Source organism: Hyperolius riggenbachi, chromosome 6 (assembly GCF_040937935.1).
Source record: "Hyperolius riggenbachi isolate aHypRig1 chromosome 6, aHypRig1.pri, whole genome shotgun sequence".
NCBI classification, from domain to species: domain Eukaryota; kingdom Metazoa; phylum Chordata; class Amphibia; order Anura; family Hyperoliidae; genus Hyperolius; species Hyperolius riggenbachi.
The window spans coordinates 338,849,383-338,993,561 of record NC_090651.1 but is presented as its reverse complement, the minus strand read 5'-3'; positions in this window follow the sequence as shown (position 1 = coordinate 338,993,561).

Below are 144,179 nucleotides of genomic sequence, written 5' to 3'. Positions count from 1 at the left end.
CCTATGGGGGATTTTACCAATTTTGGACCCCTGTAACTCTGGTTTGCAGAGATGTATGGAACCCATCTTTGGAGCCCAAGTCTAACAATATGTCTTCTACCTGCATGAGACATTTCGTAAGATTCAGACGTTGCTAACGGCCATGGCTGCGATTTATGTACCTCAGAATTGCCACCATTGAAATTGCCCAAATAAACAGGTTTTTGTGACCCTAGGCTATGACCTCTTCGGCCTAGGGGCCCAAAACTCACCAGTTATGATCCCCCTAACAGTTCCTACAATGCTAGAAAATTTGCCACTGCTGAGCAATTGCCCTTTGAAAAGATGTGAGATTTTGGAACTGTAAATAGGAGGCCCAATGAAAGCCTATGGGGGATTTTACCAATTTTGGACCCCTGTAACTCTGGTTTTCAGAGATGTATGGAACCCATCTTTGGAGTCCAAGTCTAACAATATGTCTTCTACCTGCATGAGACATTTCGTGAGATTCAGACGTTGCTAACGGCCATGGCTGCGATTTATGTACCACAGACTCGCCACCATTAAAATTGCCCAAATAAACAGGTTTTTGTGACCCTAGGCTATGACCTCTTCGGCCTAGGGGCCCGAAACTCACCAGTTATGATCCCCCTAACAGTTCCTACAATGCTAGAAAATTTTCCACTGCTGAGCAATTGCCCTTTGAAAAGGTGTGAGATTTTGGAAAGAGACATAGGGAGCCAATGAAAGCCTATGGGGGTTTTAATAATTTTGCACCCCTGTAACTCTGGTTTGCAGACATGTAGGGACCCCATCTTTGGAATCCAAGTGTAACAATATGTCTTCTACCTGCATAAGACATTTCGTGAGATTCAGACGTTGCTAACGGCCATGGCAGGAATTTATGTACGTCAGACTCGCCACCATTGAAATTGCCCAAATAAACAGGTTTTTGTGACCCTAGGCTATGACCTCTTCGGCCTAGGGGCCAGAAACTCACCAGTTATGATCCCCCTAACAGTTCCTACAATGCTAGAAAATTTGCCACTGCTGAGCAATTGCTCTTTGAAAAGATGTGAGATTTTGGAAAGTGAAATAGGGAGCAAATAAAAGCCTAGCGGGATTTTACTAATTTTGCACCCCTGTAAAGAGGTCATAGCCTAGGGTCACAAAAACCTGTTTATTTGGGCAATTTCAATGGTAGTGATGGTGACGTACATAAATCTCAGCTATGGCCGTTAGCAACGTCTGAATTTCACGAAATGTCTCATGCAGGTAGAAGACATATTGTTAGACTTGGATTCCAAAGATGGGGTCCCTACATCTCTGCAAACCAGAGTTACAGGGGTCCAAAATTGGTAAAATCCCCCCTAGACTTTCATTGCCTCCCTATTTCACTTTCCAAAATCTCACATCTTTTCAAAGGGCAATGGCTCAGCAGTACCAAGTTTTCTAGCATTGTAGGGACCCTTATGGGGAACATGACTGGTGAGTTTCGGGTAGTGTTGGGCGAACAGTGTTCGCCACTGTTCGGGTTCTGCAGAACATCACCCTGTTCGGGTGATGTTCGCGTTCGGCCGAACACCTAATGGTGTTCGGCCTTTTAAGTTCGGGTTCGCCCCGAACTTCTAATGGCCGCCGAACAGGGCCGAACAGGGCCCCTGTTCGGCCGAACAGGGCCCTGTTCGGCCGAATACTGCCCCCCTATGGGGTCGCAGGCATAAGGGGGGAGCATGCCCCGATCGCGGGGGGGGTCGGAAATTCCCCCCACCCCCTCTGCTAGCGCTCCCCCCTCTGCCCGCTTCCCCATAACAAAGTTTCATAAAGTACCTGGTGTGTCCGGTGGTAGTGTGGGCGGCTGGCAGTGGGCGGCACTATGCAGTGACTTAATGAGGAGGAGGAGTCCGGAGAGTGACGCATTGAGGGAGGCCGGGCAGCGGGCGGTTCAGCAGTTCAGTACTGCTGAACCGCCCGCTGCCCGGCCTCCCTCAACGCGTCACTCTCCGGACTCCTCCTCCTCATTAAGTCACTGCATAGTGCCGCCCACTGCCAGCCGCCCACACTACCACCGGACACACCAGGTACTTTTTGAAACTTTGTAATGGGGAAGCGGGCAGAGGGGGGAGCGCTAGCGGTGGGGGTGGGGGGAATTTCCGACCCCCCCGCGATCGGGGCATGCTCCCCCCTTATGCCTGCGACCCCATAGGGCCCCCAAAAACTGGATGTTCGGAAAGTTCGGGGTTCGGCCCGAACATGCCGAACATCTCGGCCATGTTCGGCGAACTTTCCCGAAGCCGAACATCCAGGTGTTCGCCCATCACTAGTTTCGGGCCCCTAGGCCAAAGAGGTCATAGCGTAGGGTCACAAAAACCTGTTTATTTGGGCTATTTCAATGGTAGTGATGGTGACGTACATAAATCTCAGCCATGGCCGTTAGCAACGTCTGAATTTCACGAAATGTCTCATGCAGGTAGAAGACATATTGTTAGACTTGGATTCCAAAGATGGGGTCCCTACATCTCTGCAAACCAGAGTTACAGGGGTCCAAAATTGGTAAAATCCCCCATAGACTTTCATTGCCTCCCTATTTCACTTTCCAAAATCTCACATCTTTTCAAAGGGCAATTGCTCAGCAGTGGCAAATTTTCTAGCATTGTAGGAACTGTTAGGGGGATCATAACTGGTGAGTTTCAGGCCCCTAGGCCGAGGTCATAGCCTAGGGTCACAAAAACCTGTTTATTTGGGCAATTTCAATGGTGGAATTCTGAGGTACATAAATCGCAGCCATGGCCGTTAGCAACGTCTGAATCTCACGAAATGTCTCATGCAGGTAGAAGACATATTGTTAGACTTGGGCTCCAAAGATGGGTTCCATACATCTCTGTAAACCAGAGTTACAGGGGTCCAAAATTGGTAAAATCCCCTATAGGCTTTCATTGGCTCCCTATTTCACTTTCCAAAATCTCACATCTTTTCAAAGGGCAATTGCTCAGCAGTGGCAAATTTTCTAGCATTGTAGGAACCCTTAGGGGGAACATGACTGGTGAGTTTCGGGCCCCTAGGCCGAAGAGGTCATAGCCTAGGGTCACAAAAGCCTGTTTATTTGGGCAATTTCAATGGTAGTGATGCTGACGTACATAAATCGCAGCTATGGCCGTTAGCAACGTCTGAATTTCACGAAATGTCTCATGCAGGTAGAAGACATATTGTTAGACTTGGATTCCAAAGATGGGGTCCCTACATCTCTGCAAACCAGAGTTACAGGGGTGCAAAATAAGTAAAATCCTGCTAGGCTTTCATTGGCTCCCTATTTCACTTTCCAAAATCTAACACCTTTTCAAAGGGCAATTGCTCAGCAGTGGCAAATTTTCTAGCATTGTAGGAACTGTTAGGGGGATCATAACTGGTGAGTTTCGGGCGCCGAAGAGGTCATAGCCTAGGGTCACAAAAACCTGTTTATTTGGGCAATTTCAATGGTGGCAATTCTGAGGTACATAAATCGCAGCCATGGCCGTTAGCAACGTTTGAATCTCACGAAATGTCTTATGCAGGTAGAAGACATATTGTTAGACTTGGGCTCCAAAGATGGGTTCCATACATCTCTGCAAATCAGAGTTACAGGGGTACAAAATTGGTAAAATCCCCCATAGGCTTACATTAGCTCCCTATTTCACTTTCCAAAATCTCACATCTTTTCAAAGGGCAATTGCTCAGCAGTGGCGAATTTTCTAGCATTGTAGGAACTGTTAGGGGGATCATAACTGGTGAGTTTCGGGCCCCTAGGCCGAAGAGGGCATAGCCTAGGGTCACAAAAAACTGTTTATTTGGGCAATTTCAATGGTAGTGATGCTGACGTACATAAATCGCAGCCATGGCCGTTAGCAACGTCTGAATTTCACGAAATGTCTCATGAAATTCAGACGTTGCTAACAGCCATGGCTGCGATTTATGTACGTCAGACTCGCCACCATTGAAATTGCCCAAATAAACAGGTTTTTGTGACCCTAGGCTATGACCTCTTCGGCCTAGGGGCCTGAAACTCACCAGTTATGATCCCCCTAACAGTTCCTACAATGCTAGAAAATTTGCCACTGCTGAGCAATTGCCCTTTGAAAAGATGTGAGATTTTGGAACTGTAAATAGGAGGCTTAATGAAAGCCTATGGGGGATTTTACCAATTTTGGACCCCTGTAACTCTGGTTTGCAGATATGTATGGAACCCATCTTTGGAGCCCAAGTCTAACAATATGTCTTCTACCTGCATGAGACATTTCGTGAGATTCAGACGTTGCTAACGGCCATGGCTGCGATTTATGTACCTCAGAATTGCCACCATTGAAATTGCCCAAATAAACAGGTTTTTGTGACCCTAGGCTATGACCTCTTCAGCCTAGGGGCCCGAAACTCACCAGTCATGTTCACCCTAAGGGTCCCTCCAATGCTAGAAAATTTGCCACTGCTGAGCAATTGCCCTTTGAAAAGATGTGAGATTTTGGAAAGTGAAATAGGGGTCCCAATGAAAGACTAAGGGGGATTTTATCAATTTTGGACCCCTGTATCTCTAGTTTGCAGAGATGTATGGAACTCATCTTTGGAGCCCAAGTCTAACAATATGTCTTCTACCTGCATGAGACATTTCGTGAGATTCAGACGTTGCTAACGGCCATGGCTGCGATTTATGTACGTCAGACTCGCCACCATTGAAATTGCCCAAATAAACAGGTTTTTGTGACCCTAGGCTATGACCTCTTCGGCCTAGGAGACCAAAACTCACCAGTCATGTTCCACCTAAGGGTCCCTACAATGCTAGCAAATTTGCCACTGCTGAGCAATTGTCCTTTGTTTTTGGCCCCTAGGCCGAAGAGGTCATAGCCTAGGGTCACAAAAACCTGTTTAATTGGGCAATTTCAATGGTAGTGATGCTGACGTACATAAATCGCAGCCATGGTCATTAGCAACGTCTGAATTTCACGAAATGTCTCATGCAGGTAGAAGACATATTGTTAGACTTGGATTCCAAAGATGGGGTCCCTACATCTCTGTTAACCTAGAGTTACAGGGGTCCAAAATTAGTAAAATCCCGCTAGGCTTTCATTGGCTCCCTATTTCACTTTCCAAAATCTCACACCTGTGAGATTTTGGAAAGTGAAATAGGGAGCCAATGAAAGTTAGCGGGATTTTACTATTTTTGGACCCCTGTAACTCTGGTTTGCAGAGATGTAGGGACCCCATCTTTGGAATCCAAGTCTAACAATATGTCTTCTACCTGCATGAGACATTTCGTGAAATTCAGACGTTGCTAACGACCATGGCTGCGATTTATGTACGTCAGCATCACTACCATTGAAATTGCCCAAATAAACAGGTTTTTGTGAACCTAGGCTATGACCTCTTCGGCCTAGGGGCCAAAAACTCACAAGTTATGATCCCCCTAACAGTTCTTACAATGCTAGAAAATTTGCCACTGCTGAGCAATTGTCCTTTGAAAAGATGTGAGATTTTGGAACTGTAAATAGGAGGCCCAATGAAAGCCTATGCGGGATTTTACCAATTTTACACCCCTGTAACTCTCGTTTGCAGAGATGTATGGAACTTATCTTTGGAGCCCAAGTCTAACAATATGTCTTCTACCTGCATGAGACATTTCGTGAGATTCAGACGTTGCTAACGGCCAAGGCTGCGATTTATGTACCTCAGAATTGCCACCATTGAAATTGCCCAAATAAACAGGTTTTTGTGACCCTAGGCTATGACCTCTTCGGCCTAGGGGCCCGAAACTCACCAGTCATGTTCCCCCTAAGGGTCCCTACAATGCTAGAAAATTTGCCACTGCTGAGCAATTGCCCTTTGAAAAGATGTGAGATTTTGGAACTGTAAATAGAAGGCCCAATGAAAGCGTATTCGGGATTTTACCAATTTTGGAGCCCTGTAACTCTGGTTTGCAGAGATGTAGGGAACCTATCTTTGGAGCCCAAGTCTAACAATATGTCTTCTACCTGCATGAGACATTTCGTGAGATTCAGACGTTGCTAACGGCCATGGCTGCGATTTATGTACGTCAGACTCGCCACCATTGAAATTGCCCAAATAAACAGGTTTTTGTGACCCTAGGCTATGACCTCTTCGGTCTAGGGGCCTGAAACTCACCAGTTATGATCCCCCTAACAGTTCCTACAATGCTAGTAAATTTGCCACTGCTGAGCAATTGCCCTTTGAAAAGATGTGAGATTTTGGAAAGTGAAATAGGGAGCCAATGAAAGCCTATGGGGGATTTTACTAATTTTGGACCCCTGTAACTCTGGTTTGCAGAGATGTAGGGACCCCATCTTTGGAATCCAAGTCTAACAATATGTCTTCTACCTGCATGAGACATTTCGTGAAATTCAGATGTTGCTAACGGCCATGGCTGTGATTTATGTACGTCAGACTCGCCACCATTGAAATTGCCCAAATAAACAGGTTTTTGTGACCCTAGGCTATGACCTCTTCGGCCTAGGGGCCCGAAACTCACCAGTTATGATCCCCCTAACAGTTTCTACAATGCTAGAAAAGTTGCCACTGCTGAGCAATTGCCCTTTGAAAAGATGTGAGATTTTGGAAAGTGAAATATGGAGCAAATGAAAGCCTATGGGGGGTTTTACCAATTTTGGACCCCTGTAACTCTGGTTTGCTGAGATGTAGGGAACCCATCTTTGGAGCCCAAGTCTAACAATATGTCTTCTACCTACATGAGACATTTAGTGAGATTCAGACTTTGCTAACGGCCATGGCTGCGATTTATGTACGTCAGACCGCCAGCATTGAAATTGCCCAAATAAACAGGTTTTTGTGACCCTAGGCTATGACCTCTTCGGCCTAGGGGCCCAAAACTCACCAGTTATGATCCCCTAACAGTTCCTACAATGCTAGAAAATTTGCCACTGCTGAGCAATTGCCCTTTAAAAAGATGTGAGATTTTGGAAAGTGAAATAGGGAGCCAATGAAAGCCTATGGGGGATTTTACCAAATTTGGACCCCTGTAACTCTGGTTTGCAGAGATGTATGGAACCCATCTTTGGAGCCCAAGTCTAACAATATGTCTTCTACCTGCATGAGACATGTTGTGAGATTCAGACGTTGCTAACAGCCATGGCTGCGATTTATGTACCTCAGAATTGCCACCATTGAAATTGCCCAAATAAACAGGTTTTTGTGACCCTAGGCTATGACCTCTTCAGCCTAGGGGCCCGAAACTCACCAGTCATGTTCCCCCTAAGGGTCCCTACAATGCTAGAAAATTTGCCACTGCTGAGCAATTGCCCTTTGAAAAGATGTGAGATTTTGGAAAGTGAAATAGGGGGCCCAATGAAAGCCTAAGGGGGATTTTACCAATTTTGGACCCCTATAACTCTGGTTTGCAGAGATGTAGGGACCCCATCTTTGGAATCCAAGTCTAACAATATGTCTTCTACCTGCATGAGACATTTCGTGAAATTCAGACGTTGCTAACGACCATGGCTGCGATTTATGTACGTCAGCATCACTACCATTGAAATTGCCCAAATAAACAGGTTTTTGTGACCCTAGGCTATGACCTCTTCAGCCTAGGGGCCCGAAACTCACCAGTTATGATCCCCCTAACAGTTCCTACAATGCTAGAAAATTTGCCACTGCTGAGCAATTGCCCTTTGAAAAGATGTGAGATTTTGGAAAGTGAAATAGGGAGCCAATGAAAGCCTATGGGGGATTTTACCAATTTTGGACCCCTGTAACTCTGGTTTGCAGAGATGTATGGAACCCATCTTTGGAGCCCAAGTCTAACAATATGTCTTCTACCTGCATGAGACATTTCGTAAGATTCAGACGTTGCTAACGGCCATGGCTGCGATTTATGTACCTCAGAATTGCCACCATTGAAATTGCCCAAATAAACAGGTTTTTGTGACCCTAGGCTATGACCTCTTCGGCCTAGGGGCCCAAAACTCACCAGTTATGATCCCCCTAACAGTTCCTACAATGCTAGAAAATTTGCCACTGCTGAGCAATTGCCCTTTGAAAAGATGTGAGATTTTGGAACTGTAAATAGGAGGCCCAATTAAAGCCTATGGGGGATTTTACCAATTTTGGACCCCTGTAACTCTGGTTTTCAGAGATGTATGGAACCCATCTTTGGAGTCCAAGTCTAACAATATGTCTTCTACCTGCATGAGACATTTCGTGAGATTCAGACGTTGCTAACGGCCATGGCTGCGATTTATGTACCACAGACTCGCCACCATTAAAATTGCCCAAATAAACAGGTTTTTGTGACCCTAGGCTATGACCTCTTCGGCCTAGGGGCCCGAAACTCACCAGTTATGATCCCCCTAACAGTTCCTACAATGCTAGAAAATTTTCCACTGCTGAGCAATTGCCCTTTGAAAAGGTGTGAGATTTTGGAAAGAGACATAGGGAGCCAATGAAAGCCTATGGGGGTTTTAATAATTTTGCACCCCTGTAACTCTGGTTTGCAGACATGTAGGGACCCCATCTTTGGAATCCAAGTGTAACAATATGTCTTCTACCTGCATAAGACATTTCGTGAGATTCAGACGTTGCTAACGGCCATGGCAGGAATTTATGTACGTCAGACTCGCCACCATTGAAATTGCCCAAATAAACAGGTTTTTGTGACCCTAGGCTATGACCTCTTCGGCCTAGGGGCCAGAAACTCACCAGTTATGATCCCCCTAACAGTTCCTACAATGCTAGAAAATTTGCCACTGCTGAGCAATTGCTCTTTGAAAAGATGTGAGATTTTGGAAAGTGAAATAGGGAGCAAATAAAAGCCTAGCGGGATTTTACTAATTTTGCACCCCTGTAAAGAGGTCATAGCCTAGGGTCACAAAAACCTGTTTATTTGGGCAATTTCAATGGTAGTGATGGTGACGTACATAAATCTCAGCTATGGCCGTTAGCAACGTCTGAATTTCACGAAATGTCTCATGCAGGTAGAAGACATATTGTTAGACTTGGATTCCAAAGATGGGGTCCCTACATCTCTGCAAACCAGAGTTACAGGGGTCCAAAATTGGTAAAATCCCCCCTAGACTTTCATTGCCTCCCTATTTCACTTTCCAAAATCTCACATCTTTTCAAAGGGCAATGGCTCAGCAGTACCAAGTTTTCTAGCATTGTAGGGACCCTTATGGGGAACATGACTGGTGAGTTTCGGGTAGTGTTGGGCGAACAGTGTTCGCCACTGTTCGGGTTCTGCAGAACATCACCCTGTTCGGGTGATGTTCGCGTTCGGCCGAACACCTAATGGTGTTCGGCCTTTTAAGTTCGGGCGAACCCGAACTTCTAATGGCCGCCGAACAGGGCCGAACAGGGCCCCTGTTCGGCCGAACAGGGCCCTGTTCGGCCGAATACTGCCCCCCTATGGGGTCGCAGGCATAAGGGGGGAGCATGCCCCGATCGCGGGGGGGGTCGGAAATTCCCCCCACCCCCTCTGCTAGCGCTCCCCCCTCTGCCCGCTTCCCCATAACAAAGTTTCATAAAGTACCTGGTGTGTCCGGTGGTAGTGTGGGCGGCTGGCAGTGGGCGGCACTATGCAGTGACTTAATGAGGAGGAGGAGTCCGGAGAGTGACGCATTGAGGGAGGCCGGGCAGCGGGCGGTTCAGCAGTTCAGTACTGCTGAACCGCCCGCTGCCCGGCCTCCCTCAACGCGTCACTCTCCGGACTCCTCCTCCTCATTAAGTCACTGCATAGTGCCGCCCACTGCCAGCCGCCCACACTACCACCGGACACACCAGGTACTTTTTGAAACTTTGTAATGGGGAAGCGGGCAGAGGGGGGAGCGCTAGCGGTGGGGGTGGGGGGAATTTCCGACCCCCCCGCGATCGGGGCATGCTCCCCCCTTATGCCTGCGACCCCATAGGGCCCCCAAAAACTGGATGTTCGGAAAGTTCGGGGTTCGGCCCGAACATGCCGAACATCTCGGCCATGTTCGGCGAACTTTCCCGAAGCCGAACATCCAGGTGTTCGCCCATCACTAGTTTCGGGCCCCTAGGCCAAAGAGGTCATAGCGTAGGGTCACAAAAACCTGTTTATTTGGGCTATTTCAATGGTAGTGATGGTGACGTACATAAATCTCAGCCATGGCCGTTAGCAACGTCTGAATTTCACGAAATGTCTCATGCAGGTAGAAGACATATTGTTAGACTTGGATTCCAAAGATGGGGTCCCTACATCTCTGCAAACCAGAGTTACAGGGGTCCAAAATTGGTAAAATCCCCCATAGACTTTCATTGCCTCCCTATTTCACTTTCCAAAATCTCACATCTTTTCAAAGGGCAATTGCTCAGCAGTGGCAAATTTTCTAGCATTGTAGGAACTGTTAGGGGGATCATAACTGGTGAGTTTCAGGCCCCTAGGCCGAAGAGGTCATAGCCTAGGGTCACAAAAACCTGTTTATTTGGGCAATTTCAATGGTGGAATTCTGAGGTACATAAATCGCAGCCATGGCCGTTAGCAACGTCTGAATCTCACGAAATGTCTCATGCAGGTAGAAGACATATTGTTAGACTTGGGCTCCAAAGATGGGTTCCATACATCTCTGTAAACCAGAGTTACAGGGGTCCAAAATTGGTAAAATCCCCTATAGGCTTTCATTGGCTCCCTATTTCACTTTCCAAAATCTCACATCTTTTCAAAGGGCAATTGCTCAGCAGTGGAAAATTTTCTAGCATTGTAGGAACCCTTAGGGGGAACATGACTGGTGAGTTTCGGGCCCCTAGGCCGAAGAGGTCATAGCCTAGGGTCACAAAAGCCTGTTTATTTGGGCAATTTCAATGGTAGTGATGCTGACGTACATAAATCGCAGCTATGGCCGTTAGCAACGTCTGAATTTCACGAAATGTCTCATGCAGGTAGAAGACATATTGTTAGACTTGGATTCCAAAGATGGGGTCCCTACATCTCTGCAAACCAGAGTTACAGGGGTGCAAAATAAGTAAAATCCTGCTAGGCTTTCATTGGCTCCCTATTTCACTTTCCAAAATCTAACACCTTTTCAAAGGGCAATTGCTCAGCAGTGGCAAATTTTCTAGCATTGTAGGAACTGTTAGGGGGATCATAACTGGTGAGTTTCGGGCGCCGAAGAGGTCATAGCCTAGGGTCACAAAAACCTGTTTATTTGGGCAATTTCAATGGTGGCAATTCTGAGGTACATAAATCGCAGCCATGGCCGTTAGCAACGTTTGAATCTCACGAAATGTCTTATGCAGGTAGAAGACATATTGTTAGACTTGGGCTCCAAAGATGGGTTCCATACATCTCTGCAAATCAGAGTTACAGGGGTACAAAATTGGTAAAATCCCCCATAGGCTTACATTAGCTCCCTATTTCACTTTCCAAAATCTCACATCTTTTCAAAGGGCAATTGCTCAGCAGTGGCGAATTTTCTAGCATTGTAGGAACTGTTAGGGGGATCATAACTGGTGAGTTTCGGGCCCCTAGGCCGAAGAGGGCATAGCCTAGGGTCACAAAAAACTGTTTATTTGGGCAATTTCAATGGTAGTGATGCTGACGTACATAAATCGCAGCCATGGCCGTTAGCAACGTCTGAATTTCACGAAATGTCTCATGAAATTCAGACGTTGCTAACAGCCATGGCTGCGATTTATGTACGTCAGACTCGCCACCATTGAAATTGCCCAAATAAACAGGTTTTTGTGACCCTAGGCTATGACCTCTTCGGCCTAGGGGCCTGAAACTCACCAGTTATGATCCCCCTAACAGTTCCTACAATGCTAGAAAATTTGCCACTGCTGAGCAATTGCCCTTTGAAAAGATGTGAGATTTTGGAACTGTAAATAGGAGGCTTAATGAAAGCCTATGGGGGATTTTACCAATTTTGGACCCCTGTAACTCTGGTTTGCAGATATGTATGGAACCCATCTTTGGAGCCCAAGTCTAACAATATGTCTTCTACCTGCATGAGACATTTCGTGAGATTCAGACGTTGCTAACGGCCATGGCTGCGATTTATGTACCTCAGAATTGCCACCATTGAAATTGCCCAAATAAACAGGTTTTTGTGACCCTAGGCTATGACCTCTTCAGCCTAGGGGCCCGAAACTCACCAGTCATGTTCACCCTAAGGGTCCCTCCAATGCTAGAAAATTTGCCACTGCTGAGCAATTGCCCTTTGAAAAGATGTGAGATTTTGGAAAGTGAAATAGGGGTCCCAATGAAAGACTAAGGGGGATTTTATCAATTTTGGACCCCTGTATCTCTAGTTTGCAGAGATGTATGGAACTCATCTTTGGAGCCCAAGTCTAACAATATGTCTTCTACCTGCATGAGACATTTCGTGAGATTCAGACGTTGCTAACGGCCATGGCTGCGATTTATGTACGTCAGACTCGCCACCATTGAAATTGCCCAAATAAACAGGTTTTTGTGACCCTAGGCTATGACCTCTTCGGCCTAGGAGACCAAAACTCACCAGTCATGTTCCACCTAAGGGTCCCTACAATGCTAGCAAATTTGCCACTGCTGAGCAATTGTCCTTTGTTTTTGGCCCCTAGGCCGAAGAGGTCATAGCCTAGGGTCACAAAAACCTGTTTAATTGGGCAATTTCAATGGTAGTGATGCTGACGTACATAAATCGCAGCCATGGTCATTAGCAACGTCTGAATTTCACGAAATGTCTCATGCAGGTAGAAGACATATTGTTAGACTTGGATTCCAAAGATGGGGTCCCTACATCTCTGTTAACCTAGAGTTACAGGGGTCCAAAATTAGTAAAATCCCGCTAGGCTTTCATTGGCTCCCTATTTCACTTTCCAAAATCTCACACCTGTGAGATTTTGGAAAGTGAAATAGGGAGCCAATGAAAGTTAGCGGGATTTTACTATTTTTGGACCCCTGTAACTTTGGTTTGCAGAGATGTAGGGACCCCATCTTTGGAATCCAAGTCTAACAATATGTCTTCTACCTGCATGAGACATTTCGTGAAATTCAGACGTTGCTAACGACCATGGCTGCGATTTATGTACGTCAGCATCACTACCATTGAAATTGCCCAAATAAACAGGTTTTTGTGAACCTAGGCTATGACCTCTTCGGCCTAGGGGCCAAAAACTCACAAGTTATGATCCCCCTAACAGTTCTTACAATGCTAGAAAATTTGCCACTGCTGAGCAATTGTCCTTTGAAAAGATGTGAGATTTTGGAACTGTAAATAGGAGGCCCAATGAAAGCCTATGCGGGATTTTACCAATTTTACACCCCTGTAACTCTGGTTTGCAGAGATGTATGGAACTTATCTTTGGAGCCCAAGTCTAACAATATGTCTTCTACCTGCATGAGACATTTCGTGAGATTCAGACGTTGCTAACGGCCAAGGCTGCGATTTATGTACCTCAGAATTGCCACCATTGAAATTGCCCAAATAAACAGGTTTTTGTGACCCTAGGCTATGACCTCTTCGGCCTAGGGGCCCGAAACTCACCAGTCATGTTCCCCCTAAGGGTCCCTACAATGCTAGAAAATTTGCCACTGCTGAGCAATTGCCCTTTGAAAAGATGTGAGATTTTGGAACTGTAAATAGAAGGCCCAATGAAAGCGTATGGGGGATTTTACCAATTTTGGAGCCCTGTAACTCTGGTTTGCAGAGATGTAGGGAACCTATCTTTGGAGCCCAAGTCTAACAATATGTCTTCTACCTGCATGAGACATTTCGTGAGATTCAGACGTTGCTAACGGCCATGGCTGCGATTTATGTACGTCAGACTCGCCACCATTGAAATTGCCCAAATAAACAGGTTTTTGTGACCCTAGGCTATGACCTCTTCGGTCTAGGGGCCTGAAACTCACCAGTTATGATCCCCCTAACAGTTCCTACAATGCTAGTAAATTTGCCACTGCTGAGCAATTGCCCTTTGAAAAGATGTGAGATTTTGGAAAGTGAAATAGGGAGCCAATGAAAGCCTATGGGGGATTTTACTAATTTTGGACCCCTGTAACTCTGGTTTGCAGAGATGTAGGGACCCCATCTTTGGAATCCAAGTCTAACAATATGTCTTCTACCTGCATGAGACATTTCGTGAAATTCAGATGTTGCTAACGGCCATGGCTGTGATTTATGTACGTCAGACTCGCCACCATTGAAATTGCCCAAATAAACAGGTTTTTGTGACCCTAGGCTATGACCTCTTCGGCCTAGGGGCCCGAAACTCACCAGTTATGATCCCCCTAACAGTTTCTACAATGCTAGAAAAGTTGCCACTGCTGAGCAATTGCCCTTTGAAAAGATGTGAGATTTTGGAAAGTGAAATATGGAGCAAATGAAAGCCTATGGGGGGTTTTACCAATTTTGGACCCCTGTAACTCTGGTTTGCTGAGATGTAGGGAACCCATCTTTGGAGCCCAAGTCTAACAATATGTCTTCTACCTACATGAGACATTTAGTGAGATTCAGACTTTGCTAACGGCCATGGCTGCGATTTATGTACGTCAGACCGCCAGCATTGAAATTGCCCAAATAAACAGGTTTTTGTGACCCTAGGCTATGACCTCTTCGGCCTAGGGGCCCAAAACTCACCAGTTATGATCCCCTAACAGTTCCTACAATGCTAGAAAATTTGCCACTGCTGAGCAATTGCCCTTTGAAAAGATGTGAGATTTTGGAAAGTGAAATAGGGAGCCAATGAAAGCCTATGGGGGATTTTACCAAATTTGGACCCCTGTAACTCTGGTTTGCAGAGATGTATGGAACCCATCTTTGGAGCCCAAGTCTAACAATATGTCTTCTACCTGCATGAGACATGTTGTGAGATTCAGACGTTGCTAACAGCCATGGCTGCGATTTATGTACCTCAGAATTGCCACCATTGAAATTGCCCAAATAAACAGGTTTTTGTGACCCTAGGCTATGACCTCTTCAGCCTAGGGGCCCGAAACTCACCAGTCATGTTCCCCCTAAGGGTCCCTACAATGCTAGAAAATTTGCCACTGCTGAGCAATTGCCCTTTGAAAAGATGTGAGATTTTGGAAAGTGAAATAGGGGGCCCAATGAAAGCCTAAGGGGGATTTTACCAATTTTGGACCCCTATAACTCTGGTTTGCAGAGATGTAGGGACCCCATCTTTGGAATCCAAGTCTAACAATATGTCTTCTACCTGCATGAGACATTTCGTGAAATTCAGACGTTGCTAACGACCATGGCTGCGATTTATGTACGTCAGCATCACTACCATTGAAATTGCCCAAATAAACAGGTTTTTGTGACCCTAGGCTATGACCTCTTCAGCCTAGGGGCCCGAAACTCACCAGTTATGATCCCCCTAACAGTTCCTACAATGCTAGAAAATTTGCCACTGCTGAGCAATTGCCCTTTGAAAAGATGTGAGATTTTGGAAAGTGAAATAGGGAGCCAATGAAAGCCTATGGGGGATTTTACCAATTTTGGACCCCTGTAACTCTGGTTTGCAGAGATGTATGGAACCCATCTTTGGAGCCCAAGTCTAACAATATGTCTTCTACCTGCATGAGACATTTCGTAAGATTCAGACGTTGCTAACGGCCATGGCTGCGATTTATGTACCTCAGAATTGCCACCATTGAAATTGCCCAAATAAACAGGTTTTTGTGACCCTAGGCTATGACCTCTTCGGCCTAGGGGCCCAAAACTCACCAGTTATGATCCCCCTAACAGTTCCTACAATGCTAGAAAATTTGCCACTGCTGAGCAATTGCCCTTTGAAAAGATGTGAGATTTTGGAACTGTAAATAGGAGGCCCAATGAAAGCCTATGGGGGATTTTACCAATTTTGGACCCCTGTAACTCTGGTTTTCAGAGATGTATGGAACCCATCTTTGGAGTCCAAGTCTAACAATATGTCTTCTACCTGCATGAGACATTTCGTGAGATTCAGACGTTGCTAACGGCCATGGCTGCGATTTATGTACCACAGACTCGCCACCATTAAAATTGCCCAAATAAACAGGTTTTTGTGACCCTAGGCTATGACCTCTTCGGCCTAGGGGCCCGAAACTCACCAGTTATGATCCCCCTAACAGTTCCTACAATGCTAGAAAATTTTCCACTGCTGAGCAATTGCCCTTTGAAAAGGTGTGAGATTTTAGAAAGAGACATAGGGAGCCAATGAAAGCCTATGGGGGTTTTAATAATTTTGCACCCCTGTAACTCTGGTTTGCAGACATGTAGGGACCCCATCTTTGGAATCCAAGTGTAACAATATGTCTTCTACCTGCATAAGACATTTCGTGAGATTCAGACGTTGCTAACGGCCATGGCAGGAATTTATGTACGTCAGACTCGCCACCATTGAAATTGCCCAAATAAACAGGTTTTTGTGACCCTAGGCTATGACCTCTTCGGCCTAGGGGCCAGAAACTCACCAGTTATGATCCCCCTAACAGTTCCTACAATGCTAGAAAATTTGCCACTGCTGAGCAATTGCTCTTTGAAAAGATGTGAGATTTTGGAAAGTGAAATAGGGAGCAAATAAAAGCCTAGCGGGATTTTACTAATTTTGCACCCCTGTAACTCTGGTTTGCAGAGATGTATGGAACCCATCTTTGGAGCCCAAGTCTAACAATATGTCTTCTACCTGCATGAGACATTTCGTGAGATTCAAACATTGCTAACGGCCATGGCTGCGATTTATGTACCTCAGAATTGCCACCATTGAAATTGCCCAAATAAACAGGTTTTTGTGACCCTAGGCTATGACCTCTTCAGCCTAGGGGCCTGAAACTCACCAGTTATGATCCCCTAACAGTTCCTACAATGCTAGAAAATTTGCCACTGCTGAGCAATTGCCCTTTGAAAAAGTGTGAGATTTTGGAAAGTGAAATAGGGAGCCAATGAAAGCCTAGCGGGATTTTACTAATTTTGCACCCCTGTAACTCTGGTTTGCAGAGATGTAGGGACCCCATCTCTGGAATCCAAGTCTAACAATATGTCTTCTACCTGCATGAGACATTTCGTGAAATTCAGACGTTGCTAACGACCATGGCTGCGATTTATGTACGTCAGCATCACTACCATTGAAATTGCCCAAATAAACAGGTTTTTGTGACCCTAGGCTATGACCTCTTCAGCCTAGGGGCCCGAAACTCACCAGTTATGATCCCCCTAACAGTTCCTACAATGCTAGAAAATTTGCCACTGCTGAGCAATTGCCCTTTGAAAAGATGTGAGATTTTGGAAAGTGAAATAGGGAGCCAATGAAAGCCTATGGGGGATTTTACCAATTTTGGACCCCTGTAACTCTGGTTTGCAGAGATGTATGGAACCCATCTTTGGAGCCCAAGTCTAACAATATGTCTTCTACCTGCATGAGACATTTCGTAAGATTCAGACGTTGCTAACGGCCATGGCTGCGATTTATGTACCTCAGAATTGCCACCATTGAAATTGCCCAAATAAACAGGTTTTTGTGACCCTAGGCTATGACCTCTTCGGCCTAGGGGCCCAAAACTCACCAGTTATGATCCCCCTAACAGTTCCTACAATGCTAGAAAATTTGCCACTGCTGAGCAATTGCCCTTTGAAAAGATGTGAGATTTTGGAACTGTAAATAGGAGGCCCAATGAAAGCCTATGGGGGATTTTACCAATTTTGGACCCCTGTAACTCTGGTTTTCAGAGATGTATGGAACCCATCTTTGGAGTCCAAGTCTAACAATATGTCTTCTACCTGCATGAGACATTTCGTGAGATTCAGACGTTGCTAACGGCCATGGCTGCGATTTATGTACCACAGACTCGCCACCATTAAAATTGCCCAAATAAACAGGTTTTTGTGACCCTAGGCTATGACCTCTTCGGCCTAGGGGCCCAAAACTCACCAGTTATGATCCCCCTAACAGTTCCTACAATGCTAGAAAATTTTCCACTGCTGAGCAATTGCCCTTTGAAAAGGTGTGAGATTTTGGAAAGAGACATAGGGAGCCAATGAAAGCCTATGGGGGTTTTAATAATTTTGCACCCCTGTAACTCTGGTTTGCAGACATGTAGGGACCCCATCTTTGGAATCCAAGTGTAACAATATGTCTTCTACCTGCATAAGACATTTCGTGAGATTCAGACGTTGCTAACGGCCATGGCAGGAATTTATGTACGTCAGACTCGCCACCATTGAAATTGCCCAAATAAACAGGTTTTTGTGACCCTAGGCTATGACCTCTTCGGCCTAGGGGCCAGAAACTCACCAGTTATGATCCCCCTAACAGTTCCTACAATGCTAGAAAATTTGCCACTGCTGAGCAATTGCTCTTTGAAAAGATGTGAGATTTTGGAAAGTGAAATAGGGAGCAAATAAAAGCCTAGCGGGATTTTACTAATTTTGCACCCCTGTAACTCTGGTTTGCAGAGATGTATGGAACCCATCTTTGGAGCCCAAGTCTAACAATATGTCTTCTACCTGCATGAGACATTTCGTGAGATTCAAACATTGCTAACGGCCATGGCTGCGATTTATGTACCTCAGAATTGCCACCATTGAAATTGCCCAAATAAACAGGTTTTTGTGACCCTAGGCTATGACCTCTTCAGCCTAGGGGCCTGAAACTCACCAGTTATGATCCCCTAACAGTTCCTACAATGCTAGAAAATTTGCCACTGCTGAGCAATTGCCCTTTGAAAAAGTGTGAGATTTTGGAAAGTGAAATAGGGAGCCAATGAAAGCCTAGCGGGATTTTACTAATTTTGCACCCCTGTAACTCTGGTTTGCAGAGATGTAGGGACCCCATCTCTGGAATCCAAGTCTAACAATATGTCTTCTACCTGCATGAGACATTTCGTGAAATTCAGACGTTGCTAACGACCATGGCTGCGATTTATGTACGTCAGCATCACCACCATTGAAATTGCCCAAATAAACAGGTTTTTGTGACCCTAGGCTATGACCTCTTCAGCCTAGGGGCCCGAAACTCACCAGTTATGATCCCCCTAACAGTTCCTACAATGCTAGAAAATTTGCCACTGCTGAGCAATTGCCCTTTGAAAAGGTGTTAGATTTTGGAAAGTGAAATAGGGAGCCAATGAATGCCTAGCTGGATTTTACTAATTTTGCACCCCTGTAACTCTGGTTTGCAGAGATGTAGGGACCCCATCTTTGGAATCCAAGTCTAACAATATGTCTTCTACCTGCATGAGGCATTTCGTGAAATTCAGACGTTGCTAACGGCCATGGCTGTGATTTATGTACGTCAGCATAACTACCATTGAAATTGCCCAAATAAACAGGCTTTTGTGACCCTAGGCTATGACCTCTTTGGCCTAGGGACCCGAAACTCACCAGTCATGTTCCCCCTAAGGGTCCCTACAATGCTAGAAAATTTGCCACTGCTGAGCAATTGTCCTTTGAAAAGATGTGAGATTTTGGAAAGTGAAATAGGGAGCCAATGAAAGCCTATGGGGGATTTTACCAATTTTGAACCCCTGTAACTCTGGTTTGCAGAGATGTATGGAACCCATCTTTGGAGCCCAAGTCTAACAATATGTCTTCTACCTGCATGAGACATTTTGTGAGATTCAGACGTTGCTAACGGCCATGGCTGCGATTTATGTACGTCAGACTTGCCACCATTGAAATTGCCCAAATAAACAGGTTTTTGTGACCCTAGGCTATGACCTCTTCGGCCTAGGGGCCCAAAACTCACCAGTCATGTTCCACCTAAGGGTCCCTACAATGCTAGAAAATTTGCCACAGCTGAGCAATTGCCCTTTGAAAAGATGTGAGATTTTGGAAAGTGAAATAGGGAGCCAATGCAACCCTAGCGGGATTTTACTAATTTTGCACCCCTGTAACTCTGGTTTGCAGAGATGTAGGGACCCCATCTTTGGAATCCAAGTCCAACAATATGTCTTCTACCTGCATGAGACATTTCGTGAAATTCAGACGTTGCTAACGACCATGGCTGCAATTTATGTACGTCAGCATCACTACCATTGAAATTGCCCAAATAAACAGGTTTTTGTGAACCTAGGCTATGACCTCTTCGGCCTAGGGGCCCGAAACTCACCAGTTATGATCCCCCTAACTGTTCCTACAATGCTAGACAATTTGCCACTGCTGAGCAATTGCCCTTTGAAAAGATGTGAGATTTTGGAAAGTGAAATAGGGAGCCAATGAAAGCCTATGGGGGATTTTACCAATTTTGGACCCCTGTAACTCTGGTTTGCAGAGATGTAGGAACCCATCTTTGGAGCCCAAGTCTAACAATATGTCTTTTACCTGCATGAGACATTTCGTGAGATTCAGACGTTGCTAACGGCCATGGCTGCGATTTATGTACCTCAGAATTGCCACCATTGAAATTGCCGAAATAAACAGGTTTTTGTGACCCTAGGCTATGACCTCTTCGGCCTAGGGGCCCAAAACTCACCAGTTATGATCCCCCTAACAGTTCCTACAATGCTAGAAGATTTGCCACTGCTGAGCAATTGCCCTTTGAAAAGGTGTGAGATTTTGGAAAGTGAAATAGGGAGCCAATGAAAGCCTATGCGGGAGTTTACTAATTTTGCACCCCTGTAACTCTGGTTTGCAGAGATGTAGGGACCCCATCTTTGGAATCCAAGTCTAACAATATGTCTTCTACCTGCATGAGACATTTCGTGAAATTCAGACGTTGCTAACGACCATGGCTGCGATTTATGTACGTCAGCATCACTACCATTGAAATTGCCAAAATAAACAGGTTTTTGTGACCCTAGGCTATGACCTCTTTGGCCTAGGGGCCCGAAACTCACCAGTTATGATCCCCCTAACAGTTCCTACAATGCTAGAAAATTTGCCACTGCTGAGAAATTGCCCTTTGAAAAGGTGTGAGATTTTGGAAAGAGAAATAGGGAGCCAATAAAAGCCTAGCGGGATTTTAATAATTTTGCACCCCTGTAACTCTGGTTTGCAGAGATGTAGGGACCCCATCTTTGGAATCCAAGTCTAACAATATGCTTTCTACCTGCATGAGACATTTCGTGAAATTCAGACGTTGCTAACGACCATGGCTGCGATTTATGTACGTCAGCATCACTACCATTGAAATTGCCCAAATAAACGGGTTTTTGTGACCCTAGGCTATGACCTCTTCGGGCTAGGGGCCCGAAACTCACCAGTTATGATCCCCCTAACAGTTCCTACAATGCTAGAAAATTTGTCACTGCTGAGCAATTGCCCTTTGAAAAGATGTGAGATTTTGGAACTGTAAATAGGAGGCCAAATGAAAGCCTATGGGGGATTTTACCAATTTTAGACCCCTGTAACTCTGGTTTGCAGAGATGTATTGAACTCATCTTTGGAGCCCAAGTCTAACAATATGTCTTCTACCTGCATAAGACATTTCGTGAGATTCAGACGTTGCTAACGGCCATGGCTGCGATTTATGTACCTCAGAATTGCCACCATTGAAATTGCCCAAATAAACAGGTTTTTGTGACCCTAGGCTATGACCTCTTTGGCCTAGGGGCCCGAAACTCACCAGTTATGATCCCCCTAACAGTTCCTACAATGCTAGAAAATTTGCCACTGCTGGGCAATTGCCTTTTGAAAAGATGTGAGATTTTGGAACTGTAAATAGGAGGCCCAATGGAAGCCTATGGGGGATTTAATCAAATTTGCACCCCTGTAACTCTGGTTTGCAGAGATGTAGGGACCCCATCTTTGGAATCCAAGTCTAACAATATGCTTTCTACCTGCATGAGACATTTCGTGAAATTCAGACGTTGCTAACGACCATGGCTGCGATTTATGTACGTCAGCATCACTACCATTGAAATTGCCCAAATAAACGGGTTTTTGTGAACCTAGGCTATGACCTATTCGGGCTAGGGGCCCGAAACTCACCAGTTATGATCCCCCTAACAGTTCCTACAATGCTAGAAAATTTGTCACTGCTGAGCAATTGCCCTTTGAAAAGATGTGAGATTTTGGAACTGTAAATAGGAGGCCAAATGAAAGCCTATGGGGGATTTTACCAATTTTAGACCCCTGTAACTCTGGTTTGCAGAGATGTATGGAACTCATCTTTGGAGCCCAAGTCTAACAATATGTCTTCTACCTGCATAAGACATTTCGTGAGATTCAGACGTTGCTAACGGCCATGGCTGCGATTTATGTACCTCAGAATTGCCACCATTGAAATTGCCCAAATAAACAGGTTTTTGTGACCCTAGGCTATGACCTCTTTGGCCTAGGGGCCCGAAACTCACCAGTTATGATCCCCCTAACAGTTCCTACAATGCTAGAAAATTTGCCACTGCTGGGCAATTGCCCTTTGAAAAGATGTGAGATTTTGGAACTGTAAATAGGAGGCCCAATGGAAGCCTATGGGGGATTTAATTAAATTTGGAGCCCTGTAACTCTGGTTTGCAGAGATGTAGGGACCCCATCTTTGGAATCCAAGTGTAACAAAATGTATTCTACCTGCATGAAACATTTCATGAGATTCAGACGTTGCTAACGGCCATGGCTGCGATTTATGTACATCAGGATCACTACCATTAAAATTGCCCAAATAAACAGGTTTTTGTGACCCTAGGCTATGACCTCTTCGGCCTAGGGGCCCGAAACTCACCAGTTATGATCCCCCTAACAGTTCCTACAATGCTAGAAAATTTGCCACTGCTGGGCAATTGCCCTTTGAAAAGATGTGAGATTTTGGAACTGTAAATAGGAGGCCCAATGAAAGCCTATGGGGGATTTAACCAAATTTGGAGCCCTGTAACTCTGGTTTGCAGAGATGTAGGGACCCCATCTTTGGAATCCAAGTATAACAATATGTCTTCTACCTGCATGAGACATTTCGTGAGATTCAGACGTTGCTAACGGCCATTGCTGCGATTTATGTACGTCAGACTCGCCACCATTAAAATTGCCCAAATAAACAGGTTTTTGTGACCCTAGGCTATGACCTCTTCGACCTAGGGGCCCGAAACTCGCCAGTTATGATCCCCCTAACAGTTACTACAATGCTAGAAAATTTGCCACTGCTGAGCAATTGCCCTTTGAAAAGGTGTGAGATTTTGGAAAGTGAAATAGGGAGCCAATGAAAGCCTATGGAGGATTTTATGAATTTTGCACCCCTGTAACTCTGGTTTGCAGAGATGTAGGGACCCCATCTTTGGAATCCAAGTGTAACAATATGTCTTCTACCTGCATGAGACAGTTCGTGAAATTAAGACGTTGCTAACGGCCATGGCTGCGATTTATGTACGTCAGCATCACTACCATTGAAATTGCCCAAATAAACAGGTTTTGTGACCCTAGGCTATGACCTCTTCGGCCTAGGGGCCCGAAACTCACCAGTTATGATCCCCCTTAACAGTTCCTACAATGCTAGAAAATTTGCCACTGCTGGGCAATTGCCCTTTGAAAAGATGTGAGATTTTGGAACTGTAAATAGGAGGCCCAATGAAAGCCTATGTAGATTTAACCAAATTTGGAGCCCTGTAAATCTGGTTTGCAGAGATGTAGGGAACCCATCTTTGGAGCCCAAGTCTAACAATATGTCTTCTACCTGCATGAGACATTTCGTGAGATTCAGACGTTGCTAACGGCCATTGCTGCGATTTATATACGTCAGACTCGCCACCATTAAAATTGCCCAAATAAACAGGTTTTTGTGACCCTAGGCTATGACCTCTTCGACCTAGGGGCCCGAAACTCACCAGTTATGATCCCCCTAACAGTTCCTAGAATGCTAGAAAATTTGCCACTGCTGAGCAATTGCCCTTTGAAAAGGTGTGAGATTTTGGAAAGTGAAATAGGGAGCCAATGAAAGCCTATGGGGGATTTTACTAATTTTGCACCCCTGTAACTCTTGTTTGCAGAGATGTAGGGACCCCATCTTTGGAATCCAAGTGTAACAATATGTCTTCTACCTGCATGAGACATTTTGTGAAATTCAGACGTTGCTAACGGCCATGGCTGCGATTTATGTACGTCAGCATCACTACCATTGAAATTGCCCAAATAAACAGGTTTTTGTGACCCTAGGCTATGACCTCTTTGGCCTAGGGGCCCGAAACTCACCAGTTATGATCCCCCTAACAGTTCCTTAAATGCTAGAAAATTTGCCACTGCTGAGCAATTGCCCTTTGAAAAGATGTGAGATTTTGGAACTGTAAGTAGGAGGCCCAATGAAAGCCTATGGGGGATTTTACCAATTTTGCAGCCCTGTAACTCTGGTTTGCAGAGATGTAGGGAACCCATATTTGGAGCCCAAGTCTAACAATATGTATTCTACCTGCATGAGACATTTCGTGAGATTCAGACATTGCTAACGGCCATGGCTGCGATTTATGTACGTCAGACTCGCCACCATTGAATTTTCCCAAATAAACAGGTTTTTGTGACCCTAGGCTATGACCTCTTCGGCCTAGGGGCCTGAAACTCACCAGTTATGATCCCCCCTAACAGTTCCTACAATGCTAGAAAATTTGCCACTGCTGAGCAATTGCCCTTTGAAAAGATGTGAGATTTTGGAACTGTAAATAGGAGGCCCAATGAAAGCCTATGGGGGATCTAACTAAATTTGGAGCCCTGTAACTCTGGTTTGCAGAGATGTAGGGACCCCATCTTTGGAGCCCAAGTCTAACAATATGTCTTCTACCTGGATGAGACATTTCGTGAGATTCAGACGTTGCTAACGGCCATTGCTGCGATTTATGTACGTCAGACTCGCCACCATTAAAATTGCCCAAATAAACAGGTTTTTGTGACCCTAGGCTATGACCTCTTCGACCTAGGGGCCCGAAACTTACCAGTTATAATCCCCTAACAGTTCCTACAATGCTAGAAAATTTGCCACTGCCTGAGCAATTGCCCTTTGAAAAGGTGTGAGATTTTGGAAAGTGAAATAGGGAGCCAATGAAAGCCTAGGGGGATTTTACTAATTTTGCACCCCTGTAACTCTGGTTTGCAGAGATGTAGGGACCCCATCTTTGGAATCCAAGTCTAACAATATATCTTCTACCTGCATGAGACATTTCATGAAATTCAGACGTTGCTAACGGCCATTGCTGCGATTTATGTACGTCAGACTCGCCACCATTAAAATTGCCCAAATAAACAGGTTTTTGTGACCCTAGGCTATGACCTCTTCGACCTAGGGGCCCGAAACTTACCAGTTATAATCCCCTAACAGTTCCTACAATGCTAGAAAATTTGCCACTGCCTGAGCAATTGCCCTTTGAAAAGGTGTGAGATTTTGGAAAGTGAAATAGGGAGCCAATGAAAGCCTAGGGGGATTTTACTAATTTTGCACCCCTGTAACTCTGGTTTGCAGAGATGTAGGGACCCCATCTTTGGAATCCAAGTCTAACAATATGTCTTCTATCTGCATGAGACATTTCATGAAATTCAGACGTTTCTAACAGCCATGGCTGCGATTTATGTACGTCAGCATCACTACCATTGAAATTGCCCAAATAAACAGGTTTTTGTGACCCTAGGCTATGACCTCTTCAGCCTAGGGGCCCGAAACTCACCAGTTATGATCCCCCTAACAGTTCCTACAATGCTAGAAAATTTGCCACTGCTGAGCAATTGCCCTTTGAAAAGATTTGAGATTTTGGAAAGTGAAATAGGGAGCCTAATGGAAGCCTATGGCAGAATTCAGCACGTTTGCACCCCTATAATTCTGGTTGGTTATCATCACCCGCCGACTTTAGCAGTTAATAGCAAAGGCCCCTTACATCCTAGCAACACCAAATTTGCAGGATATGTTAAAAAGATAGCAGGAAACAATATTTAAAGGACTTCCGAGGCCACAAATGTGAAAAAAGTTAAATACCTTTTCATAATCCAGATCCATGGAGGACGCCATCCGCGCCCTCCCGTTCATTCCCCCATGGCTCCCGCAGTAATACCGGCCCTGGTCGGGTCCCGACTCCCGACCCCTCCGAACAGGTCGGGTTCTCATTCCCCACTCAATATGGCCGCCACAGATTGCCACGGCTGCGCAGTCCGCACAGATGCGATTGCACCTGCGCAGCTCTAGGTCCTCCTTCTGCCGCGTCATCAATATGCGTGCATACATCGGACGCATCGGGAGGAGGACCTAGAGCTGCGCAGCCGCAATCGCATGTTTGCGGACTGCGCAGCCGTGGCAATCTGTGGCAGCCATATTGAGGGGGGAATGAGAACCCGACCCGTTTGGGGGGGTCGGGACCCGACCGGGGCCCGTTATTACTGCGGGTGCCATGGCGGAATGAACGGGGGGCGCAGATGGCGTCCTCCACGGATCTGGATTATGAAATGGTATTTAACTTTTTTTCATACTTGTGGCCTCGCAAGTCCTTTAAAAAATATATATATATATGTGTATATATATATATATATATATATATATATATATATATATATATATATATATATATATATATATATATATATATATGTATATATATATATAATATATATAATATATATATTTATATATATATATATTTATATATTTATTATTTTTATGTGCTGAGTGTGGGAAATAAATGAAAAAAAAATGACGTGGGGTCCCCCCTCCCGAGCATCTGTAACCCCTTGTCCCCCATGCAGGCTGGGATAGCCAGAATGCGGATCCCCGGCCGACTGGGGCTTCGCACCCTGAGCTATACCAGCTTGCATAATCCATGGTATGGGGGTCTCCGGGGGGGAGGGGCAGCCAAGCCTTCCCCTCCCCCCCCGGAGCCCTTGTCCAATCCATGGACAAGGGGCTCTTCCCCACCTCCGGTGCCCCAGGAGGAGGTGGGGGCGACGACTTCCTGGGGAGGGGGGGTTCATGGTGGCATCTGGGAGTCCCCTTTAAGAAGGGGACCCCAGTTGTCCACCCCCCTCCCAGGAAAAATGAGTATAGGTGTACAAAGTACCCTTTACCCATTTCCACACAGGGTTAAATGAAATAAAAACACAACCACGAGAAAAGTATTTTATTATTCTAAATTAACCATGAATACTTACCTGTACCTTTAAAAAAGTTTTACCACGCCAATATCCACGGTAAACGATCCAACGAACTGTATCCTCTTATGTTGCGATCTTCAATTAAGTTGATTGAAGATCTCCGACCCCTCCGACATAGCAGAGAATGCCTCCTTTTAGACGCATAGCTGCCGCCTCCTGCTGTCTCTCCCCACCTCCTCACCTGTCACTCTCACCTAGCCTGGCACCCATGGGTGCGCTGGGTGCCAGGCTAGGTGAGGGTGACAGGTGCAGGCAGGTGGGGAGAGACAGCAGCGAGCCGGCAGCTTCACGTCCTGCTCAGGACGCATTCTCTGCTATTCTAACAGTTCTTGAATCATCCGGTTCTTTTTAATGAATCGGTTCTTTTTTTATGAATCGGCTCATTTTACTTTGAAACTTTAAAATTGATTTTCTCAAAAACTATAAGGTCTTGTTCCCACTATTCCACTTAACATTCCCAACAATTTTGGTGTTTCTACTATGTAAGGGGACTTTGCTATTAACCGTTAAAGTCTGCGGCCATTAAAGTCTATGGGGCGAATCGAACTTCCGCAAAAGTTCTCCTGGTGCAGGCGAATGCGAACCCCCAAAGTTCGCCTGGAACCATTCGCCGGCGAACCGTTCGCTACATCTCTAATTATGAGCACAGGACCAATAGAGGGCTAATACTGTACATGAGGGAGGGTCCCTTCGGGGCCCTTCTGGCCCAAGGGCCCCGATGTGGTGGCTACCTATGCAACCCCTATTGCTATGCCTGTGCTCTCTGCATACATACAGGTAGAGTTGGGCCGAACGGTTCGCCTGCGAACGGTTCCATGCGAACTTCCGTGGTTCGCGTTCGCGTCCCGCAGGCGAACCTTTGCGGAAGTTCGGTTCGCCCCATAATGCACATGGAGGGTCAACTTTGACCCTCTACATCACAGTCAGCAGGCCCAGTGTAGCCAATTAGGCTACACTAGCCCCTGGAGCCCCACCCCCCCCTTATATAAGGCAGGCAGCGGCGGCCATTACGGTCACTCGTGTGCTGCCTGCGTTAGTGAGAGTAGGGCGAGCTGCTGCAGACTGTCTCTCAGGGAAAGATTAGTTAGGCTTAACTTGTTCCTGTCTGGCTGCATACCTGTGCTGTGAACCCACCACTGCATACCTGTGCTGTGAACCCACCACTGCATACCTGTGCTGTGAACCCACCACTGCATACCTGTGCTGTGAACCCACCACTGCATACCTGTTCTGTGAACCCACCACTGCATACCTGTGCTGTGAACCCACCACTGCATACCTGTTCAGTGAACCCACCACTGCATACCTGTGCTGTGAACCCACCACTGCATACCTGTTCAGTGAACCTGCCACTGCATACCTGTTCTGTGAACCCACCACTGCATACCTGTTCAGTGAACCCACCACTGCATACCTGTTCTGTGAACCCACCACTGCATACCTGTTCAGTGAACCCACCACTGCATACCTGTTCTGTGAACCCACCACTGCATACCTGTTCAGTGAACCCACCACTGCATACCTGTGCTGTGAACCCACCACTGCATACCTGTGCTGTGAACCCACCACTGCATACCTGTTCAGTGAACCCACCACTGCATACCTGTGCTGTGAACCCACCACTGCATACCTGTTCTGTGAACCCACCACTGCATACCTGTTCAGTGAACCCACCACTGCATACCTGTTGTGTTCAGTGAACCCGCCACTGCATACCTGTTCTGTTCAGTGGACCCGCCACTGTATACCTGTTTAGTGACCCCGCCACTGCATACCTGTTGTGTTCAGTGAACCTGCCACTGCATACCTGTTCTGTGAACCTGCCACTGTATACCTGTTCTGTTCAGTGTACCCGCCACTGCATACCTGTTCTGTTCAGTGGACCCGCCACTGTATACCTGTTCAGTGAACCCACCACTGCATACCTGTGCTGTGAACCCACCACTGCATACCTGTTCTGTGAACCCAACCCACCACTGCATATCTGTTCAGTGAACCCACCACTGCATACCTGTTGTGTTCAGTGAACCCGCCACTGCATACCTGTTCTGTTCAGTGGACCCGCCACTGTATACCTGTTTAGTGACCCTGCCACTGCATACCTGTTGTGTTCAGTGAACCTGCCACTGCATACCTGTGCTGTGAACCCACCACTGCATACCTGTTCTGTAAACCCAACCCACCACTGCATACCTGTTCAGTGAACCCACCACTGCATACCTGTTGTGTTCAGTGAACCCGCCACTGCATACCTGTTCTGTTCTGTGAACCCGCCACTGTATACCTGTTTAGTGACCCCGCCACTGCATACCTGTTCTGTGAACCCGCCACTGTATACCTGTTCTGTTCAGTGAGCCTGCCACTGCATACCTGTTCTGTGAACCCGCCACTGTATACCTGTACTGTTCAGTGAACCCGCCACTGCATACCTGTTCTGTTCAGTGAACCTGCCACTGCATACCTGTTCTGTGAACCCGCCACTGTATACCTGTTCTGTTCAGTGAACCCACCGCATCAGTGCGCATACCTGTGCAGTTAAGTGAACCCACCTACCTACGTGAGTGCACGCAGTGTGATATACCACTCCGTGCATACCCGATATGTGAGGGAGCAGGCTGGTGTTGTACTTTATACTGGTTGAACTCGATGGACGTATGTCTTTTTTCAACCAAAATAACTATGTAACTATGTAACTATGTAACTATGATATGGACAAAACAGGTAGAGGAAGAGGTAGTGCCAGAGCCAGAGGAAGGCCACCCGGCAGGTCTGCGCGAGGTCGTGTAAATGTAATTTCGTGTGGACCTGGCCCACAGTACAGTGCTCGGAAGAAGGCACGTCCCATCACCTCCCAAGATTGTCAGGACGTGGTTGAGTATTTAGCGACACAGAACACCTCATCTTGCTCAGCCACCAGCGCTACTACTAGCATCACTTCCGCTGCATTTGACACTTCGCAATAATTATTTAGTGGTGAAATCACTGATGCACAGCCATTGTTGTTACAGCCAGATGAATTTTCACCAGCTCATATGTCTGCGTTACGCGGCAACACTATGGATGTAACGTGTAAGGAGGATGAAGGACCTACTGATGGTGCATGTTTGGATTTTTCTGAGTCAAGCGAAGCTGGGCAGGATGATTACGATGATGACGATGATAGGGATCCTCTGTATGTTCCCAATAGAGGAGATGAAGAGGGGGACAGTTCAGAGGGGGAGTCAGAGAGTAGTAGGAGGAGAGAAGTTGCTGAAAGAAGCTGGGGCAGCTCTTCGTCAGAAACAGCTGGTGGCAGAGTCCGGCACCATGTATCGCCACCTATGTACAGCCAGCCAACTTGCCCTTCAGCATCAGCTGCTGAGGTCCCCATAGTGCCCACATCCCAGGGTGGCTCAGCAGTGTGGAAATTTTTTAATGTGTGTGCCTCAGATCGGACCAAAGCCATCTGTTCGCTCTGCCAACAAAAATTGAGCCGTGGAAAGGCCAACACTCACGTAGGGACAAGTGCCTTACGAAGGCACCTGGAGAAAAGGCACAAACAGCAATGGGATGGCCACCTGAGCAAAAGCAGCAGCAGCACACAAAAGCAAAGCCACCCTCCTTCTCCTCTTCCTCCTCCATCAGGTGCATTATCTGCTTCTGCCGCTTTCTCCCTTCCACCTTCACAGGCACCCTCCTCCACTCCGCCTCTGCCCTTGAGCGGTTCCTGCTCCTCTGCCCACAGCAGCAGTCAGGTGTCCGTGAAGGAAATGTTTGAGCGGAAGAAGCCAATTTCGGCCAGTCACCCCCTTGCCCGGCGTCTGACAGCTGGCGTGGCGGAATTGTTAGCTCGCCAGCTGTTATCATACCGGCTGGTGGACTCTGAGGCCTTCCGTAAATTTGTGGCCATCGGAACACCGCAGTGGAAGATGCCAGGCCGCACTTATTTTTCGAGAAAGGCCATACCCCAACTGCACCGTGAAGTTGAGAGGCAAGTGGTGTCATCTCTTGCGAAGAGCGTTGGGTCAAGGGTACACCTGACCACGGATGCCTGGTCTGCCAAGCACGGGCAGGGCCGCTACATTACGTACACAGCCCATTGGGTCAACCTGGTGGTGAACGATGGCAAGCAGGGCGCAGCGGACCAAATTGTGACACCTCCACGGCTTGCAGGCAGGCCTCCTGCCACCTCCTCTCCTCCTGCTACATGCTCTTCACTGTCCTCCTCCTCCTTGGCTGAGTGGCAGTTCTCCTCTCCAGCTACACAGCCCCAGCTCCGCAGGGCCTATGCTGCATGCCAGGTAAGACGGTGTCACGCCATCTTAGACATGTCTTGTCTCAAAGCGGAGAGTCACACTGGAGCAGCTCTCCTGGCTGCTCTTAAGAAACAGGTGGATGAGTGGCTGACCCCGCACCACCTGGAGATAGGCAACGTGGTGTGCAACAACGGCAGCAATCTGCTTGCCGCTTTGCATATGGGGAAGCTGACACACATACCCTGCATGGCACATGTCATGAATCTAGTGGTTCAAAGATTTGTGGCAAAGTACCCTGGCTTAGCGAATGTCCTGAAGCAGGCCAGGAAGTTCTGTGGGCATTTGAGGCGGTCTTACACAGCCATGGCACGCTTTGCGGAAATTCAGCGCAAAAACAACATGCCGGTGAGACGCCTCATTTGCGATAGCCCGACTCGCTGGAACTCGACCCTGCTCATGTTCTCCCGCCTGCTAGAACAGAAGAAAGCCGTGACCCACTACCTCTACAACTACAGTAGAACGAAACAGTCTGGGAAGATGGGGATGTTCTGGCCCGACAACTGGACACTGATGAAAAGCGGCAGGAGAACAACCGCAGCAGGCGTCGCAGGGGGCTTGTGCTGCTCAACCTTCCCGTGGTATTGTTCGCGGCTGGGGGGAGGAGGTTGACTTACCTGACGTCACTGAGGAAGAGCAAGAGGAGATGGAGGGTACTGGATCTGACTTTGTGCAGATGTCGTCTTTTATGCTGTCCTGCCTGTTGAGGGACCCCCGTATAAAAAACCTCAAGGGGAATGAGCTGTACTGGGTGGCCACACTACTAGACCCTCGGTACAGGCACAAAGTGGCGGACCTGTTACCAACTCACCGGAAGGCGGAAAGGATGCAGCACATGCAGAACCAGCTGTCAACTATGCTTTACAATGCCTTTAAGGGTGATGTGACAGCACAACGCCAGCAAGGTACCACTGCCACTAATCCTCCTCCCGTGTCCACGCAGTCAAAGACAGGACGCTCCAGCGATCTCATGGTGATGTCGGACATGCGGACGTTCTTTAGTCCAACGCCTCGCCGTAGCCCTTCCGGATCCATCCTCCACCAACGCCTGGAACGGCAGGTAGCCGACTACCTGGCCTTAAGTGTGGATGTAGACACTGCTGTGAACAGCGATGAGGAACCCTTGAACTACTGGGTGCGCAGGCTTGACCTGTGGCCAGAGCTGTCCCAATTTGCCATCCAACTTCTCTCCTGCCCTGCCGCAAGCGTCCTGTCAGAAAGGACCTTCAGCGCAGCTGGAGGCATTGTCACAGAGAAGAGAAGTCGCCTAAGTCACAAAAGTGTTAAGTACCTCACCTTTATCAAAATGAATGAGGCATGGATCCCGGAGGGCTGCTGCCCGCCCCAAGACTAAGTCAGTCCCCGCACACACAGCATCTCTGCCTGCACGCCGTGTGACTGGCTGCCTGGCCTGCCCCAAGAAGACTAAGTCACTCCCAGTCCCTCCACACAGCATGTCTGCCTGCAGGCCGCTTGACTACCTTCTCCGCCACCACCAACAGGGTCCGGGACTCCAGGCGGATTGCTGAATTTTTTAGGCCGCTGCTAGCAGCGGCCGCTGTAATAATTTTTCTGGTGCGTGTACATGACTGCCTAATTTTTCTGGCTGCACTGCGGGCAGCTGCAACAACAAAAGAAAAGGCATGTACATGCGCCCATTCCCCTTCGTGATCATTACCTTGCCGTGGTGAAGGGGCTTGCGTATCACAATGAAGCAATGACCGGCGCCTAGATGAGTGTCTCGGGGGGCACACAAAAGATAATAAGGTTGTTGCTTCATTGTGGTCAGACCAAATTTGATCAGCTGGACAGTCACTGTTCTGTCATTCAGCTACATCAGCCAGGCGACCATATGGGCTGTAAAGCCACCAAAACCTGCACTCTTGCCATGGTGCGCACCAGTCCAGCACGGCCGTCACTACACAAACAGCTGTTTGCGGTGCGTTACACGGTGAGTTTGGTGTGTCAGTGTGAAGCAGTACCTTAATTACACTACCTGATTGATGTATACACATGCAAGATGTTTTAAAGCACTTTAGGCCTGTCATTTAGCATTCAATGTGATTTCTGCCCTTAAAACGCTGCTTTGCGTCAAATCCAGATTTTTCCCGGGGACTTTTGGCGTGTATCCCACTCCGTCATGCCCCCCTCCAGGTGTTAGACCCCTTGAAACATCTTTTCCATCACTTTTGTGGCCAGCATAATTATTTTTTTTTTTTCAAATTTCGCATCCCCATTGAAGTCTATTGCGGTTCGCGAACTTTAACGCGAACCGAACCTTTCGCGGAAGTTCATGAACCCGGTTCGCGAACCTAAAATCGGAGGTTCGGCCCAACTCTACATACAGGGTGCGTTTCTCTATGTTTTCCTTCTTAGTGTTGCTAGCAAATTTTCAGTATTGAAAATCCTATATTAAATTTCACTGAATTTTCGTGAAATTTAGCTTAAATTTTTGCGTTTTCGCCCAATAGTGAAATTTAAAGTGAGAGTGCCATATTTTCACCCAAATACTAAATTTCGAAAATAACTGCTGTATTTAACGTGCTTAGCATAAACATTGGAAAACATTGGAAAATGTATTGTAAGTAATGCCTTCTCTCCCCGTATTAGGCCTCCCATGGTTCTTAGCAGCACAATTGACCCAGGAACCATATAATCAGACAACAGACAGCCCCCTGAGCAGGAGCATAACAATAGGGGCTGCAGCCCTTGCACCCAGCGGGGGCCCGGGGTCCCCCCCCTGGGGCCTGCTCAGGGCCATTTTGGGGGGCAGGAGGGGTTTCAGCATGAGGGGAAAGCCATGGCCACACATCGGCGGGGAGGGGGCTCCCCCCCTCACATCGGGCTCTCCCCTCTGCGCTCCCCTTCAGCTTCAGTAAGTGCGTGTGCAGGCGGCGGGCAGCGGCAGATATACATACCTTCCTTGCGTTCTGCCGTGGATGCTCCTCACTCTAGTGTCTGACATTACTTCCTGTTTATACAGGGAGAGCCCGGGATGAGGGAGGAGGTACCGCCCCCCTCCTCACTGATGTGTGGCCAATGTTATCCCCCATTCTTTGACCCCTCCAGCCCCCCAGAATGGCCCTGAGCCGGGGGGGGGGGGGGGCATCAGAATCTCTGCAGGGGTGCCCGGTGGCTCCAAGTTATGCCCCTGCCCCTGAGTATAAGATTAGCTCTTTGACACACCAGCCTCTGTTGGGAAGAGTTAGTGGATGTGATAGGAGTAGAGAGAGCTTAGCTAGCTACTGCTCATTTATTTGCAGTCTACGATGTGTTTGTGGTTTAATCTCCACAAATACAAGCTACAGCAGGCTGGATTGTACTTGTATTCTAAAACAAAAGTCTTTTTTAAGACTATTTTTTCTGTGCTCAGTGGATTTTATGTAGAAGCGGGGGGTGATATACTGTTACTGTCACTGGTCACTGTACTGTAGTGTGTCTGTGCCACAGTCAAGGGCGTAGCAATAGGGGTTGCAGAGGTTGCAACCACATCGGGGCCCTTGGGCCAAAGGGGCCCCGAAGGGCCCTCCCTCAACTACAGTATTACCTCTCTATTGGTCCTGTGCTCATAATAATCACTTCTATAGATACTTTGAATAGTGGTAATCATTAAAAACCTCCTCCCCATCCCCTTCTTGCACCTCTGACACTGTAGTTGCCATTGGCAGGTTTTGGTGCGTCGTATCAATTGTTATGTATAGAGTGCTTGGGGGGCCCCATTGTAAAACTTGCATCGGGGCCTACAGCTCCTTAGCTACGCCACTGGCCACAGTGCCACAGCTACATACTAGATATTATACGTTATTAGTGTAGTAGTACATCTGTGCAAAGTTTATTTCCTTTTAAAAATGTATTTTCTTTTAAGCAATACCAGTTCCCTGACTATCCTGATGATCCTCTGCCACTAATACTTTTAGCTATAGACCCTGAACAAGCATGCAGCATATCAGGTGTTTCTGACATTTCTGGAAAATCAGACAAGATTAGCTGCATGTTTTTTTCTGGTTTGACTCAGATATTACTGCAGCCAAATAGACCAGCAGGGCTGACAGGCAACTGGTATTGTTTTAAAAGAAATACATTTGGCAGCCTCCTTATACCTCTCACTATAGTTGTCCATTAAGCATAAACACTGTGTCCAAGCCGATGTTCCCATTTGCCTCTGGTTTATTTTTTTTATTTGTACACTGCCATCTTCTCCTGAACTCCCCTTAACATACTCTGCCAATTTGGTGATTCTAGCTGATAAAGGGGCTTTGCAATAAACCACAAAAATAGCGGACATTAGGCGAAAATAACTCAATTATGTAACGATTTGCATCAGCAAGAGGCAGAATTCTGATTATTAGGTGATCTGCAGTATCACCTATAATGCAGATATATACCTGATTATAAGGTGATCTGCAGAATCACCTATAATGCTGGTATATCAGAAGCTGCCGTGACAACAAATACAAAAAGGTGTAACAGGTGTAACGTGCTTGGTGCAACTGTAATGCTGATAAGTTATGCAGGACCTCACAAGAGGAGCTGGTGGGTACTATCAGTAATGAACCTCACCAGTGACAAGGGCTCACTGGTGAGTAGAGAGCAGAACCTCACCAGAGGAGCTGGTGGGAACAGAGGCGGCCTTAGAGTACGCGGGGCCTGGGGCGATTGTTATATGCATGGCCTAGAGCCATAAGTTTAGGCCATATACTGTACCACCACACTCACGGGCTTTTAAAAATGGTCGTGACCATGCAGCTAGAAAGTGGGTGTGTCATGGGTGGCCTTACCAACAGCATTCTGTAATGTAGGCTAATGCCATCTAGTGATGATGGGCAGATTCGACCAAGAGACAAATCTCTCTCTGATCAAATCTGATTAGAAAGAGATCTGTCGGCTGCCCATACACCACAGGCCGATTCCCCATCAAGTTCAGCATGAGATCTCTCAGGAACAGGCCAAGTGTGCCTCCGTTCTCTAGTCTATAAATGTACATGTATGTGTGCATATATACATTACCTGTCCTGTGTTGCGGTGCCTGTCTATCTTCTGAATCCGCTGCTTTTCCATCAGCCTCATACACCCCGCCAGCACACTCCGGCGCTATGTATAGGGCTAATGGAAGAGCGGCGGAGTCAGAATAAGGACGGCCACCATGAAACAGGACAGGTAATGTATAAATGCACACATACATATACATTTATTTACTATGGGAACAGCACCGGGGGTTACATCATATTTGTTGCTTGTCCCGATATCGTTCTCCATTCCCGACGCACACCCGACTCAGAAAGTAGGCCCTGCATCTTGCAGCATGTCCGACTGATATATGAAACCGATCATTGATCGGGCATGCATTTGGCAGCACCGATTTTCATCTGATTCAATAATAATCTAATGGGATGGTCAATCGGCTGCCAAGTTGCTGATGTGTGGCCACCTTAACCACTTAAGGACTGCAGTCATAAAACCCCTTAAGGACCAGAGCCTTTTTTTCCATTCAGACCACTGCAGCTTTCACGGTTTATTGCTCGCTCATACAACCTACCACCTAAATTAATTTTACCTCCTTTTCTTGTCACTAATACAGCTTTCTTTTGGTGCTATTTGATTGGTGCTGCGAGTTTTACTTTTTATTATATTCATCAAAAAAGACATGAATTTTGTCAAAAAAATGACTTTTTTAACTTTCTGTGCTGACATTTTTCAAATAAAGTAAAATTTCCTATACATTTGAGCGCGAAAGTTATTCTGCTACATGTCTTTGATAAAAAAAAAAAAATATAGAGTGTATATTTATTGGATTGGGTTAAAGTGATAGCGTTTACAAACTATGGTGCCAAAAGTGAATTTTCCCATTTTTAAGCATCTCTGACTTTTCTGCGCACCTGTCAGGTTTCATGAGGTGCTAAAATTCCAGGATAGTATAAATACCCCCCAAATGACCCCATTTTGGAAAGAAGACATCCCAAAGTATTCAGTGAGAGGCATGGTGAGTTCATAGATTTTATTTTTTGTCACAAGTTAGCGGAAAATGACACTTTGTGACAAAAAAAAAGGAAAAAAAAAGTTTCCATTTCTTCTAACTTGCGACAAAAAAAAATGAAATCTGCCACCGACTCACTATGCTCCTTTCTGAATATCTTGAAGTGTCTACTTTCCAAAATGGGGTAATTTGTGGGGTGTGTTTACTGTCCTGGCATTTTGGGGGGTGCTAAATTGTAAGCACCCCTGTAAAGCCTAAAGGTACTCATTGGACTTTGGGCCCCTTAGCGCAGTTAGGGTGCAAAAAAGTGCCACACATATGGTATCGCCGTACTCAGAAGAAGTAGTATAATGTGTTTTGGGGTGTATTTTTACACATACCCATGCTGAGTGGGAGAAATATCTCTGTAAATGGACAATTGTGTGTAAAATAAAATAAAAAAATTGTCATTTACAGAGATATTTCTCCCACCCAGCCCATGCTGTAAAAATACACCCCAAAACACATTATACTACTTCTTCTGAGTACGGCGATACCACATGTGTGGCACTTTTTTGCACCCTAACTGCGCTAAGGGGCCCAAAGTCCAATGAGTACCTTTAGGATTTCACAGGTCATTTTGCGATATTTGGTTTCAAGACTACTCCTCACGGTTTAGGGCCCCTAAAATGCCAGGGCAGTATAAGAACCCCACAAATGACCCCATTTTAGAAAGAAGACACCCCAAGGTATTCCGTTAGGAGTATGGTGAGTTTATAGAAGATTTTATTTTTTGTCACAAGTAAGCGGAAATTGATTTTAATTGTTTTTTTTCACAAAGTGTCATTTTCCGCTAACTTGTGACAAAAAATAAAATCTTCTATGAACTCACCATACTCCTAACGGAATACCTTGGGATGTCTTCTTTCTAAAATGGGGTCATTTGTGGGGTTCCTATACTGCCCTGGCATTTTAGCGGCCCTAAACCGTGAGGAGTAGTCTTGAAACCAAATATCGCAAAATGACCTGTGAAATCCTAAAGGTACTCATTGGACTTTGGGCCCCTTAGCGCAGTTAGGGTGCAAAAAAGTGCCACACATGTGGTATCGCCGTACTCAGAAGAAGGAGTATAATGTGTTTTGGGGTGTATTTTTACACATACCCATGCTGAGTGGGAGAAATATCTCTGTAAATGGACAATTGTGTGTAAAAAAAAATCAAAAAATTGTCATTTACAGAGATATTTCTCCCGCCCAGCATGGGTATGTGTAAAAATACACCGCAAAACACATTATACTACTTCTCCTGAGTACGGCAATACCACATGTGTGGCACTTTTTTGCAACCTAGGTGCGCTAAGGGGCCTAATGTCCTATTCACAGGTCATTTTGAGGCATTTGGATTCTAGACTACTCCTCACGGTTTAGGGCCCCTAAAATGCCAGGGCAGTATAGGAACCCCACAAGTGGCCCCATTTTAAAAAGAAGACACCCCAAGGTATTCTGTTAGGAGTATGGTGAGTTCATAGAAGATTTTTTTTTGTCACAAGTTAGCGGAAATTGACACTTTGTGGAAAAAAAACCAATACAAATCAATTTCCGCTAACTTGTGACAAAAAATAAAATCTTCTATGAACTCGTCATACACCTAACAGAATACCTTGGGGTGTCTTCTTTCTAAAATGGGGCCACTTGTGGGGTTCCTATACTGCCCTGGCATTTTAGGGGCCCTAAACTTTGAGGCGTAGTCTTGAACCCAAATGTCGCAAAATGACCTGTGAAATCCTAAAGGTACTTATTGGACTTTGGGCCCTTTAGCGCAGTTAGGGTGCAAAAAGGTGCCACACATGTGGTACTGCCGTGCTCAGAAGAAGTAGTATAATGTGTTTTGTGGTATATTTTTACATATACCCATGCTGGGTGGGAGAAATATCTCTGTAAATGACATATATTAGATTTTTTTTACACACAATTGTCCATTTACAGAGAGATTTCTCCCACCCAGCATGGGTATGTGTAAAAATACACCCCAAAACACATTATAATACTTCTCCTGAGTACGGCGATACGACATGTGTGACACTTTTTTGCAGCCTAGGTGCGCTAAGGGGCCCAACGTCCTATTCACAGGTCATTTTGAGGCATTTGTTTTCTAGACTACTCCTCACGGTTTAGGGCCCCTAAAATGCCAGGGCAGTATAGGAACGCCACAAGTAACCCCATTTTAGAAAGAAGACACCCCAAGGTATTCCGTTAGGTGTATGGTGAGTTCATAGAAGATCTTATTTTTTGTCACAAGTTAGTGAAAAATGAAACTTTGTGAAAAAACAATAAAAATCAATTTCCGCTAACTTTTGACAAAAAATAAAATCTTCTATGAACGCTTCATACACCTAACAGAATACCGTGGGGTGTCTTTTTTTCTAAAAAGGGGTCACTTGTGGAGTTCCTATACTGCCCTGGCATTTAACGGGCCCAAAACCGTGAGTAGTCTGGAAACCAAATGTCTCAAAATGACTGTTCAGGGGTATAAGCATCTGCAAATTTTGATGGCAGGTGGTCTATGAGGGGGCGAATTTTGCGGAACCGGTCATAAGCAGGGTGGCCTCTTACATGACAGGTTGTATTGGGCCTGATCTGATGGATAGGAGTGCTAGGGGGGGTGACAGGAGGTGATTGATGGGTGTCTCAGGGGGTGGTTAGAGGGGAAAATAGATGCAATCAATGCACTGGGGAGGTGATCGGAAGGGGGTCTGAGGGGGATCTGAGGGTTTGGCCAAGTGATCAGGAGCCCACACGGGGCAAATTAGGGCCTGATTTGATGGGTAGGTGTGTTAGGGGGTGACAGGTGGTGACAGGAGGTGATTGATGGGTGTCTCAAGGTGTGATTAGTGGGGGGAATAGATGCAAGCAATGCACTGGCAAGTTGATCAGGACTGGCGTCTAAAGGGCGTTCTAATCATGTGGGGCGGGTGATTGGGTGCCCGCAAGGGGCAGATTAGGGTCTATTCTGATGGGTAACAATAAAAGGTGGTGATAGGGGGTGATTGATGGGTAATTAGTGGGTGTTTACAGGAGAGAACAGATGTAAACACTGCACTTGGGAGGTGATTTGATGTCGGATCTGCGGGCGATCTATTGGTGTGGGTGGGTGACCAGATTGCCCGCAAGGGACAGGTTAGGGGCTGATTGATGGGTGGCAGTGACAGGGGGTGATTGATGGGTGGCAGTGACAGGGGGTGATTGATGGGTGGCAGTGACAGGGGGTGACTGATGGGTGATTGATAGGTGATTGACAGGTGATCAGTGGGTTATTACAGGGAAGAACAGATGTAAATAATGCACTGACAAATTGATAAGGGGGGGTCTGAGGGCAATCTGAGTGTGTGGGCGGGTGATTGGGTGCCCGCAAGGGGCAGATAGGGGTCTAATCTGATGGGTAGCAGTGACAGGGGGTGATTGATGGGTAATTAGTGGGTGTTTAGGGTAGAGAAAAGATGTAAACACTGCACTTGGGAGGTGATCTGACGTCGGATCTGCGGGCGATCTATTGGTGTGGGTGGGTGATCAGATTGCCCGCAAGGAGCAGGTTAGGGGCTGATTGATGGGTGGCAGTGACAGGGGGTGATTGATGGGTGGCAGTGATAGGGGGTGATTGACAGGTGATCAGTGGGTTATTACAGGGAAGAACGGATGTAAATAATGCACTGGCGAATCGATAAGGGGGGGGGGGTTGAGGGCAATCTGAGCATGTGGGCGGGTGATTGGGTGCCCGCAAGGGTCTAATCTGATGGGTAACAGTGACAGGTGGTGATAGGGGGTGATTGATGGGTGATTGATGGGTAATTAGTGGGTGTTTAGAGTAGAGAACAGATGTAAACACTGCACTTGGGAGGTGATCTGATGTCGGATCTGCGGGCGATCTATTGGTGTGGGTGGGTGATCAGATTGCCCGCAAGGGGCAGGTTAGGGGCTGATTGATGGGTGGCAGTGACAGGGGGTGATTGATGGGTAATTGACAGGTGATTGACAGGTGATTGACAGGTGATCAGGGGGGATAGATGCATACAGTACACAGGGGGGGGAGGGTCTGGGGGGGTCTGGGGAGAATCTGAGGGGTGGGGGGGTGATCAGGAGGGAGCAGGGGGCAGTTTAGGGACTAAAAAAAAAATAGCGTTGACAGATAGTGACAGGGAGTGATTGATGGGCGATTAGGGGGGTGATTGTGTGCAAACAGTGGTCTGGGGGGTGGGCAGGGGGGGGGGAAATCTGAGGGGTGCTGTGGGCGATCAGGGGGCAGGGGGGGGGAAATCAGTGTGCTTGGGTGCAGACTAGGGTGGCTGCAGCCTGCCCTGGTGGTCCCTCGGACACTGGGACCACCAGGGCAGGAGGCAGCCTGTATAATACACTTTGTAAACATTACAAAGCGTATTATACGCTTCCTATCCGGCGATCGTCGGGTTAACAACCCGCCGGCGCTTCCGATTGGCCGGCGGGTTGACGTCACGGGTGGGCGGAGCCTATTGCCGGCGGATGCGCGCAAATCCCAGCGTGCGATCCCCGGCCAAAGAGTGCCCCAGGACCTGACACCATTCTGCGTTACGTGGTCCTGGGGCTGCCACTTTGCCGCCGCCAATATGAAGTAGGCGGTCGGCAAGTGGTTAAGACATTCTAGAAGACACATCTGGGAGAAGATCAGCAGCAGTTATAAATAATAAAGTTCGGATACACAAAGCTGAAGAAGCAAAGGCAAGCAGTGAAAGGGTTACTATAAAAAATGCAGGCTGAAGTGAGCAGAGCAGATCACAGGACAGGTCAGTGAGAGACTGAATAAAGGAAGGGGGGGGGGGGGGGTGAGCAGCTTACAGTGTGCCTGGCTAACCTCCGTGTCCCTACTCCCTGACCCTGAGCTAGTTTTGCTAGAGGTGGAAATAAAGAGTCAGGTAGTAATAAAAGAGGAGCCAGTAATCATTACACTAATGTGGGCCACAGGGTTGTAGGCTCAGGGGGGAAGGTCAGACTCCAGGGACTCATATACCACAGTGCACACCACAGTGCATTCCTTTCATCAGCACACAGGCACAGTCTGAGACAGGCTGTGTCCTGTATTATGCAAAGAGCAGCTGGCTGGGATTGGAGACTTTAATCACTTGCCTCTTCATTTCGTGTCTCCACAGCGTGCCTCTGCTTTCCTTGCTCTGATCCCTGGTCTTATTGGCAGAGATAGAGACGCTTGTAGCCTGGCTGGTATCACATGGGGGTGGGCAGCCAGTCAAAGAGGAGTATGCCTTACTCCTCTCTCACTGGCTGCCCAGCCACATATGATACTCCCACCAGGCTAGAGCATCTTTATCTCTGCCTCCCTGACACGGCATTGTGGAATTAGGAGACGCAGCCATCGTTACACCTGCTGTGCATCTCCAGTGTTGGGGGCACAGCCGGTGGGTACCTTTGCCGAGGTTTGGGGCAGTAGCCCCAAACCTAAGCCTCTAGCAACACTGCTGGCTGTAGCTGTGTCAGGCTGCCTCATAGGCAGACCGACATTGCTAGTTGTAAAGAAACGCGGAAGAGCCGCCGCTAGAAGTCAGCGGGAGGCGACTCTTTCCGCGCATGGCGTGGCGGAACGCGGAAAAACTGCCGCGTTGGACGCGGCGGTTAGCGCGCATGGGTCTGCCAAAGACACACTGGCCCAGCGCGGGGAGGCCGCCGCCGGTACTGAGGGCGGTGCGACCAACCCCGCGCACAGCTCAGCGGGCACATTGCAAGACAGTACTGGTGTGACTGGGACTGATAGTCCACCAAGATTCAGAGTGACACGCGCGCGCGCGCAGAGGCAGAGCTTATATGACAGCCAGAAGTGTGTCAGCTGACCAGGCTGGTCAGCTGACAATTGCAACACCTCTCATTGGTCCAGCACTTAGGGAGGGGTCTGAAGAGTGTTCTGGTATATATACTGCTGGCTGTTCAGTTGCTGGTTGTCTGGCGTTGCGATCACTACGTGGTAGCACGCAGACCTGAGTCAGATCCGAAAGTGTGCCGGGACCAGCTGGAGCTGTAATCCTACACTTAGCTAGATTCTGTTGATAGTTTAAAGTACTAGTTTGATTGTGATTATCTGTTATGACCTGTTTGCCTGTCTGACCATTCTTCTGAACTCTGATCTTGTACCTTGCTATTCTGATACTCTGTTGCCGAACCCCGGCTCGTCTTTAGACTTTGCATCTGCCTCCTGATTCTGTACCCCGATATATCTGATACCCTGTTGCCGACCCTGCCTGTTCTTTAGACTCCGCCCTTGCCTTCTGAATCTGTACCTTGTCTGTCTGTGTGGTTACGACCTGGCTTGTTCGACCTCGAGAACCGACCTTACTGTTAGAGGCGGTTCCCAGTCCTGGTAGTGGCACTTCCTCCTGAGTGTCACTCTCGGGCTGTCCTTCCTACTCTCAGCCTGACTCCTCCCCCCGGGAGAGTTCTAGTTTATGGAAGGAAGTAGTGCAGTACTCCTTACTGTACTGAGGCCTGGTCCTCTTGTATTACTGTTGCACCAAGCATTCCTACTCTACTCAGGTGTCCAGAGGTTAGCTTGTATATCTGATTATCGGTGATACTGCAGATCATCAATAATCGGGTATATATCTGTATTCCCAGTGATACTGCAGATCACCGGTAATCAGACTCTCTCTCTGTTACACCGATTGTTACACTAGTATGTGGCAGCGCGGGGCCTCTTCAGACGCGGGGTCTGGGGCGATCGCCCCACTTGCCCCCCCCAAAGGCCGGCTCTGGGTGGGAACTATCAGTAATGAACCTCACTAATGACAAGGGCTCACTGGTGAGTAGAGAGCAGAACCTTACCAGAGGAGCTGGTGGGTACTATCAGTAATGAACCTCACCAGTGACTAGGGCTCACTGGTGAGTGGAGTAGTCAGACAGATCGGATTGGCAACAGACAGGAAGATACAGTACAAAATCGGCAGGCAAAAGGATAGAGATAAATCAGGCTGAGGTTAGCAACAGGATCAGATGGGCTAAAGTACTAAATCGTAAGGCGAGAGCGAAGTCAGAAGAGAGCTAGAGTCATACACAGAATATCAAGCAATATATATAAATAACAGTAATAAATCCTAGTCTTGTGTGAAATCCCCGGTTTCCTCCCGGATCAAAGCACACCGGATCTATCTAAGGTCTGAGTGCTAACACGTAGCATTCGCAACAGCATACAATTTGCAAGTGACTCCAAGCTGCTTAAAGGGACTCCGAGCTCAAAAAAAAAAAGAAAGTTGTACTCACCATGGGCTTTCTCCAGCCCAGTGCTGGTCGGGAGGTCCCACGCCGGCGTCCTGGCTCCTCTCCTTCTCCCCGCTCCGGAATGGCTGGCAGGCCGCAGCCCGGGCGACACTCTCCCGAGTGTCGGGCTTCTTCTTCCGCATATGACGCGGATTACGTCACACGCCGGCCGCCTCGCGTCATCATGGCGGCCGGCGTGAAAGTACTGCGCATGCGCGCTTTGTTCGCGCATGCGCAGTACTTTCACGCCGGCCGCCATGATGACGCGAGGCGGCCGGCGTGTGACGTAATCCGCGTCATATGCGGAAGAAGAAGCCCGACACTCGGGAGAGTGTCGCCCGGGCTGCGGCCTGCCAGCCATTCCGGAGCGGGGAGAAGGAGAGGAGCCAGGACGCCGGCGTGGGACCTCCCGACCAGCACTGGGCTGGAGAAAGCCCATGGTGAGTACAACTTTCTTTTTTTTTTTGAGCTCGGAGTCCCTTTAAAGAGAGTCTGAAGCGAGAATAAATCTCGCTTCAGACCTCAGAGTTAGCAGGGGCATGTGTGCCCCTGCTAAAACGCCGCTATCCCGCGGCTTAACGGGGGTACCTGATCCCCCAAATCCCCTCCGTAATGTGGGGGAGCGCTTCCTGGTTGGGGCAGGGCTAACTGCCGCAGCCCTGCCCCACGCGCGTCTGTCAGCGTGTATCTCCGCCTCTTCCCGCCCCTCTCAGTCTTCCTTCACTGAGAGGGGTGGGGGGAAAGGCGGCGATGCGCCGCTGATAGACGCGACTGGAGGCCGGGCTGCAGCCGTTAGCCCTGCCTCCAGGAAGCAATAAATCATGACCAAGTCTGCGACCAAGTGTCGCAGTGGGGGGTTTGGGGGTCAAGGGACCCCCGTTGAGCGGCGCTATTGCAGCGGTTTAGCAGGGGCACACGTGCCGCTGCTAACGATGAGCTCTGAAGCGAGATTTATTCTCGCTTCAGAGTCTCTTTAAGAAGCGGAGAAGATCCCTCGGCCACGCCCCCGCTCATCAGCCAATCGGAGACGCCGAGAGTCTCCGCTGACGCGCCTCCTTCCCGCATAAAGGTCTTGTCTGTGCGCGCGCGCGCGACAAAGCTACTCTGTGAGCCACTGACAGTTCCCTCCTCGGCGTGCTAGACGCCGGAGGAATAGGAGAAATGCCTGACAGGGAAACCGAAGCAGCTGCGGAGGCATCCTGACTGCCCGCAGCTGCTTCTCCAGGGATTGTTACAAATTACAAGTGAAAAATATAACAAATGCTTTTAAAGCAATTTCTTTATTAGTTTCTGGTCTGTATCTGGGTACAATCTGAGGGGTGTGGAAAACAAACCCTGCTGTTGGTGCATTTGGGGAGGTTTTTTGAACAGCAGAAGTTAACCCCTTGTACCACCTACTGTGCACAGGGTGAGATCGAGGGCCAACTAAACCTGCAAGTGGCTGAATCACACAGCCTCAAAACCCGGCCCACATCAGTCTCCTAACATGTGTAATGCCTGGAGAGGGTGGAGACAGATCACAAATATGTCATGTTAAATGCATGGGCGTCCGCAGAAATTTTTCCAGGGGGAAGCAAAAGTGGGGGGGGATAAATGGGCGTGTCCATGCAACAGAACATGGGCGTGGTCATGGGTGGAGCCAAATATACAGGAACTTAGAAGTGGTGGAGGTGGGCCCACCCAGCAAAATGTTAGATGAAGCCCCCTTTTCTACAAAAAATAATGCCCACAATAAATATTTGGCAGGAGCATTCTGAGCAGTAGCAGGAGCATTCCCTCCCACACTGACTAGATCTCAATAATGCCTTCCTGCAGTAAATATTAAAATATGATCAGTTACATCACATCAGCGGCTAAAAGAGCAAATGTCAAATCTGCTACACAAGCGCTGTAGCAAGGCCAAAAATATAACAAAAACCAAATATGCTGAGGACGAGCTACGGCTGAAGAGCAGATCAGTGCTAGTCAGAGGATTCCAAAAACATGTTTGTTTACACAGGCAGCAATGCAGCACACACCACACACACTCACACACACACACACACACACACACACACACACACACACACACACACACACACACACACACACACACACACACACACACACAAACCAAACACATACCGCACACCACAGCACACAAACTGCTTACACCATACACACTGCAAATACCACACACATCACATACACCACACACACTGCACAAACCAAACATACCGCACACCACAGCGCACAAACTGCTTACACCATACACACTGCAAATACCACACACACACATCACATCACATACACCACACACACTGCACAAACACATACTGCACACCATAGTGCACAAACTGCTTACACCATACACAGTGCAAATACCACACACATCACATACACCACACACACTGCACAAACCAAACACATACCGCACACCACAGCGCACAAACTGCTTACACCATACACACTGCAAATACCACACACATCACATACACCACCACACACTGCACAAACACATACTGCACACCATAGTGCACAAACTGCTTACACCATACACACTGCAAATACCACACGCATCACATACACCACACGCACTGCACAAACACATACTGCACACCACAGTGCACAAACTGCTTACACCATACACACTGCAAATACCACACGCATCACATACACCACACGCACTGCACAAACACATACTGCACACCACAGTGCACAAACTGCTTACACCATACACACTGCAAATACCACACACATCACATACACCACACACACTGCACAAACCAAACACATACCGCACACCACAGCGCACAAACTGCTTACACCATACACACTGCAAATACCACACACACACACACACACACATCACATCACATACACCACACACACTGCACAAACACATACTGCACACCATAGTGCACAAACTGCTTACACCATACACACTGCAAATACCACACGCATCACATACACCACCACACACTGCGCAAACACATACTGCACACCATAGTGCACAAAATGCTTACACCATACACACTGCAAATACCACACGCATCACATACACCACACGCACTGCACAAACACATACTGTACAGTGTACACCACAGCACACAAACTGCTTACACCATACACACTGCAAATACCACACACATCACATACACCACATGCAATGCACAAACACATACTGCACACCACAGCGCACAAACTGCTTACACCATACACACTGCAAATACCACACACATCACATACACCACACGCACTGCACAAACACATACTGCACACCACAGTGCACAAACTGCTTACATCATACACACTGCAAATACCACACACGCATCACATACACCACACGCACTGCACAAACACATACTGCACACCACAGCGCACAAACTGCTTACACCATACACACTGCAAATACCACACACATCACATACACCACACACACTGCACAAACCAAACACATACCGCACACCACAGCGCACAAACTGCTTACACCATACACACTGCAAATACCACACACATCACATACACCACACACACATACTGTACACCACAGCGCACAAACTGCTTACACCATACACACTGCAAATACCGCACACCGCAAATACCACACACATCACATACACCACACACCTCACAAACCGCCCACACCACACATACTGAACACACCACATACCACAAACCGCTTACACCGCAAATACCACACAAAGAACACACATCACACTGCACAAACTGCTCACACCACACACTGCAAATACTGCACACACAGCTCCATATCAATGTGCATTCACTCAGGCAAAAACACACACACACATACATACATACTGCTTACACCATACACACTGCAAGTACCGCACACCGCAAATACCACACACATCACATACACCACACAGACACACACCTCACAAACCACCCACACCACACATACTGCAAACACAGCTCTATATCAATGTGCATTTACAAAAACCCATACATATATATATACAAACACACACCAGTTTTTTTTAAAAGGCTATTTGTCCAGCAGCACACTGTTGTACCTGAAGACTGTTTTGTAGCCTCATCCAGTGCAGGAGAGTGTGACTTTGAGGCTCCAGTGTGTTACATTCAGCCTGGGGATCCTGAGATTGCAGGAGGATAGTGGAGGAGGGGGGCGTGTACAGGAAAGCCAGCACGCTGTGATAGCATCTAGAGCCCCTGCTGTGCAGTCTCCTCTCACCTCCTCAGCTGTGTCAGCAAGGCGAGCCTGGGATGCTGAATAGCCCTGGAAGCCCTGTCATCACTCAGCCTCCCTGGACAACTGGCTGCTGTAGGCAGCTTTCCCGTCCTGTACAGTATGCTGCCTCAACTGTCACCCCCGAGAGCAGGGGCGTAGGAATAGGCCCTGCAGCCCCTGCGCCCGCGGGGGGGCCCGGACCCCCCCCTGGGGCCCGCTTGGGGCCGTTTTGTGGGTGCTGGAGGGGTGGCAGCATGAGGGGAAAGCCTTGCCCACAGTCGGCGGGGAGAGGGGTAGTTCCCCCCTCTCCCTCACCTCGGGGCTCTCCCCTCTGCGCTCCCCTCCAGCTCGTAAGTGTCTGTGGGGCTGTGGTGGGCAGCGAGCGGCGGGCAGATACATACCTGCTTCCGTGTGCTCCATCGGAGACTTCTCCCTCTAGCGGCTGACGTCACTTCCGGAAGTGACGTCAGCCGCTAGAGGGAGAAGTCGGCGATGGGACGCACGGAAGCAGGTATGTATCTGCCCGCCGCTCGCTGCCCACCACAGCCCCACAGACACTTACGAGCTGGAGGGGAGCGCAGAGGGGAGAGCCCCGAGGTGAGGGAGAGGGGGGAACTACCCCTCTCCCCGCCGACTGTGGGCAAGGCTTTCCCCTCATGCTGCCACCCCTCCAGCACCCACAAAACGGCCGCGAGCGGGCCCCGGGGGGGGGGGGCCCGCTCAGAAAATCTGCAGGGGGGCCCGGTGGGGCCTAGTTACGCCCCTGCCCGAGAGAGCAGCTTCTGTCCCTGAAACTGTGCGGCGCCATATTGTTGTAGCCCAGCACAGAAACAGCAGCTTCTGATTGGCCCTTAGCTCAGAATCAGAGCAGGAAAACATGCCCAGCCCACAGCTGCCGGCCCGTCCAATGATTTACGGATCTGGCAGTGACAGAAATTTACTGTTGGCAAATGGCAACACAGCTGCCCGCCCGTCCCTGCCTGCTATCGCTGATCATCCAGCCACCCAGGGAGAGTGACTGTACCCCTGAGAGCTGTCTCTGACTGGCGGCTCGATACTTCTGGGTTCGGGTGGCTAGGGGGGGGGCAGCAGCTGGCCAGGGGGTGGCGTCTGCCCCATTTTGCCATATGTGCGGACGCCCATGGTTAAATGCTTATTGGTTGATTTGATTGTAATTGTCTCCATAGTTCTGTTTGTATTAATATTGTGCTGTATAAAGCAAGGTCAGAGTCACATGTAGAGAAATGTGTTTAAGTGTCAGAACTCTACATTATTAGTATTTAGAGAAAGTATGATGTTAGTAAAAGAAATTTGAATAGAGACAAATTTGTTCAAAATATTGTTACAGAGCTACACATGTGGTAAATAGGTTGCACACACCCATTAAGCTGTTTAACTTCTTATTCCCATTGAGGACCTCTACATAACTGCTTTAAATGAGACTGAGCTATCAATTACTTGGCTTATGCAGTTTGACGAACCTTGAACTCTTGTCTGATTCATCTTTACTAATTTGCCTGCACAAGTATTCTTTATTGCTAGACCTGTCCACTTGGAGACCTACCCGTGATATCACCTGACTATGGAAGACTTTGGAGATCATCTCATCTGACTCCAGTCTCTTGCACTGATGCAGCCCTAGAAGGATGACCCTCTGCTGTAAGGATGAGCCCCCTGCACCTGCCCTCCTCCTGTGGTGGTAATAGCTGCTTCCTGCCTTCCTTTTGTGTCATCCTTTGGGAAGAACTCCGCCTCTGCTGTTGCAACTGTGATGTGACTATCGTCTGGGATGAGAAGTTGAGTCTGCCATTCCCAGCCTTCTACAACCTGGCTGCAAGTGCTACATCCTTGTTATAAATATGTTTTAATTTCTTTTTGTGGGTGCCCAATGCCATACAATGAAACTGCCCACAAAAAAGTGCTGGGTGTAGCCACGGTGGTTACACGGTCAGCTCTCGACCCCCACTGTCTATTTGCCCCGAGATAGCGAGAGCTTGGCAGGAAAACATCTGCATTCATCATGAGGGCTTGTGGTGATGAATTCACCATCCTCCATCACCCTTCAGATGAACAATATTCTACTCTGCAATAATGAACTGACATTTCCTGGACCCACTAGTAGGGATGCTCATTCGGATTCCGCGGAAATGCAATTTCCGAAATTCCGATCGGAAATTGCATTTCCACATCGGAATGCGGAAATCGGTAATGCAAGTGTGGTAGGCGGATTTCCCGCTAAAGTCGGCGGATTTTTACTGTAATGTAAAATGCAGAAAATCTGCATCTGCCGATTTTCTGCAATTTACATTACAGTAAAAATCTGCCGACTTTAGCGGTTAATAGCAAAGCCCCCGTAAGTCCTGGAAACACCAAATTTGCAGGGTTTATTAAACAGAATCTTCTGAACAATATGCAAAAAAAAGTTTTCAAAAAGACCTTATAGTTTTTGAGAAAATCGATGTTAAACACTTGAGGACGGTGGGCTTTACCCCCCTTAAGGACCAGGCACTTTTTTTCCATCCAGACCACTGCAGCTTTCACGGTTTATTGCTCGCTAATACAACCTACCACCTAAATGAATTTTGGCTCCTTTTCTTGTCACTCATAATGCTTTCTTTTGGTGCTATTTGATTGCTGCTGCAATTTTTACTTTTTATTATATTCATCAAAAAAGACATGAATTTTGCCAAAAAAATTATATTTTTAACTTTCTGTGCTTACATTTTTCAAATAAAGTAAAATTTCTGTATACATGCAGCCCGAAAAATGTGGACAAACATGTTTTTGATAAAAAAAAAAACATTCAGTGTATATTTATTGGTTTGGGTAAAAGTTATAGCGTTTACAAACTATGGTGCAAAAAGTGAATTTTCCCCCTTTTTCAAGCATCTATGACTTTTCTGACCCATGTCATGTTTCATGAGGGGCTAGAATTCCAGGATAGTATAAATACCCCCCAAATGACCCCATTTTGGAAAGAAGACATCCCAAAGTATTCACTGAGAGGCATAGTGAGTTCATAGAAGATATTATTTTTTGTCACAAGTAAGCGGAAAATGACACTTTGTGACGAAAAAAAAAAAGTTTCAATTTTTTTGTAACTTGCGACAAAAACAAAATGAAATCAGCCACAGACTCACCATGCCCCTCTCTCAATACCTTGAAGTGTCTACTTTCCAAAATGGGGTCATTTGTGGGGTGTGTTTACTGTCCTCGCATTTTTGGGGGTGCTAATTTGTAAGCACCCCTGTAAAGCCTAAAGGTGCTCACTGGACTTTGGGCCCCTTAGCGCAGTTAGGCTGCAAAAAAGTGCCACACATGTGGTATTGCCGTACTCAGTAGAAATAGTATAATGTGTTTTGGGGTGTATTTTTACACATACCGATGCTGGGTGGGAGAAATATCTCTGTAAATGACAGTTTTTTCATTTTTTTACACACAATTGTCCATTTAAAGAGAGATTTCTCCCACTCAGCATGGGTATGTGTAAAAATACACCCCAAAACACACTATACTACTTCTTCTGAGTACGGCGATACCACATGTGTGGCACTTTTTTTGCACCCTAACTGCGCTAAGGGGCCCAAAGTCCAATGAGTACCTTTAGGATTTCACAGGTCATTTTGAGAAATTTCGTTTCAAGACTACTCCTCACGGTTTAGGGCCCCTAAAATGCCAGGGCAGTATAGGAACCCCAAAAATGACCCCATTTTAGAAAGAAGACACCCCAAGGTATTCCGTTAGTAGTACGGTGAGTTCATAGAAGATTTTATTTTTTGTCACAAGTTAGCAGAAAATGACACTTTGTGAAAAAAAACAATTAAAATCAATTTCCGCTAACTTGTGACAAAAAATAAAATCTTCTATGAACTCACCGTACTACTAACGGAATACCTTGGGGTGTCTTCTTTCTAAAATGGAGTCATTTGTGGGGTTCCTATACTGTCCTGGCATTTTAGGGGCCCTAAACCGTGAGGAGTAGTCTTGAAACAAAATTTCTCAAAATGACCTGTAAAATCCTAAAGGTACTCATTGGACTTTGGGCCCCTTAGCGCAGTTAGGGTGCAAAAAAGTGCCACACATGTGGTATCGCAGGCAATCTATTGGTGTGGGTGGGTGATCAGATTGCCCGCAAGGGGCAGGTTAGGGGCTGATTGATGGGTGGCAGTGACAGGGGGTGATTGATGGGTGGCAGTGACAGGGGGTGATTGACGGGTGATTGACAGGTGATTGACAGGTGACCAGTGGGTTATTACAGGGAAGAACAGATGTAAACATTGCACTGGCGAATTGATAAGGGGGGGTCTGAGGGCAATCTGAGCGTGTAGGCGGGTGATTGGGTGCCCGCAAGGGGCAGATTATGGTCTGACCTGATGGGTAACAGTGACAGGTGGTGATAGGGGGTGATTGATGGGTGATCGATGGGTAATTAGTGGGTGTTTAGGGTAGAGAACAGATGTAAACACTGCACTTGGGAGGTGATCGGACGTCGGATCTGCGGGCGATCTATTGGTGTGGGTGGGTGATCAGATTGCCCGCAAGGGGCAGGTTAGGGGCTGATCGATGGGTGGCAGTGACAGGGGGTGATTGATGGGTGGCAGTGACAGGGGGTGATTGATGGGTGATTGATAGGTGATTGACAGGTGATTGACAGGTAATCAGTGGGTTATTACAGGGAAGAACAGATGTAAATATTGCACTGGCGAATTGATAAGGGGGGGTCTGAGGGCAATCTTAGCGTGTATGCGGGTGATTGGGTGCCCGCAAGGGGCAGATTAGGGTCTGATCTGATGGGTAACAGTGACAGGTGGTGATAGGGGGTGATTGATGGGTGATTGATGGGTAATTAGTGGGTGTTTAAGGTAGAGAACAGATGTAAACACTGCACTTGGGAGGTGATCGGACGTCGGATCTGCGCGCAATCTATTGGTGTGGGTGGGTGATCAGATTGCCCGCTGATTGATGGGTGGCAGTGACAGGGGGTGATTGATGGGTGATTGACAGGTGATTGACAGGTGATCAGGGGGGATAGATGCATACAGTACACTGGGGGGGGGTGAGAATCTGAGGGGGGCGGGGTGATCAGGAGGGAGCGGGGGCAGGGGGGGGGGTTTAAAAAAAATAGCGTTGACAGATAGTGACAGGGAGTGATTGATGGGTGATTAGGGGGGTGATTGGGTGCAAACAGTGGTCTGGGGGGTGGGCAGGGGGGGGCGATCAGGGGGCAGGGGGGGGGGAAATCAGTGTGCTTGGGTGCAGACTAGGGTGGCTGCAGCCTGCCCTGGTGGTCCCTCGGACACTGGGACCACCAGGGCAGGAGGCAGCCTGTATAATACACTTTGTAAACATTACAAAGTGTATTATACACTTTGTATGCGGCGATCCGGGTGCTAGTAACCCGCCGGCGCTTCGGAACGGCCGGCGGGTTACAGCGCAAGGGGGGCGGAGTCAGGCGCCGGCGGCTGATCGCGTCACGAATGACGCGATCGCGCCGCCCATGCCCCTACAAGGACCGCCGCCTCTGGGCATGAGCTGGTCCTTGCGGGGTCCACTTCCCGGCCGCCTCTGTGCGTTGGGCGGTCGGGAAGTGGTTAAATTTGGGCAGAATTTCCGCGATTTCCGGCGGAAATTCCGCATTGGAATGCGGAAATTGGTAGCGGAAAGCGGAATCAGTAATTGGCAATGGCGGAATCGGAAATTGGCATTCCGACCATCCCTACCCACTAGAAGATCATTTTTCTTTCAAAATGCATTAAGGAATTCTAACCTTATGGGTGAGGTGTGGCTTTAGGCAATCTGTTAAATTTTACCACATTCAGTTTTACATTAACTTATGCAGGGCTAGATTAGGATGATATACTAAGTTTACTAACAAAGCTAACTACTGTTAACTCATCTTGTAGTTGTATAACCCTTTACATTGTGTATTGTAATTGTGTACCAATGACAACACTAACTCCTTGATCTCTAACATACATAGTGCTGTTCATGGTATCTAAATGATCCCGCCCTTTCTTTTAGAAAAGGTTGGGATCAAAGGTTGGGTTGAAAGGTTTTATTAATGTGCTGCTTGAATCACCCTGATATTAAAATATAAACAGCACATCAAAATGATTTAAAACTACATTTTGTCTCCAACTAGTCAGAAACACATTCTTGTGCTTTACAGGTAAATTACATTTACACTTTAAAAGAAAATAATTGGTTCAAGGCATCCTTGCCAGACAGGATACAAACCTGTATTTGTATAACCATAAAAGTCAATTTAACAGAGATCTGAAGACTTTTTCATGCATTGTTGTTAAGAACCTGATGTATTGAAAATTAACACATGTAACCAAGTCTACCTCTACCAGTGTTTTCAGTAAACATACCCTATTGTCTTTCCTGTCTGTCCTATTGTTAAAAATAACTCACATGTTCACTCCAGTTCAATCTGGTTTTCCACATCATCAGTGTATATAAGCTTTATTTGTAAATAAAAACTTCAGATGCTGTTCCATCAACTTGAGTGTCGTGGGTTCTGTATCTCCCAGCAGGAGAGAGAGTACTCACTTAGAAGGGGGAGAAATTTAACCTGGGCTGCAGATCTGGGATCTGCTAAATCATCTTACAGCTACTTCCAATGAAATTGAGCTATCAGTTTGGTGTCAGAGGTGCCTGGCTCTTCTACTGACCACATATGCTATTGCTCCGTTGTTATTGCCTGATGAAGCGGCATCAAACCTGCAAAACACGTTGCATATTTGGAGTTCATAAATAAAATATATTGACTGTCACTACAGTCGTTGTGTGTCTACTTGGAGAAGGTAAGTCCACCACTACCTCCTCTATTTACCAAGAATTTGGTTTTTAATCTCATTTAGCTTCCTTATATCCTTTTGGCGCCTCTGTTCTCCTGCATAAAACACCAAAATTGCTGTGGATGTTAAAGAGACTCCGTAACAAAAATTGCATCCTGTTTTTTATCATCCTACAAGTTCCAAAAGCTATTCTAATCTGTTCTGGCTTACTGCAGCACTTTCTACTATGACAGTCTCTGTAATAAATCAATGTATCTTTCCCCTGTCAGACTTGTCGGCCTGTGTCTGGAAGGCTGCCAAGTTCTTCAGTGTTGTAGTTCTGCTATGAACTCCCCCTTCCAGGCCCCTCTATGCACACTGCCTGTGTATTATGTAGATTAGGGCAGCTTCTCTCTTCTCTCTTATCTTTTACAAGCTGGATAAATCGTCCTCTGAGCTGGCTGGGCTTTCACATACTTAGGAATTACAGGCAAGGGCAAAGCTATTTGCAGGAAGAAACGAGCAGCCTGAAAATTCAAAGCATGAGAACTGCAGGGGGAAAGAAACACACAAATGATCTCTTGAGATTCAAAAGGAAGGGTGTATACAGCCTGCTTGTGTATGGATGTATTTTCTATGTGTGGACATACTGTACATCAACCTACTTCCTGTTTTGGTGGCCATTTTGTTTGTTTGTAAACAAACTTTTTAAAACTGTTTTTAACCACTTTTAATGCGGCGAGGAGCAGCGAAATTGTGACAGAGGGTAATAGGAGATGTCCCCTAACGCACTGGTATGTTTACTTTTGTGCGATTTTAACAATACAGATTCTCTTTAAGAAGATCAGTGAGAACAAGAGGAATTTTTTTTTCAAAAAGACCTTATACTTTTTGACAAAATCGATTTTAAAGTTTCAAAGGAAATTCTCCTTCTGACCGTGGGAAAATTAACCCCCGCCGACTTTAGTGGTTAATAGCAAAGCCCCCTTAAAAGCTAAAAACACCAACATTGCTGGGAATGTTAAGAAGAACAGTGGGCACAAGGGGGAAAAAAATCAAAAAGACCTTATACATTTTGAGAAAATCGATTTCAAAGTTTAAAAGAAAAAAGAGCCAATTAATTCGATTCAATTCATTAAAAAGAACCGGCTCATTCATGAACTGGTTAGTATAGCTTAGAATGCGTCCTGTGCAGGACGTGTAGCTGCCGACTCCCGCTGTCTCTCCCCACCTGCCTTCACCTGTCACCCTCACCTAGGCTGGCACCCGGTGCACCCATGGGTGCACTAGGTTGCAGGCTAGGTGAGGGTGAGAGATGAGGAGGTGGGGAGGACAGCGGGAGCCGGCAGCTACACGTCCTGCACAGGACGCATTCTCTGCTATGTGGAGGGCAGAGGACATCTTCAATCAACTTAATTAAAGATCGCAAGATAAGAGGATACTGTATTCGTGGGTTTATTTACCAAGGATATTGGCGTGGGAATTTTTTTTAAAAGTACAGGTAAGTATTTCTGGTCAATTAAGAAAATTAAAGGACTTTTTTTTGTTGTTGTGTTTTATTTCATTTAACCCTTTGTGGAAATGGGTAAGGGGTACTTTGTACCCCAATACTCATTTCTCCTGGGAGGGGGGTGGGCATCTGGGTCCCCTTCTTAAAGGGGACTCCCAGATGCCACCATGAACCTCCCCCCCAGGGAGTCGTCACCCCCACCTCCTCCTGGGGCCCCGGAGGTGGGGAAGAGCCCCTTGTCCATGGATTGGACAAGGGCTCGGGGGAGAGGGGAAGGCTTGACTGCTCCTCTCCCCTGGAGCCCCCCCATACCATGGACCATGCGGGCTGGTATAGCTCAGGGTGCGAAACCCCACGCGGCCGGGGCTCCGCATTCTGGCAATCCCAGCCTGCATGGGGGATTTCCCATACTCAGCACATAAAAATAATAAAAAAGCTTTTTTTTAATATTGTTTCCTGCTATCTTTTTAACATATCCTACAAATTTGGTGTTGCTAGGATGTAAGGGGCCTTTGCTATTAACTGCTAAAGTCGGTGGGTGATAACCAACCAGAGTTATGGGGGTGCAAAAGTGCTGAATTTTTCCATTGGCTTTTATTGGGCTTCCTATTTCACTTTCAAAAATCTCAAATCTTTTCAAGGGACGATGGCTCAGCAGTGGCAAATTTTCTAGCATTGCAGGGACTTTTAGGGGGCTCAGGACTGGAGAGTTTGGGGCCCCTAGGCCAAAGAGGTCATAGCCTAGGGTCACAAAAGCTTGTTTTTTGGCAATGATGCCGGTGACGAACGTAAATCCTTGCCATTGCCGTTAGCAAAGTCTGAAGCTCACGACATGTCACATGCAGGTAGAAGGCATATTATTGAACTTGCACTCCAACGTTGAGTTCCCTACATCTCTGCAAACCAGAGTTATGGGGGTGCAAAAGTGCTAAAATCTCCCATAGGCTTTCATTGGGGCCTAGGTTTTGAGGGTACAAAAGCACATGTTTCTGCCCGAACGGTATGGCTGAGCAGCCCCAAATTTTCAGGCTTTGTAGAGAGTTTAAGGGGCTCAGGGCTGGTGAGTTTAGGGCCCCTAACCCTAAGAGATCATATCCTAGGGTCACAAAAACCTGTTTATTTTTGCAATGGTACTGGTGATGAACGTAAATCCCCACCATGGCCGTTAGCAAAGTCTGAAGCTCACAACATGTTGCATGCAGGTAGAAGGCATATTGTTGTACTTGCACTCCAACGTTGGGTTCCCTACATCTCTGCAAACCAGAGTTATGAGGGTGCAAAGGTGCTGAATTTTGCCATTGGCTTTCATTGGGCTTCCTATTTTACTTTCAAAACTCTCAAATCTTTTCAAAGGACGATGGCTCAGCAGTGGCAAATTTTCTAGCATTGTAGGGACTTTTATGGGGCTCAGGACTGGTGAGTTTTGGGCCCCTAGGCTAAAGAGGTCATAGCCTAGGCCCTAGGGTCACAAAAGCTTGTTTTTTTTGGCAATTATGTCAGTGTGAGAAAACGCGGAAAAGCCGCCGCGAGTACTCAGAGTGGGGCGGCTGATTCCGCGTCCAACATGGCAGCTTGCGCACATGGGCCCGCATCTACTAGCCTGATGGAGCGCGAAGAAGCCGCCGCATGCCCTGTGAACAAGGCGGTGGATTCCGCGTCCGACGCGGCGGTTTGCGCGCATAGGCTTACTACCAACAGTACGGCTGAATGCGGGGAAACCGCCGCATGCTCTGATAGCGGATACATTGCAACACATGTCTGGTGTGGCTGGGACTGATAGTCCACACAGGTTCAGAAGGACGGGCGCGCGCGCGCGCAGAGAGGCAGAGTCTTTATGACAGCCAGAAGGGTGTCAGCTGACCAAGCTGGTCAGCTGACAATTCTGTCAGTTTTCATTGGTCCAGCACTTAGGGGAGGCGCTGGGGAGCGCTCTAGTATATATACTGGGTGCTGGTCATTTCTCTGGTGTCACACCCAAGACTAGGCATTGTTGATTATTTGTTATGACCTTCTGCTTCCCTGACTACTCTTCTGATCTCTGATTTGGTCCTTCGCTATATCTGATACTCTGTTGCCAAACTCTGCTTGTCTTAGGATTCCGCATCTGTCTCCTGTCTCTGTCCCTGATCTGTCTGTCTGTTGCTGACCTGGCTTGCCCGACCTCGAGAGCTATCTCCTCAGTTGAAGAGATAGCTCACAGTTCTGTTGGTGACATCCTTCCTTGGTGTCACTCACACTCTGTCCTTCCTACTCCCAGCCTGACCCCTCCCTCGGGAGAGTCTCAGGCTTGCGGAAGGAACGTGTTATTGTGCAGTACTCCTTACTGCTTTACACCTGCTCCTCAGGTGCAGTCCTCAAAGTATTACTGTACTGCACCAAACACTCTTATTTAGGGATGCTCGGATACCCCTTTTTATTATTCGAGTTAGGTCAAATTCGAATAGTAAATTATTCGAGGTCGGTCGAATATTTGAGTCGAATATTTTTTACTATTCAATTCGACCTCGAAATTCGAGCTCACTATTCGAGTCGGTATTCGATCTCATTATTCGAGCTGACTATTCGAATTGGCCTTAAATAGCTTCCAACACTTGTTTTGGGGGTGAATGATGCAAGAAATATCTTTTTTTCCAAGTAACAACAGCAAGTGATTATGTGGGGATGTTCCTTAAAAAAAAAAAAAAAAGGTGGAAAGAGAAGTTGTGTCCAAAATTCTGTTCAGTAGTGTATATACTTCTTCTTCTTCTTCTGTATCTTTTATATCTTCTTCTTCTTCTTCTTCTTCTTCTTCTTTTTCTTCTTTTTCTTCTTCTTCTTCTTCTTCTTCTTCTTCTTCTATATCTTCTTCTTCTTCTTCTTCTTCTTCTTCTTCTATATCTTCTTCTTCTTCTTCTATATCTTCTATATCTTCTTCTTCTTCCTCTTCTTCTTCTATATCTTCTTCTTCTATATCTTCTTCTTCTATATCTTCTTCTTCTTCTTCTATATCTTCTTCTTCTTCTATATCTTCTTCTTCTATATCTTCTTCTTCTTCTTCTTATATATCTTCTTCTTCTTCTTTTTCTTCTATATATTCTTCTTCTTCTATATCTTCTTCTTCTGTCAGTTTTCATTGGTCCAGCACTTAGGGGAGGCGCTGGGGAGCGCTCTAGTATATATACTGGGTGCTGGTCATTTCTCTGGTGTCACACCCAAGACTAGGCATTGTTGATTATTTGTTATGACCTTCTGCTTCCCTGACTACTCTTCTGATCTCTGATTTGGTCCTTCGCTATATCTGATACTCTGTTGCCAAACTCTGCTTGTCTTAGGATTCCGCATCTGTCTCCTGTCTCTGTCCCTGATCTGTCTGTCTGTTGCTGACCTGGCTTGCCCGACCTCGAGAGCTATCTCCTCAGTTGAAGAGATAGCTCACAGTTCTGTTGGTGACATCCTTCCTTGGTGTCACTCACACTCTGTCCTTCCTACTCCCAGCCTGACCCCTCCCTCGGGAGAGTCTCAGGCTTGCGGAAGGAACGTGTTATTGTGCAGTACTCCTTACTGCTTTACACCTGCTCCTCAGGTGCAGTCCTCAAAGTATTACTGTACTGCACCAAACACTCTTATTTAGGGATGCTCGGATACCCCTTTTTATTATTCGAGTTAGGTCAAATTCGAATAGTAAATTATTCGAGGTCGGTCGAATATTTGAGTCGAATATTTTTTACTATTCAATTCGACCTCGAAATTCGAGCTCACTATTCGAGTCGGTATTCGATCTCATTATTCGAGCTGACTATTCGAATTGGCCTTAAATAGCTTCCAACACTTGTTTTGGGGGTGAATGATGCAAGAAATATCTTTTTTTCCAAGTAACAACAGCAAGTGATTATGTGGGGATGTTCCTTAAAAAAAAAAAAAAAGGTGGAAAGAGAAGTTGTGTCCAAAATTCTGTTCAGTAGTGTATATACTTCTTCTTCTTCTTCTGTATCTTTTATATCTTCTTCTTCTTCTTCTTCTTCTTCTTTTTCTTCTTTTTCTTCTTTTTCTTTTTCTTCTTCTTCTTCTTCTTCTTCTTCTTCTTCTTCTTCTTCTTCTATATCTTCTTCTTCTTCTTCTTCTTCTTCTTCTATATCTTCTTCTTCTTCTTCTATATCTTCTATATCTTCTTCTTCTTCCTCTTCTTCTTCTATATCTTCTTCTTCTATATCTTCTTCTTCTATATCTTCTTCTTCTTCTTCTATATCTTCTTCTTCTTCTATATCTTCTTCTTCTATATCTTCTTCTTCTTATATATCTTCTTCTTCTTCTTTTTCTTCTATATATTCTTCTTCTTCTATATCTTCTTCTTCTTCTTCTATATCTTCTTCTTCTTCATCTTCTTCTTCATCTTCTTCTTCTTCTTCATCTTCTTCTTCTTCTTCTATATCTTCTTCTTCTTCTTCTTCTTCTATATCTTCTTCTTCTTCTTCTATATCTTCTTCTTCTTCTTTTTCTATATCTTCTTCTTCTTCTATATCGTCTTCTTCTTCTTCACTTATTTCTCTTCTATATTTTTTTTTAAAGAAATGCAGCTATTTTTGAGCGTAATAGCTGGTGGCGCATGGTGGAAGCGCCATTGTATGTGCTCCCTGGCAGTGGAAACACACAGACAGCAGGAGGTAAATTCAGCAGCAGCAGCAGGAGGAGGATGATTGTGTGGCAGCAGGCAGTCAATGAGGCAGGCAGCGAGACATAATAGGCTGTGGTACCTAGCGGTGGTACCAGGCCGTAAATACATAGCATGAGGTTCCAGACAGCGGTCGTGAAGCCCACATCGTGTCCAATACACAACTGGGACAACACAGTTTTCAACCGGACACCTCTAAAAATAATATCACAAAATATTAAATAGTATATATATATATTTTTTTAAAGAAATGCAGCTATTTTTGAGCGTAATAGCTGGTGGCGCATGGTGGAAGCGCCATTGTATGTGCTCCCTGGCAGTGGAAACACACAGACAGCAGGAGGTAAATTCAGCAGCAGCAGCAGGAGGAGGATGATTGTGTGGCAGCAGGCAGTCAATGAGGCAGGCAGCGAGACATAATAGGCTGTCGTACCTAGCGGTGGTACCAGGCCGTAAATACATAGCATGAGGTTCCAGACAGCGGTCGTGAAGCCCACATCGTGTCCAATACACAACTGGGACAACACAGTTTTCAACCCGGGCACCTCAGAAAAATTAAACCATTTTTTTTAATGGTTTACTTTTTTTTTTTGACAGCAAATTTAACATATAGCTATTGTTAGACGTAATAGCTGGTGGCAGAGTGGCAGCAGAAGGTAAAATCTGTGTACCCTGGCAGTGGGAAACATAGCAGACAGACAGCAGCAGCAGCAGGAGGAATGGAGGAGTAGTGTGAGTATGGCAGCAGGTAGGTAGGCAGCGTGACATAATAGCCCTGGTACCTAGCAGTGATACCAGGGCTGTAAATAAACACAACAGGAGGTCCCAGGCAGCGGTCGTGCAGCCCACATCGTGTCCAATACACAACTGGGACAACACAGTTTTCAACCCGGGCACCTCAGAAAAATGAAACCTTTTTTTTTTTAATGGTTTACTTTGTTTTTTTCTTTTTGTACCCTGGCAGTGGGAAACACAGACAGACATCAGAAGGGCAGTACACAGCAGCCCACTGTAGGTGTAAAATGTGTGGCTACAGGCGACGTAATAGTCAAACTGAACCAGGCTGGCTTAGTAGTGAGCAGGAGCCAGGAGGTGGTAAAGGGTGGTAAGGCATATTAACAATGGTTCCGGCAGCCAGTTCATGTCCCCCTCTCGCCGACAACAGGGGCCAGGAACTCGCCTTCCACACACGCCTGGTTCATCTTGAGAAACGTCAGTCTGTCCACAGACTTGTGAGACAGACGTAAGCGTTTCTCGGTGGCCACGCCACCAGCTGCACTGAAGCAGCGCTCGGACAGCACGCTGGAAGGGGGACAGGACAGCACTTCCAAGGCGTACTGCGCCAGCTCGCTCCAGATCTCCAGGCGCTTGACCCAATACTCCATGGGATCAACAGGGGCATCACTGTCAAGCCCGCTGTAGGACCCCATGTAGTCAGCCACCATGCGGGTCAGGCGCTGGCTGTGACCGGAGGAGGATGCTGCTGCATGCACCTCCTCTCTAGTCACTGCTGGAGCCTCTACAGTCCTGTAGAGCTCGTTGCTGAGAGACAGCAGGTCTGTGGGGCGCTTGCTGCTGGATGCAGGCACCTGCTGCTGCCTCTGTGCTGGCTGGACAGTGGGGGTGGAAGGCTGGGGGAAGGCTTCCTCCAAGCACTCAACAAGGGCCTGCTGCAAGCTCCTTATTTGTTGCACTGGGTCTCCTCCTGCAGGAGGCAGGAACTGGCTCAACTTCCCCTTGAGGCACGGGTCCAACATCATGCTGATCCAGATGTCCTCCCTCTGCTTCATCTGGATCACCCTGGGGTCCTTGCGCAGGCACGTCAGCATGTGCGCTGCCATTGGGAAGAGGCGGGCCACGTGTGCTGGCACATCGACGGCAGTGCTGTCCTCATCCTCCTCCTCTGCCGCCTCATCCTCTCTCCACCCCCGCACCAACTCAGCTACACTGTGCTGATCCCCCTCATCAGCAGCAAGGTCAGGGACCTCCACCAAGTCCTCCTCCTCCTCCCCCTCAGAGGTGGACTGTGCAGCTGCATGCCGCTCCTGCTGGGCCAAGGCTGCCGCTCCCTGTTCCAGCAAAGCATCGAGGGCCCTGTTCAGCAGACAAACCAGGGGCACCCACTCGCACACCATAGCATGGTCCCTGCTCACCATGTTGGTGGCCTGCAGAAAGGGAGCCAGCACTAAGCACACCTGCTGCATGTGTTCCCAGTCGTCATCGGGGATGATGGACGGGATGTTGCTGGTCTTGTCCCTTTTCTGAGCGGCGGACACAGTGGCCAGGGCAAGGTATTGGTTGACAGCATGCTTCTGTTCAACCAGACGCTCCAACATTGCCAGGGTGGAGTTCCAGCGAGTTGGAACGTCAAGGATCAGCCGATGGCGTGGCAGCTCCAGCTCATTTTGCACGTCTTCCAGGCTCGCAGAGGCTGCAGGCGAGCGTCGGAAGTGACGCACAACATTCCTTGCCGTTTCCAGCAGTTCGCCCATCCCCTGGTAGGGGCGCAAGAACTTCTGCACCACCAGGTTCAGCACGTGGGCAAGACAGGGGATGTGGGTCAGGTTTCCCCTGTCGATTGCGGAAACCAGATTGGCCCCATTGTCGGCCACCACCTCTCCGACTCTGAGGCCTCTGGGGGTCAGCCAAATCCTCTCCTGCTCCTGGAGTTTGGCCAACACATGGGTTGCCGTCAGTTTGGTCTTCCCAAGGCTGACCAACTGCAGCAGTGCTTGGCAGTGGCGTGGCTTCACGCTGCTGCTGAGGCGGAGGGTTTGGCCAGGTATGCCTGAGGATGGCAGAGGATCGGAGGAACCTGCTGCAGTTCCCACCCACCCACCCACTGTGTTGCTGCTGCTGCTGCTGCTGCTGTGCCCGCTGCTGCTCTCCCATCCTCACCCCCTTCCACCAAGCTGACCCAGTGGACAGTGAAGGACAGGTAGCGGCCTGTCCCGAAGCGGCTGCTCCAGGAGTCCATGGTGACGTGGACCCTTTCACCAACCGCGTGCTCCAGCCCTCGCTCCACATTGGCCATCACAAAGCGGTGCAGTGCAGGCATGACCTGGCGGGCGAAGAAGTGTCTGCTGGGGAGCTGCCAGTCTGGGGCTGCACAAGCAAGCAGCGCACGCATGTCGCTCCCCTCCTGCACGAGCGTGTACGGCAGGAGTTGGGAGCACATGGCCCGTGCCAGCAAGCCGTTCAGCTGACGCACGCGACGGCTGCTGGGAGGCAGAGCCCTATCCACCCCCTGGAAGGACTCGCTCAAAAGGCTCTGGCGTTGCCTTTTGCTAGCACGGGAACCAGCGGAGACAGCAGAGGAAGCCACTGAGGACTGGCTGCCAGAACAGGCCTCAGTGTCGGCGGCAGGAGTTGCAGAGGGGGGAGGAGCAGTGCGTTTCCTCACTCCTGCTGGTGCTGCTGGAGGAGCAGGAGGGCGGGTGGCTGCTGTTGCTGCTGCTGCTGCTGAAGGCTGTGCAGTGATGGGTGTGGTGCCACTGCCAGCACCAGAAGCCTTCAGCCTCTGGAACTCCTCATGCTGGTGGTAATGTTTAGCAGCAAGATGGTTGATCAGAGAGCTGGTGCTGAACTTTAAGGGGTCTGCACCTCTGCTCAACTTCCGCTGACAGTGGTTGCAAGTGGCGTACTTGCTGTAAACTGTGGGCATGGTGAAAAATTGCCAGATTGGTGACAAGAAAACCCCCCTACGGCCTGGAGCCGCTGCTGCCTGTCTCCCTGTGGTGGTTGGGGGGGGGGGGCTTGGGTGCGGCTGGTGGTGGTACTGGTAGATGCTGCTGCTGCTGAGCCTGAGACACCAGCAGGCTGTGGAACCTGCCTACTGCTGCCAATGCTTGCAATGATGCGCCTCCTTGCAAGGCCCACAAGCGCATCCTCCTCCTCCTCCTCAGAGCTGCTGATGATGACATCCCCAGGTGCTGGTGGTGGCGGCACCCAGTCTTTGTCTGTCACCACGTCATCATCATCATCATCATCCTCCCCCTCCTGAAACATGTCCTGCTGGGATGATGACCCCCCAAACTCCTCTCCTGATGCATGGATGGGCTGCTTGACTGTCGCCACAGTCTTGCTGTCCAATCACTCATCCCCCAAAGTGCCCATCAGCATCTCCTCCTCCAAATCGCCAACAACAGCATACAATTGACTCATGATGCCTGGGGTCAAAAGACTGCTGAATGACAGATCGCCAGCTGATGGTGAACTGGCCTCCTCCCCAGGCCCTGCTGGGCGGCTGCTGCGAACAGGGGTGGTGGTGGTGGCGGTGGTGAGGGTGGGGGCCTCGGATGCAGAGCTGATGGCGGGCTGCTCATCCTCCGTCATCAGTTGCACCACAGTGGCTGCATCCTTTTCCTCAATGGGACGTTTCCGACCCGGCTGGAGGAAAATAGGAGCAGGTACTACACGCTGCTGCTGCTGTGTCTCTGCAGCATGAGTTGCTCCTGCTGGGCGGCGCCCAAGGCGTCCACGGCCAGTGGCTATAGGCGGAATGTTAGCCACTGACGCAGCTGCTGCTGCTGCGGAACTGTGCATGGTGGCACGGCCGCGGCTTGCCACAATGCTGCTCCCTCTCCTCCTGATTCCCTTGCTGCCCTTCCCCTTGCCCAAACCGCACTGGCTGCCATTTCCAGACATCTTAGATGTTTTGGGCGTAAACAAAAAAGTTTTTTAAAAGGGCGGGTGAAAAAGTGGGGTACTTTAATGGAGTGGGTTGGTGGGTGAGGTGACACTAATCACTAAGTGATTAGATCGCTAAGTGATTACTAGTACAGTACAAATACAAAATACAATAATTAGGAATCAGTAAGTGTGAACAGTGAACTGTGAGTGTGTCCCCTAGTACACTAACTAGAAAATACAATAATCAGTAGTAATCAGATTCAGTAGAAGGAAATAGAGTGTGTGTAGTACACTACAGACAGTGCACGCACGCACACACGCAGGAGCTAGCCTATGAACAGTGACTGAGTGTCCCTCCCTAGTACAGTAAGAACTAGAAAATACAATACTCAGATTCAGTAGTAATCAGATGATTCAGTAGAAGGGAATACTGTGTACTGTACACTACAGACAGTGCATGCACACACACACGCAGGAGCTATGAACAGTAACAGTGAGTGTCCCTAGTACAGTATACAAAATACAATAATCAATCAGTAAGTAAAGGACAAGACAGGGTAGAATAAACAGCAGAAACACTGGTATAGATGAGAAATAAACTAACAGAGGACAGGAGGACAGCTGCCCACACAGGCAAGGCCCTGAGGCCTAAAGCTGTGTAAGCTTGCCTGCAGCAGCAGCTGTGTCTCTATGTAACACACAAGCTACTAACTAAAATACAATCTCTATCTAGCTAACAACAATATAGGTGTATAGAGCAGGTGTATGTGAGCAAAATCGCTAGGTAGTTGACCACTATAGAGCACTTGCTAAGCCAAAGCACAAAGGAGCAGATCTCTCTATGTACAAAGTCAGGCAAGGATGGAAAAACCGAACATGGCGGCCGCTATTTATAGGGTAGGGGCTGGCCAGGGTCCCCCTCTGTGATTGGCTGCCATCAGAGGGCCTGGGAGCCCTCTGATTGGCTCTAAGGACATCAATCTGGGCTACGACGCTATTCGAGCTCGGTATTCGAGCTTGAATAGCGCTGTTTGCTCGAATAGCTCGAATAGTGAGTGGGCTATTCGAGTTCACTCGAATAGCCCATTCGAATAGCTGCAGCTATTCGAGCTCGGTATTCGAGCTCGAATAGCTGAAAAAGAGCTGGAATATTCGAGCTACTCGAATATTCGAGCTCTGCTGAGCACCACTGCTCTTATTACCTAGGTGTCCAGAGGTTAGAGATATATCTGATTATTGGTGATACTGCAGATCATCAATGATCGGGTATATATCTGTATTCTCGGTGATACTGCAGATCACCGGTAATCAGACCCTGTATGTGTTACACCGATCGTTACAATCAGTAATGAATGTAAATCACCACCATGTCCATTAGCAATGTCTGAAGCTCACGACATTTCGCATGCAAGTTGATGGCATATTGTTGTACTTGCACTCCAACGTTGGGTTCCCTACATCTCTGCAAACCAGAGTTATGGGGGTGCAAAAGTGCTAAAATCCCCCTTAGGCTTTCATTGGGGCCTAGGTTTTAATATTTTTTATTAGAAAATTATCAAAATAATACAAGCATACAAAATAAATAATAATATAAGTATGCATACGAGAAAAAGATAAACATAATCCCCCTCCCCCCACAAAGCGCAGCAAGCTGATCGCCCTGGCATAATACTGATCTGTGCTGCGGGCTGGAGAGCCCACGCAGCACAGATCAGGCAAATCACCCCTGGTCGGCAAGTGGTTAAGATGCAGTGAGGTGGGTTCTCACTCAACACAACAGGTAGTTAGATGCAGTAAGGTGGCCAGGTGGGTTCTCACTCAACACAACAGGTAGTTAGATGCAGTGAGCTGGGTTCACTAAACAGTAAAGGCACTTAAGATGCAGTGAGGTGGGTTCTCACTCAACACAACAGGTAGTTAGATGCAGTGAGGTGGCCAGGTGGGTTCTCACTCAACACAACAGGTAGTTAGATGCAGTGAGCTAGGTTCACTCAACACAACGCTAGGTATATGCAGTGATGAGGTGGGTTAAGTAAACACAACAGGTACTGGGTAGTTAGATGTAGTGAGCTGGGTTCACTGAACAGTAAAGGTACTTAAGATGCAGTGAGGTGGGTTCTCACTCAACACAACAGGTAGTTAGATGCAGTGAGGTGGCCAGGTGGGTTCTCACTCAACACAACAGGTAGTTAGATGCAGTGAGCTGGGTTCACTCAACACAACGCTAGGTATATGCAGTGATGAGGTGGGTTAAGTAAACACAACAGGTACTGGGTAGTTAGATGCAGTGAGCTGGGTTCACTGAACAGTAAAGGTACTTAAGATGCAGTGAGGTGGGTTCTCACTCAACACAACAGGTAGTTAGATGCAGTGAGGTGGCCAGGTGGGTTCACACTCAACACAACAGGTAGTTAGATGCAGTGAGCTGGGTTCACTCAACACAACGCTAGATATATTATATATTATATATAATATATATATTTCCTATGACAACATAAATACAAGGACATTTTTCCTTAGGATACAGAAAATATAACATGAGTATAGTAACAACATCATACTTAGGAATACATCTGTGATGAAACGCGGAAAAGAAGCCGCCTCTGCTCAGCGTGAGGCGGCTGCTTTTATGGAGGGCAGGGCGGAACGCGGAAAAACCGCTGCGTCTGACGCGGCGGTTAGCACGGATGGCCCCGTTACTGACACTCTGTCCCTGCGCGGGGAGGCCGCCGCATGTGCTGTGAGCGGTGCGACCAACCCAGCGCATGGGACCGCAGAGACATTGCAAGACAGTGTCGGTGTGGCTGGGACTCATAGTCCCTCTAGGTTCAGAATGACGCGCGTGCTCGCAGAGAGGCAGAACTTATATGGCAGCCAGAAGTAGGTCAGCTGACCAAGCTGGTCAGCTGACAATCCTGTGTCCTCTCATTGGTCCAGCACTTAGGGAGGTGCTGGAGAGTAGCTGTGTATATATACTGCTGGCTGTTCAGTTGCTGGTTGTCTGGCGTTGCGATCACTACGTGGTAGCACTCAGACCTGAGTCAGATCCTAAAGTGTGCCGGGACCAGCTGGAGCTGTAATCCTACACTTAGCTAGATTCTGTTGATAGTCTAAAGTACTAGTTTGATTGTGATTCTCTGTTATGACCTGTTTGCTTGCCTGACTATTCTCCTGAACTCTGATCCTGTACCCTGCTATTCTGATACTCTGTTGCCGAACCCCGGCTCGCCCTAAGACTCCGCATCTGCCTCCTGATTCTGTACCTCGATATTTCTGATACCCTGTTGCTGAACCCTGCTTTTTTATTAGATCCCGCATCTGCCTTCTGAATCTGTACTGTATCTGTCTGTGTGGTTACAACCTGGCTTGTCCAACCTCGAGAACCGACCTTACTGTTAGAGGCGGTTCCCAGAACTGTTAGTGACACCCCCTCATTGGTGTCACTCACACTCTGTCCTTCCCACTCGCTGCTTAGCTCCTCCCCCGGGAGAGTCTAGGCCTACGGAAGGAACATTCCTCTGTGTGTACTCTAAGTATTAATGTTGCATAACACTCACTCATTAATCAGGTGTCCAGAGGTTAGAATATATATCTGATTGTCGGTGATACTGCAGATCACCAATAATCGGGTATATTCTGCATTCTCGGTGATACTGCAGTTCACCGGTAATCAGACCCTCTCTGTGTTACACCGATCATTACAGAACGCCAGACCCAAAAAACAAGATGGACGCACGCGCTGATCCTCTGGGTGTACTTGCCACTTCGGTGGATAACATCAATCAAGTACTGGGTAGTCATAAAGCCTTGATTGATGCCCTTTCAGGGTCTGTTCAAACCCTCCAGACGTCAGTGGATGAGGTGCGATCCCCTCCTAGCATAGACATTCGTATGCCTGTTCCTGAACGGTTTTCTGGCCACAGATCTGACTTCCGTAATTTTAGGAGTAGAGTGTTAGCTTATTTTGAGTTGAGGCCCCGATCCTCAGGTACTGAGGCCCAAAGGGTCACATTTATTAAAACTTTGTTATCGGGCGACTCCCAGACTTGGGCGTACAGTTTGCCCGTCGGAGATCCAGCCCTATCCAATGTGGAGGAATTCTTTAAAGCCATGGCAGTAATCTACGACGACCCAGATCTTGCCTCGACTTCTGAGCGGAAACTCAAACTTTTGCGTCAAGGTAAGGGTCCGGTCGAAGATTACGCGGCAGAATTTAGGAGGTGGGCAGTTTCAGCCAGGTGGGGGACCTATGCCCTGTTGGATTGTTTTTTGTCAGGTTTGTCTGATGAGGTCTCCGATCTAATGCTGAGTCAGCCTGAACCCAAAACAGTCGATGAGGCCATTTCATCGGCCATTCGAATCGACCGTAGGTTACGCTATCAGAAGCAGACCCGGGGCAGTCACCACGTCAGGGTGACGTCTTACGCTGCACCCCCCGCTGCACCCCTAGTGACTCCGTCTCCTCCTGTCTCATCTTCTCCTGTCTTGCCTCCACCCGAACCGATGCAGATCGGTCGGTCAAAACTGACCCAGGTGGAGCGAAGACGGAGAATGACGGAACAACTGTGCCTGTATTGCACTGAAGGGGGGCATAGAGTACGAGACTGTCCTAATAAGCCGGGAAACGCTACCGCCTAGGAGTTGTAAGGGGTAACACCCTAGGCGCCCAACTCGTACCTCTAGAAGAAAAACGGTTGCTTTTTCCCTGTACAGTTACATGGGAGGATAAGACCGAGGCCACGGAAGCTTTTATTGATTCAGGCTCCGCGGCTAATTTTATGGAGGTTGACTTCGCTAAAGAGTTAGGTATTCCGCTCATAGCGGTGGAATCACCCATTCAGGTTACGGCAGTGGATGATTCTCCTCTGCAGAGGAATCACCCGCTGTCTCAGACACCAGAGGTAGGAATCACGGTGGGGGTTTTGCATTGGGAAAAATTACAGTTTTTTGTGTTACATATGTCTACGTCCACCATTATACTTGGTATGCCATGGCTACGCCTTCATTCTCCGCACATTGATTGGGCCACCGGCCAATTAATTTCCTGGTCAGATCATTGTTTTCAACAATGTTTAGGGAAGGTGACTTTGGGCCAAACCAGGATTCAGGTGGAGGGGGTTCCTGAGCAGTACTTAGAGTATTCTGACGTATTTTGTCCCAAGGCAGCAGACAAGTTACCCCCACATCGCCCTTTCGACTGTCCCATCGATCTCCGTTCAGGTTGTATGCCCCCCCGGGGCCATTTGTACAATTTATCTGGGCCCGAAAAATTGGCCATGCAGGAATACATCCGTGAAAATGTGGCCAAGGGTTTCATTCGCTCGTCCCGGTCGCCTGCTGGGGCAGGTTTCTTTTTTGTTAAGAAAAAAGACGGAGGCCTGCGGCCCTGCATTGATTACCGGGGCCTGAATAAGATTGCGGTGAAGAATCGCTATCCGCTGCCTCTGATAGATGACTTATTCACACAGGTCACCAATGCTAAGGTCTGTGAAGAAATGCAGAAAAGCCGCCACTTCGCAAGGTGAGGCAGCTGTTTCCGCGTTCAGCATGGCGACACAACGCAGAGAAACCGCCGCATGCCGCATAGGCAGAGCGGCGGAATCCGCATTGGAGACAGCGGACTTGTCGCATGGTAGTGTCCCTGGCAATGGGGGTGAGCGTGGGGAAGCCGCCGCTGGTGTAGAGAGCGGTGCGGCGGCCCCCACGCTCGGTTCACTGGATACATTGCAAAGTGTGACTGGTGTGGCTGGGACTGATAGTCCACACTGGTTCAGAGTAACGCGCGCGCGCGCTGAGAGGCAAGGCTTATATGACAGCCAGAAGTTAGTCAGCTGACCAGGCCGGTCAGCTGACAATTGCAGCACCATTCATTGGCCCAGCACTTAGGGAGGTGCTGGGCAGCCTTTCTGTATATATGGGGCTTACTGTTCGGTTGCTGGTTGTCTGGCGTTGCGATCACTACGTGGTAGCACGCAGACCTGAGTCAGATCCGAAAGTGTGCCGGGACCAGCTGGAGCTGTAATCCTACACTTAGCTAGATTCTGTTGATAGTTTAAAGTACTAGTTTGATTGTGATTATCTGTTATGACCTGTTTGCCTGTCTGACCATTCTTCTGAACTCTGATCTTGTACCTTGCTATTCTGATACCCTGTTGCCGAACCCTGCCTGTACTTTAGACTCCGCCTCTGCCTTTTGATTCTGTACCTTATCTATCCGTGTGTTTATGACCTGGCTTGTCCGACCTCGAGAACCGACCTTATTGTTAGAGGCGGTTCCCAGTCCTGGTAGTGACACTTCCTCCTGAGTGTCACTCTCGGGTTGTCCTTCCTACTCTCAGCCTGACTCCTCCTCCCGAGAGAGTTCTGGTCCATGGAAGGAAGTAGTGCAGTACTCCTTACTGAACTGAGGCCTAGTCCTCTAGTATTACTGTTGCACCAAACACTCCTACTCTACTCAGGTGTCCAGAGGTTAGCTTGTATACAGGGGCGTAGCAATAGGCCCTGCAGCGCCTGCGCCCACGGGGGGCCCGGCCCCCCCGCTGGGGCCTGCTCGGGGCCGTTTTTGGGGGGCTGGAGGGGTGGCAGCATGAGGGGAAAGCCTTGCCCACAGTCGGCGGGGAGAGGGGTAGTTCCCCCCTCTCCCTCACCTCGGGGCTCTCCCCTCTGCGCTCCCCTCCAGCTAGTTAACCTGTGTGGGCAGCGGGCAGCAGCGGCGGCAGGATACATACCTTCTTCCTTGCGTTCCATCGCCGCCTTCTCGCTCTAGCGGCTGACGTCACTTCCGCTTCCGGAAGTGACATCAGCCGCTAGAGCGAGAAGGCGGCGATGGAACGCAAGGAAGAAGGTATGTATCTGCTCGCTGCCTGCTGCCCACACAGGTTAACTAGCTGGAGGGGAGCGCAGAGGGGAGAGCCCCGAGGTGAGGGAGAGGGGGGAACTACCCCTCTCCCTGCCGACTGTGGGCAAGGCTTTCCCCTCATGCTGCCACCCCTCCAGCCCCCAAAACCGGCCACGAGCGGGCCCCAGGGGGGGGGGGGAGGCCCGCTCTGAAATTTTGCAGGGGGGCCCGGTGGGGCTTAGTTACGCCCCTGCTTGTATATCTGATTATCGGTGATACTGCAGATCATCAATAATCGGGTATATATCTGTATTCCCAGTGATACTGCAGATCACCGGTAATCAGATCCTCTCTGTGTTACACCGATCTTTACAAGGTCTTTTCGAAATTAGAATTACGGGGTGCGTACAACCTGATACGAATAAGAAAGGGAGATGAGTGGAAAACGGCCTTTAATACACCTGACGGGCATTACGAATACCTGGTGATGCCGTTCGGGTTATGTAATGCCCCAGCCGTTTTCCAAGAACTCATCAATGAGGTCTTCAGGGAGGTGTTGGGGAGATTCGTTCTAGTATATCTAGATGATATACTTATTTTCTCCAACAACAATGAATAGAAAGGTTAGAGATAAAATGAAGAGGAAAAAGAATGCCTATAAGGTCCTAAAACAGGAGGGGTCCGAGGCTGCACTCAGCAATTACAAGGAGTGCAATAAAAATTGTAAAAAAGAAATTAGGCTAGCAAAGATCGAAGCTGAAAATCAAATCGCTAGGGATATCAAATCTAACCCAAAAAAGTTTTACAAGTACATCAACTCTAAAAAAAGAAAGGTTGACTGTATAGGACTCCTAAAGGATGAAGGTGGAAACTCAATGGTGGATGACCAAGGTAAGGCAGAGTTATTAAATGCTTTCTTTGCTTCTGTCTTTACAAAGGAAACAGCACTGTTGCAAATTACAGAGGCGGAAGAGTCTCAATCTTCTAACTGTAATATTAAATACTTAACGCAGGAAGAAGTAAAGGCAAGACTAAATAAATTAAAAATAGACAAGGCACCTGGCCCGGATGGCATGCATCCTCGGGTCCTAAGGGAATTAAGTTCAGTTATAGATAAACCCCTTTATCTTATCTTTTGTGACTCTCTTGCAACTGGCAGAGTCCCAGTGGATTGGCGTACAGCCCACGTTTTCCCATTATTTAAGAAGGGCAAAAAATCAGATCCAGGAAATTATAGACCTGTAAGCTTAACATCAGTTGTATGCAAACTATTTGAGGGGTTACTAAGAGATACTATACATGACTTCATAGTAGAAAATAATCTTATTTCTCAGCATCAACATGGGTTTACTAAAGACAGGTCCTGTTTGACTAACATGCTCAGCTTTTATGAGGTAGTGAATGCTAATATGGATATTGGGAATGCTGTAGATGTGATATACTTAGACTTTGCTAAGGCCTTCGACACTGTTCCCCACAAAAGTCTGGTGCAAAAGATGAGGATGCAAGGACTGGGGAAGAGTCTGTGTGCTTGGATAGGGAACTGGCTAATGGACAGAAAACAAAGAGTTGTGGTCAATGGATCATACTCAAAATGGGAGACTGTTAGCAGTGGGGTCCCACAGGGGTCTGTACTGGGTCCAGTGCTCTTCAATTTATTTATTAATGACCTAGTGGATACAGTAGTGAGCAATGTTGCTATTTTTGCAGATGATACAAAATTGTGCAGAATCATCAACTCTAAGGAAGATAGTGTTATATTGCAACAGGATCTGGATAGGATGGCTATATGGGCACATACATGGCAGATGAAATTCAATGTTGACAAATGTAAAGTCATGCATTTTGGTCGTACCAATGGTCTAACACCATACAAAATAAATGGGATACAGTTGGGGACATCAAACTTGGAGAAGGACTTAGGAGTACTCATCGACAACAAGTTAAATAATCGTACTCAATGCCAAGCCGCTGCAGCTAAAGCTAACAAAATTTTGGGATGCATTAAAAGGGAAATAAAAACTCGAGATGCTAGCATAATATTGCCCCTGTTTAACTCTCTAGTAAGGCCACATCTGGAATATGGAATTCAGTTCTGGGCACCACATTACAAAAAAGATATTGCAGTTTTAGAGCAGGTGCAGAGACGAGCAACAAAATTGATACGTGGGATGGAAGGTCTCACTTACCAAGAAAGGTTAGATAAACTGGGTTTATTTAGTCTAGAGAAAAGACGCCTTAGAGGAGATCTAATTAACATGTATAAATACATCAGAGGGCAATATAATAGCTTGGCGGATGAGCTTTTTGTCCCTAGGCCTTCTCAAAGGACTAGAGGACATGATCTGCGCATGGAGGAAAAACGTTTTAGCCATTTATTTAGGAAAGGGTTCTTTACAGTAAGAGTGATTAAGATGTGGAATGCATTGCCACAGGAAGTCGTTATGGCAAACTCTATACCTGCATTTAAAGGGGGCTTAGATGCTTTCCTTGCGTTGAATGACATCCATGGCTACAATTACTAGGTAATGCCAATGATGTTGATCCAGGGATTTTATCTGATTGCCATCTGGAGTCGGGAAGGAATTTTTACCTTGTAAGGGTTTTTTCGCCTTCCTCTGGATCAACAGGGATATGTGAGGGAGCAGGCTGGAGTTGTACTTTGTACTGGTTGAACTCGATGGACGTATGTCTTTTTTCAACCAAAGTAACTATGTAACTATGTAACCTCTCTGAGCATAGGACCCATGTAAAATTTGTATTGGATAAACTGAGGTGGAACTCACTTTACGCCAAACTGGAGAAATGTATCTTCGAAGTAACCTCTGTCACCTTTCTGGGATACATTATCTCCACCTCAGGCCTGTCCATGGACCCTGCCAAGGTTTCCGCGGTTCTGGAATGGCCTCAGCCGGTTGGGTTGAAGTCGCTTCAGCAGTTTTTAGGCTTCACAAATTACTACAGAAGGTTAATTAAGGGGTACTCCACAGTCATTGCACCTCTCACCGGTCTCACCAAAAAAGGGGCAGATACCACTCATTGGTCTCCTGAAGCTTTTCAGGCATTCTCCACCCTGAAGGATCTCTTTTGCTCTGCACCTATCCTTAGACACGTGGACACTTCATTTCCTTTCATTGTTGAGGTAGACGCCTCAGAGGTCGGGGTGGGGGCTGTGCTGTCTCAGCGGTCAGACTTGCAGGGTCGAATGCACCCATGTGCCTACTTCTCTCGTAGGTTCTCCCCAGCAGAGAGAAACTACGATATAGGCAACTGGGAGCTCCTGGCCATTAAATTGGCTTTTGAGGAATGGCGACATTGGTTAGAGGGAGCAGAACATATGATCACGGTTTACACTGATCACAAGAACCTGGAATACATCGAGGGGGCTAAGAGGTTGAGCCCCCGTCAGGCTCGATGGTCTTTATTTTTCTCCCGATTCAGGTTTATTATTACGTATACTCCAGGGAGCAAGAATGTTAAGGCAGATGCCTTGTCCAGGTGCTTTGAGCCAGAGACAGCACAGCCCTCCGTCCCTGAGACTATTGTTCCGCAGAAATTGGTGCTAGCTGCAACTGATACTTGGGAAGACTGGAAGGAGACTTTAGGTCCCTTTCAGCAGGACATCCCGGAGGGGAAGCCGGAAGGGGTTATGTTCATTCCTCTGCCCTTCCGTCTCCAGATCTTAGAGATGTTCCATGCGCACAAGAATGCTGGACATCCCGGAGCAGCCAGAACACAGGATCTTGTGGCCAGGTGTGCCTGGTGGCCTTCCCTGTCAGCAGATTGCAAGGAGTTTGTTAGGGAGTGTGCAATATGTGCAAAAAGTAAGCCCTCCCGGCTGGCACCTGTCGGTACCTTGCAGCCTTTGCCCGCCCCGAGTGAACCGTGGACCCACTTGTCCATGGATTTTGTGGGTGAGCTCCCCAGGTCTGAAGGCATGTCGGTCATTTAAGTGGTAGTCGACCGCTTCAGCAAGATGGCCCATTTTGTGCCCTTGAAAGGACTCCCCTCGGCCCAGGAATTGGCCGACTTATTAATTGTCCACATTTTCCGTCTGCATGGCATTCCAGAAAACATAGTGTCAGATCGGGGAGTCCAATTCGTCTCTAGATTCTGGAGGGCATTTTGCCACCAAATGGGCATGAAGCTGTCTTTCTCGTCAGGCTACCACCCACAGACAAATGGGCAGACTGAATGGATCAATCAGTCTTTGGAGCAGTTCTTAAGATGTTATGTTGCAGAGGCACAGAATGACTAGGTAAAATTTTTGCCCTTCGCAGAATTCGCACAGAATAATTTGAGGAGTTCTTCTTCTGGTTTTTCTCCGTTCCAGATTGTGACAGGGAGATCGCCCAAATTCTCCCCTTTGCCAGTAGCCTCTACTCCGTTTCCAACTCTGGAGGCTTGGCAGAGGGCATTTAAAGACATTTGGTGGCAGGCAGCAGAGTTACATGGAAGCTTAAGCCTGTAGCTCCCAGCCTAAAGCACCTAATACAGCGACTTACAGCAATCTAGGAAGCCCCTGTTTGCTCTGAAAACGTGTGGGAACGTCTCTTGGGCATCATGGAATATAAAAATGTGAATTACAGGAAGAAAAACGTCTCTCCTAAGCCTAGAAAGCTGACAGATTATTACACTGAGGAAATTCAAGATGGAGGCCGTTGTCAGCAGCAACAGCAGCTGAGAGACATGGAGGATCCTTCCTATCACACTCCTCTTGCTCAAAGAAACAGATTTTCCCCTCTGTACACTCCACATCGCAGGGCTAATGATCTCCATGGCGACGGTGAGGAAGATTCAGAGAATAATCCGAGATCACGCAGCCCCCTGAAGTCTGTGCAGCCTAAACAGCAGCCTGATCAGCAGGAGACTCTGGGGACTACGGTAGGACAGGCCTCACACTCCATACTCCCGGCACCCCCAGTATCCACTATCCCAGACCCTTTAATAAACTTTCCAGCCACTGATCAACTCATGACTCAGCAGTTTTTCAAAGAATTTATGCTGTCTTTCAGTGGTATGATGCAAATATGGCAGACATGAAATCAGACATGAAGGAGCTGGCAAGTCATATGTCACAGTTTGCCAGAGAGACTAATCATAGAATCATCACACTGGAGAAAAGAATAGCAGATATCTCAGCTGCACATAATAAGCTGGTGGATGCATATGATGAACTACAGAGTGAGGTGAAATGGATAAAAACAAAGATGGTTGATGCAGAAGACCGCAACAGGAGGAATAATATTAAGATCAGGGGGGTGCCAGAATCAATTCATACAGATGCTTTAAAGAGGTATGTGAAGGATCTGTTGAAGACAACTCTGCCTTCCGTTTTCTGATATTGAACTTGTTGTGGATAGAGCTCATAGGCTGCCTAAGCCAAGTTTTATTGCTGAACATTTACCCAGAGATGTTATTACAAGGATTCATTACTTTCATGTTAAAGAACAATTACTTGCATTTACTAGAGGAGGAAAAAAGCTTCCAGACCCATTCCAAAATCTGTCCCTATATCAGGACCTTTCACAGGCAACACTACAAGCAAGAAAAGAGTATTCGCAAATTGCTGCTACTTTGAGGTACAAAAAAATACCCTATACATGAGGTTTCCCCACAAAGATGATCATAATCGACCAAGGAGTAACACACGTGATCAAAAGTGTGAAGGAAGGGATAGAACTGCTTGCAAAGTGGAACATTCCAGTTTTTTACCCTAAAAATGGCAGATCTCCACCTCCACACAAGCATCTACAACAGCCTATGGAGTGGTCCCATGCACAGCCTGAGACAGAAAAAGTTGCAGAGGCTTCCTCTGGAGTCTGAAATGCATAAGGTGCTTATGCCACAAAACTTTTTTCCCCATAATAGACTTTTCCCCTTAGGTTTGATACTGCTAGCCTGAGGAGATCTGTCTTGTACTATAAACCCTGGAGGAAGAATATCCCATTTGGCCAATTCCTTAGGATCCGGAAGAACTGTACGGAACTGAAGAGCTATGACAACCAGGCGAAGATTTTGACCGATAAATTCAGACAGAAGCATTTTCCGAAACCATTGATCAAAGAAGCAAGAAAAAGAGCCAGAATAGCAGATAGACAGACTCTACTGAAGAGAAGAGAGAAAGTACGATCATCGGAAACCATGGAGCAGCCAGTAGAACCACATTTTGTAACCAGATTCGCTACCAACCATGTAGCCATTAAGAAGGCCCTCACTAAACATTGGCAACTTCTTCTAAATGACCCGTATCTGAAACAAACACTGGGAGACAAACCAAAGTGCGTCTTTAGAAGGGCCAAATCTTTGAAGAACCACCTGGTCCCGAGTAGGATCAGATCCTCTGAACCCACAGATAAAACAGCTACCGTAGTCGACAAAAGAGGTGTATCGAAGTGCGGAGGGAAGAGATGCCTCTGCTGTCAGAGAATCTTGGATAAGAAGGAGGATTTTAAATCATCAACAACAGGCGAAGTTTTCAAGATGAAGGAACAGATGACATGTGGATCGAGTTTTATAATTTACATAATTACATGCACATGTAACCTTCAATACGTGGGTAGGACTACACAATCTTGCAGAGAGAGATGGGGCCAACATAGACGAAATGTTCTGAAGGGGTATATGAAACATGGCCTCTCGCGACACTGCAGAGAGACGCACAATCAGGATCCAACTACCCTTAGTATTTGTCCCATAGAATCAATCCCTGAGGAAGCCACCGATAGAATTGGCACCCTAAGGGCAAGAGAGATGTATTGGGTCTTCAAGCTGAGAACGCTACAACCAGAGGGGCTCAATGTTTGCTTGGAGCATAATCTCTGATAGGGGCTCACCCACTAACCAGAAAAACTCCCCCGTCGGTTCTCTGTTTTCCCCCCGTCGTCCCCCCCCTATCCCTACCCTTGGTTCTTGGTCCCCTCCCCTCCCCCCCCTTTTTTCCCCTCCCCCTTTTCCCTCCCCCTTCTCCCAAACCCCCCCCTCCCCCCCCCCCCAATTTTCCCCATCCCCTTCCCTCCTCCGCTTACCCCGCCCCCCCCTGTTTTCCTGGTCGCCTTTCCTCCCTGTCCCTCCCTCCCGCCCCTCCCCCATCCCTTCACTACCCCCAGAACCCAATGCCTTCCCTCCCTTATACCCATGAGCTTAAACCAAGCCCGGGGAGGTTTTGCCTCACCAATCTCCACTCCATAAGTACACTGGTCCCCCTTCTGCTCCCGCAGTCCAATTACTAGCATGGCCTGCCCCCCGCCCGAACTCTGTACTGTAATATATATAGGCATGGATGAGCTATGCTAAACTAAATTGATTAGATGTGTGTGAGAAAAAGTCTATAACGGGATACATTGGTCTAAAACTGAATTAGATGGTAGGTTTTAATGAAATTAATTTTACTGTATTGTGTTATTATATTTTATCGTTATTGTGCATATATAGGGCAGATGGGCTGCTGCGCAATCTCTTGATTATTTTTTATATGAGTTATTAATAGGTTGTATTAGGTTACATATAAACAGACACTAATGCACTCAGAGTTTTTAATTGTGTGCTACTACTCCAGCCGACCATTCCTTAGATTGGCCATTTACCCACATATCACGCTGTGCTTAATAGCGTCCCCCCCCCCCCTCTTGGCCGCCTCACAGTGGCTCCGTATCCAAAACGTCCCTTACTGCACCAATATGGCCGCAGGGACAAAAAGACCACACACAAGATGGCCGCCACGCATGCCCCCTATATCGCGGAAGCCAGCTGCCATACACAAGATGGCTGCCCGCGCTGGATATCCTTGCCTCTGCTCCCAGCCGCCACACGCAAGATGGCTGCTGCTTTTACACTTCCTTTACCCAAGACGCACTCCCTTGGAAGTGACGTCATGGGACTCCCGGACCTCCACGCCCACCGGCATATTGGCCGCAACTACCTGCATTTAAGCAGTACTGCAGCGGAGCGCGGCCATGGCGCCCACGCTGCTAACCTTCTGGCCAACAGGTAAGCTACCCCAGCTCGTCACCCCCATATCCACCGCCGATTACACCACATATACGGCGCATAGAGAAACTAGGTAGTACCAGGCATGTAGCTATGGGTTTTTTTCCCTCATATATACGGATATGGAGTATTGAAGTCCCAGTGAATCCCCCACATTATGGAAACAGTCGAGCTGTATTTTTAAAAATATATGTGAATTCAATCTACCTGACTCTGTTACATGTGGATCCCTTTTCTTTTTGGCAATTAGCATTCTACTATATGTTGCTACAAATATGCATTGCACCGTCCCTGGAAAAAAATTGTTACGTCCAATTAGGAAGCCTTTAGTCAATTATGAAGATATGAATTACTGTCAGGATAGAATAGAGCGTATGTTGGGAACATGTGGCTAGGATCCTATGGATAGATGGTTGTATTATTATTATTATTATTATCCATCTGTGGCTTTTAGTTATTTGAAATGTTTTAGTTATATGTGTCTAGGTATAAGAAGGGTGTAGGAGAAGGAAATCATTGTATATATGTGTGCATATGTCAAAAAGTCCTTTGTATAATTTTTACATATATTACTGTTTTATTTATGAAGTGTGTTAGTCTGAGCGCCATCATTGTTCTTTCTTTTTAAGCACTGTATTTGACCTGAGGAAGCGACTTGTGGTCGCGAAACGCGTTGTCCAGTCCTTTGTGCTATAATAAACCCAATTTTATGACTCACGTGTGTACGTACCGTCACAACAGGTGAGATACACTACGCTTATTAATTTATTGATTGTATGTTATAACAAGATACGAGGGCGCCTCCTACAGTGTTCTGATGTCTTGTACTAGGCCCAAGTCAGTGGACTTTGATTTGATTGGTCACACTGACTTGTTATTTTTGGTTCTTTTTTCCTTTTTAATTTTTAATAATACTGGCAGAAATAGATGCCACTGTTGTCAATAATTTTTAGGTTTATATTGCTTTTTATAATCATCTATATGATGTTGTCTTTTTTCATAATTTTTCTTACATGCAGAGTATGGAGACATGACTACTGGAATGAATCTATTTACTGGTTTATGAGTTTGAGAGCTGACACTTATGAGTTTATTATAGATATTTGGAACTGGCTTTATAGCAAGGCATTATTAATGAATGACACATGAATTTAAATTGTTGACACTTAATGTGAGAGGGCTAAATTCTTTTAGAAAAAGATATCTGTTGCAGAAATTGGTAAAAGAGGAGTCAATCGATATATTGTGTATTCAAGAGACTCACTTAAATAATATAGGAGCCCAAAAATTTAAACTACATCAGTACTCAAATATATTCCATTCTACACTTACAGAAAAGAAAAAAAAAGGGGAGTGTTGATTGCTGTGAAAGATTCTTTGGGACTGGTGGTGAAGAATGAATACTGTACTAATGATGGCAGAATGGTAGTTGTTTCTGGAATAATAAATTCTCAGGAGTATACGTTCGCAAATATATACTCACCTAATGCTCATCAAATAAATTTCTTAAATAAAAAACTCAAAAAAATCACTAGTATTGCTAAGGGATATCTGTTTATAGCAGGTGACTTTAATGCAATTGCAGATCCTAAAATTGATTGTACTTTTAATAGGAAAAAAACCCCACCTCAAATTCAAAACTCTTTACTTAAATCAGAACTATATGATATATGGAGATGCCATCATCCTAAAGAAAAGCAATACTCTTTTTATTCACCTATATATAAAACTTTCTCAAGAATAGCTTATTGCTTGGCTGATAGATTCTCTCTTCCTCTAGTCTCAAACATTGAAATAGGCTCCAGAATATGGTCTGATCACTCTCCTATAGTGGTAAAAATTAACCTACAAGACCCCTCTCCTAATCACAATTTTTGGAAAATAAATAAATATATTTTACACTCGGAACATACATTTCCCTTTATTAAGAGAGATTTGGAAGAATATTTTAAGCTTAATAATACGAAAGATACAACCAAAAGCATTATTTGGAATGCACATAAGGCCTATATGCGAGGTGTGTTCATCAAACCGAGTGCCATTCAAAAGAAAAAAATTAGAGAAAAAAATAACCTATTACTAGAAAAAATTAAGTCCCTTGAATCTGAAATTTTTACTAAAAATAAAGTAGGACTAATTCCATTACTAGAAGAAACTAGACAGGAATTAGCTGAATGCCTTTATTCACAGTATGACAAATGGCAATCAGCACTAAAAGAAACATGGTATTATGAGAGAAACAAGGCGGGTAAAACCATGGCCCTAAAAATTAAAGGTAAAAGAATATACCAAAGAATTATTAAAATTAGACACCCTAAATCTAACATTGAAGTACACCATCCTAAGGAAATAGTGGATGCATTAGCCTCTTACTACGAGAACTTATATAATTTAGAAAAAAACCCAGAGACTCATATTCCCATCCCCCAAGAAATAGATAAATATTTAGATTCTGTTGAACTACCCACTCTTATGGATTGTGAACGAAAATATTTGGATGTCCCCTTCCGTCAACAGGAAGTTGAAGCTGCTGTACTGTCCTTGAAGAAAGATAAGGCCCCAGGCCGGGGCCCTGATGGGTTTGTAAATGAATATTACAAAAACATTCATTAATATCTTAGCAAAACCACTTACAGAACTATTTAATGAAGTTGCATTTCTTGGATCCTTTCCCAGAGAATCTTTGTCAGCAACCATAACAACAATACCTAAAGCGGGGAAGGATCCAACAGACAATAAAAACACTATTCTCCGCGCAAAGGGTTCAAAAGAGTTCCATGAGCTGCCCAGTAAAAAGTCCTCAGAGAGACTCCACAAAAGCATAAATTCCCAAAACTTCAGCGCTGCATAGTCTCTTATGTTTATGAATCCATCACCAACACCACTCACAGTGCAGGCTTACCAGCTTCTAATAAGACCCAGATTATAAGGTCTGCATGTTCAATATTCCCCACGATCAAAGACTTCCTTGTTGTCACTTTTCAGATATCATTCCTCAGATGGTACTCCCAGCATAAGAAGATATAATATAACAAACAAGATCTAAGTGCTCTCGGTTTTGATTTAAAAGCAGGCACTTTTATTCATAAAATACAAGATAAACAAATACTCACATAAGGGCCCTTATTATAGGGACCCTCAGTAGATAATGCGTATATGAATAACGTCAGCAGGATGCCACTCTCCCATCTGCCATCCGTTTCGCCCGACCTAGGTTTCGCTAACGCGTCCTCAGGGGCAAAACCTAGGTCGGGCGAAACGGATGGCAGTATTTGTTTATCTTGTATTTTATGAATAAAAGTGCCTGCTTTTAAATCAAAACAGAGAGCACTTAGATCTTGTTTGTTATATTATATCTTCTTATGCTGGGAGTACCATCTGAGGAATGATATCTGAAAAGTGACAACAAGGAAGTCTATGATCGTGGGGAATATTGAACATGCAGACCTTATAATCTGGGTCTTATTAGAAGCTGGTAAGCCTGCACTGTGAGTGGTGTTGGTGATGGATTCTTAAACATAAGAGACTATGCAGCGCTGAAGTTTTGGGAATTTAAGGATCCAACAGACCCTAGCAACTATAGGCCAATTTCTTTGTTGAATACTGATGTGAAGGTATATGCAAGGGTTATTGCTAACAGATTGTCTCCCTTATTATCACAGTTAATACATCCTGACCAGGTGGGTTTTATCAAGGGCAGAACTACTAGTGACGGCACAAGGAAAGTCCTTGCTCTACTACATAAACTTAAGCTCTGTCGGACGCCTACCCTAGTGTTGGGCGAACACCTGGATGTTCGGGTTCGGGCCGAACAGGCCGAACATGGGCCAGATGTTCGGCATGTTCGGCCCGAACGCCGAACTCAATGGGAGTCAATGGGACCCCCGAACATGCCCATTTTGGGGGCCCTATGGGGTCGCAGGCATAAGGGGGGAGCATGCCCCGGTCGCGGGGGGGGTCGGAAATTCCCCCCACCCCCTCCGCTAGCGCTCCCCCCTCTGCCCGCTTCTCCATACAAAAAGTTTGAAACAAGTTCAATAGTACCTGGCTGGTGGCACTGGCTGGCAGTGGAGTGAGGAGGAGGAGGAGTCCGAGTAGCAGAGTGACGTTGAGGCCGGGCAGCGGGCGGTTCAGCGCTAGTACCCTTGTGGTACTTCCGCCCTTTCTCTGACCTCACGTCCTCTGCGTGATGACGCATACGAGGGTACGCGTGATGCGTACCCTCGTATGCAGAGGACGTGAGGTCAGAGAAAGGGCGGAAGTACCACAAGGGTACTAGCGCTGAACCGCCCGCTGCCCGGCCTCAACGTCACTCTGCTACTCGGACTCCTCCTCACTCCACTGCCAGCCAGTGCCACCAGCCAGGTACTATTGAACTTGTTTCAAACTTTTTGTATGGGGAAGCGGGCAGAGGGGGGAGCACTAGCGGAGGGGGTGGGGGGAATTTCCGACCCCCCCCCGCGATCGGGGCATGCTCCCCCCTTATGCCTGCGACCCCATAGGGGGCATAGGGGGGCAGTATTCGGCCGAACAGGGCCCTGTTCGGCCGAACAGGGGCCCTGTTCGGCCATGTTCGGCCATGCATTCTGCAGTTCGGGCGAACCCCGAACAGTTTGGCCGAACACCACCAGGTGTTCGGCCGAACTCGAAAATCACCCGAACAGGGTGATGTTCTGCAGAACCCGAACAGTGGCGAACACTGTTCGCCCAACACTAGCCTACCCTTCTAGTTTCTCTGGATGCGGAAAAGGCGTTCGACAGAGTTAATTGGACTTATTTATCTAAGGTATTGACAAAATTTGGTTTCCCTGATTTTCTTCATAAAGCAATTTTATCATTATATACACAGCATTCAGCTAGAGTTTCCTCTTCTGGGTCTTTGTCCTTTTCTTTTGATATTAAAAATGGAACACGCCAGGGCTGCCCGCTCTCTCCATTAATTTTTGTTCTGTCTATTTACCCACTCGCCCAAAGAATTAGAACCAACCCAACAATTCATGGCATTCAATTGGAAAAAAACAACACAAAATTAGGATTATATGCAGACGACATTTTATTATATTTGCAAAAACCTCTTACCGTATATACTCGCATACAAGCCGAATTTTTGACCCCCAAAAAGGGGGTCAAAAGTTGGGGGGTCGGCTTGTATGCGAGTCTTCCCTGGTGGTCTAGTGGTGGGTGGTCGGGTGGTCCGCGCCCCGCTCCCCCCCCTCCCCGCTCCCCCCGCGGCCGCTGCTGCTATTACCTTGTTAGACAGCGGCCGCTTCCTAATCCGCGTTCCTCTTCTTTCTCAGAGTGTATCACAGCAGCGCGCCCGGCGCTGCTGCTGTGACGATGCAGGGGGCAGGAAAGAGCGGTTCCCTTGGTAACGGCGATACAGATCACCGCTATAGGGAGCCGTGCTCTTTCCTGCCCGCTGCATCGTCACAGCAGCAGCACTGGGCGCGCTGCTGTGATACACTCTGAGAAAGAAGAGGAATGCGGATTAGGAAGCGACCGCTGTCTAACAAGGTAATAGCAGCAGCGGCGGCCGCGGGGGGAGCACTACCCACCTATGCTGGGCACTATACTGGCTAAACTGGGCACTATACTGGCTAAACTGGGCACTATATTGGCTAAACTGGGCACTATACTAGCCATACTTGGGTACTATACTAGCTAAACTGGGCACTATACTGGCTAAACTGGGCACTATACTGGCTAAACTGGGCACTTTACTAGCCATACTGGGGCACTATACTAGCTAAACTGGGCACTATACTAGCTAAACTGGGCACTTTACTAGCCATACTGGGGCACTATACTAGCTAAACTGGGCACTATACTAGCTAAACTGGGCACTATACTGGCTAAACTGGGCACTATACTGGCTAAACTGGGCACTATACTAGATAAACTGGGCACTATACTGGCTAAACTGGGCTCTATACTAACTAAACTGGGCACTTTACTAGCCATACTGGGACACTATACTAGCTAAACTGGGCACTATACTAGCTAAACTGAGGCACTACCTACCCATACTGGGCACTATACTGGCTATACTGGGCACTTTACTAGCTATACTGGGCACTATACTAGCTATACTGGACACTACCTACCTATACTGGGCACTATACTAGCTATATTGGGACACACTGGGGGGCTGCACCAATCCAGCATTTCCTACCCCCGGCTTATATGGGGGTCAATCATTTTTCCCTGTTTTTTCAGGGAAAAGTTGGGGGGTCGGCTTATATGCGGGTCGGCTTATATGCGAGTATATACGGTATATCTCTGCCAAACCTAGGTAAAGAATTGGAATACTTTTCAAAAACTTCCTTTTATAAGTTAAATCAGACCAAAACTGTAATTCTCCCCTGTTATGTACCCCAAACTACTATAAATACTTTAAAAAACTCCTGTCAATACTCCTGGTCTTCTAAATCTATAAAATATTTAGGTATATATCTAACCACCACTATTGCCCAACTTTTCAAAGAAAACTTTTATCCCTGGGTATCTAAATTAAAAGTACATCTTGATGCTCTAGCCAAACTAGAATTTTCATGGCTAGGCCGCTCTGCAGCTTTTAAAATGATAATACTCCCCCAGCTTCTATATCTCTTCAGAAATATCCCAATAAGAATACCACAACATTTTTTTACCATCCTCCAGAAATCATTAAATAAGTTTATCCTTATGAATAAACATTCCAGATTCTCCAACAAAATTTTTACAACCCATACAACTAATCTAGGTCTAGGTGTCCCTGTCATCGAAAATTACTATAAAGCTACTATTCTGGAACAATCTAGAGCTATTTGGACAAATGATACAACCAAACAATGGGTTAATATAGAAGAAGAACAATTACCCTTTCAAGCTTATAGACCCTTCTTGATATCCAGATTAGTCTGGAAGGTTCAACAAAATATTAGGAATCCAATAACAGCTAATACATTGAGAATCTGGAAAGAAATGATAAAATTATGTAAAAAAGATATTCTAGCCATAGATTCCCCTACACAATTAACAGTCCTGCAGACTGTTATTAAAAAATATTGATATAGAGGATTTAGAACACTGGGTTTTAAATGGGATCTCAACAATTGAGGATCTATTGACAGATTCTGGAATTAAGACCTTTGAAGAATTGGTCTCATTTTATAATTTACCACTAACTCATAAACCATTATATTCCAAAATTCATAAATTTTTGGCCAGACATCCTTATACTTCTGTTACCTTACCCCATAAAATTGCTAAACTGTTAAAACCAGAAGGCATACATTTCAAAGGAACATCTATTTTTTATAGATCACTATTGGATTAAAAGGAGGAGTTTCCCAAATGGCAACTGAATAAGTGGCAAGACCTTTTACAGTCTGAAATTGGTATAGAAGACTGGGAGATGGCTTTTCAATCTATGAGAAAATCTTCGCATTGTGTGTCTCACCAAGAGAACTTCATTAAGAGTGTTTGGCAATGGTATATGACCCCTGAGAAAATCTGTAAATTTGATCAAAAAGCATCGCCCTTGTGTTGGAGAGATTGTGGTCAGGTGGGATCTCAATATCACATTTTTTTGAGTTGTCCTAAACTGGAGAAACTTTGGGATGATGTTAACAAGTTTTTGAAACTACTACCGATGTCTCTTCAAACTATTCCTCCTGACATGGCTCTGTTTCATTTAGGAACAAAAGACCTGCCTCCCCGAGAAGGGCTGATAATAAACCATATAATTATTTCCATTAGAAATTTAATTACAGTAAATTGGAAATCTCCAATTATTCCAACTCTTAAAGAGGTTCTAAGGAAAGTTGAATCAAATTTATTAGCAGAAAAATCGTGGTCTATTAGATGTGGCAGTTTGAGGTCTTTCTTGGGAAAGGCTGGTTTATGGCCGACTGCATATAAAGAATCCAAACTCTTGGTACATTAGTAAATACAAGCTCTCTCACCTAGATGAAAATGTGACCTCATTGGGTGTCAGCTCAAATGGAATTGGAACTCTCCAAACATGTTCTCCTTAAGACTTCTGGAATGCATGTAGCATAGAGTAGTTAGTTTTATAGTTAGGTTGATAGTTTAGTTTAGTTTAAGACTCAGACAAGGAATGATACTATATTATCTTACAGTTAATTTCTGAATCTATTTTAAATTGATTAGGAAGACTTTTTATTTTATATTTTATTATATAAGGATTGACGTATACTGTATAGTAGTTACTCATTTCCATGGTGATGCAGAATATTTGCAATATTGTATCTATTCCCTGGGATCTCAGTAGGGAGGTATTATTCCCCCATTTCCCAGGTTGAGTGGACCCACTTCAGACTCGGCTGTTATTAGTCGCATCACACATGGATCAAACATTTTGGTCATATACTAAAAATTACGATTACATTTGATCTTCCTTGTCTATTTCATTAAATCAAGGGGTTGAAAGTTTGGAATCTCAGGAGGGAGGTGTCAATCCCCCATTTTCCAAAAAACCTAACCTACCCAATATTGAGTAGAACTAGATTTATAGACAGGAGAAATAGCCATTAGTTCCTATTATTTATCTATTTAAATCATATTATAAAGTTGAAGATTAATGTTAGTTTTGCATTCGGTAGATGGATAAGAAAAAATATTGTCTGTACAGATTTTAGACAAATATAATTGCCATCTATTGTTTATTGAGATTATTATAACAACAACTATATATGGGGGATTGCTTGTTTTTATGTTTTATGTCATATACATTGATCCTTGTGGACATTTTAATTTTACTGTTGGTGTAATTTTATATATGCAAAAAAAAAGTTATTTTCTACGTATTCCCTTTTTCTGTCAAATTAACTGTTTGACTGTATAATTTGAAAAATTTCCTTCAATAAAAACTATTGAAACGTAAAGACATTTGGTGGACTGTGAAGAATAATTTGGAAAGGGCATTTCAGAGTGAAAAGGGTCAAGCTGACAATAGACGTTCGTTAGAGTGGAGGTTCCAGCCAGGAGACTTGGTTTGGGTGTCCACACGTCACTTGACCCTGAGACAACCCTCAGACAAACTTGGTCCCAGGTTTGTGGGTCCATTCCCGGTAGCCAAAAATATCAATAACGTTACTTATGCCATTGATCTTCCCGCCAGCATGCGTTGGTTAAGGTCTTTCCATGTGTCCCTGCTCAAACCTGCTGTCCATGTGGGTCCTACTCCTCCTCCTCCTGTGATGGTGGATAGTCAACCGGAGTATGAAGAAAATTTTGGACTCACGTATAGTGCAGAACTCAGTACAATATCTAGTACACTGGAAGGGGTATGGTATTGAGGAAAGAATGTGGGTACCTGAGGGCCGCATGCACGCTGATAAATTAATAAAGAGGGAGTTCCACACTTTACACCCAGAAAAACCTGGAAGGAGCTGCCCGGAGTCCACTCCTCGGGGGGGGGGGGGGGGGGTACTGTGATGAAACGCGGAAAAGCAGCCGCCTCTGCTCAGCGTGAGGCGGCTGCGTCTATGGAGGGCAGGGCGGAACGCGGAAAAAAACGCCGCATCTGACGTGGCGGTTAGCACGCATGGCCCCATTACTGACACTCTGTCCCTGCGCGGGGAGGCCGCCGCATGTGCTGTGAGCGGTGCGACCAACCCCGCGCATGGGACCGCAGAGACATTGCAAGACAGTGTTGGTGTGGCTGGGACTCATAGTCCCTCTAGGTTCAGAATGATGCACGTGCGCACAGAGAGGAAGAACTTATATGGCAGCCAGAAGTAGGTCAGCTGACCAAGCTGGTCAGCTGACAATCCTGTGTCCTCTCATTGGTCCAGCACTTAGGGAGGTGCTGGAGAGTAGCTGTGTATATATACTGCTGGCTGTTCAGTTGCTGGTTGTCTGGCGCTGCGATCACTACGTGGTAGCACTCAGACCTGAGTCAGATCCTAAAGTGTGCCGGGACCAGCTGGAGCTGTAATCCTACACTTAGCTAGATTCTGTTGATAGTCTAAAGTACTAGTTTGATTGTGATTCTCTGTTATGACCTGTTTGCTTGCCTGACTATTCTCCTGAACTCTGATCCTGTACCCTGCTATTCTGATACTCTGTTGCCGAACCCCGGCCTCCTGATTCTGTACCTCGATATTTCTGATACCCTGTTGCCGAACCCTGCTTGTTTATTAGATCCCGCATCTGCCTTCTGAATCTGTACTGTGTCTGTGTGGTTACGACCTGGCTTGTCCGACCTCGAGAACCGACCTTACTGTTAGAGGCGGTTCCCAAAACTGTTAGTGACACCCCCTCATTGGTGTCGCTCACACTCTGTCTTTCCCACTCGCTGCTTAGCTCCTCCCCGGGAGAGTCTAGGCCTACGGAAGGAACATTCCTCTGTGTGTACTCTAATCATTACTGTTGCATAACACTCACTCATTACTCAGGTTTCCAGAGGTTAGAATATATATCTGATTGTCGGTGATACTGCAGATCACCAATAATCGGGTATATTCTGCATTCTCGGTGATACTGCAGTTCACCGGTAATCAGACCCTCTCTGTGTTACACCGATCATTACAACATCACAATGAAGCAATGACCGGCTAAATGAGTGTGTTGGGGGGCAGTGGTGCTCATCCGGATTCTGGATATCCGGGTAACCCGGATATCTGACCTTTTTTCAGCTATCCGATTCGGATTCGGATTCCGTATTTATGTGCAAATCCGGATAGCAATCCGCGGATATTTGGTCGCATGGCTGGATATCCGAATCCGAATACTGTGCTGTACACAGAGATAAACCTAAAGCTGTTCAGTGATTAACCCTTTCACTATCACTACACTATTGTTATATTGTTAATTAGGTAGCAGCTAGCTTGATTTCATTCAGTGAGAGACAGTCAGAGTGTGTGCTGTAGGGCTGCTGCAGCTGCTATGTGTCTGTGTGTGTGCTGTGCACAGACCAGGCCAACTGCTGCCTGCTGGCCTGCTAGCCTTAGCTACAGTATAGGTTAGGTGAGGGAATAGGATTACTGTGTTATTGTGTAGTTAGTACTGTAGTACTGCTGTCAGTGCTAGTAGTTGTTAGAGTAGTAGTACTACTGTGTTAGCTTACTACAGAACTTCTGTGCTGCTGAGCAGTGCTAGTGTGACAGTTAGTGTGCACTAGTGTCTTCTCTGCTGTCTGATTGTCACTCGGCACGTGGCACTTGGCATCTGGCACTTAGCACGTGACACTTTGCACTTGGCACATAGCAGGTGGCCTCTCTCCCTCTCCTACTGGCAGTGTGTACCCGAGAGTCGTTCTTCGCGCCAGGGAAGCAGAGCGGGGAGGCTGCAGACATTGCTTCTGCCAACACCCGCTCTGCAGGAATGGCAGGATTCCCTGCCGTGACGAACAACTCTCGGGGACTCATGTGTCCCCGCCGGCTGCCAGTAGGAGAGAGAGAGACAGGCAGGGGGAGGAGAGAGAGGCAGAGCGGAAGCCGGCGGCTTCATCTGTTACATTGCCACCAACTTCATTTCATTAAATAAAACTAACTTTTCATACATTTGGTCGCAGCAAGATGGCCGGAAAATACATTCATCTTAACAGGAATTATTTCATTTCTAACACTGGCCGCAACGCACATTGGGCAGCCAGAATGTGAAGTGGACAGCCAGAACGTGAAGTGGCCAAATTTCGGGTTCTGGACGTAACATATACACATGCAAGATGTTTTAAAGCACTTTAAGCCTCCAATTTAGCTTGCAGTGTGACTTCTGCCCTTAAAACGCTGCTGTGTTTGTGTGTTAGGGTTAGAAAAAGGGGGCAGAGCCAACAGAAGCCAAATACATAGCTAGTCATCAGCTAGTACCGCCATATTGCGGCTGTATAACGATCCCTGGCCAAAGAGTTGCCACTTCCGAGGGGTTTCCAGGGGATACGTATGCATGGCATACAGACGCCCTGTAAACTCCGGCATGAAATTCATTGGTCTTTCTTTTGATATATGTACATTTATACTACCATTAGGTTTGCTACATTATCTGTCATTTACCACATTTAAATGTGCTTTTTTTTCTATGAAACTTTAAAATCGATTTTCTCAAAAACTATAAGGTCTTTTTGAAATTGTTTTTTCTTGTACCCACTGTCCCCCTCCACATACCCTGAAAATGTTGTGTTTCTAGCACGTAAGGGGGCTTTGCTCTTGCCCGCTAAAGTCGGCGGCCATTTATCTGCCATTGAAGTCTATGGAGCCCGCAGCAAATAGCAGATTTGCAAATTTTTGCGGAAATTCGAGTTCAATTTGATTTTGGCCAATCTCTACTAAATTGTAAAAAAACTTTAATATTATCAGTGTTATTACCTTCGGTATTTTGGGGAATGCAGAAGTCTGTGTCACAGCAGCTGGTCATAATCCATGTTCTCTTTTCCCCAATACTGTAACTTCCGAGAAAATCACATCTAAAATCAGGAATGCATTCTCTTGTGTATTTTATAATTGGTTTATCGATACCTATATGGATGAAAGTTAATAAAATATTAAATAATACATCAACAACATAATAACTACTGTTACCTCCAACATGTAATAATAGCTAGCAGTAAATGTGTTACTAATATTTTTTCTAAAGTAAGTTCAAAGTAATTTTCTTTCAACTACTCTGTACACTTAAAGGAGAACTGAAGTAAGAGGTATACGGAGGCTCCCATATTTATTTCCTTTTAGGGCTCGTTTCCACTATCGCGAATCCGCATGCGTCCAACACATGCGGATTCGCACATGTAATGCAAGTGGATGGGCCTGTTTCCACTGTAGCGTTGTTGAGGTGTGTTTTTTTCAGCGGTGAAAAAACACACAAAAGAGCCGCAGAATTCGCCTGCGAGTGGAATGCATGTATTTAATAGGGAAATTGCATGCGTTTTCCCCATGCGTTTTTTGCCGCGAATTCGCATAGGTACCAATGTAAATTCACACAGGCAGTGACATGGTTAAAATCGCATATACCCTCACCTATGCGAATTCGCGGCAAAAAACGCATGCAGAATCGCATCCGCATGCGATTTCATCAGCGGTGGAATCCAGGCGATTCCGCACCGCAATAATGGAAACGAGCCCTTAATCAATACCAGTTGCCTGGCAGCCCTGCTGATCCTCTGCCTCTAATACTATTAGCCATATCCCCTGAACAAGCATGCAGCAGATCAGGTGTTTCAGACTGAAAGCCCCATCTACACGATGGGACATTGCAGCGATCCGGCAGCTCGATTAGCCGCCGGATCGCCTCTTCCGCGTGCCCGCCGCGTCCCTGCTCGCCGCACGTGCGCCGGCATCAATACCCGCTCGATTCCCGCTCGTCCCCGCGCCGCTCCACTTATCTTCCGCTCGATTCCCTGCCATTGTCCCCTAGCGGGGAGCGAGCATGGAATCGGCGGAAGCAAGATCCGTCCTGTCGGATCTTATCAATCAAGCCGCATCAGCGGCTCGATTGATAAGGAGCATCGCGGCCGCATCTACGCGTGTAGATGCGGCTTTAAAGTCATATCTGACAAGACTAGCTGCATGCTTGTTTCTGGTGTTATTCAGATACTACTGCAGAGAAATAGACCAGCAGGGCTGCCAGGCAACTGGTATTGATTAAAAGGAAATAAATATGGTAGCCTCCGTATATTATATATATATTATTGGTAATAATATATTATTATTATTATTATTATTATTAATATATTATTGGTAATGTATAATATATTTTTGAAAAAATTAGCACTCGTTAGGTGCTTGCATCCACATCTATGCCTTAAAGTGTAACTGTTGGGCATAAAATAAAAAATCAATTCCTCATTTTTCTCTGATAAACAAATAATAAGGATGCTAACCAGGCAATCCAAAAGGTAAAATCTTAGGGCTTGTTCACACTATGATCGTTTTTGTTTTTTTAAAGCGATTTTTGAAATTGCTCTAAAAACGCTTGTGCAATGATTTTCTATGAGAGTGTTCTCACCTGAGCAGGGCCGGGCCGAGGCAGAGGTGAGAGAGGCTCCAGCCTCAGGGCGCAGTGTAGGAGGGGGAGAACAGCTCACTCAGCAATCATTCCCCTATTGTGTTTGAAGCATAGAGAAATAAGAAAGGGTATACAGGGCAGTGACTGCAAGCCATGTAACTAGAGATTAAGGTATTGTGGAGGTTGGGGACCTGGGAAGCCTCTTATTTCAATAGCAATCAGTGTGTGACGGCTGGGGTGGGAGGGATGGAGGAGCGCACTCTGATGTCTCAGCCTTGGGTGCTGGAGGACCTTGTCCCGGCTCTGCACCTGAGCATTTTGATTTTTTTCCAATCGCAACACAGCTCCTGTACCATTTTCTGAGCATTTTGGCTTCAATGGAGGGTATAGGAAAAGCTTAAAATGCTTAAAAAAGTGCTTACAGCAGCAATTTTGTGAGCGCTTTTTTTGTAACTGTTAATTTAAATTTGAAGTATTTCCAGGTCAGCCTACACTTCTTGTTTGTTTAGAAGGGGAAATCAAATCTGCATCATGAGTAGGAAAAATTGGTTCACAACTGAGGATTTAATCGCCAAAGTTCAGGGGCATCCTGAGTTCTATGCCAACCCCCCCCCCCCCCCCCCCCACACTGGATTCAAAGATACACCTAAGAACAATCTGGTGTGGGCAGATATTGCTGCTGAATTTGCTGAGGACATCTGGGATAAGTTGTCTGAGAGAGATAAAGCTGAAAAAAGCAAGTGCCTTCTAATCTTCCCACTAATCTTTTGTTTTCCTACATTAGGTGAATGTTTAATTTTCTATACTGTGGAATGCCACTGTCATATTGAAGAAGGCATTATTATTATTATTATTAATATAAGATGCTTATATTGCAAATGAGGCCTCATCCTAGTTATACAAACACACATATCTGTGCCTGGTCATCCTGGTTTCTCTTTTTTTATTTTTATTTTTTTTATTTCTGAGCATGTTATATCAAAATAATATTTATATTTTTCTGGGCTTCTATGTATAGATTTCTTAATAGTGCTCTAATGTATGTAATTGTTCGTAATATTAAAACACCAATCAGATTTGATTCAAATCATATATTTGAATAACTTAAAGGGGTTCTTTCCCGAAAAAAGAAGGCAGTTAAAAAATGTGACAGATGACAGGTTTTGGGTCAGTCCATCTTTTTAAGGGGGATTCTCAGGGCTTTCTTTGTTTTCAACAGCATTTCCTGAACAACAGTTTAACTGCCAAATTAGCAAGATACCAGCCGGCCTCCCTAATCACTTGCACACTATTATGTCAGTTAGATTTTGCAACTGTTTTTCAGGAAATGCTGTTGAAAACAAAGAAAGCCCTGAGAATCCCCCTTAAAAAGATGGACTGGCCCAAAACCTGTCATCTGTCACATTTTTTAACTGCCTACTTTTTTCGCGAAAGAACTCCTTTAAAGAATGGATAATCCTCCAATAATCACGCGTCAATATAATAGCAAGCAAAAACAAACAATATAAAGGTAGTGCTATTTAAAATGGTTGTGCACCCTGTGGTGTTTCAAAATAGTGAGCCATTTGCTCTCTCAGAGCTAGAGCAGTATATGTTCCTCTTAACATTGAGCCACTAAAGTTTTTAAATGTGGGGATCCTCATCAACTATGTACCCGTCCATTGTTCGCACATAGTTGTGCAATATGCTGGTTGCCTTTACCACAGTCACTGCATTTGTGGGATACATCTTGATGGCAGTATGATAAATGCACCATTTGTTAGCTAAGATCCCAAAATGTGCATTCTACTACATTTCTTGCGTCGCTGAGATGGTAATTGAAGTATCTTTTTTTTTTTCACTTCCCATTGCTCTTTGCGAAAATGGCCTCATGCCATTTTCACATATAGGAAAGGCTTACCCTCAGCTCAACCGCCTGAATCACAACCACCAGGGAGTCAACCAGCTCACACCTGGATCCTCATTAGGTGTGTATATAAACCACAAGAAAAGAAGGATGGCTGGGTCTCCATCTGGATTTAAAGTGGACCCAAATTAAAAATACAAGATTTCAGAAATAAAATCTATTTTCTAACTTATAATAATAAATAGCAGCCTTTTTTCAGCTGCATGATGACAAATATAAAATATTTTACATTTAGTGGAGAAACCCCTCCCTTCCTTTCATATTGCCGGCAAATAATCCGGCAAACTGTTGGAGTAGATGGTGTCCAGCAAAGGAGGAATTGCTAATAGCTGCCACCTGTCTAACTCTAGTTATAAAAAGAGAAGGGTGAAAAGCATGCACTGACATGCTCAGAGGCTTGAAGGAGTGTTTTTTTATCTTTGTATGTGTCAAAGTGGTGCAACTAAATATTTTGAATTAAAAAAAATGTTTGGTTTGGGTCCGCTTTAAGCAAATTGCAGTATTTATTGTACCATAGCACAAAACAACACATGACGTTTCGGCCTGCGGCGTTTATCAAGTGTTACAAAAAACTGAGCTGATACTCACACATAAATCACATATCACATCATAAATCACACCGCACAGGGCGGGCACATGCTTAGATAGAGGGCTTTAAAGTGACAGTGTAACAATATATTCAAGTCATAGGAAACACCTCAAATTACATTCCTCATTAAGTCCTTTGGGAACAATCATTTACAACTTGTTAATCCACCTACTCTCCCTTCTTAGGAGGGTTGTCTCATTGTCCATCCCTTCTCCTGTTGTGACTTTCTCCAATACACACCACCGTAAATCGTTTACTATATGGTTGCATTCGTCATGACATTTTCAGACAGTGCAAATGCCTCATCCCCAATAAAGGTGCATTGATATTGCGGTGATTGTGCATTTGGCCAAGGCCATGGCCCAGGATTGTTCAGTTGGCCCAGTTGTAGCTTCATTCCAAAATGACTCGCGGCAGGTAGCGAATACATAGCACATTCAACCCGCCTACTATACCTCGTCATTTGGCTAAACTTTGACCCTCTACATCGCAGTCAGCAGACACATGGCAGCCAATCAGGCTGCACTCCCTTCCAGGACCCCCAACCCCCCTTAAAAAATGCCGCAGCATCGGCCATGTTCTCAGTCTGCTGATGCTGCTGTAGTACTAGTGAGAGGAAGAGAAAGACATTTGAAATTAGAAAAAGCGTTAGTTAGGCTCTTGTTAGCTTTCTCCTAGCTGAATTTTGTTGCTGAAAGCACCCTACAAAAGCTCTTTTGAGAGCTAATATTCTTCTGGTGTGTGTGTGTGTGTGTGTGTGTGTGTGTGTGTGTGTGTGTGTGTGTGTGTGTGTGTGTGTGTGTGTGTTTGTTTGTGTGTGTGTGTGTGTGTGAGTGACACAGACACTGCATAGATACAGACCTGTCTGTCGCAGCTGGGCCTAGTTGTTGTACAGTGCCAGGCCCAGCACACTGTATTACCATTGAATATCTTTCCACTGCATTTGTGATGCCAAAAGTCCCAGGGAAAAAATCCGGATTTGACGCACAGCAGCATTTTAAGGGCAGAAATCACATTGAATGCTAAATTGGAGGCCTAAAGTGCTTTAAAACATCTTGCATGGGTATACATCAATCAGGTAGTGTAATTAGTGTACTGCTTCACTCTGACAAACCAAACTCGCTTTGTAACACACCGCAAACAGCTGTTTGTGTAGTGACGGCCGTGCTGGACTGGTGCGCACCATGGCGAGAGTGCAGGTGATGGCGGCTTTCAAGCCCATATGGTCAGGCTAAGGTAGCTCAATGACAGAACAACAGTGACTGTCCAGCTGATTGAATTTGGCCTGTCCACAATGAAGTAACAACCTTATTATCTTGGGTGTGCCCCCCCAAAAAAAAACACTCATATAGCCAGCGGTCATTGCTTCATTGTGATACGTAGAGATGGCCCGAGCGGTTCACCGGCGAACGGTTCCCGGTGAACTTCCGGGGATCGCGCAGAACCGTGAACTTTTCCGGAAGTTCGATTCACCCCCATAGTGCATTATGAGGGTCAACTTTGACCCTCTACATCACAGTCAGCAGGCACATTGTAGCCAATCAGGCTACACTCCCTCCTGGAGCCCCACCCCCCTTATAAAAGGCAGGCAGCGTCCGGCTTTTCACTCACTCGTGTGCCTGTAGCAATTAGAGAAGGGACAGGTCTGATGCATACATTAGGGAAAGTTTAGTTAGACTCTTGTAGGCTTGTTATCTTGCTCCTTGCTGATTCTTATTGCTAAGAAAGCACCCCTCAACAGCTCTTTTGAGAGCTAATCTTGTTCTTGTGATCTTTTTTTTTTTTTGTGTGTGTGTGGCCCACTGACACTTGTGTTGCTTAGACAGCCTTGGTAATTCCTACTGCGTGTGCCACTGCCAGGCCTGTGTGTGTAACAGGTGCACAGTAATACCCATTACTGCATATAACTACCTGCTGTTGTTGACTTTAGTGCAGTGAGCGCACGCAGTGTCACTGTGCCTGTCTGGTACCTGTCTGTGTGTGACAGGTGCACATTGTAATACCCATCACTGCATATACCTACCTGCAGGTAGGTATATGCAGTGTTGGGTATTACAATGTGCACCTGTCAGTCACACACAGACAGGTACCGGACAGGCTAGTATGTCTGGATCCAAATTTGTGCAGATAGCGTCTTTCATGCTGTCCAGCCTGTTGAGGGACCCCCGTATAAAAAAACTCAAGGGGAATGAGCTGTACTGGGTTGCCACGCTACTAGACCCTCGGTATAGGCACAAAGTGGCAGACATGTTACCAACTCACCTGAAGGCAGAAAGGATGCAGCACATGCAGAACAAGCTGACAACTCTGCTTTACAATGCGGTTTAGGGTGATTTCACAGCACAACGCAATAAAGGTACCACTGCCAGTAATCCTCTTCCCATGTCCACGCAGGCAAGGACACTACGCTCCAGCAATCTCATGGTGATGTCGGACATGTGGACATTCTTTAGTCCAAGGCCTTGCTTTAGCGCTTCCGGATCCACCCTCTACCAACTCCTCGTCCGGCAGGTAGCCGACTAACTGGCCTTAAGTGTGGATGTAGACACTGTGAGCAGCGATGAACCCTTGAACTACTGGGTGTGCAGGCTTGACCTGTGGCCAGAGCTGTCACAATTTGCCATCCAACTTCTGTCTTGCCCTGCCTCAAGCGTCCTGTCAGATTTGCGAACAGAAAATCGGATGCTCAGGCCATCTCTAATGGTAGGCCCTCGTGCTGCTGCAGGTCGGCCAAGGTTGCAGAGGCAGTGGCAGAGCAGCGAAAATGGCACACCGGCTTCCACGCATCTTCCAGCAGCAAGTCCATCCCCGGGTAGGTGTACAGGAAGCACTGCACCACCAAATTGCAGAGGTGTCCCCTGTGCAGTGCGGCCACCAGGTTGGCCCGATTATCGGACATCACATAACCGACTTTGAGGCCGCCGGGGTCAGCCACCTCTGTTCCTGCTCCCTGAGAGTGGCCAGGATGTGGGCTGTAAGCTTATCCTTGCCCAGGCTGAAAAATTTCAGCAGCTTTCGGCAGTGGCAAGGCTTTGCTCTGCTGCAGAGGTGGGCCTGCTTGTAGAGGAAAAGGGATCTGAGGAGCCTGCTGAATCCCCCCTGTTCCCACGCCCACCAGTGTCACCGAGTGCACGTTAAAGGACTGGTAGTGACCTGTCCCAGATCCGCTGCTCCAGGAGTCCATGTTGATATGGACCCACTCACACACGGCGTGGTTGAGAGAACGGGCCACAATTGCCACCACAAACTCATGCAGTGCTGGGATGGTGGTCCTTGAAAAGTAGTGCTGGCTTGGGATTCACCACTCTGGGATCCCAAACTGGAGCAGCATGTGCACATCACTCCAACGCCAGCAAGCCGTTCAGCTTCCGGATGCGCCTGTGACCAGGAGGCAGAGGATTGGTCAAACCCTGAAAGCTGTCACTCAGCAGGGCCTGCCAATGTCCTGCAGGGGAAGTTGAGGAGGCCAATGAAGACTGGCTGGTCTCACCAGCCTCAATGTCTGTGGCATGAGCTGCCGAGGGTGCATTGGAGGGAGAAGTGCATTTTCGTGCTGCTGCAGGGGCTTAACGACCATGAGGGAGGGATGATGCTGCTGCAGATCCTAAATTCCACACAGTGGGTATCCTGCTCTGACCACCCCCTTGCTGGTCATTCAGCCTCTTAAACTCTGCAAAATCATTACTGTGATGGCTCTTCAGGTAGGCCTGGAGGGATGAGGTACCCATCTTGAACGCGTTGCGCTCCCACGGCTCAAGTTTTTTTTGCAGGAGTTACACACTGCAAAGCTTACATCCAGGGTGGACACATGGAAAACATTCCATATTGTGGATGTGAACAGCCCCCTACGGTGCAAAGAGGGTGTGGCGGCTCTCCCTCTGGTTGGAGGTTGCGTGGTGGTGGTGGTGCTGCTGATGCAGTGGCCTGTGGCTCTTGTCTTCCATGCCCACTTCTGGACCTGCCCCTGCCTGACATGTGGAGATACAATTGCCTACGCTCCTGTGCCTCATCCTCCTCTGAGCTGCTTTCGGAGACTTCAGCTGCATAAGGACGGTCCTCCTGCCAATCATCCTCGACGTCAGACTGAAACACCTCATCTCCTGACCCCCCACCACCTCTTCTGCCCCAACATCCCCAGACACAGACCCCTCCTCAACCTCAAAATATGCTTGGGCTGGCCTGTGCCCAATCTTCTCATCAGTCTCCACAACAGTCCTCATGACTTTATCATAGGTAGCCATCAAGACTCACCCAGATGCTGGACTGAGGGACCGAAAGCTCTCATCCAGGGAGGGCTGAGTCCAATGTCTGCTGCGGTGGATATCACAGCAAGTGGGGGACGTTGGCTGCTGCTGCTGCTGGGAGTGCTGGTCACAGCAGAGCTTTGGAAACAAGTAATAATGGGCTGCTCCTCCATCATCATCTCCATCAATGCCTGTGAGTGATTCTCCTGAATGACCACACGGCAATCCAATTTCAATTGTTTTTATTGGAATTTTACAAACAAATTATATAGTACATATGTTATAGTACTAAAAGGAGATAACATATAATAACAGTGTATAATAACATAAGCATAACATACAATATACGAATGTGTTTAAGAATCATGTTATTACGTTTCTTTAATACAGAAAAAGGACACAATATCATGTTTAATATAAAGTCTACTATCAAGTACACATATAATCGGTGTTGAATGTAGGAAGTTCCATAAGTATTTTATCCTTGTAAGATGAAAAAGTTGGTATTTATTGGTAGATACGTATTTTAACTGAACATATTTAATGGTGTAACTATTATAGATACTAATTATAAGGTCCTATTCAATATTTATTGTTGTTAGTTCATGCGTAGGTATGTAGTAAATATGGCTTACAGAACCTAGTAAGGGGCATTGTTTCAATTGAAAACAACGCGTACGTATATGTAGATAACGCGTATATGCGTATTTTGGTGTGGGCATCACAACCATTATACTTTGTTTTAAAATGCGTATATGCGTACATTGGACAGAAAGAAATAGGTTTACAAAGAAATTACACGTACTTATATGTCTTTGAAGCGTACTTGCGTATTTATCGGATTTTGAATGTCAAATCAATTTGGAAACGACGCCTGGTTCCTGGAGCGCGTAAAAGGATACGCTACTGATGCGTAGTTAAATTTATTTAGGCTGAAAGTATCATTATTTGTTTGCATAAACCCAAGGTGTTAAGTGTCAAATACTTTTATTAACCGAATAGTACCTAAACTTCATAGTTTCATAGTACCCAGAGCAGATTGGATTGGTTCAACAGACACAGCACAGTTTTGTATCGGTGTTGCTATTGTAAAGTTCCTCTCAACCTGGAAAGTGGGGGTATTTTTCAACCTCCCTACAGAAATTCCAGGGAGTGGAACTTGTGAATCCAAGTCTCTCCAGCTGCGCTAAGTTGTTTCACCATGTGTATTATATCTACTATTCCTAGAAGCTTAATGCTTAATAAAGAACTTAGGGGTCAAGTTATGTTTACAAGATTCCAATTCCCTAGAGTCTTGGATATAGAGAAAAAACTATTAACTAATCTATAAACATTAAACATTACAAACATAAAGTGTCATTCCCAAAGTATATACCAGGAGATAAATTAGAGTAACAGGTAATATTTTCCATCACCAAAGATTCTGAACTCTGTATGACCGGCCCAAAGAGATCAAGCAGTTAGTTTGTCCCGTGTTGTTGTAAGAGGTTCAGTAAGTTAAAGTTCCAAAACTTTAGATTTTCTATAGACCGTTGGCCAAAGTTTAACTTTATTCAGGAAAGGCCCCAACGTACCACTCCTTATTGCCCAGGATTTTTCTGCCATGAGGTTAGATTCTACATTTTTAAGGATTTCTCCAAATACTGGGATTTCTGTGGATTTCCAGTTGGCAGCTATTAGGTTCCTGGTAGCTATAAATAGATGATTCGCTATGAGCCTTTCCTGAGCTGGCAGGTCCTCCGCTTTTAGATGAAACAAAGCCAAACCAGGTGGAATGGATTGGAGAGACATAGGCAACTTCTTTAAAAATTGCTCAACGGCTGTCCATATCTTTTTGAGTTTGGGGCACTCCCACCAAATATGTTCCATGGTACCCGCCAGGTTGCATCCCCTCCAACACAGGGGAGATGAATTAATATCGAACTTGGAGATCTTCACAGGGGTCATGTACCATCGCCAAATAATTTTAATTAGTCCCTCATGATGGTTTATGCAATGTGAAGATTTTTTTAGTGTCCTGATTGTTTTCTCCCAATCTTCTATTTCAATTTCATACCCTAGGAAGTCCTGCCATTTTGTTAGTTGCCAGGTTGGAGCATCCTCTTTCAAATCTAATAAAGTTCTGTAGAAAGTAGAGATCCCTTTAAATTTGGTTCCATCTGGTTGTGTAATCTTTTTAATTTTGGGTGTTAATAATTCTGGGTTATAAGGATGTGTATTCATGAATTTATAAATTTTATTATAAAGAGGTCTGTCAGTACATGGAATATCATATATGCTAACCAGTTGATCAAATGACCTAATAGTACCCTCTTCATCTATTATTTGTTCTAGATAATCTAAGCCATGATGGTTTGTCCAGTTGTCCAGGTTTATATCCTTGATGACTATATTTAGAATTGTCAAAGGTTTGGGTTTTGAGGTTGCTAGTATATCTTTCTTGCATAAGTTTAGCATTTCTTTCCAAATTTTTAAGGAATTAGCTTTTATGGGGTTATGTACTTTTTGGTTTACTTTCCAGATTATTCTTGATTTTAGGTATAAAGTAATAGGGCTATGTGGAAGTTGTTCTTCTTCAATTGACAACCATTGTTTGGAGTAATCCTCCATCCAAATTGATCTGGCTTGTTCTAGGACTGCCGCTTTATAATAGTATTCAATCTTGGGTACTCCAAGGCCTACATTTGCAATATGGGATGTGATAATTTTATTAGAAAATCTAGATTTCTTACCCATGAGTATATACTTATTCAGATCTTTTTGTAATTTATTAAAAAAGGGTTGGTTTACTTTTATGGGGAGATTCCTGAACAGGTAGAGAAGTTGTGGTAGGATCATCATTTTGAATGCCGCCGCTCTACCCATCCAGGAAAATTCCAGTTTGGCCAATGAGTCTAGTTTGGTTTTAAGTTTGCTCAACCATGGACTAAAGTTTTCTTTGTATAGTTGGGAAATGTGTGGGGTTATTTGTACACCGAGGTATTTTAGTGAGTTCTCGTTCCATAGAAAATGGCAGGACTTCTTGAGTTCTTCTTTCAATTTTTGTGGGATATAACATGGTAGGACTACCGTTTTGTTCTGATTTAGTTTATAGTATGACACCATTGCAAAGTCACTGAGTTCTTTCTGTATATTTGGTAGTGAGATTGTAGGTTTTTGCAGGTATATGATGACGTCATCTGCATAGAGACCTAATTTATGAGTCGATTTAGCGGTCTTAATACCATGGATTTGGGGATTATCCCTTATTCTTTGGGCAAGTGGTTCAATTGTTAGATTAAAGATCAGCGGTGAGAGGGGACATCCCTGGCGGGTACCATTCTTAATGCTAAATGGGGACCACACGGCAATCCAAGCTGCTGAAAATGGGTGCAAATGGCGCCTGTTGTGCTACTGCTGGATGCCTCCCTGCTGCATCCCCTACAGCTGAGTGCCCTCTCCCTGGCCGTGGACCAGTCCCAGAAGCGGCTGAGGCTATGGCACTCTCTCTGCTGCCACGCCCATGACCCCTGGCAATAATTCTCTATGCAGGTTTGAAGGTGGAGAAAATGTGCTGCTTTTTACTGTCAATAATATGTGTGTGGGGATAGACGGAATATAACAGGGGGCTTTATTTATTAACAGACAGAAAAGAAAAAAAAATGTGCAGATGGCACAAATAGTGAATACAGTAATAGAGTACACAAATCAGTGAGCCTGCACTACACACAGCACAGTAACTGCACACTGGCACAGTACACTGTCACTGACTACACTGAGTGACTACAACTAACTTAAGTTGATCACTGCTACTAGCTGGCTAGCTAAATACAGTAATACAGTACTAAAATTGGTCAGCCTGCCTGCACTAAGCACAGCACTCAGTACACTGTCACTGACTACATTGCCTACAACTAACTTTAGTTAATCACTGGCTAGCTAGCTAAATACAAGTATCAAATACAGTAATTGAACAATAAAATGAGTGAAAACGCTGGGTTTACACCAAAAACTGTTCTTGTTTTGGAACAATATGACCTGGAGATGCTCTCAGTGCCACAGAGTAAAGCAAGGATGGAGCTTGTAACATGGCCGCTGCTGTATATACAGGATGGGAGGGCAGAGCCTCCTATGATTGGTTGCTCAGGGCCTACACTGGGGGCCTCTGATTGGCCCAGGGACGTAATCTCTGCCAATCACGGCTTTCCATTGTGGAATTACAGTCCTCAGTGGCTGGATAGTATAATGGTTAAGGGCTCTGCCTCTGACACAGGAGAACAGGGTTTGAATCTCGGCTCTGTCTGTTCACGCCAGCACCTATTTAGTAGGAGACCCTTAAGTAAGTTTCCCTAACACTGCTACTGCCTATAGAGTGTGCCCTAGTGGCTGCAGCTCTGGCGCTTTGAGTCCGCCAGGAGAAAAGTGTGATATAAATGTTATTTGCCTTGCCTTGTCTTGTCTCATCAAGTGCTGAATACGCGTAACCATGGCAGAATCCGTGATCACTATGCTACCACGGATTTCAATCACGATTTCCGATAGTGAACAAAATGCTTGTGAATCATGGCTATGCCGTGATCACAAGGTCATGATGAGCAACACTTTTCATGCACGCATTGGCGAGAGTGCAGGCGATGGTGTTTTTCATTCCCATATGGTCGGGAGCAGGAAAAAATGGTGCACAGCATCACCAGAACATTATTCAATTTAATGTAAAATGCTGAATAGCATTTTGTGATTGCAACATTGTTACAGCACTGTGGTTAAGTGCTGAGCCTTGGGAAAATTCTGTGCAGGTGCAGGTTTGAATCTAGTCAATGCTCTTTTTTAAATTATTTTCATTTATTGATAGATGAGCTGCTATCTGAGAATTGATAAAAGATTAGTTTAAAAAATACTTTTTATGAAGTCAAACGTTTATGTTTTTAATATCCCAGCTGCATAACATATGCAAAGGAAGTGGGAACACAGAATAAAGATGAGAGTTTGCAGCCAGTAATTCCTTGTCTCCTTTTTAACCTTGCATACATTATTTAGCTGGTATATTAAAAACACAAAACGTTTATTTCATAAAAAAACTAATTTAAACAAATCTTTTATAAATGCACAGATAGCAGCGGTATCTCTATCAATTAAAGAAAAAAAAATTACATTGAGCAGATTCGAACCTGCAAAAATTTCTTCTAAGACTGGTGCATTACCATTGTGCTATAACTCCTTGCTTCAAACTTGTCCTAACAGTACTTAGACATTACACCATTATGCTGAACAGCACCATCTACCATTCTGAAATTTGACTGCAAATACCATAGGGCAGCCTGTAGTGCAAACAATGCCGACAGCAGCGGAGACTGCAAGAAATGCCGACAACTGATTAGACATACAACGTGGTCATTTGACTGAAGCTGACAAGGGCAGCCACCCAGCACCCTCCACATCAGGGGGAGCAAAGTCAGTGAGCAGCCCAAGAAGCCAATGAAAAAACAGGAGTTTATTGACAGCAGTAATTTAAAAACGCTATTTACCGTTTTTATAATAATGGTAAATAGTGTTATATTATGTCCCCATGCGCCATTTCTTCCCTGCACCTCTTTTGGGTGTATGCATATGGTTGGGCTGAGGTAGTTTAATGACAGAACAACAGTGACTGCCCAGCTGATCGAATTTGGTCTATCTACAATGAAGCAATAACCTTACTATGTTGGGTGTGCCCCCAACACACTCATAAGGGCAAGGGCATATCTGGGTAATATATCACCTATGCAAACACTGAAACTGCACCATATCCAATTGTGCCCCATATGTATACTGAAGGTGTCCCTCCAGTATTGATATCCAGATGTGCCCTCCGGTATGCATAGTTAGAGAATTAGCCCCCCCAGTATTGTTAATGAAAGGTAGATTAAAGCGGAATATAACCCTGCATTTCAACTTTGCTCTAAAACATTATTTACAGTATATTATATGCAACCAGCATTTTTTTTTTACTAGACCAGCATTGGAAGGGTTACACAGGGCTTTAAAGTTCCTGGAGATTTCTGCAGACGCATCTGAAGCTGACATAGATACATTTTGTTTACATAAATGTATCTAAGTGTTGAATGTGACTCATCTCTCTCACTGAGAAGGAGCTGGAGGACAGCCAAAGAGTGTGTAACATGTCTCAATAGATACATATAACTAAATAGAATGTAACAATCTGAACTTCTGCATATCTCTCCACAGAACTTTAAACCTCTGTGTTTAACCCTTCCAATGCTGGTCTAGTAAAAAAAAAAATGCTTTTTACATATAATATGCTGTAAATAATGTTTTAGAGCAAAGTTGAAATGCAGGGTTATATTCCGCTTTAATCAGAGTTAGCCACCCAGTATCAATAGCCAGGTAGCCAGTGGTCGCCCCCTAGGATAGATAGCCAGAACTAGCCTTTCCTGTATAGGTAGTCAATCAGTTTAGGTAGCCCTACCAGCATAATTAATTAGATAAGTGCTTTCTCTACTGCATAAATAACCCCCCTTCAGTATAGGTTGCTAGAGTTAGCCCCCTCCCCAAGTATAAGTAACAAGCAGCATTTCTCAGTATGGTGGTGGAGCATGTTGTAGGAAGGGGCAGCCATGGGCGCCCATGGTGCTGTGGAGCCCATGGCACAAGCCATGGCTGCACCCATCTAGATTAGAGATCTTGTGAACCTCCGATTTTCGGTTCCTTCGCGGAAGGTTCGGTTTGCGTAAAAGTTTGCGAACCGCAATAGACTTCAATGGGGAGCGCGAACTTTGAAAAATAGAAAAAATTATGCTGGCCACAAAAGTGATGGAAAAGATGTTTCAAGGGGTCTGACACCTGGAGGGGGGCATGGCGGAGTGGGATATATGGCCAAAGTCCCGGGGAAAAATCTGGATGTGACGCAAAGCAGCGTTTTAAGGGCAGAAATCACATTGAATGCTAAATTGCAGGCCTAAAGTGCTTTCAAACATCTTGCATGTGTATACATCAATCAGGGAGTGTAATTAGAGTTCTGCTTTACACTGACACACCAAACTCAATGTGTAACGCACCGCAAACAGCTGTTTGCGTAGTGACGGCCGTGCTGGACTGGTGCGCAACATGGCCAAAGTGCAGGCCCTGGCAGTTTTCCAGCCCATATGGTCGCCGGGCTGTGGTAGCTCAATGATAGAACAACAGTGACTGTCCAGCTGATCAAATTTGGTCTGTCCACAATGAAGCAACAACCTTATTATCTTCTTGTATGTAGGTAGGCATAGGTAGGAGACCCAGTATAGGTAGGTAGGCATAGGTAGGTGCCTCAGTAGTTAGCTAGGCATAGGCAGGAGACCCAGTATAGGTAGGTAGGCATAGGTAGGTGTCCCAACAATCAGCCAGGAGCAAGCCAAGAGCCTAACTAATCTATCCCTAGGAGAAAAAATCTGCAGCAGCTCTCCCTAGTCTGTCTATTTGCAGCAGGCACACGAGTGAGTGTCATGGCCAGCGAGCCTGCCTTATATAAGGGGGGGGGGGGGGGGCTCCAGGGCTTAGTGTAGCCTGAATGGCTACAATGTGCCTGTTGACTGTGATGCAGAGGGCCAAAGTTCACCCTCATAGTGCATTATGGGGCGAATTGAACTTCCGCAAAAGTTCGCCTGTTGCAGGTGAACGCGAACCCCCAAAGTTCACCTGGAACCGTTTGCAGGCGAACCGTTCGCTACATCTCTAATCTAGATATGCCTCTGCATACGGGTCATTGCTTCATTGTAATATGCAAGCCCATTCACCGCAACAAGGTATCAATCACGAAGGGGAATTGGCACATGTACACACCTTTTGTTTTGTTGTTGTTGCAGCCACAGTGCAGCCAGAAAAATAAGGCATGTACACACACCAGAAAAATTATAATTTTTGGTTGCGGCCACTGCTATCAGCGGCCATAAACATTCAGGATCCACCTGGAGTCCTTGACCCTGTTTGTGGTGGTGGAGAAGGTAGTCAGGCGGCATGCAGGCAGAGATTCTGGGGGCTGACGTAGTCTTCAGGCAGGCAGTCACACGGCGTGCAGGCAGTAGCTCTCCAGGATCCATGCCTCATTCATTATAATAAAGGTGAGGTACTGAACAATTTTGACTCTTGTCAGTGACAATGCCTCCTGCTACGCTGAATGTCCTTTCTGACAGGAGGCTTGAGGCGGGTCAAGCCAGAAGTTCGATTGCAAATTGTGACAGTTCTGGCCATAGGTCAAGCATGCACACCCAGTAGTCCAGGGGTTCATTACTGCTCAGAGTGTCTATATCTGTACTTAAAGGGACACTTAAGCCAAGAATAAAAAAATCAGTTTTACTTGTCTGGGGCTTCTACCAGCCCCCTGCAGTCATCCCGTGCCCTCGCAGTCACTCATCGATCCTCCGGTCCCCTACAGCCAGCTAGTTTTGTTTTCGCTGACTGGCTCTGACTGGAAGCAGGCCTGGCCACGCCTATCCTTTTTCGTGTTCCCGTCCGCAATAGCGTCCTGCACAGGCGCAGTATGCTATGTCGGGCCTGTCAGCGAAAACGAAAGTAGCTGGCGGTGGGAGACAAGAGGCTCCGTGAGTGACTGTGAGGGCACGGGATGGCTGCAGGGAGCTTGTAGAAGCCCCAGGAAAGTAAAACTGATTTTTTTTTTATTCCTGGCTTAAGTGTCCCTTTAAGGCCAGGTAGACGGCTACCTGCCGGTTGAGGCATTCTCGGGGGGTGGATCCCGAAGAGATGAGGTGAGGCGTTGGACTAAAAAAGTCTGCATTTCAGACATCACCATCAGATCACTAAAGCGTCCTGTCCTTGCTTGCAATGACATGGGAAGAGGAGGATTACTGGCACCTCTTTCCCATTGTGCTATGCCCTCCCCTCCTGCATTTAAAGCGGCGGCCATGATGGAAAAGCTCCATCCTTGCTAGACTCTAGTACTGAGAGGATCATCTCCAGGCCATTGTTCCTTCAGCAAGCGCGTTTTCTGTGTCAAAACCCAGTGTTTTTACTCCTAACAGTGCTTTTATATTGTACTTGTCAGTTGTATTTAGTTAGCTAGCCAGTGAGTCATTGCTGTAGTCAGTGCGCTTTGAGTCCTATGGGAGAAAAGCGCTTTACAAATGTTATTGTATATTGTATATTGTAGTCAGAGTGTACTGGTGATTAGTGTGTTTAGTGCAGGCCGGCAGGTTCGGAGTGCTCACTTGTATTCAGCTAGCCAGTCATACACTTCAGTTAGGCCCCGTTCACACTTGCGGTTCTCTGCCAAACGGACCGGATGACCTGACCGGATCCGGACCGGATACGGATCGGAACCGTACGGTTCTGATCCGGATCCGATCCGGATTCGGTCAGGTTGCATCAGGTGTACATCAGGATGCGATCCGGATCCGTTTGGCAAAAGAGAGTAGAAATAAAATAAAAATGTTGGGGTCTGGGAGGTCAGCAGAAGGTGGACCTGTGGAATCAGGCCCTCCGCTGTTTAGAACTCACCTCCACCTCCGACATACTGCCAACATCTCCAGCACGTGAAAGTCACTGCTGCTCCATTTCAAAATGCTTGCCCATGTGTCCCCATCCAAAATCGCCGCTACAATACGCATAGGAAGTGGGGTAGAACATCCGGTTTTTATAGCCAGTGTGTTGTGCGCTCTCCGTTTCTCATTGGTTTCTATTGGCCGGATGCAACAGTCCGGCTCCGCTCTGGATACGTCAGCCGGAGGAGCCGGACCAAAAAATAGCGCATGTTGGGTCTTACGCCGGAGTCCGGATCCGGTCCGGCTCCGGTCCGGACGGAACGGACGCATGTGAACGGACGCATAGACTTTTATTGCTATGCCGTGCGTCCGTTCCGTCCATTCCGCATGCGGTCCGGCTCCGGCACGGCGATTCCGGACGGCGACTGCTAATGTGAACCGGGCCTTACTACTTACAGACAGTCACACTGCCACTGCCAGGGCTGTTCATTCATTTACTTTCGTAAGTGACATTGTGTACTGTGCTCACTGCTCACTGGTATTACTCATCTCATTTGGCAGTGATACTCTTCGGTTAGGTTGTACACTGCTCACAGGTAATATTCATTTTATTTGGCAGTGATACCCTTCAGTTACGTTGGACTGTGCTCAGTGCTCAGTGCTCACTGGTGTTATTCATCTCATTACCCAGTGATACCCTTCACTTAGGTTCAGGGCCGGTTCAGGTAACAATGGGGCCCTAGGGCAAAATTAGCCTGGGGGCCCCCCAACAGACACCCCCCGACCAAAAAGCATCATTAGAGGCCCTTTGTTGCAGCAAAATGTCCCTGCTAGGCCCCTGAGCTGGCTGCTGACCCTCCCCCAATCACCTCCCAACTTAACAGACTCTGCAGTGTCCCTGGGGAGCAACAGTTAAGATGGGGACGGACAACTTGGGGCCCCTACAGGCTCTGGGGCCCTGGGGCAATTGCCTATTTTTTTCCTATGGTAGCTCCGGCCCTGCTTAGGTTGTACTGTGCACACTGCTCACTGGTATTAATCATCTAATTACCCAGTGATACTGTAATGATCTGCTCTGCTGTCTGCACAGGCAGACAGCTGTTTGACCATTTTGTAAATCTGAGGGCTGCAGGTCCCTGAAAAAGAGACCTGTCTCCACTCTGCAAGCTGCAGAGTTGCTGTTTTGGGGAGGAATTTGCATCCACTTGTCATGCAAATTGCTTAGCTGCTTCTTCTGATGGCTTGCAGTATAAAAACATTTCTTCCCAGAATTCCTTGCTGGTCATGATGGTTTGTTCCTGCTAACTCTACTGGAGTATCAGCCTTGCTATTGTTTGCTTTGCTAAGATTATCTTAGAGTAATTCCTTGGGACTGCACTAGGCATCCCTTCTAGCGCAGTCAGGTTGTATTATCTGTTTTGCCTTGTTCTGTCTATCTGTTGCGATTGTCTTGTCACCAGCGGCGGTCGACAGGAAATCGTTCTGCCTGTACCCTGTCTTAGGGGTGCTAGCCAGAGCAGCGGTTGCTACTGGTAGCCCCATCTGTTTGTCTGTCAGGATCGCATCCGCTCTAGCGGCAGTGGCGGTGGGTCCTTCTGTGCTCTGTCTGGGAGCGTAGGCCAGAGCTGCGGTTGCCGCTGGCTGCTCCTTCTGTCTGTCTTGTCTGGTACGAACGCTTGCTGTAGGCTCGGTGAGGTAACCGTTTAGCAAGCGTTCGCATTCTCTATTTCGTGTTTGTGATATATTGGTTAGTTACGGTGGCACGCTTATCGCTGGGTGCCTAACGCGCGATGATCGTGTCTTAAACGCGTTTGCTGTTGCGAATGAGTGCAGTGTTCGCGTTTAGCTAGCGTTTGTTATTTTCCTTGATGTTCTGATCGTTGTTATTTGCTATGTTTTTCTTGCTACACTTGTGCTCTGTCTAGTTCGGACTTGTGTAACTATTGGCAATCGCCACTCTTGCGATTGCGTTCCCACTTCGGTTCTGTTGTTGTGTGTTCACCGTCGCTGGGTGGTGACTAGATTGGTGGACACACATACATTCTGTCTCTGTGCTCTCTCTCTTTAAGGGCTATCTTGCCCTGCATTGCTTCAACTCGTACAATTCCCATCTGACGTCTGTGGCAGTGCAGAGGCTGTGTTCATCTGCACTCCACAGCTCCATCTGTTGGTGGGAATTTCCCTCTACAGGTGCATTGCACCATAGCTGGGTTCTGTCAAATTACACGCTTGTGAAGGATTTCCGCAGTGTCAGCGTCCTGTGCGCTGACCACGGAAATAATTCCCCAATCGTTACAGATACCCTTCAGTTACGTTGTACTGTGCTTACTGCTCACTGGTATAAATCATCTCATTACCCAGTGATACGCTTCACTTAGGTTGTACTGTGCTCACTGCTCACTGGTATTAATCATCTCATTACCCAGTGATACCCTTCAGTTACGTTGTACTGCTCACTGCTCACTGGTATTATTCAGCTCGTTAGCCAGTGATTTGCTTCAGTTACTATTTACAGACAGTCAGACTGCCACTGCAGTTTGTTCACCCCATTTCGTGAGCCCATCATGAGTTTCTCACAGACCTCCGCTGTGAGCAGCACTCCCAACAGCAGCAACAGCCATGCCCCACGCAAGTTAGGACATCCACCACAGCAGCCAGTGGTCAGCAGCAGCCCTCCCTGGATGAGAGTGTTGTGTCCCTCAGTCCGGCGTCTGGGCGATTATTGAGGGCTACCGTTGAGGAGATGATGAGGCCTGATGTGGAGGAGGAGGTTGGGCTCGGGCCAGCATCTCAAGTTTATGGTGAGGACAATGAGGGGTCTGTGTCTGGGGATGTTGGGGTGGCAGAGGTGGTGGGGGGGGGTCAGGAGAAGAGTTCTATAATGATGATGATGATGATCGGGACCATCTGTATGTGCCTCAGACCCCGGAAAACATGTTGTATCTTGTGTTTAGGTACTAAAGTCTGCCTTCACACTGCCCGGGTCCACGGATGCATATCATTTTTTTGGGCAGCATTATCAAACTGTGGTACTATCAGTGAGTTTCCATGGTCTTTCTGTGCTGCCGCACTGACCGCCCTCTTTGTGCTCCTGACTCAGTCGCTGCTAAAGTCTGCCTTCACACTGCCCGGGTCCACTGACAACTCTGCAGTCATTTTTATATATGTTACGGCCAGAACCCGAAGTTTGGCCACTTCTAGTTCTGGCCAGCCACTTCGGGTTCTGGCCAGCCAATGTGCGAAGTGGCTGCTGCGCTGCGGCCAATGTGAGGAATGGAATGAATCATGTAACATTCATCTATCTTCTGACCGCAGCGCAGCGGGCAAACGTAATCGCAACTTAGTTATTTTAATGAAATTAAGCCGGCGGCAATGAAACAGATAAAGCCGCCGGCTTTTTCTCTGCCTCTCTCTCTCTCTCCTCCCCCCGCCTCTCTCTCCTTCTCTTATTATGGGCAGCACTCGTGTCCCCCTCCAGAGTCGTTCATCGCGCCAGGGAAAGCAGAGCGGGGAGACTGCAGACATCGCTTCTGCCAGCACCCGCTCTGCAGGAACGGCAGGCTTCGCTGGCGCGACGAACAACTCTGGAGCGGGACACGAGTGCTGCCCATAATAAGAGAAGGAGAGAGAGGCGGGGGGAGGAGAGAGAGAGAGGTTCTGGGTTCTGGCCGTAACATATATATATATAAAACCGTCTGGGCCTTTTTGGCGTCAGTTACTCATCCTGGTGGCCGCAGTGCAGCAGGAAAACCTCCAGCACATCCCCTGCTTGGCCCACGTGCTTAATCTTGTGTTGCAGCACTTCCTGCGCTCCTACCAGGGGATGAGTGACCTGCTGCAAGATGCCCGGGAGGTGGTACGGTTTTTCCGCCGCTCAGCCACTGCCTCTGCACTCCTGTCCACCTTACAGCAGCAATATGGCAAGCCACACCGCCTGATAATAGATATGCCAACTCACAGAAATTCAACTCGGGCCATGTTGAAGCGGCTGTGTCATCACAGGCTGTCTCTTAAGATGGCCACACACCATACAATTTTTTTTATATATCTGTTCAATTCAAGGATTGCAATCAATTTCTCTGACTGATTGTAACATTTCAAAAATCTGACCGATGTACCACACACGTACGTTCAATTTTTCCTCAATTATGATAAAAATGATTGGAAACTCTGAGAAAGTTGCTTGGGTGTATATATATATCAATAAACTGACAATCCACCACACAACATTCAATTTTCATAAAAATTGATCAGAAAAATCCAGCACTCCTGATCAACTTTTATCGAATAAAAACGGGAAATCCAATCAGATTTCTTGCTCAAATGAAAAAAAAAGCTTTCGATTTCTCTGGAAATCTGATGTTATTTATTGAATTACTGAAAAATTGGATAATTTTAGTGTATCGTGTGTGGCCACCTTTAGGGCCTACATTTTATGGTGGCCACTAATGATCCAATCTTTTTCATCCAATCTTACCATTTCTATCTAATATAAGGGAACTGCCTATAGTATCCAATTAACATATTCCATCAGTTTACTCTTCTACTACATAGATTTGGTAAGATTGGATGAAAAAGATTGGATCATTAGTGGATACGCTTAGACCCAAGTGTCCCCAGCAACCAGTAAGTCCCCATCATCAGTGCAACTCAGTGGACAGAGATGCAGCAAGTATGCCTGGTGCTGAGTCCCTTCCTGGAGGCAAGCAAGATGGTCAGCGAGGATCGGGCCTCCATGTGTCAGTGGGTGCCCATGGTTTGCCTGCTGGATCAGGCAATGTGCAATTTAATTGAGCATGGGGGGCAGCCCTGTGGCATCTAGATAAGGAGCAGATGGCAGCACAAGAGGGCTCACAGGTAGTGGAGGAAATGGAGGAGTTGGAGGTCCCTAACCTGAATGCTGAGGAGGAGGAGCAGAGCGCCGCTGGTGTTGTACGGGGATGGCGGCTTGGGGAGGACGACACGGCACAGGAAGAGGACAGGCATGTGATATGGGACTACGAGGACAATTAAGATCTTGTTGCCAATGCCCACTTGTTTCCTATGGGTGTGCACATGTTGCGCTGCCTTCGCAGGGACCCCCAGGTGATCCAGATGCGTTCAAGGGAGGACATCTGGATCACCTTGATGCTGGCTCCATGTCTGAAAGGGAAGCTGGGAGAGTTCATGATGCCATCCACCACTGAGCAACACACAAGGGAGTTGCAGGGGGCCCTTGTGCACAGACTACTGGAAGCATTCCCCCAGCCTTCCACCCCTACTGTAACTGCTCTGCCAACCCAGCAACAGGTGCCTGACATCGCCACCAGCAGCACAACAACTACCACCAGCAGCAGCAACTGGCGCCCCGGAGATCTGAAGAGCCTAAGCAAGAGCTTGTATGCAGTGTAGCAGCCCACAGCAGAGGTACCAGCCACAGCATCCACCTCCAACCATCACCAGCAGCGACTAACCGGCATGGTGGCTGACTACATGGGGTCATTCAGCGGCCTCAATGACATCGACAGCCCCATGGACCCCTTGGAGTACTGGGTCAAGAGACTGGACATCTGGAGGGAGCTTGCCCAGTACGCCCTGGAACTCCTGTCCTGCCCCCCCTTCCAGTGCCCTCTCAGAGAGATGCTTCAATGCGGCCGGTGGCGTGGTCACCGAGAAGCGCTCTCGGCTCTCCCATGCCTCTGTGGACAAACTCACCTTCCTGAAAATCAACCAGGCTTGGGTGGAAGGTGAGTTCCTGGCCCCTATTGTTGGACACAGGGGGACATGAAGTGGCTGCTGCAATGTGTTAACCATGCCTGCCTTTCTAAAGAAAGTTACAACCTGCCTACCTTGGTTCATTTTTCGGCTGTGGTACTACCAGTGAGTTGCCATGGTCCTTCTGTGCTGCCAAACTGACTGGCCGCTTTGACCTCCTGACTCAGTTGCTACTACACTCTGCGTTCACACTGCCCAGGTCCACTGACAACTCCGCTGTTATGTCATTGTTAATCGCTGCAAACCCCCCCCCCCAAAAAAAAAAAATTACAAAAACCTCTCTGGGTCTTTTTGGCATCAGCCACTCATCCTCCTCCAGTGGTACCATCACCGCCAAGTGCCATTGGGACTCACCTTCACCTCTGTGATTGCTTAACGTGTATTTCCCTGTTTAACCTCCTTGGCGGTAACCCTGTGCTACACACGGGGTAGCCGCCGCGGAGGATCATATGGCCCCAGGACTTTTTTTATTAATGGTGCAATACGCTTTAGCTAGCGGTTCACTAGCTAAGCGTATGCACAAAGTTGCTCCGGTCCCCCGCGATCACCCGCAATAGCTCCCGTTATACGTACCCCCCAGCGTTCCCATGCCGGCGCAGCTGCCCAATCGGGTCCAGACTTCGCGATGACGGCGATTGGGATTGCGGATGACATCATGACATCATCTCCGATTTTCGCCATAGCAACGCCGGAAGCCGATAGGGAAACTGCGCTTTTCGTGGGATCGTGGTGAGGTACGTATAGCCAGCAGTAATTGTCAGGCATGGGGGGGGGACCGGAGCAACTTTGTACATACGCTTAGCTAGCGAAATGCTAGCTAAAGCGTTTGAAAAAAAAAAATTTTGACAAAAAAAACTCCCGGCGGACGCGGCCTGAGAAACTGCGTACCGCCAAGGGGGTTAAAACCAGTTATTACCAATTAATAGCCCCATTTAAAGTGTTGATTTCACTTTAAAATCCATTTTCTCAAAAACAAAAAATTATTTTTAGAATTTGTGTTTTTGCTTAAGTTGTAGCCCCTTATCACCTTGATAATCCATGCAATGTGGAGGATTGTAGCATGTATGGGGCTGTGCTATTAACGTTAAAAGAAAATCCGGATCCGGCCGTGATTGCCTCATTCACGATCGAAAATTGGCGTCGTGGCGTGGACGCGTTTCATAATACCGAAACAATCATGCCGGAGGTGGATTTTTTTTTTAACAATGGACGAATTTGTGGATCGAGACATCTGAGCATCACTAATCAAACACCTCCAAAACTGCACCAACATCAGGTAGTTCGTCATCATCCTTACACCCTGCAACCATGTGTGTAACATCCTTAGCGCCTTCATCTTGTACCAATAATGCTTGTGCATCAGTAAATTCATCACAGGAATGTGTGCATATGAATAAGTCCTGCGACATCTCAATTGGAGTGGCTGTGGTGTTAGTAGTAGCGTTGGTAGCTGCTGGCTGAGTGGTAAGTAGTTGTGGGGTGCCCAAATCAGAGCAGGAGGAGGAAGATATGTCATGAAGATATGTCCATGTGGAAGCTGAGGAAGCTGAGGTGTACTGTGTTAACCAGTAAACTATGTCCTCAGAATTTTTGGGGTTGAGGGTACATGCCCTCTGAACACTGTGCATTGGTTGAAGGCCACTCAAAATCACACCAGCACAACCTCGAAAAGACCTGCAGGGTGGCTTGCCTCTGCTTGTAATTTTTTCCATATTGGGTATGCATATGCACTAATACTAACAATATTCAATAGTGGTAGACAGTGTGTGTAATCATAAAAAGGCACACAATCAGTGTGAAATACACATCAGCTGTGTGTGTGTATTACTGGGCTGTGTACTTTAACACACACACATAGATATCCTGTAGTACATTCAATCACAACTACAGTTGGAAGGTTTGTGCACGTACAGATTTACATGCACATGCTAACAAAGGTTGTCGCATGCACTCTTCAGCGTTAGCGCGCACGTAAAGCTGTATATTCGCAAACCTTCACGTGTGGTACATTGTTTGCGAATGTACAGCTTTACGTGCGCGTGCTAACGCTGAAAAGTGCATGCGACAACCTTCGTTAGCACGTGCACGTAAATCTGTACGTGCACAAACCTTCACGTGCGGTACATTGCACGCTAAATGCATAGCAAATTTCTTTAACACACTTTTGTGAGTCAAGCCTTTTAGCAGCAGCTGAAGACTGGGAACATGGCCGGCACTGCTGTGTTTTTATAGGAGGGGTCCGTGGGGGAGTGCTGCATGATTGGCTGCCACCTGTCTGCTGACTGTGATGAATGGGGCCAAAGTTTAGCTCAATGGTGAGGTATAGTGGGCGGGTCAAACATGCTATGTGTTCGCATCCCGCCGCGGACGCAAACAGCTGATATCCATCAGGAACTGTCCGTCGGCTAACCGCTTGGGCCATCTCTACTGACATGGAGACACTAGGGAAAACTATCATTCCCCGCAACACACACACACACACACACACACACCTCACACACCACACACACACCTCACACACCACACACACACCACACACACACCTCACACACACACCTCACACACACACACACACACACACACACACACACACACACACACACACACGCACACGCACGCACACGCACACACACACACACGCACACACACACGCACACACACACACACACACACACACACAGGTTTACATCCTGTCGAAGGCTGCAAGGCCGAAAGCTTATTCATTTGTAGTTAGCCAATAAATGGTATCATCCTGATTTAAAACTTCTTGCTTTTACTGATGGCTAACACGGTACAATACCCTACTGCTACTGATATGTAAATTAGAAACTAACTAGTGGAAAGGTTTATTATTTTTGTTTGTTTTTAAGAATGGAAACACGCTAGAAATGTTGTAGAAGTATGACATTCACCTGGCAGTTCGTCTTTAGTTTTCGTGACTGAACATTGAAAACCACCTGGGCAGGTCATGGTTACACAGTCTTTATAACTTCGAAGACCAGTACATTTGTAACATTGTATAGAGTAACCTGTAGAATAGCACAGAAATAAGTAAGTTTTAGTGTGGATGCTTGTGCAGAGAAGGAGAAACAGAGCAGTACAAAAACAATAGTAATGCAAAAATTAAAAAGCCTGATCCAAGATTTTCAGACACTGGATGAAAACAATGTACCTTCACTGCATCTAGTTTTTGTTTTTGCAATTGTGGGAGTTGTGTGAAGTGGTACTATATTACAGTAAAGCAAACCTGAAGCGAAAATAAACTTATAATATAATGAGTTGTATGTGTAGTACAGCGAAGACATAGAACATTAGTAGCAAAGAAAATAGTCTCATATTGTTTTCCAGTACAGGGAGAATCTATGAAACTTTAGTTGTTATCTATGCAAAAGAGCTTCTCTGGGCTCTCTGATCCAACTTTGGTCGAATACAGTCCTGTTTTCTGAAGCACTTAAAAAACAAACAAACAGTGAGAAACAGGTTGAGATAAGGTTTCACTGTAGGGAAGTTCAAAGGCTCATTAGCTCTACTCTGTTTTATAGTTTAAAATACAGAGTTAAAAGAAAAAAACAAACATTAAACTGAACATAAAAATATGAGACTTTTTTTTGTTAAAGGGGAACTGAAGAGAGAGGTATATGGAGGCTGTCATGTTTATTTCCTTTTAGACAATACCAGTTGCCTGGCAGCTCTGCTGATCCTCTGCCTGTAATACTATTAGCTATAGCCCCTGAACAAGCATGCAGCAGATCAGGTGTTTCAGTGGTTCAGACTTATAAGTCAGATCTGACAAGACTAGCTGCATGCTTGTTTCTGGTTTTAATCAGATACTACTGCAGAGAAATAGACCAGCAGGGCTGCCAGGCAACTGGTATTGATTAAAAGGAAATAAACATGACAGCCTCCATATACCTCTCTCTTCAGTTCCCCTTTAAATACTTTTTATTAACTAGTAAATAAACTAAACTTAAACAAAAAGGGGGGGCCATGGCATGAGAGTGGATGTGTGTTGGACGAGCTCCCACTCCGGCATCTTTTATCCTGCTTCATCTCCGCTAGCAAGCACTGCCACTGGTCTCTACTCACAGAGCCCTTGCTGCTAAACATCCCCTTCTGCCTCTCAAACCAATATGGGGCCCAAACAAAAGGACAAAGACAAGCTAACAGGCCTGCTGGACAAGTTCTGCATGCAGGCGAAAGATGGTGCACAAGATGGTGGCTGCCACGAGGAGGAGGACAGTTCCCATCCCAATACAGCACGCATCCTGGAGGCTCTTTCTAACTTGCAGGCCTCCTTAAAGAGGAACTCCAGTGAAAATAATGTAATAAAAAAAGTGCTTCATTTTTACAATAATTATGTATAAATGATTTAGTCAGTGTTTGCTCATTGTAAAATCTTTCCTCTCCCAGATTCACATTCTGACATGTATTACATGGTGACATTGTTACTGTGGGCAGGTTATTTAGCTGTTTATAGCTGTTAGACAGCTGTAAACAGCCATTTCCTGTCTGTGAACATTGTTACATTGTGGCAGTTTGCCAGGAGTACCGCGGTATTCAGAGCCTCTTGTAGGAGGGGTTTCAGCACAAAATTAGTCACACAGCACCCCCTGATGGTCTGTTTGTGAAAATCATTCTATTTCTCATGTAAAAGGGGGTATCAGCTACTGATTGGGATAAAGTTCAATTCTTGGTTGGAGTTTCTCTTTAAGGGACACCTTCAACTGAAATTTGATGAGATGAAGGAGGCTATTTAGCTGATTTGGGGGATCTGAGCAATCTGCGTGAATGGGTGGCCAGTACAGAACAGCGCATATCGCAGTGAATACTATGCAGTTAGAGATCTGCTCAGCAGTGGTGCTCATCCAGATTCCGGATATCCGTGTAACCCGGATATCCAACCTTTTTTCAGCTATCCGATTCGGATTCCAGATTTCTGAGCAAATCCGGATAGCAATCCATGGATATTTGGTTGCATACTGTTTGGTTGCATACTCGGATATCCACAGATATCCGGTGGATATTCGGATCTGAATGCTGTAACTAAGGAGATTACATCATTGAGCCAATCAGAGGGCTCCCAGCAGAAGCCCTAGCAGCCAATCACAGAAGGGAACCCTGGCCAGCCCCACCTGACCTCATTGAGCCAATCAGAGGACTCCCAGCCTAAACCCTAGCACCCAATCACAGAAAGGAACCCTGGCCAGGCCCCCCTGTACAATAAGGAGGGCTACCATGATGAGAAATATTGTCATTGCTTGTGGCTGCTCACTGAGAGACATGCTCTAGTGCTGCTGGCCTAGCAAGTGCTGTATACAGTGATAAACCTGAAGCTGTTCAGTGATTAACCCCTTCACTATCACTACACTACTGTTGTATTGTTAATTAGCTTGATTTCATTGTGTGACAGTCAGAGTGTGTGCTGCAGGGCTGCTGCAGCTGCTATGTGTCTGTGTGTGTGCTGTGTACAGACCAGGCCAGCTGCTGCCTGCTGGCCAGCTATTAGCCTTAGCTAGCTACAGTATAGGTTAGGTTAGGGATTAGGGAATAGGATTACTGTGTTATTGTGTAGTTAGTACTGTAGTACTGCAGTCAGTGCTAGTAGTTGTTAGAGTAGTACTACTACTATGTTAGCTTACTACAGAACTGATGTGCTGCTGAGCAGTGACAGTGTGCACTAGTGTCTTCTCTGCTTTCTGACTGTCACTCGGTACATGGCACTTGGCATGTGGCACTTGGCACGTGGCACTTGGCACTTTGCACGTGGCACTTGGCATGTGGCACTTGGCACGTAGCACTTGGCACTTTGCACTTTGCATGTGGCACTTGGCACGTGTCACATGTGTCACGTGGCACGTGCCACGTGCAAAGTGCCAAGTGCCACGTGCCACTGCCATGTGCAAAGTGCCAAGTGACAAGTGCCAAGTGCCACATGCCAAGTGCCAAGTGCCACGTGCCACTGCCACATGCCAAGTGCAAAGTGCCATGTGCCAAGTGCAAAGTGCCACATGCCAAGTGCCCCTGCCAAGTGCCACGTCAGGCATGCTCCTGCTGCTGCTGCTGCATTGCCCTGCTCCTGCTGCCTTTGTTGCTCCCACCGCCAGGGTGCCACAGGCCACTGCTGCTGTGCTGATACCACGTACATTTAACCCAAAACACAATTGCTGCTTAATTTTTTGGAGGTGTCTGGGCTGAAAACTGCCATGTCCCAGTTGTGCGGTTGGACTTTGGACACAATGTGGGCTGCACGACCGCTGTCTGGAACCTAGTCCTGATGTTAATTGACAGCCATTGTTTTTTTTTGGGGGGGTTAAGTCCCCACATCATCAATTAGTGTTTCCCTTTAGAAAAAAAATTATGTTACATGCCTCATTTACCCTAAAAAACGTTTTTAATGCAATTTAAAGGCCACTTCCATTTTTTCCATCCAGATATCCGAATCCGCCCGGATACCCCAAATACTGAGGTCTGATATCCGATTCAGATCAGAAAAGTTTGAACTCGGCTATCCGACCCGAATCGGATATTTGGGTATCCGGATCCGAATCCAATCCAGATTTTGAAAAGGGGTATCCGAGCAGCACTACCAGTGCTCAGTAATAAGTCATCAGGAGGACATGGAGAACTGATTGCGCAGAAACAACATAAGGTTAGCGGGGCTTTCTGAGCGTGCTGAGGGGAACAAACCTCAGGCCTTTTTCGAAGAATTGCTGATAACCCATTATGAGCGTGAGGCTTTTACAGAAACTTTCTCAGTGGAGTGGGCTCACAGAATGCCCTCCCGAGCTAATCTGTCAGGTGCCCTCCATGCATTTACAGCAATACTGCAGCACTTTAACCTCACTGGCGTTCAGTTTCTGCTGGATTTCTGTGCAAAAAGTGATCCAATAAGTTTTTGTAACCTTTTCTCCTGTAACTTAACAAAATGTGCCAAGCAGGGGTCTAGTAAACGTACTGAGTTTAATAAAAGCTTGAAACACAAAATCTAAACTAAATTTTAATATTACTCCCCAAAATCTCTGATCATTTATACTTCCAGTTCCAAGCTGCAGCTGCTCAACCTGCACTTATACTAAATGTAAAGGTGGCGTGGCGATACATCTAGAGATGATGGGCAGATTCGACCAAGAGACAAATTTTTCTCTAATCTGATTCAAGAGAGATTGGTCGGCTGCCTGTACTCCACAGGTCAATTCCCAATAAATTTCAAGATAAAATGACTCGGTAATCGGCTGTGCCCGTTGCCTTCACCACTGCCCCCCAGTGTAAAAAATGTACTCCCGTGTGTGCATTTATACATTACCTGTCCAGTGTGGTGCGCATCTGTCTTCGGAATCCTCAGATTATTTTAGGTAGGCAGGGAAGTTTCTATGCTAAATTTTTTCCAGGGCGAGGGTGTCAAAATCCCCCCCCCCACCTAGGGAGCCAGGTATAGGTGCCTGCAGTATAGGTTAGGCAGGTCTAGTTACGCCCAGTATAGCTAGCCAGCTATAGGTCCCCATATAGGTAGCCAGTATAATTGCCCCCAGTATAGGTTAGCCAGGTAGATGCCTCCAGTATAGGTAGCCAGTTTAGTTGCCCCCAATATAGGTTAGATAGGTAGGTGCCCACAGTATAGGTTAGCTAGGTAGGTGCCTCCAATATAGGTAGCCAGTATAGTTGCCACCAGTATAGGTTAGATAGGTAGGCGCCCCAATATAGGTTAGATAGGTAGGGGCCTCCAGTATAGGCTAGATAGGTAGGAGCCCCCAGTATAGGTTAGATAGGTAGGAGCCCCAGTTTAAGTTAGATAGGTAGGTACTAGAAATGGCCCGAACGGTTCGCCCACAAACGGTTCCAGGCGAACTTTGGGTGGCTCGTGTTCGCCCCCATAATGCTCCATTGGGGTCAACTTTGACCTTCTACATCACAGTCAGCAGGCACATTGTCGCCAATCAGACTACACTCACTCCTGGAGCCCCACCCCCCTTATAAAGGGAAAGGTTCTCTGGTCGTTTTACTCATCTGCCTACAGTAATTAGGGAAGGGACAGCTGCTGACAGACTCTGCTAGGGAAAGCTTAGTTAGGTTCTAGTAGGCTTGTTAGCTTGCTCCTGGCTGATTGTTATTCCTTACATAGCACCCCACAACAGCTTTGTCCTTCTCCCTCCTTCCTCCTTCTCCTCTGGAGGAGGATCTTGTTTTCCAGGGATTTGTAGGAAAAACCACGCTCACATACATTGGCCAGGAATCAAACCCAGGTCAACTGCTTGGAGGGCAGCTATGCTCACCACTATACCACTAGGGAATTTGAAATTCCGCGATTCTGGACGGAATTGGGCCAATTCCAATTCCGGCGGTCGGAACGGAATTGGTATAGCTCTAAAACGGAATTTCGCGGAAAATTTTTAAATTCCGTGGAATTTTACGGAATTCAAATTTCCACCTGATAACCCGCTTTCCTCCTGGAAGGAGGAGGGTCTCGTCTTCCAGGGAATTGTAGTATTTCAAAAGCCAGCTTGCATACCTTGGCTGGGAATTGAACTCAGGGCTGAGTGCATGGTAGGTAGCTCACTTCACCACTATATCACCACCAACACTACATACTGAAGCCAGCCTGGCATGTACCATTATGCTATATCCAAGAGAAAAAATGAGCATGCTTAAGGATTTGTAGCATGTCAAAAGCCGACTCACATTGGCCGGGAATGGAACCCAGACCTACCGCTCTGTAGGCTGCTTTCCTAACCATTATACCACCAACACAACACACTACAACACTACATGCTGAAGCCAGCCTAGCATGTACCATTATGATATATCCAAGAGAAAAAACAGCTTGCTTAAGGATTTGTAGCATGTCAAAAGTCAACTCACATTGGCCGGGAATTAAACCTAGGTCTAGTGCTCAGTAGGCTGCTATCCTAACCATTATACCACCAACACAACACACTACAATGCTACATGCTGAAGCCAGCCTAGCATGTACCATTGTGATATACCCAAGAGAAAAATTAGCTCTCTCTCTGTAACGATCGGTGTAACACAGAGAGAATCTGATTACCGGTGATCTGCAGTATCACTGGGAATACAGATATATACCCGATTATTGATGATCTTCAGTATCACCGATAATCAGATATACAAGATAACCTCTGGACACCTACGAGAAGTGAGAGTGTTTGGTGCAACAGTAATACTGAGAGGACTGGCCTCAGAGCAGTAAGGAGTACTGCACAATCTCCTTCCAAAGACCTGAATTCTCCCGGGGGGAGGAGTCAGGCTAGACGTAGGAAGGACTACTGAGAGTGACACTCAGGAGGAAGTGTCACTACCAGGACAGGGAACCGCCTCTAACAGTAAGGTCGGTTCTCGAGGTCGGACAAACCAGGTCGTAACCACACAGACAGATACAGTACAGATTCAGAAGACAGAAGCGGAGTCTCAGGGAGAGCCGGGGTTCGGCAACAGAGTATCAGAAATATCGAGGTACAGAATCAGAAAGCAGAAGCGGAGTCTCAGGGAGAGCCGGGGTTCGGCAACAGAGTATCAGAAATATCGAGGTACAGAATCAGAAAGCAGAAGCGGAGTCTCAGGGAGAGCCGGGGTTCGGCAACAGAGTATCAGAAATATCGAGGTACAGGATCAGAGTTCACAAGAATAGTCAGGCAAGGCAGGAAGTCATAACAGATAATCACAATCAAACTAGTACTTTAGGCTATCAACAGAATCTAGCTAAGTGTAGGATTACAGCTCCAGCCGGTCCCGGCACACTTTCAGATCTGACTCAGGTCTGCGTGCTACCACGTAGTGATCGCAACGCCAGACACCAGAGAAATGACCAGCACCCAGTAGATATACACCAGCGCTCTCCAGCGCCTCCCCTAAGTGCTGGACCAATAGAAACTGAAGGAATTGTCAGCTGACCGGCCTGGTCAGCTGACACCTCTCTGGCTGTCATAAATGCCCTGCCTCTCCGCGCGCGTGCGCGTTACTCTGAACCAGTGTGGACTATCAGTCCCAGCCACACTAGTCATACCTTGCAATGTATCCAGCGAACCGAGCGTGGGGGCCGCCGCACCGCTCTCTACACCAGCGGCGGCTTCCCCACGCTCACCTCTATTGCCAGGGACACCACCATGCGACAAGTCCGCTGTCTCCAATGTGGATTCCGCCGCTCTGCCTATGCGGCATGCGGTGGTTTCTCCGCATTGTGTCGCCATGCTGAACACGGAAACAGCCGCCTCACCTTGAGAAGCGGCGGCTTTTCTGCGTTTCTTCACAGTACCCCCCCCCCCTGAGGAGTGGACTCCGGACAGCTCCTACCCGGTTTCTCGGGATGTAAGGCATGAAACTCCTTTCTTAATTCGTTCGCATGCATGCGACTCCCAGCAGGTACCCATGACCTTTCCTCAATGCCATACCCTTTCCAATGCACCAGATATTGTACTGAGTTCTGTACAATGCGTGAGTCTAAAATTTTCTCCACTTCGTACTCAGGTTGGTCATCTACCATCACAGGAGGAGGAGGAGTGGGACCCACATGAACTGCAGGCTTAAGCAGGGACACGTGAAAAGATCTTACGCCCCGCATGCTGGCCGGAAGATCTATGGCATAAGTGACGTTGTTGATTTTCTTAGTCACAGAAAATGGACCTACAAACCTGGGGCCCAGTTTGGCTGATGGCTGCTTCAGGGTCAAGTGACGTGTGGACACCCAGACTAAGTCCCCTGGCTGAAACTTCCATTCCAAGGAACGTTTTTTGTCAGCTTGACCTTTTTGACTTTGAAACGCCTTCTCCAAATTATTCTTAACAATTCCCCAATTGTCCCTGAGTGACCTCTGCCAGACCTCCAGTGCTGGAAACGGAGTGGAGGCCACTGGCAAGGGAGAGAACTTAGGCAACCTCCCGGTCACCACCTGAAACGGAGAGAATCCCGAGGAGGAACTTTTCAAGTTATTGTGCGCAAATTCTGCGAATGGCAAAAACTTTACCCAATCGTTCTGCGTCTCAGCAACATAGCACCTCAAAAACTGTTCTAATGACTGATTGACCCTCTCCGTTTGCCCATTGGTCTGTGGATGGTAGTCCGACGAAAATGACAGCTCCATGCCCATTTGATGACAAAATGCCCTCCAAAATCCAGACACAAATTGGACTCCCCGATCTGACACGATGTTTTCCGGAATGCCATGCAAGCGGAAAATGTGGATGATGAACAAATCGGCCAGTTCCTGAGCCGAGGGGAGTCCTTTTAGGGGCACAAAATGGGCCATTTTGCTAAAGCGGTCGACCACCACCCAAATGACCGACATGCCTTCAGACCTGGGAAGTTCCCCCACAAAATCCATGGACAGGTGGGTCCATGGCTCACTCGGGGTGGGCAAAGGCTGTAACCTTCCCACAGGTGTCAGCCGGGAGGGCTTACTTTTAGCACATACCGCACATTCCCTGACATACTCCCTACAGTCTGTTGCCAAGGAAGGCCACCAAGCACACCTGGCAACCAGATCCTGAGTTCTGGAAGCTCCAGGGTGACCAGCATTCTTATGGGCGTGGAACATCTGCAGGATCTGAAGACGGAATGGCAGAGGAATAAACATAACCCATTCAGGTTTTCCCTCAGGAACATCCTGCTGAAAGGGACTCAAAACCTCTGTCCAATCCTCCCAGGTTTCTGTTGCTGCTAACACTAACCTCTGCGGGACGATGGACTCAGGGGCAGGGGCTTGTGCTGTCTCCAGCTCAAAACATCTGGACAGGGCGTCTGCCTTAATGTTTTTGCTACCTGGAGTGTACGTGATTATAAATCTGAACCTCGTAAAGAATAAAGACCATCGGGCCTGACGGGGACTTAATCTCTTGGCTCTCTCGATATATTCCAAATTTTTGTGATCAGTGTAAACCGTGATTGTATGTTCTTCTCCTTCTAACCAATGACGCCATTCCTCAAAAGCCAACTTAATGGCCAGAAGGTCCCGGTTGCCTATATCGTAGTTCCTTTCCGCTGGTGAGAATCTGCAGGAAAAATAGGCACATGAGTGCAATCTGCCCTGTAACCCTGAATGTTGAGACAACACAGCCCCACCCCAACCTCTGAGGCATCAACCTCTACAATAAAGGGGTAAGAAGTATCCACGTGTCTCAAAATGGGTGCTGAGCAAAACAACTTCTTCAGATTGGAGAAGGCTGCGACAGTCTCAGGGGACCAGTGGTTGGTATCTGCCCCCTTTTTTGTGAGACTGGTAAGGGGTGCGATGAATTTAGAGTACCTCTTTATGAACCTTCTATAGTAATTCGCAAAACCCAAAAATCTCTGGAGGGCTTTCAGCCCCACTGGCTGTGGCCATTCCAGGACAGCTGTGACCTTAGCAGGATCCATTGACAGACCTAAGGTGGAAATCACATACCCAAAAACGTGACGGATGTCACCTCAAAAATACACTTCTCCAACTTGGCATAAAGCATATTCTGTCTCAGCTTGTTCAGCACAAACTTAACATGGATCCTGTGTTCAGAGAGGTTGTTAGAGTAGATTAGTATATCATCGAGGTATACCAGAACAAATCTCCCCAACACCTCTCTGAATACCTCATTGATAAATTCCTGGAAGATGGCCGGCGCATTACACAACCCGAAGGGCATCACTAAGTACTCGTAATGCCCGTCGGGTGTGTTAAAGGCCGTCTTCCATTCATCGCCCTCTCTAATGCAGACCAGGTTGTATGCACCCATCAGATCTAACTTCGAGAAGATCTTAGCGCTCGTGACCTGCGTGAATAAATCGTCTATCAAGGGTAACGGATAGCGATTCTTCACAGTGATTTTATTCAGACCACGGTAATCGATGCAAGGTCGAAGACCTCCGTCTTTTTTCTTCACAAAAAAGAAACCGGCCCCTGCAGGCGACCGAGAAGGGCGAATGAACCCTTTGGCTAAATTGTCACGGATGTACTCCTGCATAGCCACTTTTTCTGGACCAGACAAATTGTATAGATGACCTCTAGGGGGCATACAACCAGAACGGAGATCGATGGGGCAATCGAAAGGGCGATGAGGAGGTAACTTATCAGCAGCCTTGGGACAAAATACATCAGAATATTCAAAATATTGCTCGGGAGCTCCTTCCACATGAATCTTGGTCTGACCCAATGTCACTTTCCCTAAACACTGCTGAGAACAGAAGTCTGACCAACTAGTTAATTGCCCCGCAGTCCAATCGATCTGTGGTGAGTGGAGATGTAACCAGGGCATGCCTAAGACAATAGTGGAGGTGGCCATGCGTAACACAAAAAAAATTAGTCTTTCCCCATGCAGTACCCCAATAGTGACTTCCTCCTCTGGTGTCTGAGACAGAGGACGGTCCCTTTGCAGTGGGGAGTCGTCCACTGCCGTAACCTGGATAGGTGGTTTTACTGGGGTAAGTGGAATACCCAACTTCTCTGCAAACTCGTAATTCATGAAATTAGCCGCCTAGCCCGAATCAACAAAGGCCTCAGTGGCTTCAGATTTGTCCCCCCATGTAATCGTACAGGGAAGAAGACACCGTCTTTCTTTTAGGGGTATGAGTTGGGCGCCTAGGGTGTTACCCCTTACGACTCCTAGGCGGTAGCGTTTCCCGGCTTATTAGGACAGTTTCGTACTCTATGCCCCACTTCCGCACAATTCAGACACAGTTGCTCAGTCATTCTCCGTCTTCGCTCCACCTGGGTCAGTTTTGACCGACCAATCTGCATTGGCTAGGGTGGAGGCAAGACCGGAGAGGATGAGACAGGAGGCGCAGCGGGAGGTGCAGTGTAAGATGTCACCCTGACACGATGGCTGCCCCTAGTCTGTCTCTGATAACGCAGCCTGCGATCGATGCGAATGGCCGATGAAATGGCCTCATCGATTGTTCTGGGCTCGGGCTGACTCCAGTGGCATAGCTAAGGAGCTCTGGGCCCCGATGCAAGTTTTACAATGGGGCCCCCCAAGCACTCAATACATAGCAATTAATACGGTGCACCAAAACCCGCCAATGGCAACTACAGTGTCAGAGGTGTAAGAAGGGGATGGGGAACAGTTTGTTAATGATTACCACTACTCAAAGTATCTATAGAAGTGATTATTATGAGCACAGGACCAATAGAGAGCTAATACTGTAGTTGAGGGAGGGCCCTTCAGGGCCCCTCTGGCCCAAGGGCCCCGATGCAGTCGCTACCTCTGCACCCCCTATTGCTACGCCCCTGGCTGACTCAACATCAGATCGGAGACCTCATCAGATAGGCCTGACAAAAAGCAATCCAACAGGGCATAGGTGTCCCACCTAGCTGTAACTGACCACCTCCTAAATTCCGCTGCATAATCTTCGACCGGACCTTTGCCTTGACGCAAGAGCTTGAGCTTCCGCTCAGAAGTCGAGGCAAGGTCCGGATCATCGTAAATTATAGCCATGGCTTTAAAGAATTCCTCTACAGAGGTAAGGGCTAAATCACCGGTGGGCAAATTGTACGCCTAGGTCTGGGAGTCACCGGATAGCAAGGTCTTGATAAATGTGACCCGTTGGGTCTCAGTCCCCGAAGATCGGGGTCTCAACTCGGAATAAGATAACACTCCACTCTTAAAATTCCGGAAGTCAGATTTGTGGCCGGAAAATTTTTCAGGTACTGGCATACGTATGTCACCACTAGGAGGGGATCGCACCTCATCGACTGACGTCTGGAGGGTTTGCACAGACCCTGATAGGGCATCAATTAATGCTTTGTGTTGGCCCAGTGCTTGATTGGATGTTATCCACCGAAGTGGCAAGCACACCCAGAGGGTGATCTGCAGTATCACTGGGAATACAAATATATACCCGATTACTGATGATCTGCAGTATCACCGATAATCAGATATACAAGATAACCTCTGGACACCTACAAGAAGTGAGAGTGTTTGGTGCAACAGTAATACTGAGAGGACTGGCCTCAGAGCAGTAAGGAGTACTGCACAAACTCCTTCCAAAGACCTGAATTCTCCCGGGGGGAGGAGTCAGGCTAGACGTAGGAAGGACTACCGAGAGTGACACTCAGGAGGAAGTGTCACTACCAGGACAGGGAACCGCCTCTAACAGTAAGGTCGGTTCTCCAGGTCAGACAAACCAGGTCGTAACCACACAGACAGATACAGTACAGATTCAGAAAGCAGAAGCGGAGTCTCAGGGAGAGCCGGGGTTCGGCAACAGAGTATCAGAAATATCGAGGTACAGAATCAGAAAGCAGAAGCGGAGTCTCAGGGAGAGCCGGGGTTCGGCAACAGAGTATCAGAAATATCGAGGTACAGGATCAGAGTTCACAAGAATAGTCAGGCAAGGCAGGAAGTCATAACAGATAATCACAATCAAACTAGTACTTAAGGCTATCAACAGAATCTAGCTAAGTGTAGGATTACAGCTCCAGCTGGTCCCGGCAAAACTTTCAGATCTGACTCAGGTCTGCGTGCTACCACGTAGTGATCGCAACGCCAGACACCAGAGAAATGACCAGCACCCAGTAGATATACACCAGCGCTCTCCAGCGCCTCCCCTAAGTGCTGGACCAATAGAAACTGAAGGAATTGTCAGCTAACCGGCCTGGTCAGCTGACACCTCTCTGGCTGTCATAAATGCCCTGCCTCTCTACGTGCGCGCGCGTTACTCTGAACCAGTGTGGACTATCAGTCCCAGCCGAACCAGTCATACCTTGCAATGTATCCAGCGAACCGAGCGTGGGGGCCGCCACACCGCTCTCTACACCAGCGGCGGCTTCCCCACGCTCACCCCCATTGCCAGGGACACCACCATGCGACAAGTCCACTGTCTCCAATGCGGATTCCGCCGCTCTGCCTATGCGGCATGCTGCGGTTTCTCCGCGTTGTGTCGCCATGCTGAACGCGGAAACAGCCACCTCACCTTGAGAAGCGGCGGCTTTTCCGCATTTCTTCACACTCTCTCTCTCTCTAGGACTTGGTGCCATTGAACTGAATTTTGAGCTTAAAACCATCAATGGATACCGGCAGAATTTCAAAGGCAATTTCGGAATTCCGCCAGATTGAAAAAGCAATTCCGTTTCGACCAAACGGAACAGAATGACCAATTTCCACCTAAAATTGCGAAAAACACAATTCCTCGGAAAGCGGTGACCATCCCTACGAAAGAGAGAGAGAGGGAGAGAGGCCATGCCTGGGTGGGCTTGAACCACCAACCTTGCAATTAACAGCCAAACACACTAAGCAATTGTGCTACAAAAGACTGTAAACACAAAGGCTGTGCATGCAGTTGCTGTTGAATGATTTTATGGGGATGTATGTGTGTCTTTTGGAGGAAGGAAGTAAGTCTGCTCCAAGAAGTTTCAGCATGTAGTGTTGGTGGTATAATGGTTAGGATAGCAGCCTACAGAGCGGTAGGCCTGGGTTCTATTCCCAGCCAATGTGAGTTGGCTTTTGACATGCTACAAATCCTTAAGCAAGCTAATTTTTCTCTTGGATATATCATAATGGTACATGCTAGGCTGGCTTCAGCATGTAGTGTTGGTGGTGGTATAGTGGTGAAGTGAGCTACCTACCACGAACTCAGACCTGGGTTCAATTCTCAGCCAAGGTATGTAAGCTGGCTTTTGAAATACTACAATTCCCTGGAAGACGAGACCTCCCTGAGTGAGTGTGAGAGATCGTGGAAAAGCCGCCGCATGTGCTACTGAGCAGGCGGCTGATTCCGCGTCCAGTGTGGTGGTTTGCACGCGGAAGCGTGTGTCTGGCAGCAGGGCAGAACGCGGAAAAGCCGCCGCACGCAACAACAATAAGGCGGCTGGTTCCGCGTCCAGCGCGGCGGTTTGCATGCGGCAGCGCGTGTCTGGTGTGGCTGAGTCTGTTAGTGCACATAGGCTTAGGAATACACGCGCGCGCGCTGAGAGGCAGAACTCTTATACTAAGCAGGAAGAGTCAGCTGACCATGCCGATCAGCTGACTCCAGAGTAGGATACTATTGGTTGAGCAATTAGGGGTGGTGCTGGAGAGCACTACTCCATATATAGTTCCTGCTGAACACTTGCAAGTTGTCTGCCTTGGCGATCACTACGTGGAAGCACTCAGACCTAGTCAGATCCTACAGTGTGTTTGAACCAGGTGGACCTGGGAATTCACACTTAGCCAGATTAATTGAATTGTATTCTGTTTATGCTTCAAGCTAGTTCCAGGGTGTAGAGACCAAGGACCTCACACCCAGCTTAGGGAACTGTACTACCATCTGTGTTATCTTTCAGACCAGTTCCAGAGTGCTGAGACCACGGACCTCGCACCCAGTCTAGGGAACTGTATTATCATCTGTGTATACTTCAGACTAGTTCCGGGGTGCTGAGACCAAGGACCTCGCACCCAGAATAGGCATTGTTTGATATATGTTATGACTTATAGCTTTTCTGACTACCCCTCTGTCTTCTGATTCGGTACCTCGCATATCTGATATTCCGTTGCCAGACCCTGCTTGACTTGGCTACCGAATCAGCCTTCTGTCTTTGTACTTTATCTGTTAGTGTGTTGCCAACCAGGCATGCCCGACCTCGAGAGCTATCTCTCCCCTTAAGAGATAGTCTCCAGATCAGATAGTGACATCCACCTTCAGGTGTCACTCACTCTCTGGCCCTTCCTGTCTCCAGCCTGACTCCTCCCCTTGGAGAGCCTCAGGCTACGGGAAGGTTCCTGTGCTCCCAGAGCAGTGTCTCTTTACTGTCTAATATCGCCTGCTCAGCAGGTGCGTTACTCAAAGTATTACTGTTACACCAAACACTCACATACCTATAGGTGTCCAGAGGTTAGCAATATATCTGTATTATCGGTGATTCTGCAGATCATCAATAATCGGGTATATATCTGCATTCTTGGTGATACTGCAGATCACCAATAATCAGATTCTCTCTGCGTGCTGACACCAATCGTTACAGGGAGGAGGGAAGAAAAGGACTAAGGGAACAGTTAATAGGGTCTATGAGCTACCATATAGGATAAACAAGGTTACTTTTGCGATTATTTTAATTTTTCCGGCGGAATCCCGAATTCCGCTGAATTTTCATAGCGACGGAATTTAATATACGGAATTAAATAACAATCTATTTTACAGCAAGGCCCTAATGATACTTTCTCTTAAGAGGCTATGGCCACCTGGCAAGATTCCTGATTTAATTTTATTGGTGACTATTGTTAGAACCTGTTCTATATCACCTTGCTTCTTTTTTTTTTTTTTTTTTTTTTTTTTTTTATTCCTTTCAAACTCAGCCGGTATGTGACCCAGATATGACCATGTGACAGCTGTGAAGCCATCATACGTGGGTCTCAGGTCTACATCACAGTGTTTAATCAGGGTTTAATCGGCACCATTGTTAGAACCTGCTCTATATCACCTTGCTTCGACACCATTAACTTCTTACAGTTGCGTCTCACAGACTGCGAGATCACTTGACTCTCAACACAGCAAGCAGGAGATAGACTTTCTCAGGCTTTTTCAAGGTTTACGTTATTTATTCAAGAAACAGGAATACAGATAGACACAGTTCATCATATCCTAGCCACGCCACTCTTCATGTTGCGTTACAAGCTTCTTGATTAGACTTCCTGCTGAAGTCGATCAGGTACCTTCTTCCTAACTACGTTACACTAGACTACCTATGTACAGCATACAATATATCAGATTACATATAGAATGGAAATACTTATACGGTTTGTATATATTTTTGTAACTTTAATACGCATTTACTATATTTAGATAAAATAAAAGAAAGTATATAAAGAATGTCGAACTATGATGCAAACTGATTTACCAGACATAAAGAGGTTTACGATGAAGCCTATTTGTTGAGTCTGGTAGCATAGATACAGAGCTGAGTTCGAAAAAAAAAAAAAAAAAAAAAAAAAAAGAATGGAAATACTTAGAGGTTACAGTCAGCCTTTAGATCTAGTGGGAAGGTCAGAAGCAGAGTGAGCTCTGAGTGCCCACCTAGGTTTTTAATACCAACTAGGAAAGAGTTAAACGTGACATCATATTCGCCATCCCCTAGATCAGACTATTGGTGGACCCACTCGTGGTGTCATCATACACACCTACTCGATTAATAGTCAATGAGGCATTTGACCTACATGCAGGAATGTGGATATTTACAAAACATGGCTGATGTTTATTGTTCTAGTGGCGGTACATGCCCAGGTCAGGGAGACCTGTGGCCTTGTCCATAGAACAGCTTCTTGGTATGTTCTAGTTCTGCTGACAGAACTGCAGATTATCTCTCTAAGAGAAAATCCCCTTAAAGGGCAGGTCTGCTCATCAAGCTTTTTTGACTAACTCAGTCCAAATAACTGAGGCCTACTTAAATTATAACAATCCCGCCTAAAAAGGCTTGACCTGCAGATCCCAGCTTCTGAACCTCACCGTACCTGGTTTCTTTCCTTTATGTTTCACTTTTCGATGTTCGTGCTTACACAACTTCTCTGCTCTCGGCGGTTATCCCTGGAAGAGAGAGAGCAAGACCTCTTGGTCTTCCTGTAACCAGGCTCTCTGGGTAGGCCCTACTTCTAAATCCCTCTATACCACATGTCGTGTTATCTTTCAGGATGGGAACTTCCCGTGAAACTTTGAACTTTAGAGTTCTCTTAACCATTTGAGAAATAACGTCATCAAACTTGGATGATTCGATCCATATGGGATCTCCGCTCACACCATATGTTCCCCTTGGAAAATCCCCCTTATCGGAACAATTATGAGAATATACCTTGAATGTATCCTTAGACCTTATGTTAAAAAAAACAAACCTTTCCTTCAGCCACCGGAACTATCGGTTGGGCTTCAGGGTGGATCTTTTGAATGATAGCCTCGCATTCTGCGTTACTGAGCCTGCAGGCTTCTTCACTAAATTTGACTTGCCCCGGCAAACACAGGTACCTCTGTGAGAATTGCCCGCATGAGGACAACTCTACTCGTTTCACCTCCCTGTCTAGCACCAAAAAAGTTTGACCTCTCAGGTCATGGTGTAAGACATGTGTTGAGGTGGGAACTAAGGAAGTGGCGGTGCCTAAAGGAATGTTGCACCGTTTCCATTTGTTCACCCAAACATCTTGAAGCTTCCATGCAAAATATCCTTCTCCAGAAAAATCGATATACTTCCCCTTGTCCAATCTCAGTTGTACAGGATCTTTTAGCATCTCCCTGACAAAATATGTCCCCAACTGTCCTGATTGGACCTCTTCCCCCCTTATGTCCTGAGGCACACTATGTACCAGAGGTTGGGAAGACTGTACTCTCTGCAATCTTTCAATTAAGAGTACCTCTTCACTTACCCAACTAGCATGAGGATAAGCGGCTGCATATGGACTGTGTAATATCGTCCCCTGTTGTGACCCGTGTAGTGTGGATGGGGTTCCCTGTGTTGGCTTTCCCTCCCCCGGGACCGCTCTCCCCACCCTCTTTGTCACCTGGAAATGTGGCTTGATCTCGATTTTTACTTCTTGTTTCGAGAACCACCAACCCTCGGCTTTCCAGCCTTTACGTGTGTATAGTTGTTTCAGAGGCACTCTCTGTTGGTAGTTCCAGAGTGTGATGTTGTCCCCCGCGTCTCTCCGGCAGGAGAATTGACGCCTCCTGCTCGTTCCTCTCCAATCTGGAACCATCTCACTCTGCATAACCAAGACAAGGTACCCCTGAATCACACACTCCACCTTTTGCATGTACCCATTGTACTGCAATGTACCTTTTACCAAACCTTTGGATCGGTGCATCGATTCTGGGAGTGTGGCATTCAATAGCAGATTTACACTGCCATTCAATTCCCACTGCCCGCACACCTGACCCTTCAGACCTTTCACCCACATTGTGCCATGAAATTTGTCTGCACCTGGCACTTGTGTTCTCATTAACCCCTTATTATACATGAGAATGTCCTCTCTTCGTTCTCCTAGGACGAAATGGCAACCTAGGATCACCATCAGCACGGTACTCTTCATTATAAAAGCACCACCTTGGGAAAGAAAAACATTAGCAATTTGCACTATGCTTTGCTCAGTCAGTTTTTTTAAACGTTTTCCAATCTCAGGAATCTCGTGTTTTAGTCTCTTTCCAATTTCAGGAATCTCGTGTTTTAGTCTCTTTCCAATTTCAGGAATCTCGTGTTTTAGTCTCTTTCCAATTTCAGGAATCTCGCTGTTCTCCAACCTCAGATTGGCATCTGGAACCTTTCGCTTATCCGACTGACATCTCAACCTTTGCTGCCAGCACTGCAGCTGTCTCGAGTCCATATTGCCAAACTCCTGAAATCAAAATACAAACAAATCAATTCTTATTAATGATTTGGGATTCGCCCTTGGCTTGTACTCTTTACACTTTAAATTGATCAATATATATCGTAATTGATCTCGTTGCTTTATGGTTCTCATGAACTCTGTTTACTCTTATTGGTAGATTGGAGTTACAACCTCTCTCCCCTACCTAAGTACTATCCGAAGTACTTACCTGTGTAAAATATGCTCCCGCGGACTTCACCTTTGGAAGCTCTCACCTCATTGCAAGCTCCCTCCACATCCCCCCCTATCTGTCCATGCGTGGCCGTCGCATGCACAGATTACGGATGCCACACCTGTTGCTGCTTTGCAGGTGAGCCTGCAATGCTCTTACTCATTTTCGCATTAACTTATCTAGAACTTCATCGCGATACCAGCTCTGCTAGAAGTTCTGTGTGTTGTACCCTCTGATCAATGTTTGCCGTGCCACTACCTAAACTACAAAAAAATGGCTGCCTCCCTGTAGGAAGGAGCACTTTGCACTTAAACTACACAGGGTGCAGGACTAAGCATACCAGCATCACATGCCTGTATGCAGATCCCTGAATGCCCACGTGGTAGGTAGTCATATGGCAAACACCGGACTGATACACTGCCACTCTGTAAATGGCAATTCTTTCATTTGTATACTTGCCCCATGAACTGCTGTCAGTTCTTGTTCTTTGTGCTACAATTGATAGGAGCTGGAAAAAACATATTTGACCAATCAGTGGACGAAAAAAAACACGCAAAAAAACAGCCCCAGCCCAGCATAGACCTCTTAGTCAAGCTCTGGCCCTGTCCATGACAAAAACCGGAAAAAAACGTTACCGCTCTGCAGCAGCGGCGACGGAAACCCGGATTGGTCAACTCCCTTTTTTCCAACTCCAGGACCCCCTTGCTGCACTGTCCCCCCTTTTCTCTATTGGGAACTCATGCTGCAATACCCATTAAGGTGCCCCACTTACAGGAATAATCCCATAAGCAACTCAGTACAGACCCTTTCCTGATCTGCGCTGTTCCTTGTCTCCCTGCACCTAGCTGGGAAACATTTCCTATCCGTGACCATGCTAGTCTTACAGTAAAAGCTTGGTGCACGTATTCTGGCATTCCTTTCCATAGACCCAGGGAAAAGCTCTGGGGAAATACTTTGAGAACCGAGATACTCAGTAGAATGTCTCTGTATTTCTACCCCCCTCCCTTTCAGCTGCTCTGCCCGGAGCCGCGAGCACAGCCTGACGTGACGTGGATCCCACAGCCCCTCCTCCCCCCTGCCATGACGTGTGGGAGACATGACTCTTGGGGGCGGGCCCTCTCCACTGCCGCCATTTTGAGTCCTGGACTGTCAGCTAAGATGGCTGCTCCCATAGCAACCTCTTAATCCTATAACATTAGGAGAAAAAACAAACTCAAACAGAACAAACATTTTATGCATAATTACACAGCATCGATACACAGTGCAGAACCTCAGCATTCCGTCACATACCCTCACGAATGCCTGCAAACCTGAGAAAAACAAACCCCACGTCTCAGCTGTAATCCGAACTGCAATCAGAGATAAGGATCCCCAGAGACGTAGGAATCTCTCTCACTCAATCACAGACATAACTCAGAACCGCCCGAGCGGGCTATACAATTCCAAACCACTTTAACTGTTACCATCCCAGCTAGAAACTTCTTCTGAGACGCACACATTTCAGCCGGAGCTCACCACACAACATAAAACATATGCAGACATTTGAAAACATGTTAGCAGCACTGACTGGAACGAGAGAAGCGTACTTATCTCTCTACGCTTTCCACTACGGACAGAGAGGAAAAAAAACACACTGATCGGGATCGGGAAAAAACGTCAGCTCACCGAAGAAAAAACGTACTTCTAAGTTTTACAACTGTCTCACATTCCCTCTTCTGTCTACTCGGCTACCTCCTCTCTCCCCCATCTACTTGCTCGAAAGCCGCCCCCCCTCCTCGTCTGCGGGGCGCTCTCTGCTAGACTAAAACACCGCTGGCCTCCCTCCAAGCTGTCCTCCCCCTACGCAGACAGCTTCTCTGAGAAAGCGAAAGAGAGAAAAAAACAAACACAGCACATACCACCAGCAGAAAAAAAACATGCCTGTGACAAATGTGGATGTAACCACATTCTAAACCGTAACATACATTACAGAAACATTAAAGCCTGTACTATGTACACTTTACACCGACGGTAAAGAAATACGCAGACACCAAACTGCAATTAACACAGAATGTACACATCAACAACTCCTTGCACAATAAAGATAATGCATTATAACAATGTGAACTATACTTGCCTGATCAGCGGATACTTGGCAATTCATCAGCTTTTCCGCAACTTCTCCGCGAAACTGAGTGGACCCCGGAACTTTCTGAGCGTTTATCTCTGTTATCTCCGTTCCCACACTGGACTGGCTCAGTGGATCGACTGGCCCCGGAGTGTCCCGTTGCGATCCAATTTAGGCTGTGACCTGCAGTGCACATGCAGTCAAAGTTAAACGTCCAAGAGTTTCGCCGCTTATTCCTCGAATTGCAGCCCGTGTGCTCGGCTCCCGCACACCCACACTTATCAGCTTGATAAGCTTTTCCAGTCCGCATCTACTCCGCTTGTTTTGCTGTGGAATATCTTGAAAACTTCTTCGGCCCCCGGCCCCTGTCTGCTTGTTCTGCTAGACAGTGTTTAATCAGGGTTTAATCGGCACCATTGTTAGAACCTGTTCTATATCACCTTGCTTCGACACCATTAACTTCTTACAGTTGCGTCTCACAGACTGTGAGATCACTTGACTCTCAACACAGCAAGCAAGAGATAGACTTTCTCAGGCTTCTTCAAGGTTTACGTTATTTATTCAAGAAACAGGAATACAGATAGACACAGTTCATCATATCCTAGCCACGCCAATCTTCATGTTGCGTTACAAGCTTCTTGATTAGACTTCCTGCTGAAGTCAATCAGGTACCTTCTTCCTAACTACGTTACACTACGTTACACTAGACTACCTATGTACAGCATACATTATATCAGATTACATATAGAATGGAAATACTTAGAGGTTCCAGTCAGCCTTTAGATCTAGTGGGAAAGTCAGAAGCAGAGTGAGCTCTGAGTGCCCACCTAGGTTTTTAATACCGACTAGGAAAGAGTTAAACGTGACATCATATTTGCCATCCCCTAGATCAGACTATTGGTGGACCCACTCGTGGTGTCATCATACACACCTACTCGATTAATAGTCAATGATGTATTTGACCTACATGCAGGAATGTGGATATTTACAAAACATGGCTGATGTTTATTGTTCTAGTGGCGGTACATGCCCAGGTCAGGGAGACCTATGGCCTTGTCCATAGAACAGCTTCTTGGTATGTTCTAGTTCTGCTGACAGAACTGCAGATTTTCTCTCTAAGAGAAAATCCCCTTAAAGGGCAGGTCTGCTCATCAAGTTTTTTTGACTAACTCAGTCCAAATAACTGAGGCCTACTTAAATTATAACAACTATACATTTTTAATTATATCAAAGCCAACTAAGTTATGGCCTTGGATTTTCAATGATTCTATACCTAGTATAGAATACCCTGAACATGTTACCTTCCTGGAATTGCAACTAGGAATATCCGTGTTTGATTTGGGTTCATTTTTCTCTACATTTTTTATTAATGTATGTTTTTCCTCCAAGCTTATAGAGAGATAAAAGAATGGTTGACATATAAAGGTTTCATTTACAGATCAGGTCATAATTGCATAATTTCATATCTTTTTCCTTTGATTTAAAATCAAATTCTTTTTATAAAATAAGTTTTTACAGATCAGTAAACTTTAAACTTGTTTTATATATTGGGGTTTTTAGACCAGCTATATCTGCTTTCATATTTTTTCCCTTGCAAATAAGATAAAATGTCTGCCATCTTGTGTTTGCACAGCCTATTGTGATTGATTGATTGATTTTATTGGTTAATATCTGTGGTCAACTTTGCTCTGAAGTTTATAGTCAGCTTATACCGAGAAGTACCTTGTGGTTATTAATAATATTTGGTATTTATTGTTTGATTCATATTATTTGATTTGTAATCCTTCTGACAACTTTTATATATTTAATAAATTAATTATTTTAAAAGTAAAGAGTTGTCCTGACTTTTCACTCTTTGTACCAGTAGCTTGAGAAACTCGCTATAAGAACTTAAGCTTGGGCGTTTTAATATAACAAGACTCCTCCCATTCTTTTATTTGTAGGAGGCCTTAGTTTTTTATTTTATGCATATGGTTATAGTTTATATAATCGTATCGTATAATGCCTCACACACCTGTGTGACAGCACGCAGTTTTACATACCAGTCACTGCATACCTGTTCACTGCACCTGTAAGTGTGACAGCTACACATTGTATTGTAATACCAGTCCATGCATACCATTCACTGCACCTGAGTGACTGCATGCTGTTTTATATACCAGTCTGTGCATACCTGTTAACTGCCCCTGTGTGACAGCTGCACATTGTATTGTAATACCAGTCACTGCATACCTTTCACTGCATCTGTGTGACTGCAAACTATTTTATATACCAGTCAGTGCATACCTTTCACTGCATCTGTGACTGCACATTGTATTATACCAGCAGTTAGTGCATATCTTTCACTGCACCTGTGTAACTGCACATTGTATTATACCAGCAGTCAACCAGGCCGCAATTATTTTTCTAAAAACGCGATACCCAAACTGTACCGTAATGTTGAAAGGCAAGTGGTTTCATCTCTGGCACACAGTGTTGGGTCAAGGGTCCATCTGACCACAGATGCCTGGTCTGCAAAGCACAGATGCCTGGTCTGCAAAGCACAGTCGGGGCAGGTACATTACTTACACAGCACATTGGGTCCTTCCTTTGATGTGTGGTGGTAGCTCCCACTCTGGACTGGAATCGAACCCCGATTCCCCGGCCATTACCTGTGGTCATCATGGTGCAGACTATATATAAGTGGCAGAGTGCTGTCAGGGAGTGAGCATTTCTTTTGTGTGTGTGGTAAATCCGTAATTTTCCCCGGGACTTTTGGCATGTATTCCACTACGCTATGCCTATTTCCAGGTGTTAGAGCCCTTGAAACATCTTTTCTGGCCATATTAGTGTTTGAAGTTTTGAAAGTTTGCCTGCCCATTGAAGTCTATTGCGGTTCGCAAAGTTTGCGCAAATGCAAACTTTTGCGGAAGATCGTGTTCGAGGTTCGCAAACCTAAAATCGGAGGTTAGAGCCATCTCTACAGGCAATGGCCTGGAGTGTCTGTCATGAAGACTGCCTATCTTTAATGTTTATTAACTGTTAATTGTTATTAACTGTACAGCAATTTAGTGTTAGAGTTTTTAGAAACTCTAAATTAATACTGGGTAGGAGGTTCCTTTACCCTGGGAACCACCTTCTGATCCATGCTGACATGATTGTATCACACAATTCCCACAGATCTGTCAGCTGCACATTCATGTTGCAAATCTGTTCTACCACATCCCGAACTACCACCAATCAAAACAGTTGACACAAGATAGGTTGTGTCCATGAATTCCTGCTGGTGGAACCAAACTTAATACCACCACCCTCTATGTCACAGCAGAAATCAAGATTCATTAGACCATTCTATATTGTATCTGTCCAGTCTTGGTGACCATATGCCACATGCAGCCCTGGTTTTCTCTGCTTGGCGGACAGCAGTGGAACCTCATGTGGTTTACTATGTTGAACATTCTAAGAATATTTTATGCTCAACAAAGTTTTGAGCAAAAACATCAACTGGAACAACTCATATGTTTAACCACTTCGCCGCCTGGGTACAGTATATCTACGCTCCTTTGGACTTGAGTTCCCCGCCCCGAGCGTAGATATTTGCACCCCCCGCCGCTGCCGCCGCTGTCCGCGCTCCAGCTTGCACGTGCTCCCGCAATTGTGCACGCCGCTGTCTGC